We start from the raw sequence: 111,064 nt of genomic DNA, 5'->3' as shown, positions 1-111,064 counted from the left end.
AAAATTACTACGCGATCTACTTGCAGCGGACTTAAACCTACCACTTTTTGAATATGTAAACCGTCCAAATACATCCGAGGTTGTTTTCGATAAAAATGGCCGAGGAGTACCGAATGTTCGAAGGCTTCTCCTCAGTCCTTCTTTACAGCATAAGGTCGTCTTATCAACAAGCATATGCCATATGTGTGTATACGACGTGATAAATTATGTCATATAAGTTACGTCGAAAGACAACATTTTGCTTCAAATGAAGACAAATATAACTTCTGTTGGATAAATTCACTTCTCGATGCTTGCGTAAAGATACTTCGGTCTCGTGCGATATAGACTTTATGCAAGCAACTTATACAACCCTACAGATCATCCGATAAACATTATGTTCCCTTATTGTTAGGAAGCATTTGTTCCGTGGGGTCACCACGGATCCAGGATTGGACGTGAGATGGGGCATAAATAAGGGGCAAAAGCATTTGATTTGCGCTCTTCCCTCAGAATCAAAATTTATTTGTTTGAAAATGTATGTTGGGGATGGGGTAACTCCCCCAGTAAAATGTTAACAGTTTCTAGTCCGAAATGATACATTTTGGGTGATTTTATTACTATGATCTCCTATATTGACATAAAAAGTTAACTTGGAAGATTTTAGGGGAGGTGGCGCCGGGTTCGCCCCCCTGCCCTGGATACGCTTGTGGCCAAGGACAAACGTCATTAAAATGTATAAGGCACTAACAATTGAGATATGTTCTACTGTGAGAGATCTAAATATGTGACTGCTTTGGAGAAGTTAATGCAAAACTTAGCTGATTCTACTACAATAACTAAAATATTGTCAACAATTTCAAGCTTTGAGAGCGTGCAGCTTTAATCCCACAATTAGATAGTGTATTAAAATATCATCCACATTTACAAATAAAATAACAATAACATATTATAAAACATCTAAACAATGTCGTCATTCTGTCAGGAATTATTAGAGATTATTACTAATACAAAGTTGACATTAAGTACCATTTTAATCTTTTCGCAACGATCGAACCTGCAACTCATTTAACAGTGTTTGGCCATTATCATTCCACATAAAGGGCCATAACAAATTGAGTAGTTGTTCGTCAGATTTACCAAACCTCTGTTTACACGATTTTAAAACAGTACTTTAATAAAAAAATGCGCCCCACCTAGACTTTTGCCGAGACGAACTATTTTTTTCGCTGTATTTCTTGAAAAGTTTACAGTTTAAAAGTGTTCACATCGACCATGACTTTTGACCAACTGAGTCAAAAAAGTTAAGGTGCTGGTCAAGTTTGATGGAAGTTCGAATACTCAAGGTCAAAGCGTTTTTCAATTGTTGATAGGAAACTGCGAATTTTCAGCTTAACTCATTGACCACACAAGCAATAGAGTTCTTCTGCTGGTCATGACTTATCATACTACCAAGTTTAAGATCCCTGAGACAAAGCGTGCTTCATAACATATTTCAATTGAAAGCTACATTGTTTAAATTTGAAGAAAGGGAGGTAGTAATACAATGATTCGGCCTTGCTTATTGCATAATTGGGTAAGGTACAGTTCCGATATTATAACATTTATACGGTTATATGTAAAGAATTGTCTTTGAATTCCAAGTTTACCCATTTATTCAAAATCAAAGGTTTTTAATAACGGTGTAAGACGTACGTTTTTTTATCTTGATGTTTTTTTTCCTTTAATCGGTTTATACAACTTTTTGATAGTTAAGGATGTTTTTTAATCAAACATATTTTATAGTCTATTTTGTTTACCATAATAATGTTAGCTGGTCCATTTCGCTCACGTGTTCTCGAGGCATGGTACAACTTTGAAACCTTATCCATACTAACGTCGCGCTTCCACTCGACGTCAATAAACTCAAACTGATTTCCTTCCTATTTTTTTTTTAATTTAACCCTTTTCAGTACTATATTTCCACATAGAACACCCGAGGTTTTATAACCGTTGGTATACAATACTCCTTTGCCACTTCACGTAAGCTGTTAAAGCATGTATTTGTTATTATTGTATCATATATTTTCAGATAGATTTCAAATTCAATGACCATGAACATACAGATCAAGATTGTGCAATTATGTATGAGCCTTACAACTCTGTATGGGCATCAATTTTCTATCTGCGCCAGTGTGTAAGATGCCGTGAGTATTTTACACTAGACTGTTCTTTCTTTTAAGACACACTTTAAAAGAGCCTTGCGTATTCTGATATTTTAGTCGAACAAGGGGCAACACTCTATGAATATTTCAACCAGAGTTATGGATCTTGCTGTACATATGCGCATTGTTTCTGGCAAAGGGTGTACCAAGTTCATTTGAGCATTTTGAACGATTTTGGAGTAATGACAAAGGTTAAAGAATTTTGCACACCAACGATGACAATGCCTCGATTTCGTTCCTCGATAAACAGACCAGCAAAATAATACACAAACTACAGGACTTCAGGGACAGGTTTAATCCCTTGGAACACTGTGATCTAGTTTAATTGCGCAATAATCAAACGCCGAATTTCGCACAATTAGACAAGACATCACTAATGTATGTTGGATCACCAGATGTTTTGATCAAATATGCTATTAAATCGATAAGTAAAATTCATTTTATTGCATTACTATTATTCAACTCAATTCGTGGTCCCAGTCGATGCTCCTCTCTTTGATACAGACTTTGGACGTTCATTCTGTAAAACGTTCACAAATTACAATGTCACAAGAACAATATTAAGCCAGCCAATAAACTACTGGTAAGCATATTTATTCAGAGGTCCAGTTTACGTGACCAATGCATGAGGTCCAATTGAAGAAGCATTAAAATGTGTAGGCTCAGAAACAAATTCATGTGTGTTTTTGTGTCAACCAGGTCTACCTATGATAGTTTGACATTCCAGGATAATCATTGGATAAGCCAACCAACAAAAGGATAACATTTATAATATTATTTAAATTGGCCAATGATTAGCATTTAATGAAACAAAGCGTAAATCAAATCACTTCGGTTACTTCAAAGACAGCTTTGATAAAGTCTTAATCAAATGCAAAAATGGTTACTACATACACAACCTGATCCTGACCACATTGGTTAAATTGCTGATATTATCATTTGCTTGAAAGTGGTTTGCACGGAATTGAGTTTACCAACATTAGATGGGAAACTGGTTTAATGGTAATATCATCCGTCTCTCATCTAAGAGTTCATGGGTTCGATCACAACTAGGGAAACGTTGTAACAGCCCCTCAAAGTAGATACCATTACTTGTTTCTACATAGGAAACAGACACGAACGTGGCTCCATAGTTATCAGCTTTGGTCATAAGCTAAAATGATATAATTAGTATGAACTAAAACCTTTGTAAGAAAAAGTTTATTTGTTTCAGTGGATGGACTGACCACGAAGTTGCCGTTGCTGGATAAGTTGATGAATGACAGCAATTCTTAAAAAGAAATGAATATTGCAAAATGATGATATTATATCGTATTTCTTGACAATAAAGTATACTACTACGATGAATTGTTGTGTCAAGACTCGTTGGAAAAAATAAGGAACTTGCACAGCAAATCATTTTAATAAACAAAACATGTAATCGTTCTTAGTGTTTACCTGCATCGATTCATATATTGATTAATTGATTGTTTAACTGATTGATTGAGTGAATGATTGGTTGATTGATGGATTTGTGAATAAATGAACGAATGAATGAGTGAATGAATGAATGAATGAATGAATGAACGAACGAACGAACGAACGAACGAACGAACGAACGAACGAACGAACAAAGAACGAACGGACGGATGGATTGATGGCCCGATTTCAATATATTAATATAACAGAAATGTTCCTAAAGTGAGCCTCTATGACACTCCTTTACAACATGCTGATGATAAAGACATCGTTGCCAGGGCGGGGCTACTATTCACTTTGTGTCTATATTAAAAGCTTTGAAAATATTCTCCCCAAGAACCATTGTCCGGATTTCAAATATATTCACAGGAATAGTCCTATTCCAAGGGATAGTGAATCTTTTATCAATTTTTTTTTTATACCTTTGTTATTTTCTAGTTTTATAATTATCTTATTGTTAAACAATCATTGAAGATATCAACTTCCAACTTCATGAACGTATTCACTGTAAGAATGTGCCCATCTTAACCTTTTAAACAAATACATGTTTTTCATGCAGAATGATGTCTGATTAATAACTAGAACTTTTTACCAAATCTGGAGAGCGATATAGGGCCATCTTGGATATGAAATCCTTATTCTATTATGCTCCTACGGAAGGAGCACAGATACTTAAATGCCGGATATGCAATCCGTTTAAGTTCACCTGAGCACAAAGTGATCAGCATAAACCAGTTCGACGTCCGTCATTATCATTTTCCTTCAATCAATTTCTACTCCTAAACCACTAAGGCAAGTTCAACCAAACTGGAATGTTTCTTGGGTTGTCCTTTTCCAGATGCCTGTAATAAAAGTGCTACCATGCAGAGCTAATTGGTTTAACAAATTGTCATGATATTTTGAACAAATTCATAAAAAGTATGTTTCAATAGGGTGATTATGTTTTTTTTCTGCATTTTTAAGCTGCACTCTCACAAATTGACCATTTCAACAACTTTTTTTTATTTGAATGAGCCAAATTTTGCGTATAAAAATGTCGAAAAGCTTTCATATAAGACTGCTGATAAAAGATCAGATCGCAGTTTTGGATATTTGCTTTCAAAAATTGATGTTTTATGGCTAAAAGCGAAAATGATCTGTTATATTCTGTGTTATCTTATTACTCTGTGCTAGCTGAATCGAAAGCATTGTGGCTTAAATCAGGCGATTACGAGACACAAAAAAGTCAAAACTGTCACTCCGGGAGAGAGTACAACTTCAATTATGCATTTTGGGTTAATATATATTGAGCTCAGTGAACCCAAAGTGTGATATAATATCAGCATAAACTACAGAACAGTATGGAGAAATTGGAAGCAAGGATCAAAACATAGAAACAATTTAACATTTTATTCACTGAATACTGTTAATTCATTAATTCAATAGCAAATACACAAAATATACTTTGCAAAAAATACAAATTACATTTTCTTGATACACAAAATACGTACATGTTGTTATAATAAATACATTTATAATATGCATATAATTGTTTTTCCTACATCAAACAGTGAAAATATTTAGGCCTTATTTGGTATCAAGCTAGTTCCATGTGTTGAGTGCTGCCCTTTAGGGCCATGCATTGAGTGCTGCCCTTTACACAGAAATGTGTTAAGGCTTTAAGATTTTTAATAAATGAATCAAAAATTTATTTTTTTTCAAGGAAATTTTACTGCAATTCCTTAGGAAATCATTTATGAGGAATTTAACTTTATATTCAAGAAAATTTCCTAAAATCACTTATTGAAAATGATTGATGACTACATTTCAAGAATGGAAATTCAGAGAAATGTTGTGTACAAGCTTAGTGCAGTTTGGCAGGTTCAAATCACAAAAATTGGGTTTAACATTGAATAAATCAAAGGAGGCATATAAATAAAAGGAATATTATGATACACTTTTCTCAGACAACTATGATAATTTAAATTACATCTTGTTTGGTGTTACATTATAATATAATAAACAAGCATCTGTCTCAATTGCTGCACTGTCTCATCAATTACATGTTCACCCACTGAACTCAACACAAAACAGGATGTCAGACAACTGTGTCTGTCCAATCATAATATCCCCATATATCACCCATATTCCATATATGGATAAATAATTACAAATCAATTAATATTTTGGCTAACTTTAACCAAACCAAAGAATTAACCAGTTTTTATTAACCATTGCCTTCATATTACTTAAAACACAAGCAATAATGTAAGAGTAGCTTATAGACATAAACATGACAGATAATAATTACATTATTATATCAACTGACCTCTGACCAGCAGATTCCATATATATTATATAGTTACACACATAATCTTACAGAGTTGAATATAATTAATGTGTGGGTCATTAAGACAAGTGATAGGGCATATCTGTCATGTTTAACCGAGTTTATCAAGGTCTGGCCACACCTATTGGCTGCATTATAGTCAGACCCCGCCATGACACTGTCATGACGCCATCATGACTAAAATTGTGTTAAAATGTCATAAGTGACATGAGATAGCATGTAACTGCAATTCCAGGTCAAATCCAGATATTAAAAATCTTGAAAAAGAAGAAACAGAGTGAGATACAAGAGATCCATGTACAAACCCAAGCACTTTTTGAAGAGATGTCTTGGTTGTTTAACGTGCTGAGTGTATAGCACCGATACACGGGATACAACTTTTCTCCGGTTCAACCAGAACTGAGGACACCATTTCCAAGTACTAGTACCCTTTTAATGTTGAGCAATAAGCAAGAGCTACTGGTGCCATATTTTAACACCTTTCAGTTTGCAATTGTAACTCCTTAACCATTTTCCATCAAAAACAACCTAAGATGTATGCCAGTACATCAACTGGTAGTAAACTGGTAGTAGTTTGTTAAATTACTTATGAATAATATTAAATTACTATAGAGTTTTTTACGTGTAATTTGTAATGAAATGTCAAAAATTCTTACATTGTAAACAGTCCATATTATGGCCGAGGTGTTGACAATGCTATTATTATACATCAATGATAACTAACAAGTCTGTTTTTTTCCTTCATAAATAAGACAACTGCCATCAATGTTACATTATGTACATGTCAAATATTGTCAAATGATCATTTTTGAAGTACAAAGAAATCTTTGCCATTGAAAATGATATTCGCATATTTTCGTCATTAACAAAACATATTCAACAAAGTCTGTGAAAGATTCCCAAAACTATGAAAACAATATTATCATGGAGTTAAATTTAAGCCGAACTCTCATAGTTTGACTGTTTTGACAACTTTTTTATTTTTTGTTTTGGAATGAGCCAATTTTGGCATAAATGTCTCAGGAAACCAATGATATTAGACTGCTGACAAAAGATCAGATAACAATTTTTCATATTTATGTTCGAAAAAAGATGATTTATGGCTAATAGTGTTACTACGTTTTAAAAAAAATCAAAAATCTGCATCTTCCCAAACAATTAAGATCTGTTTTATTGTGAGTTAGAAAATATAACTGAATTGAAGGTATTGATACTAAAATAGGCTGATTCTGAAACCAAGAACTAAATGAAGTGTCAAAATGGTCAATCTGTGAGAGTGCAGCTTTAAAGCCAAAAGGTACCAAAACCATCTAGTATATCTAAGTGTCACTTGGTTACCAAGGTAAACTTCTAGCTGCTAATCCCATGGTTTGTCATTAAATTATTCAATATCAGTTAAGTATACAAAAATCTTAATCTTGTAAGACTTATTGGAAAAGAATTAATCATATTCAAATACTGGCACTATAAATGTATACATTGATTGATTGGTATACAAGGTAACAAAACATTTAAAATGGAAAGGCATTGTAGATATACAAAAATTCATACATCATCATATATACATATTTGGCAAGCAACATATACAGCAAAAAGCCATATTAACTTTTGAAACGTAAGAAGTTCGAATGAAATTAAAGCTAAATACAACAATTGGAGATTGAAGTCAGATTTCAATGACTTGGCCTTAATGTTTATGTTTTAAATAAAGCTTGATCGTTGAATCACAATGCATAATGTATATGTGATTCAAAGATCAAGCTTTTTCTTAAAACATCTACAATTAGCCAAATTACAAGGTCAATTATTTTTTTAAGTCACTGGCTTTAAGTTATAGATCTGGGGGTTTTAAGCATTAAAGTCACAAATATATACTTTTATCAATCACAGGAAGACATTTGCAAAGGCAAGAATTTTGAAAAAGCCATCTTATTATTCTCGTCAATCTACTTATTTAGGTTAGGCCAATAAGTTCTTTGTTTGCACTAACATCTTCAAAACACAATGGGTACGGTAGATAAGCATAACTTTTTTTTCTATTTTTTTTTTCGAGAACCTGTATTCTGTACCCAACAGACAGACCTACATGGAGGTATATCACTATTGTAGAATATTTTAGTTATAAAATAAGCAGGTCAAATTTTAACATGTTCACTCAAAATGCACATTTTTAGGAAACTATGAAAAAAAACCACACTACAGCAAAGAAAGTGTACAGTCAGGAGGAAAAATTAAGGTCAATAGAGTAAGTGTAAACAAACTATTTTTTTTACACCTTAGTAAGGTTACAACTTTTTCCATAAAAAATTGTGCAGTTGTACAATTTTAAGTGGTATAACAATCTAGTGCTAACATAAAATAACACATTTAAAGGGACATTATCATCTTTGGCAAGTTGTTCTTTCATATCTAAGAGAAGCAACTGCTTCTAAGGAGTTATTACATTAAAACTACCAACTGACCATTTGACAGCTAAGATCTACTCAAGAACAATTAGGAACAAAATGAAAATATCCAAGAATGTGTACATTGTTAGCATAACATGTAGAGCACCAAAAAAGATGTAGCATGGAGTTATTTCCCTTGAAGTAGCATGGAGTTATTTCCCTTGAAGGATCACACTATACATGTAGGTTGATGCATTTCTTTTTTTCCAAATTTTAATGCATTATCATGTTTGGCTTTAATGATCAAAACAATAAAATGCGTATCATTTAGGTATAGATAAAAAATATTAGCAATGTTTAAGCTTTTTTTTTACTGGGGAATTTGACGCTACGACTAGCTATTTATATATATAAATAAATTAATTAAAAAAAGTCAAAGAGTTTAACACAATAATGTATTAAAATAAAATAAATCTTTTTGCATCAACCTTTATTGTGTGGCTTTAAGCATACGTATGGAGTAGTTTTGATTAATTTAGTATTAATGATTATAACCAAGTTTTTGTAGCAATTTAAGAGTTATCAAACTTAGTGTATTAGATGAACAAGCCCGATTTCATATACTACTGCGTAGCTTTACATTTTTTGAGCAAGCCCTGATGTATATCCCCCAGAATTTTAGCAAGCCATGAAAGCATTTTACCAGTGCAGGGCTTGTGGGCTTGTGCTAATTTTGACCACTGCAATTGAACAATAATTGAATGACAACTTGAGGTTACAAATGAAAGGTTCATGATTCGTAAATACATAATAATAACATGTCTTTGCTGACCCGATCCATTCACTTTAAACCCTTAGACAAACAACCATAGACAAACAACAAGGAATGGTTACAGACAATTTGGTGCAGTATAGGGTCACTGAATGGCACTTGAAAACACTTTGATGCTCTGGTTAGTTAAGTTTAAACTTAAATATTTTATAATGATTGTGAAACAAGTTATTACAACATTTTATCAATCACTCTCATTGGCACAATTTTATGTGATGTATGGTCTTGTGTTGTGGGGGAAACCGGAGAACCAGGAGAAAACCCACTTGTTGGGCTTTGTGACCACAAACCAAACTCGCTCTGCTTAAAAAGACTTTACGTTGAAATGACTAGAAGTTTTATATCAGTTACAAACAAGCTAATAAAGAATGCTCATGCATTCATGCAGTATGAGGGCTTGGGCCCAATCTTGCAAATCCATTCGCTCTGTTTATTTTAATTGTTTAAAATTCAATCTAACAAGTAATTAATCGTAAACTGAAGGTAAGTTGTTTGCTTTTGGTGTTTTATATTTGTAAACATAAATAGCTGACATTTGATGCGTTCTTCACCGTTGGGCAAAAGATGTTGCACTAAAATATCCATACAGGCTTAATGAAATAAATAATAATATCATAATCATGATAATGTTTTGCTGTTGACATGCAATATGGAAATATTGACTATGTATTCAAACACAGTAAGTCACAGGAAGACAAACAACAACAACTTCTACTAGCTTACAATGATTAACAAAATAATACACAATGAGTCGATTGTTCAAAACTTTCTTGAAGTTAACAACATGATTAACAACATCGTTGTTAACTTCCTCAGGTGAAATATTTTATGATACATGTATACTCATATATTTGAATAAAACAATTACATCTGAACAGTTGTCTCAAATCTTGATGAGAATACTGCAGATCAAAATTGTTTCCATGGAACTTTCGGAGCAATTCAGATTTAAAAGTAAACAACAATGACGTTAACAATGTTTTTGACTGACAAATTAACAAATTTCTGAACAATCAGCACAAAGAGAACTTGATATAAAAATATCAATATCAGAAAATTTGGCAGGGGATCTGGGACATTCATACACACTGGCAAAATATCTGATTATTAGTGTATATAACAAGAGCCGTCGTAAGACAGCGCGCTCCACTACGGTGTAATACTTTAAAAAATGTTTTTAATAAACAAAACATTATTTAGCCCAGTCAATTCCTTGTGGGTTGTCAATTCAATGTAAACTATTTGATCTATATATTGACTTTACAATGTGCAACAAATTTCAAGGCATGAATAATCTTTCATTTATTAATCATATTTTTCGAAGTAGTCTTTCAGTGTAAATGTATAGAACACTCATTATAATGTCTGTGTAATGGCTATGGGACTGAACAATTCAAAATGAAACCACAGCATCATAATTACGAGAGGCCCTTGTACTTGATTTAACTAGATATAATTTTGTTGGTCAATGGACACAGCTTATTGCCATTGACTTCAAACAAGTTAAATCTACAAATATATATTATTAGGGCCTAAAAAAGTGTATGCCCCAATTAGGATCATGTAAATTAGGTCTAAACAAAAAAACGTTTGCTTCGGGTTACCTGACCCTAATTAAGGCACCAACCCTAACGTTTTTATAGTCAGTTGTTAAAAAAAAATATAAAAATATATATTTTTGTGTTTTAATATGTAAAACCTTTAAAGCTTTAGACAGAAAATAACTTTCACACCATTCTCCAATGATGACAATAACATTCTTATATGAAGCCTAATAAAAAAAATAAAAATAAAAAGCCTACTTATTCTACCTGTTATTGAAAAGGAAGTATCCTTACCAAACCATTTTTTTGGCCTAGCACATCAAACAAAATTGAATGAAAACTGTATACTTTTTAAAATACTTATATACATAGTATGTGCTATCTGAGAACTGGGACAATTCACAATGGCTAGAGGCCATTACTTAGAACCTTGATTATACACTAACCTTTTTAACAAACAAGTAATTACAACTTGTATAATGAAACAACATAACTTCTATATATTAATCAGAACACATAAAAACATAGAACTTATTAAATAATGCAGCAAGGTGCCTGAAAATGCAGCACAGTGCCCAACCCTGCTATTTAGGCCTAGCTGGAGACTGAATCGTACACACATGATAGTATAATTTTTTTTTCTGAAAACGATTACCAATAACTCATTAATCAGTCTGTGTATATATATGTTTATGTTTTGCTTTCCTGTATTACTTTTTCCAGGTCCACAGACTTGAGATATCACTAGAATACAGGGTGCCGGTAAATGCACATTTTTTGTATGCATGTGTGTACCTATACACAAATATGAAACATGAACGTCGTGGGCATCACTCAGTGTACATAGAACGATGTGTTGACTTTCAGTATCAGAGTGTCTGGGTCCCAAGACCAGGTATCGTCTGAGTGTGGGACGTCGGAAAATGCTGGGTGAATGTAGTAACGCTCTGGTGTTTCTGGAATCAGGAGGTCAAGCAGGAAAGACTGAAAATAAGAAAACTCTGCATCATAACAGTGGCTATTTAAGGGTTTTAGCCAGGATTTAAAAAGGACAGGGTCCTGCAGAAAGGGGACAGGGTGCTGCAGAAAGGGGACAGGGTGCTGCAGAAAGGGGACAGGGTGCTAAGGGTGAAGGGCACATTGAATGGAGCTATAAGAACTTGAACATTATAAATTTGGCAGAAAATGTTAGAAATCATGTTTAATTGAGGTAATATATTAGGTTTCAACTGCCAGATGTATATTAAGTGTGTATGTATTTATAATCTAAATAAATGTTTTAAAAACAAAACAAAAGAAATATTTGACTGTCTTGAGCATTAAATTCTATGAAGGCAGGTCGGTTCACATGCTGGTCTCCATGAGGACAAAATGGTTCTACTAAAAAAGACAGGGTGCAGCACCATTCCATAACCCTTCAGCTAAAACCCTACTATTACAGTGTTAGGTTTCACATTCATTCTAACATTTTACATGTACGCAGACAAAGTAATTGGTGAGGGAGAAATGCTTCTTTGAACATCAACTCCCTCTATTGTGAAGGGTGTATGTGGTCTAGCTAGTGGAATAGGTGTCGACCTCTCACCTGTGTATGTGGTCTAGCTAGTGGAATAGGTGTCGACCTCTCACCTGTGTATGTGGTCTAGCTAGTGGAATAGGTGTCGACCTCTCACCTAAGAGGTTGAGTATAACTCAAACACATTTCATTTAGAGTGAGGGCACTTTTAGCACATGGTTTATATATGCGTCGTACAAAGTTACAAACCCTATTTTTTTTCTTCTTTTCACAAAGACACCTGTACTATATATACAAATCCTATTTATTTTTCTTCCATTTTACAATGACAGCGGCACTATATATACAAACACAAAATCACCACTGCTATATAGATAAAAAACCTATGTACATTTACATTAAAATATTTTAAACCGGAGTGTTGCTGCGTGTTACTGTCTCACATGTTGGGTGTAATTAGATCAATACCCTAAGTACTGGTCACATGACCGGAAACACTTGGATATAAGTAAGAATAAAGTGTCTCATAGTTATCTACATAATTAAGTACAGTCATCGAAATAAGACTTTTTGATGAACATTAGCCCGACTACTTATATTATTGCTTGGCATCAATTTTTTTAACAAGCCCTGCTACATAAAATTCGGAATTCGAGCAAGCTCAGACAATTTACCAGTGCAGGCCTTAATGCGGACTTGTGTTAATTTCGACCACTGTAAGTATAATATAAATACCACATGGGAATGTTCTTACCTGTCTAGCTCTCCAGAGGATGTCCACCTGGATTAGGAAAAGACCAAACATCATGGCCATGCAAAGGAATGAAAGGAAGCGTAGGATGCACTCATTCCGAGAAAACCTGAAATGAAGTCAACTTAGTAGAATGAAGCTTTGCGTATTATAAAAGGAACCAGACATTTGGATAGCCCAGTTTTTATAGCTACATGCTTAAATTACAATGGTTGTAAGTTTTAGCATCATGACCATGCACACCACTTTCCTGGGATTTGGGTATACCACAGACTGGAGTAAATGGCAGGAGATCGAGCCTGGATTGGCTTTCAATGTTAATAAAGGGAGGAGAGATTTGTGGACAGGCAGGAACTAGCATACTGTTTAGCTCTGTTGGTAGAATTCAGAGCTGGAGTTAAGAATGGTAAGACGTCAGAGCCTCAAATGAGTTGCATGGGTTTACATTCGCCAATATAAGAATTTGGATACAGAACTTATTTGGTTTTGAAAAATATATTACACATGATAAAGTTGATCTAGAGAAGCCCTACAACCATTTTGTATGTACATGTATGAACACAGCAGTCACCTCTTGTGACACCACTTTTAAAACATAGTTTTAACTGGGGCTCACTCTAGCTACTATAATGAGCGATGAGGGATACTTTTTTATCAAAAGACTCAATGACGGCCATTTAGGTGGACTAGGGCTCACTGACTACAGTAAACTTTGGAGGAAAAGTGTGTCCAGTGTGGGGCTCGAACCCACAACCGCTAGAACACTAGCACGGAGCTCTGATTAACCAGGTGGCTGGTTCTAGCCCTAGTCCACCTAAATGGCCATCAGCGAGTCTTTTGACGATTTTGTTTTACTATGGCAGACTCGTGACATCCACCATCCCAGCAAAAAGTAGCGATTAGCCCTTGCGCAGAGAATCCTCGCGGCCACAATTTTGAAATAATCTACGTTATAAATTAAAATTTCTACGAAAATATTATTGCCTACTATTAAAAACATATTTATATATGTCATTATGCCAAACAAAGATGTTCAGATATCATAAAACATAAACATGTTTCAATTGTTTTTCAAATATTCAGATACCTGTAAATCTGGTACACATCTGACAGGTTGTGTACATGTTCAACAGTATTCGTGACCAAAAATATATTTATGTGTGAAAATAACAACTCTAATGACAAATTAAATCCAGTTTAGATTACTGTCGGGTATATATGAAACAGCGTTGTCATTATTATTCAACATGGATGCATGATATTACTATATATTCTTTTGCCCAGTGTAAAATGTTAGACAGTTGTAGCGTTACAGGGATACATAAGAAATGTCAAAATAATAAAAAAGTATCCCTGATCGCTCTGTTGCTAGTTCTAGCCCACACACACTACAATGATGTGAAATCACGGACATCATAATAAACCATTTCCATGATGAAATATATTGCGTTTCTGCATCGAAACAAACAATTAACTCTTCTAATTTTAGTTCAGTTTTCATGTACAGAATTGATTGAAATCTGTTCGAGTTATAAAACTGATGAACTCCCGTATCCTTCGAATGAATGATTAATACTATACCTCCTGGCTAGTGCGGCTTGGTCTGCCTCATCTTCACTTGTTTTTTCCAAGACCATCGCTGTTAAACTGTTGTCAAACCATTCTTCCTGGACAGAAAGTTGACATTTTTTTTGTGGTTTATTAGTGGTCTCCCTTTGACGTGATCATGCTGTATCACTCAGGCGCTTGTCAAACACTCTATAACTGCCTTGAGATTGACCTTCAATCGTCTAGAGGACACGTGTATTGATCAGAGCTGTCAACTCGGATCAAAATGACCGACGAAGTTTCGTTTGAGAGAATTCAGTGCAAAACGCAGAATGGGGTCATCCAGCCCATTCTTACTGGTAATTATTATTTAATTGTACACTTTGTAACTATGTTGTGATATTGTCAATGTTTTATTTAGTTATTTTAAAGATGCAGTTTGAATCAATTTTCTGTTTGTCAATTTCTGTAAATTCTTGGAAGTGGAAATTATATTGATTTTCCATAGGTTAAAAATAAACTGTAATCAATTAATTAAAAGACTCTTTCTCTGTCTAAATCAATTCCTGAATATAGTCTCTTTCAAATTGAACAACTGCTCTGCATTGATCTCTTTAATTTAACTAGATGTTTCACTGTTAGCAAAGCAAATATTTATTGAATTCACTTTCATTATCACAGGAATATACATGTTCACGTTTTCAGAAATTTTATGTGGTCTCATTGAAATAACATTGTGTTAAGTTTACTGATGCTAAGACATTTTAATACCTTCACAGGCACATGATGCCAACACCTCAATTGCTTTTATTAACAAATTTAATCATCATCAATCATCATCATCATCAATCATTGTTGCCATCACCACCACCACCACCACCACATAAATAAGTTTGTGAACCCATTAATCATGTACTAGCATTACAACATTTTCAGATTATTTTCGATTAAGAGAGATTTAGATCATATGTTATACAGTTTCTTATTATTAAAGGATTTTAAATCTGCCAATATGCTAAAAATAAGTTGACCGACCTTACCTAGTTACCGTTTCAAGTCGGACAGACATTCTGCACTTAAGATTTATTTTAAATTGCGGGATAGGAAATAATTTTCTGAACAAAAACATTGTTATCATGATGTTTTATATAAAAGCTCACAAGGTATGCAGGGTTCTCTCTGGCTTGCTGCAAAAATTGATGGTTTAAATTAAAAATGTTTTAAGCCCGCAAGAATTTACATTTTTTTTTTAAAGAAATATTATCAAAACATAAGGAAACTCATGTTTCTTTTTCGGATGGTTCAGCCCAAAGTTATTGAAAACCCTGGGTATCAAAGCAATACCTTTTCCTTCCAAAAATTAACAATTATATCAAAACAAGAAGTGACTCATCAATGTGATCAATGTAATCTGTGATTAACCAATGTTTTATATTACAAATAAGTCATAGGAATATTTTGTAAAGTAAGGCCCTACAAAAGAATACTTGCAAAGCAGGATTTAAAGTTATTAATATATATCCAAATCTGTTGAAATGCCTTTAAGTAAAGATATTTACATTTATGTTTCTGTTCATTTTGTAATATGTAACATTAGGTAACAATGTTATCCTTTTAACATTCCATTGGTAACTGTGTAAATATTTTTTTATGATTTTGTGACCCAGTCAACAAATAGAGAGGTGTGTCTTTCTAACAAAAAAAAGAATTTTAAAGTTATACTATATAAGAACAATTTAGTGCACTTACAAAAGCAGGGGCTAGCTAGCCCTCTATTCATGTTGATTCATAATTGTGCTAGGGGGTCTGGGGGCATGCCCCCCCCCCCCCTGAAATTTATGAAAACAATTATGGTGCATACTGGTACGTTCTGCGCATAAATCTGAGGTGCTTTTTAGTACTGGAAAATGGACAGTTTTACTTGGCAGATTTCTTTCTATGATACAAGCAGACAAATAAGCCCCAATTATGTTAATAACACTCAGATTGTCTATTACAGTGGTAAAATTTTTTGTCCTTTTTGCCATTGAATTTAATAATTGACATTTTCAATGTTCAAGTGTAACAGAATGTATGGTCGATTATGAATACTGTAACTTTGGCAGAATTATTTTATTTTTCATCAGAATCATGCTGGTTTTAGGCAGATACACGCCTTACTAGTTAATTTATGTACTAGTACGGACTATATTTGAAGCTCGCCAAACTGAATAATAATTCTATCAGCAACTGCATTAATTTATTCTATTGGAAAATCAGCACAAATCTTGGTTTAATCATATTATTACTATTAATACATGCAGATATTTATCTGTTGTAAGTGATAGTGTTTCAAGTGGTTGATTTGGTCGTAGCATGTGATCTAATTCAAGTTAGCTGCATCTCTGCTTTGCTTTTGAAACACATTCACAAATCACATATCACGTTCACATTTAATCACATATCACATATAAAAGTTACAATTCATACACACTAACTATGGCTCGTTTTATCTTGATGCATTATGTTCAACTGGCATGCAATTAGGGGTGATGTCAACAAATAGAGAGGTGTGTCTTTCTAACAAAAAAAAGAATTTTAAAGTTATACTATATAAGAACAATTTAGTGCACTTACAAAAGCAGGGGCTAGCTAGCCCTCTATTCATGTTGATTCATAATTGTGCTAGGGGGTCTGGGGGCATGCCCCCCCCCCCCCCTGAAATTTATGAAAACAATTATGGTGCATACTGGTACGTTCTGCGCATAAATCTGAGGTGCTTTTTAGTACTGGAAAATGGACAGTTTTACTTGGCAGATTTCTTTCTATGATACAAGCAGACAAATAAGCCCCAATTATGTTAATAACACTCAGATTGTCTATTACAGTGGTAAATTTTTTTGTCCTTTTTGCCATTGAATTTAATAATTGACATTTTCAATGTTCAAGTGTAACAGAATGTATGGTCGATTATGAATACTGTAACTTTGGCAGAATTATTTTATTTTTCATCAGAATCATGCTGGTTTTAGGCAGATACACGCCTTACTAGTTAATTTATGTACTAGTACGGACTATATTTGAAGCTCGCCAAACTGAATAATAATTCTATCAGCAACTGCATTAATTTATTCTATTGGAAAATCAGCACAAATCTTGGTTTAATCATATTATTACTATTAATACATGCAGATATTTATCTGTTGTAAGTGATAGTGTTTCAAGTGGTTGATTTGGTCGTAGCATGTGATCTAATTCAAGTTAGCTGCATCTCTGCTTTGCTTTTGAAACACATTCACAAATCACATATCACGTTCACATTTAATCACATATCACATATAAAAGTTACAATTCATACACACTAACTATGGCTCGTTTTATCTTGATGCATTATGTTCAACTGGCATGCAATTAGGGGTGATGTCCTTAATCTGATTTAATATTACCCTTATTGAAGCAATATCTACTGAAACGTTTCTTAAACAGTCCAGGGCCTTTTTAATATTCTTTGCCAAAGCCGATACCCGGTTTCTTACCCAAGGGCCAGGCCCTTTTTTCTCCAAATGGACCGCACTGAAATTCCCCATTTTAAATTTATTTTATTTTTTATATTAACAAGAATCTCACTATTATAATGATGTTCATGATACTTTAATTTGTTATTGATATTTCACTCCACTTGTAAAACTAAAGTCTTGGTTAAAGTATTCTGAGAATTTTTCCTCAAAACTGGAAAACACGCTTTTTTCCCCTCAAAAAGGGCTAAGAGACTGTCTTCCCCACACCTAGTAAAAAGGCACTGGACCAGGATGTCAAACAATGAAGCCACAATTATTAGAATTTATTGATATATGAAATCTAGATTCAGATAATAAGATAAATCACTGTCATTTTATGATTCAACATTATATAAACTTCCTTAGAATTGAACATTGTTCGTACATTACCTCTTAAGATAATGCGTATATCTTGGTAAACTTAAGAACGCTTTCATCTATTGTACCAAAAGAGAGGTAACTTTTTAAATGCTGGCACCAATTTCTCGAAACTTCTTAAGTCCCTTATAACAGGATTAAGCTAAACTCTCTATTTTTGTTTTTCTATAATATGCGTTTATATTTTAGAAATTATATAAGAAAAATCTGTATGCTAATTAGAAGAAACCATTTTTCATTTACCAAAATCCATTTTGAGTATGTATTTGGGCTAATTGAAATAAGCGACTTAAGCCTGTTAAGCTTAAGAAGTTTCGAGAAATTGGAGCCTGATTATTAATTAAACAAATAACAAGCTACAAAGAATACCTTAATGGAAATTCTAACTCATAAACTAGCTGATGGGTGGCTTATTATTTAGTCACGCTGCATTATTATTTAGCAGATTTCAAATGCAACAAGAAAGAGTAAAAGTGAGATCTGCATAGGTTAAGTTAATATAGCTTTTTTAAACCTGAGGCACCCAATAACTAGGTTTTCAAGTCTTTGATGATAATTATATAGGGTTTAAGATTAGATTTTGCTTTGTTTTTCACAAGAAACCCCATATATTTTAAATGGGGCTAATGAAATTCAGGGGACTGTGCTGACCAAAATAGTCTTTAATCTAGCTGTTTGATTTTCATGACAAGATAAGGGTGCCTTTATTCTTTGGAAATCCACATTTTTTTCCGTGAATTTTATTGACACATTTATTATTTACATTATACTGTTAAATTTATTCAACACTTCATATCTCTATCAATTGTGGTACATCCTACATAAAAAAACAATTACAGTGGGTTAGGGGGGGGGGGGGCGGTTGCTCCAGTAACCCCTAGCAAAAATCAGGGCCTGCTCATAGACTGTTAGCATTTAGACTGTTACAACAACAGGTGCCCTTGTTTGGAAAGGGGAAGTAATTTGGAGGTCATTCATATCTTGTGATGATTGAAGATTTTGACATTTAAATCTGGCTGCTATGAAAGCTGCTATGTTACAACTTGTAAAATAACATCTGTGTGTAGCAGTCCATCAGAATGGTTGGATTTGGTTAGGCTTTTAACATTATATATAAGTTGATAATTTTTCATGATGGATATTATTCATTCGAATTGTGTGATATGTTTTCCAGTGTATGTTGCAAAACTAACTTTTGGGGTAAATTTATTTATTTTTAAATGAAGTTGCAAATAATCAACGATACAGGGTGTCTTCAGTTATCTAATATATATATATATGGAGAAAGTATCATTCTTCCTCATGACAATAAATGGAATGCAAGTAGGAAATTGAAATTGCTACTTATAATAACAAAATAGTTGCAGAATAACTAAAGTGACACTCATATTTAAAATCAATACATTACAAACATAAAGTTTAGATAAGCTTTTAACTGCTTACTATAAAATGCATTTATGGAAAATATTATAGGGATGGCAACGAGTACTCGAGTACCAAATCGCTACTCGAGTACTCGGGGAAAAAATCTAAAAAAATCTATAAAAATCACCAAATACACGATTTTCAGACGAAGTATCAGATCTGGCTAGTTGCCAAGAGGACAATTTTCGGTCATTTTAATCCCCGCTGTGTACACAATTGAGCCTAATAAATTAATTGACAGGTGTTGTGAGAGTTGCAAACTATCAACATAGGGCCCCTATTTCCAATTCGCAGTGATGTCAATTAGCAAAGTTTTGATAGCGGTACTTTTACCTACACAATTCTATTGTTTACCAATTAGAGACCTTTCACCAAACAATGGACGCTAACGAGTGAAAGAGTAGCGAGCGTTACGAGCATTGATGTTGTTGTTGTTGAGTTTATAAAAGTCTGCCTGCGCCCTATAATGGCTGCATAATGGCTTGACCCTGTCACATCCCAAAGTGTGACTTGAACAGAATTTTGAAGCCAAAGGGGGAGTTTTAATCCCATCGGTTGATGGGATATTCGCCAAAGGAGTCATATGGTACCCAAAGTGCCGCGAAACAGTATGAGCATTGATTTCTTAATGGGCGTATTTTAACTATTTTGCAATGATTATCACAATTGATTGGTTGATATCTTAAATCAAGAATTATGAATATTAATGAGGTAAACAACAATAATACAGAACAAAGTATTTCGTTCATTATTTTTATTTATGCTTTTAATTTTCATCATTGTTGTACTGATTGTTGTTCATTATAAACTCGATTGTCTAGACGCTCGAATAAAATCCGGGTTTAACTTTCCAGCTATATTGTTGCTAATTTACAGTGCATACTTATATATAAAATCATTAAAATGAAATGAAAAAGACAAAATTAAAAGCCTGAAAACAACATTTGTTTTCCTTTTATTAATTTTCTGTTTAAGTACATAAGGTAAGTCTAATTTAAAGATGAAAATGACCAATAATACGACCAATGCACAATATACGTCATGAACCATACATGGATACACGATCTTGTCTTTCCCGAAAAACAAATTCAGTATTTTTGACTAATCGAGTACGCGAGTACTCGATCGAAGGATTGTCCGAGTACTCGAGTACCAATTTTACTACTCGTTGCCATCCCTAGAAAATATTAATAACTCATAACAAGACTGTAACAATTTATTCAATAGCTGAAAATGCACAAATATTAAATGACTGGTGGGTCCTAAAAGATTTACAGTGATCAACTATTGTCTCTTAAGGTATACATATTGTGTTTCTTTGCACTTTTCTATCAAATTAAACACAGTATCCTCCATTAAACCATTGTTTTCGATATTTATTCATTCTTTTCGGTAAATTGAAACAATTGTATTGATTGTGGTACATCTTATTTCATTTTGGGAGTAAGAGTGCATTTTTAAAGGCCCAGAATGGTATGCAAGAATCTTTTTTCAATCATGTGTTTGTGTTCATGTTGGAAAATCCAACCCTCGGGCGTTTTGTGAAATCAGTAGCTCGGCAAGCCATGTAACCAATAGATATTAATCCAATTTGTTGGAAAGTTTGTTACTTACTCACTAACTCACCTACATGAGCTGGGACCTCAGTGTTCACGATGCCCGTCTGCCCGACCATGAAGCTAAAGGCTGTCAAAATTTGAGTGGGTCTGGTAAATTTTTGGCAAATTTGCTATTTAGACAAAGAACAAAAGAAGTGGGAAATTAATTTTCAGGCTGTTGACAGCTGGAAGTCATTCATGATGTCTGGGAACTACATTTATGAATGCTAAGCCTTGTCAGTGCTAGATTACTTTCTATTGGTATGCATGATACCTGGCACATAACATGAAACTCTCTCTCATATCGCTGCCAGTATAAGACAGTGTTCTCATTAAAAACTGGCTGTTGGCAAAATGGTTGATTGAAATTGCAAATGGGCCAGTTCAAATTCGGAAAAATAATGGAATTTCAAGTAGAATGATTAGTACCTGTTTAGGTTTCACACTATGTGAGGCGGTTCGGCCCAGACTATTGAGAACTCTTTTTTATCATTTTTATACGCCCGAAGGGTCGTATTATGTTATGGCCTCCATCGTCCGTCCGTCCGTCTGTCTGTCCGTCCGTTAGCAATTCCGTGTCCGGGCCATAACTTGGTAACTAATAAAGCGATTTTCAAATAACTTTATACAAATCATCACTACATTAAAAGGATTTGTCGCGCGCAATTTGAAGTTCCATACCTTAAAGACTAGAATCACCATGGGGGGTGCGTTAGCAAATCAGTGTCCGGGCCACAACTTGGTCACTTATAAAGTCATTTTCAAATAACTTTATACAAAGCATCATTACATTAAAAGGTTGTGTCATGCGCAATTTCCAGGTCCATACCTCAAACACTAGAATCACCATTGGGGGGGGGGATGTTAGCAATTCCATGTCCAGGCCATAACTGGGTTACTACTAAAGCAATTTTCAAATAACTTTATACAAATCATCTCTACATTAAAAGAATTTGTCAAGCATGCTTTCCAGGTCCGTACCTCAAAGGCTAATTTCACTGGGGGGCGTTAGCAATTCCGTTTCAATATTGGAAGTTTAAGCCTTTGTTGTAAACACTTCACACCTAGTAAGCAGTATAATAGCATAACCTAAATGTTTATCAAAGACCTCAAGCCGAATCTTCTTCGGGCGTATAATGCTCCGTTTCGCGGTGCTCTTGTTAGCTATTTTTAAAGCACTATAATATGCATTTAAAGCTGCACTCTCACAGATTTACTGTTTTGACAACTTTTTGAATTTTTTTGTCTTGGAATTAGATGTTTTTTGGCGTAAATATCTGCTAACCAGTGATGAAAGACTGCTGACCAAAGATCAGATCTCAGATTTTCATATTTCCATTCCAAATTTAATGTTTTATGACTTAAACCATTACTTAAACTGTTTAAGAAAAATGCATAAAACATCATTTTTGGGACAGAAATATGAAAAGATGCGATCTGATCTTTTGTCTTGTGTCACTGGTTTGCAGATATTTACGCAAAAATTTGCTCGTTCGAAGACAAAGTATAAAAAAGTTGTCAAAGGTTCAATCTGTGAGAGTGCAGCTTCAAGGTGAAATTGGAATTCCCAATTTGCGTCAAAAGAACGTAAGTTTACCAATTAGATAAACACCATGAATGGGCCAGTTTAAAAAAAATGGTAATTAAAACCCGCTTCTTTTTTTCAGATCTGTACCAGATTACGATGTCATACGCGTACTGGAAGAGCGGGAAGATGAACGACTATGCTGTGTTTGACCTCTACTTTAGGCGGAACCCATTCAAAGGAGAGTTCACCATGTTTGCCGGACTTGAAGAAGTGATCAAGTTTCTGAAGAACTTTCACTTCTCTGATAGTGGTCAGTATAATAAAAAGTGACTATACAGGTATGCTCGTGAGCAAAAGCCATGAAGAACATTTCAGCTCCTCCAATTATACAGTATAAACACATGAAACAAATGTGATCAATGCTTATAATAAATTATTAAATAACAATTACAATAATATGAATGTCACAGTTTCTCTATACAATAGACAAGGAGAATGCAAACATTTGCCTCAAATGTTTTTTTTTCTGTTCAGTAGAATTTGCCAGACAAAGATTTCGTTAAGTGCCAACTCAAGATTTAACTACTAAATTTATTAAAAAAAAAATGATTAAGATAATACCAAGTTGAATGTTTGATTAAAGCAATATCAATTTTGATACACATTCATGAGGATGACCCCCCCCCCCTTTTTGGTACACTGTATGTAGTAATTTATGAAGCACTCTCAGAACTCAGTTGGGTTTACAGTATGCAGAAACTCAAAACCTGGCTTTTTTTTTAACATAAATATGATTTAAAACAAAAACTGTACATAACATTATGATAAATTTGGCATGCAATAATAAATCATCTTTGATAGAAAATTTACCATGGCCAAAAAAAAAGCAAACATTTATGGGGAGATTATTGAGGGGGCCACACCTTGAGTTAAATGAACTCCAGCACTTTAAATTCTATAGCTAAGATTTCAAAATTTATCTAAATAAATGGTTGTCTCTAAATGTGAGTGGAATTTGTTATCACTTACAACTCATATTGCCTTTGGCATTTAAATGCTGTTTAATTTGTGACATGACACATAGTGGCATCAAGCCGTTTAACCTCAGCCTATGGGCGCTGGCAAACCTTTATAAACTCTAAAACAACAATGACTGTACATTTTACATGAATATCGTCACCTAAATGCAATAATTCTATAATTTTTAATGCTTCTACTTTTACATGAGTTGCGCTTCAATAGTATTTAAAAAGTATAAACAGTATTTATTTCAAATTTACATATATACAAGGTATTTTAATAACAATACAAATAATAAGGATTGGAAAACAAGTTACTAAAAACTTATGTAAATTCCTTTCCTTGTAGTTATTTAGTTGAATAAGCATATAATATTCAAATCAGTTCAATAGTATTGATGTTAAGTATTTGGACGCGATTCTATGTATGAAGTCCACAATTTTACATGAAAATATTAGCTGTGTATTGAATTTTAACCAGTTCCTTGTTTATTTAGACATTGCGTACCTGAAGACCGTTCTCCCAGCCTACACTGAGGAAGAATTCTTTGTGTATCTCCGTAACCTCTCCGCCAAAGACGTTACCCTTCACGCAATAGAGGAGGGGACAGTCGTGTTCCCTAAGGAGCCCCTGATTGTGATTGAGGGGCCACTGCCCATTGTGCAGCTTATGGAGACACCGCTGTTGAACCTGGTCAACTATGCAAGGTGAGATGCAATGTTCATTCCATCTGTAGTCTTTCAATCTTCTACACAGTGATCTCCCCTGATAAGCACAATAGAACTCTGCCACAGTATGAGCGAGAAGTATACTTTGTTTTCAATGTTTTTTCTTCTCTCATTTTAGGATAGATTTTTAACTCCAATTATTCAAGGTGCATTGTGGTTAAAATACAAAGGATATTTAAATTAAAGATAATATACATAGTATCTATGGTCATGTGATTTGCTTAGTGGCGGTGATTACTCTACTGTAAAGGGAAGTAACACTGAGTGGAGTTGGATAGTTTTTATAAATAAGAATTAATCATACAGGAATGTGATTTGTCGGTTGCAAATATCCTATGGATCCAGGAACTGCCCCCCTCCCTTTTTAAACTTTTTTGGCTTCTAAAGAGCCATTTTTGCTAGAGTGACCTCAAAGCCCTTGGCAAGATGATTTCAGCCCTGTTACTGCCAGGTCAATTAAATCCCTGATTAGAATACCATCAATAAAAGATGAAAAGCATACAACATATGGAAATAAAGGTTGTTATTTATCAATCCATTCAAGGATGATTTCATTTCTTTTCTTCTATTAAATATTTTGTTTACCCATACATTGATGCAGATTTTAGCAAAGTTACTATTAATTCTATACTATTTGCAGTTTGGTTGCGACAAACGGCATGCGATTCCGGCTGGCTGCAGGCCCTGACAAGACACTACTAGAGTTTGGGCTGAGACGGGCCCAGGGGCCAGACGGGGCCCTATCTGCATCGAGATACTGCTATCTCGGGGGTGTGGCGAATTTTTTATTTTAAATGTATTAATTTGTAAAAGTTTGACGGGCTGGCTCAGGGCCGCAGCGACTTTACCAGCAGTGCCTTAGGGCTGGGTGTAAATCAAACCAGTGTTGGTTAAAGAAGCTGTCACAGAGTTTGGCATCAAGTTGGCTTAGATCCAGAGCGTGCCTTATAAGCATTTAGGTAGTTCTTCCATAAGGGTAGATTTATATCAAAACCTGAGTGTTGGTTAACAAAGCCGCTACAGAGTTTGGTTATAGGCAGGCTTAAGGATGCGATGAAGTCTTGTTTGCATCTATATACTGCTATCTTTGAGGTATTTTTACAAATGCAAACTAATGTTCAAACATTTGCATCTAATAAGTGTATGTATTTACATTCGCACTTGATTTTCTAACAACAAAATTTGTGTTCATGTTGCATGAAAGGTCCTGTAGGCAGTCTTTGTAAGAAAGACATATCTTTGTGGTATTTTTACAAATGCAAACTAATGTTCAAACATTTGCATCTAATAAGTGTATGTATTTACATTCGCACTTGATTTTCTAACAACAAAACTTGTGTTCATGTTGCATGAAAGGTCCTGTAGGCAGTCTATGTAAGAAAGACCAGGGTCAAGTTCACAATGTTGTTAACAGCATCTTTGTTAAATAACCTTTTAAGGCAGACTGTGTGTGAAGCTTTTGGTTTCTAACAATGACTGCATCGTATCTTTGAAAAGAATTTGCATTAGGTGCTCTGAATTGGTTCCCTCCGTCTGCAGATAGAGTTGGGATCTCTAATCATTGAAGTACTTGGGGTTTACCTTTTCGTTTTTTATTATTATTTGTTTTATTGATAAGTTTCCTCAAGTTAATGCATACTTTGATAAGATTTATCTTTTGCGTTTTATCTTTATTTAGAATTGTTGGGATAAGAGTGAGGTTTGTGCACATAAACTGGTTTAAACCCCCAGTAAATTTACATTTTACTGACCGTTCCAAGGCGGTACCTAACAATTCTTGATAAACATACCAATTATTTATATATATATATAGTATTTATGCACTGTGCTGTTTGTAGAGTTGTGTGCTGTTCTATGTTTCTTGTTTGTGAATTTGTGTTCTATGTCTTTGGCGTTGCCCATTGCCACTAAACCGGGTTTATGTTTAAACTTTTTTCTACTGAGCATGTTTCTGTAGCTTTTTGCATATATATTGAAATGGTGATATATTTCATGATGTGCTATAATACTCGAATGAAACATGTACAGCTGAAACATTTGCCTGAAATCTTATAAGAATACTGTAGATCACAAAATTTAAATATGTCCTTGAAAGTTCTAATGAAATAAAGATTTGAAAGTTAACACATAAAAGGTTAACAATATTGTTAACTTAAACAATATTCAGAAGAATTGGCCAATTTTTACCATTTAAGATTTGAATTGTTTTCTGGATTAACAGGAGTATTAGTACTGTAAATACTCTGTTCTCCACATGTTTACATGTTTTCCAGGTTTTGATGGAACCAGCAATGTCCTAGCAGGAAAGCTCTACGGCATCCCAGTGAAGGGTACCCACGCCCACGCTTTTGTCACCTCCTATACCACCCTAGAAGATCTGCAGTTCAAGGTCAGGTGAAGGTCATTTGTAGCTTAGGCTTTATCCTTGTACTTACTTATAGTAAGTCTGGTTTTAGTTTCTAACATCTGTGTGCATGTATAAATTTGTTTTTTGGCTTGACATATTTTTTATGCCATCATTTTTTCCAGAATAAATTCATGATGTCTTATTCGTTGTATTGAATAATCAGAAGACAAAATACTCAGGTAGTTGTTCAAAATTCTTAAGAGTTCTAACGAAAAAAAGATAAAACTTATAGGATATTTTTTATTTATTTTATTGTATTTAGATTAAAGATGCATTTGCTCAGATTGTTACAATTAAATGTTAAAAAGAGTTTGTCATGCAGGTTTAAAAAAAATGTGCGACCAAAGAGCAAAAGAACACAATTTGAAAAAATTACCTAATCTGAAGCATTTTCTCTAATTGTATTTTTTGTCCAAATAAAAGCTGAGATAGTCCTTTTAGTCTTTATTTAGAGTATAATGATAAAATTGATTGGTTGCTTCTTGTTGTTTTGCGATAACCTCTCGGAGATGTCTGTAATTGATCTCGGCCCATTATCGAAAAAAATACCTAGCACACACGGGACGAAATAAAAAGTAAATAAAGACATGGCCAAAAATTGCATTATGGCTTCAAAAAATTGACCATTTTTAATCTATAATACATATAATAATATAAGTGATATCAGTATTCAAAATTAACACAAGCCTGCAAGCCCTGCACTGGTAAAATGTCTTTCAGTCTTGCTCTAATTCTGAATTTTATATAGCATGGTTTGTTAAAAAAGTTGATGCCAAGCAATAGTATAAGAATTAGGACATTTTCATCCTGAATGCTAATTTCAATGACTGTAAAATATTGTTTATGCTTTGAAAGATCAACACATTATTATATATTATACACTTTTATGTATATTGTTGCATGTTTGATTGTCAGGAGATCCGAACAGACATAAAGTGTAAGGTTGGAACATCGTTTGTCCCTTTCATTTACGGCTATTACTAAAACCAAGGCCTCCATACCACTTACCACCTTACTGGACACTTATCCATTTGACGTTGTTAACAGTTTAAAGTATTTCATTTAAAGCTGCACTCTCACAGATTGACATTTTAGTCTTAGTTTTTTGTTTGGAACCAACTATTTTTTGCATGCAAGCCTTCAATTCAGTCATAAAATATAGAACAGATCCTAACTGTTCGAAAAAAAGCCAAAAGCTTTTAACCTTAAAACATCATTTTTGGACCATAAATACGAAAAACTGATCATATCTTTAGTCATTCTTCATATAATACTGGCTATCATACATTCTCGCAAAAAATGGCTTATTCCAAGACAAAAATCTGTGTGAGTGCAGCTTTAATGCTAAATGTTCTTTTAAATAGGGGTTCATATTAGTGCAGGATAAATTAATCCTGAAAAATGGATTGGGAGCTTTTTACTTCAGACTATTATACAGTTGTAAAGATTGGTTTTCCCTCAGACCTTTGTATGAAAAACAGTAGGAAGTACCTAAAAATTGATATAAACAACCTTGGAAACAGTTTCATAAGGGGTTTTAGCCCCTTTTCCTGCTTTGATCATGAATCCCTCATACTCAAATAGAGGGCTATTTTTCAGGATTGACAATTATCAGCTGATAGGAGCCATGTCTGTATTATTTTGTTAAGTACCATATTTATTTCAATAATATGTTATGGTAGTTTTCAAAACAGCTTTTATTATAGCTGATTATTATCTGCTCTAAATCTTCCATTCACTGCCATTCTCATGGTGTACACCATCGTCAGCAACCATGTTACTTTCTTCTGTTAGACACTCCATGATAAAGAATACAGTCGGAAAATTGACTGACAAAATCTTACAATGGCGGTACACAAACTGCGTAAAACATATTAACTTCAATAAAATACATCAGATTGGCATTTCTTATATTCACATATGAATGTTGATACTGTGTACAAAACTGTTAATGTTTGTAATGAAAACATACATTTCATTTCAGTATAATAGTACTTTAAGGCAGGATTTAAGTGAATGGTAACTGGTACGGCAGCCTAGGTATTAGTAATAGCCTTCATTTATTCGAGTTGCTAGCTTGCTTCAAATGTCTTCATTTCCTTTACATTTTCTTGCTTATAAGCTTTTCCATGTTAAATGTTACACACATTAAAGGGACTTGCTCATGTTTTGTAAAATGCACTTTTTAATAACAAAAATACGTTGTATTCTGTTACTATATATAACGCTACTCAAAATCGTGGACTTCAAAGACAACATTTGAGCATAATTTTAAATGAACATAAAAATTGTTAAAAAGGTTCCAGCTGTCAGTATCTTAGTTTTAACACTCATTATAATTTGCCACACTGTATTAGGTCATAAAAAAGGGTGCATTTTACAAACATGAGTAAGTCCCTTTAACTGAGTTCTGTTTTACTGTTGAAAATCTCTTCTAGATATGAAATGGATTCTCAGATTATTGATGAAATTGCCTCATTATTTGTAATGATGATGCATTAAGCACAGACTTAAAAAGCAGACAAATAAATAGCTTAAGTAAATAAATATCTTAAGTTAATATTCCATGCCATTAGTGTAATGCTAACATTTCTCTGGCCATTTTACAAACTATAAAGTTACATGCAAAATACCATACACACATGCTTATCTTGAAAATGTACAGATTAATAATTTTGGATTATTAATATCATATGGAATGGTTAAAGACATATTTGGGTAGATTATTGCAGTTGTGATGAATATTTAGGATATTCTTATGTATGATATCATCAGCAAAAATGAGTCATTCGGAATTAAAAACTTTGGAAATCTTCTTCTCCTCAACCACAAGGCCAACACTTTTGATAATTTGTATAGCCTTATGCACTGTGTCTGTTAACCAACATCCTTAAAATAACCACTGATATAGTTGTTCATTTCCATCAGGTGAGTGATATAGGGTCATTTTGGCTCCCTTGTTTTTGTATTCCGATCTCTTGGTTAAGATTAAATGGTTTGATTGTTGAATTTAAATCATACCGCAACAGGACTCATTTTCGCAACAGGAGGACTCATATTGCACACACCATCATATGCAACCTTAATTGTATGTGTACATTCCCATCCGTTAGCCACAACCCTCCAGTGTTTAAATTGCTCACTTTTTAGTTCATCTCTTCCATGAATGTGAGCGCTATACTACTCACCCTGGCATTCGCATCACACCTTTGTGAAGGGTTTTAAATGTGAATACATTTAAGTCAATATCTCAGCAAAAACAACATTTATTGTATTGCATTGCAACTTGAGACATTAAGCGTTCCATCATCTATCTAACATATTTATTAATCAAGTTAGATAACTCTTTTCTCGCATATAATGCAAATAATGGCCCTTTCTTAATTCGACTTAGAAATCCTGGTGAAGGTTTTGCATGATAAAGCAGGCATAAGTTAATATCCCAGCAACTACTTGATGTATTGCCTTAAGCCTTTTTATACAATGGTTCTCAATTATCAATAATACAATGAAAATTACAGGGACAAGCCCAGTAGTCGAAAATTCAAAATTAACTCTGTCTAGTTAAAACTTCTTAAATAATCAAGTCAGATAACCCTATCTTGAATGTAATGCAAATTATGGCCTTAAAAATAGTCAAGCATGCTTTTGCTTACCTTCTTGCAAAGTACTACATGGTGGATGGCTTATTAAGTGGTCTATCTTCATGGGTTTCTGCAGTTGCCATTGTTCATTAAGATTTTGCCATCAGGTGCTAACTTGCAATAGTTAGACTTACTGTCATTGCATGATTTCAAGGAATTTTTTTATGGCTTTTTAAAGATAAATTTTGACAGAATTAGGTGTCTAACCTAAAAAAAATAATAAAGGAACTATTAAAAATATAATCAATTATTTTGATATTTTATCTTCTACATATTATGGTTTTGAATATATATAATTTAAGTTCAGTTAAGACATTATATATAATTTCAGTTCACTTAGAGCATTAAAATTTTTTAATGTTTGGTAAACTTGGCAAAGTTAATAAATTCAAGGCAGTTGAAGGCAGTTTCATAAACATTTAAAGCTGCATTTTCTCTGATTTACAATTTGACAACTTTTTAATTTTTTGTCTTGGAATGAGCCAATTTTTAAGTAAATCATATTATTAAGCTAAACATGAAAATGCCGAAAGAGGAAAAAAAATAATTTTGCATTAACCTCAATTATGTGCTTTTAAAACCAAATATAGCAATGCAGACTCATAACCCTGCATGCTTTATATTAACTTTATAAATTGCAGATGTTGGTTCCCAAGGACTCGACGGAGCCTGTTGACTTTGTGGAAGTTTGTATCAAGTGGCAGAAAAAACTGGTCGGCGTCATTGGTAGGATTTTTTCCAAGTTTTCAAATAAATATAGTTATTTTGTTTTCTTTATCACCCAAACATTATGTTACTTTTTCATTATGCTAATTCTTTAGGTTCTTTGTAGTCTTAATAACATGTCCTTGTGATAGTTTTGACCACAATGTAAATATAAGTAGTTTGATCATATTTTTTCTTGCGTTTATGCTGTATGAATGCAGTAGGGCATGCGAGCAAATTCTTTAAAGTGTGCTAAGCGCTTCTTGAAATGTTCATACAGCATAAACGTAAGAAAAAATGTGATCAATACTGATATGTAAATTGGAATAATTACTCATTACAATTAAAAATTAGCAGTACCTTTTTTTTGAGCATGTAGGTTATTGTCAGTAGATGACCTAATAGTATATTGATTTTGGGGTCAGTAGGTCAGGTCATGGAGACGTTTATTTGAAAATGTTTCCGATCAATAACTTTAAACAACATGTATAATCCTAAAACTGGTCATGGTATTTAAATTTGTATCGTATTATTTCAATAACATTGGGTGATTGCCAATAGGCAACTCATCCAATTTGCAGAATTCTAGATTTAAGCCAGTTTATTAAACCTCTCTTCACCATTATATGTATATTTATGAGCACCTTCTTGACCTAAACAGTTTGCGTGCCTGATATGATGTTTTTGGGTGAATAAAATCTTAAAGTAAAACCGATAAGAATGCACTCTTTCCATCCTCAGACTTCATTCCGGACCAGGTGAGTACCGGAGAGCTGGCTGCCTTCATCTCCTATGCCCAGGCTTTTCCCAATGGCTTCCTGGCACTAATTGACACATATGATGTCATCAGGTAAATCCTAGTTTCTTTTTATACTTCGATGCTCAAAAGTGATCGACAGTGTGAATCAGGATTAACAAAATAATTCCTAAACCTTGCTAGAACTTTCCCCATCAACTGCACTAACCAGATAAACATCTCTCATTCATGGCACTAAGTATATAAACTTTTCCTATCCACAGCACAAACCAGATAAACTTCCCAGTTCATGGCACTAACCAGTTATTCTTCCCCCATCCACAGCACCAACCAGATAAACTTCCCAGTTCATTGCACCAAGCAGATAAACTTTCCCCATCCACAGCACTGACCAGAAAAACATTCCCATCTCATGGCACTAACCAGATAATCTTCCCCCATCCACATCACAAACCAGATAAACTTCCCAATTCATGGCACTAAGTAGATAAACTTCCCATCCACAGCACTAACCAGATAAACTTTCCCCAACCACAGCTCTAACTTGATAAACTTCCCCATTCACAGCACTTAAACCAGATAAACTTCCCCCACTCATGGCACTAACCTGAAAAAATGCCCAAGTTCAAAGCACCAACCAGATAAACTTCCTCCATCCTTGGCACTAGCCCGATGAATTTTCCCCATCTGCAACACTATCCTGATTTTTGCTATAGTAATTTTATAAAAGCAGAAGCAAATGTTTCTTTAAGATTATTAAAACATGTAAAAAATTTAACAAAGATGTATTTTATTTCCAAAGCCTCTTTGCATTCTCTGTTCATTTTAAGACCAATTTCAACATATGAGTGACATTTTATTTCAGGTCAGGACATGGTAACTTATAATGGCCCTATCAGAGACTGGATATTGACCGTATGGTTGCATAATATTAGACATGTATATTTTAACATGTTATTTTATCCTCATATTGCAGGTCAGGCCTACCCAACTTCTGTACTGTAACTATGGCCCTGTCGGAGCTGGGATATCAGGCCCTCGGTATACGTCTTGACAGTGGGGATCTGTCGTACCTATCTCAGATTGTCCGAGACACATTCCGCAAAGTTGCAATAGCGTAGGTTTATATTACACTTCACAGACTTTAGAATTGAAATGAAAATTAACAATGAAATAAAATGAAGTTTATAATAGTAAAGTACAATGCATTTATCTAAAGAGTATTGTGACACAATTTAAGTAAATGATTTCTGGTGTCTAAAACTGTAGTATAATGTGAATCTAGCTTTAATAATTTCATCTTCAAAGTAATTTTTTGCATTCATATAGGTTAATTAATATTTAATAATTATTGTTTGGCTGTTTTGATTAATAAGTGAAATTAGGATGTGTGGATTAAATTAGGAAGTTTAAACTTTGCTTCTTATCAGTATTGTCATTATTTTCTATATTTTGTTTACTTATTAAATAATTATAAACAGCAAGTGAACACCATCTGAAATTTCTTCATTATAAACAAAAATAATTTGTTTTTTTATGCATATGTGTTTGATTTTTTTAGAAATGTGGCATCAACACTACCACAAAGAAAAGCCAGTCATGTATTTCACATAAATAAACAACAGAATATAAATATGCAAAAGACATGTCAACAAATGAATAATTGAACATTTGATTCTCCCTCAGATTTGAGCTTCAATGGATTGAGAATCTGTCCATTGTGGCCAGCAATGACATCAATGAAGACACCATACATTCACTAAACCAACAGGTATAAACTATTTATTTACAATAATTGTGAAGGAAGTTATAATAACTTGTACTATTAGTCACTCTCATTGGCACAATGTTGCGCAAGAAGGTGGTCTTGTTTTATGGAGGGAAACCAGAGAACTCGTAGAAAACCTAGTTGTTCGGCTTATAGATCATCAACCAAACCCACTTGCGCCCAGGCCGGGAATCGAACCTGGATCGATTTGGCGAGAAATGAGTGCGCTACCACTGCTTATACTCTTTAACATAGTATTTAATGTCTGTAGTAAGGGCCAGGTGGTTAGCGCATCAGATTATTGATCAGAGGTTTTGAAGTTAGGTCCATGCATGAAGTAATGTATTAGGATGTATCCTGACTGATATCAGAGTTGCATTACACTGTAAAATAGTTAACGTGACTAGTGTAACTTAACATCTCGCCCAGGAGGTTGTGGAAATCAATCCCAACCAGGGGTACCTTCTCATGGGTTTCTGCTCAGAAAACAGACTTGTGCTTGAATCTTCAGTCTGTCAGCTATAGTAACAATTGAGCTAAAATAAGGAATTAGTATAATTAGTATAAACTAAACCAATAGATTGAAGATCTTTATATTGTTATTTTGAAACAAATTTCTTTTCATGCAGTTACTTTTTACTACATATTTTTCATGTTTCTGGGCAAACTATATGCTATGATTGCTTATGGTAAAAAAGACACAAGTGTTCATGGTGGTGTGTCTATTTTGTGTTGACAGGGTCACCAGATTAACAGTTTTGGTATCGGCACCCATCTAGTCACATGTCAGAAACAGCCTGCTCTTGGATGTGTATACAAGGTACATGTACATTTAAGCTTAAATTTCGCCTTATGAGGAATTCCATTAACTATGAACAGGGGTTATATAGTTCCATTGTCGGCACCCACAGAACTTAATTTGGTTATACTTCATAAATACCGTGGGACAATAGATGTCTATTGTCTGACGAAATCTTGTTTTAATAAATATGCATGAGGTAGGGAAACAACTCTTCTTCCAATGTATTTACATGTTACAATAAATTCTTTTTCAATAGCATTGTAGTGTCAGTAGCCTCCATTAGGTCAAGTGGTCTTGACTGCTGGCAAAACATATCAATGAAAAGGCGGACCCGGTTCAATTCCGATTTTTGCTATAATTGTTTTCTACGGGAAAGCATCTGGTACCAATCAGAACCAATGAAACTGCCTTATTAGTTATTCATGTTTATACAAGATCTTCTTCCCACGGTATACAGCAAAGCATAGAGTTGTAGTGTATTGGGGGTTTCAGACAAAGTTCAAGATTAATCCTGAAATCACCAGAGTAAAACATTTTATTTTTTTTAAAACTAACATCTATTTCCTTATTCATTGTCATTTGTTTGAGAGTGATGCATATTAAGTGTGAAGTATATCTAGATAATTATGATGCTTATTCATTCCTGTATCTTCAGCTGGTGGAAGTGAACAGTAAGGCCCGTATTAAGCTGAGCGAAGATGTAGAGAAAGTCACCATTCCCGGCAAGAAGTTTGCCTACAGATTATATGGACAGGATGGTGAGTTATTAGTTCTGAAAATGACTTTTATTTGAAAAGATCATCGCTCCTTACATCTAAATATGTGCTTATTTTGTGTTGACTTATGTTATGTTGTGTTTGGCTGATGTCCTCTTGTTGGAAAAATTGTCAGAGTTATATGACTACATAATGGTCAGAGAGTTATATGTACACTGCTGAATGGTCAAAGAGTTATATGTTTATTGCATAATGGTCAAGGAGATATATGTTTACTACATAATGGTCAAAGAGTTATATGTTTACTACATAATGGTCAAAGAGTTATATGTTTACTACATAATGGTCAAAGAGTTATATGTTTACTACATAATGGTCAAAGAGTTATATGTTTACTACATAATGGTCAAAGAGTTATATGTTTACTACATAATGGTCAGAGTCATATGTTTTCTACATAATGGTCAACAAGTTATATGTTTTTTTGCATAATTGTCAAAGAGTTATATGTTTACTACATAATGGTCAAAGAGTTATATGTTAACTACATAATGGTCAGAGTCATATGTTTTCTACATAATGGTCAACAAGTTATATGTTTTTTTTACATAATGGTCAAAGAGTCATATGTTTTCTACATAATGGTCAAAGAGTTATATGTTAACTACATAATGGTCAGAGTCATATGTTTTCTACATAATGGTCAACGAGTTATATGTTTTTTTACATAATGGTCAAAGAGTTATATGTTTACTGCTGAATGGTCAAAGAGATATATGTTTACTACTAAGTGGTAAAATAGTTGTTTATGTTAACCACTTGTGGATATAGTCTATTGGAAATAGTTGAAGTACGTTATAGTGTAAATGTCTGATTTAAATGCTGTTTCATACACTACACTATTGTTGAGACGACTGGGGCCAAATATTAAAAGTATCTTCCATGGCCGAGAGTGTAAGATAATGTCATCCCGACCCCCGGTTTACCAAGTTTCTTATCTGACAAGAGCGGCTATAGTAGATGCTTTTTCTCCCATCTCAGTTAAATAAAAAAAAAAGTAAAAATGTATTTTTTGCTGGAACTCTTTTGTGCGTAGTGAAAAAAAATGCGTATGGGTATGTGATCATTCATGGTTGTCATGGATATGTGCGCAGTGATTCAGATAATGTTAATAGTTAAATCAGTCTTTAAGTAGTTCTGAGGAGAGTGAAGCATTATTTCTTAAAAGGTGCGTGAAAAAAATTATGGTGACATTCAAAGCGAGAAATAATTAATTAGCATATTGCCACAAGACAAGGTTTCTATGATGCTACAGACGGCATTCTTCAACAAGGGAGGTAATTACAATGTGATGACCATTAAAAAGGAGTTCCATACTTGTTTTATCTTTGCCCGTGGGCAAGATAACAATTTCTAGCATGGTTAAATATTTGGATCTACTTATTTGAGGTGGGAGAAAAAGAATTCTTGGTATCTTGTTATATTTTAGATTTTATTTAATTTCAAAAGCCTAGAATATAATATGCTCCATAAGCTTGAAGACCCAATTTAACCCTGTGCCAATACCACAATTTTTAACTCAGGTTAAACTCAGATTAAACTGCTTTTTGCTCAGTCATTTTGGAAGGGTTTAACTGTCTTTTCTGTAGGTAATGCTCTGGTTGATCTAATGGTTAAACCTGATGAACCCCCACCGCAGGCGAACTCTAGGGTGCTGTGTAGACACCCTTTCCAGGTAAGGTGGTTCATTTATGATTTTTTTGTTGTTTTTTTTTTTTTAAATAAAAAAATATTGGAACATGGAATTCGCAGCTTCTTCCTGTGTCTTTTATTTCCATAGGCACTTCTGCCACTAAACAATCTCAATTTTATTGGATAACCTTATTGAAACAATGTTTGATTTGAACTTCTGATGCATTTTCTAAGCAAATGGCCAGAAATTGTATAAGATTTTGATACGTTGTCTAGAGGTTATCTTTATGCTAGCATGCGCATTTAAATGATCAACAAACATTTTGGCTACCTAAGACCAAATAAAAAAATTAACCAGTTTTATACAATTGGGCTCACAATGCGAAGGGTTCACATAATTTTTTTTTTCTTGTTTATGTTTTGTAATGTGGTTATGCTCATGTTTATCAATTGTATTTTTTAGGAATCCAAACGAGCATATGTGATACCAGCAAAAGTGGAATGCCTACATAAAACCTGCTGGAAAAATGGGAAGGTAAAGTGTAGAAGAATAATTAATGGTCCTCTTTGTGTAGTTGTATGTTGTTTTGAATTGACCTTAATGATGTAATTCAGTGTGTTTTCTCAGACCTTTTTGGGGACAAAATTCGACCCCATTCCCCTCCTGAAAAGGTATATATTTTTCCCCAGCCCAGGTAAAAAAATCCCTATTTTTTGTGAAGCATTGACCTCTTAACATTTAGCAGTGTAGCAGTATAAAGCCTTAGTTTCGTGAATATGTCCGTAGGTTTGTTGAATAAAAGGTATGAAAACAAGTTTATATTGTATATAAATCTTGTTAGTATTATTCACCCCCTCCTTTTTGCAACAAACATTGCTATTTTTCCCCTATAAAAAAGGCCCTGCTACCATTCCCTAAGGGGAAAAAAGCACTGTAATTTGTAGATCCAAAGCTTGAGATTATACAACCTAGGTTTCCCATTGACATTTGACTTGCGATTAATATTGAATGTCAAAACAAATTGTGCATAATTGAAAATCTTAAAATGTTGAACAATTATTTTGCATAGGTTCTAGTGCCACTACCCCCTCTGAGGGATTTACGCACAAAGGCAATGGCATCCATCCGTTCCCTGAGACAGGACCACAAGAGAGCCCTGAATCCAACTCCATACAAGGTAGTTAGATATCCATTGGAGCTTGGTTTCTTTATAAAATCAGCGAGATCTTCCCATGCATTACTGGATTATGGCCCTGGATTAAGAAAGTAAACTCTTAGGGAGACAACTTGTACAAAGAGTTGTGAATATTTGTAACATTTACATCCCTTTGCCCTTTGTGAAAAATATGGTTCACTGATTGCTTCCCTTTGAATGTGGGTTTAATATAATGCCTATCACTGGTATGTATGTTCTTTCAATAAAAAAATACCAAAAATGTCATGCTTATACAGCATAGGCCCTTGTGGGCCTCTTGTTTTGTATTTTGCACCGAAGTTTGATTTTTTGAAAAAGATGTAGAGCTGCTGTATGTCTTGTTTGCTTTGGGCAGTGTCACGAACATATGTTACCTTAAGTGGGGTGCATTCAAATTCAACTGAGGCCTATAATTTCTGAGGGTTGTTTAGGTTTTAATACATTTAAACCAATTTATATGCCCCTTTCAAACAAAGTGTCAATGGAGTATTATGTAGGTCTTTGGTAACTTGATTCCATTCGTCATTAAAACTGGATATTGAATTTAGATGGTAAAATTTCACAACACAATCTTGCAGTTCCTCCTTATAACCAATTTCCTTACAATAAGATCATACAGTGTTTCCTTATAACCAAATTGTTTATAATTATAGACAACAAGATCATACAGTTCCACCTAAAAACATTGATCTACATTTGCAGGTATCACTGAGCGCTGAGCTGTACACGTTCATGCACAATCTATGGTTGGACAACGCTCCTATAGGAGAACTCTCCTAGATACAGTGATTTTAGGTAAACAACTTTTTTATTGATAATTTTGGTTAATATATACTCTTATTTCAATAGAAAATGTCAAACAGATTTCTTGATAGGAAATAACGGTAAGGATTTCAAAATATTGGTAAGAATTTCTAGGCAGAAAAGGTGGGGGAAATTTTATCTATAAAGGTTTGTAAAGGTTTCTAGATATCACATTATTTCATTCATATTTAGTTATGGATCAGTTACATTACATGCAGAATAGTAAGATACTGATCTTGATCCTAATCGATTTGGCTAAAATTTGAATCTAAAAAAAATGTAAGGATTTTCATATGCTGTTTTTTAAGGAATTTCTACACACTGTCGAAACCTGTAGCTCGATATTGTTTGGTTTGTATTCCTCGTTTGCTTGAACTTAATGGACAGGACCAATTATTTTTATGCCCCCGAAGGTGTGCATATTAAAATCGCACCATCCGTCCGTCCGTCCGTCCGTCCGGCTCTATAACTTTCCCTTGTATGGACAGATTTTAAAATAACTTGCCACATGTGTTCCACATACCAAGACGATGTGTGGCGTGCAAGACCCGTGTCCCTACCTCAAAGGTCAAGGTCACACTTAGTGTTTATTCACAATGGAGTGCTGCATATAAGGACATAGAGTATATGTTGTCGTGTCCGGGCTGTAACTTTCTCTTGTATGGACAGATTTAAAAATAACTTGCCACATGTGTTCCACATTCCAAGACGACGTGTTGCCTGCAAGACCCGTGTCCCTACTTCAAAGGTCAAGGTCACACTTAGTGTTTATTCACAATGGAGTGCTGCATATAAGGACATAGAGTATAGGTTGTCGTGTCCGGGCTGTAACTTTCCCTTGTATGGACAGATTTTAAAATAACTTGCCAAATGTGTTCCACATACCAAGACGACGTGTCGCGTGCAAGACCTGTGTCCCTACCTCAAAGGTCAAGGTCACACTTAGTGTTTATTCACAATGGAATGCTGCATATAAGGATATAGAGTATAGGTTGTCGTGTCAGGGCTGTAACTTTCTCTTGTACGGACAGATTTTAAAATAACTTGCCACATGTGTTCCACATACCAAGACGACGTGTCGCGTGCAATACCCGTGTCCCTACCTCAAAGGTCAAGGTCACACTTAGTGTTTATTTACAATGGAGTGCTGCATATAAGGACATAGAGTATAGGTTGTCGTGTCCGGACTGTAACTTTCCCTTGTATGGACAGATTTTAAAATAACTTGCCACATGTGTTCCACATACCAAGATGACGTGTCGCGTGCAAGACCCGTGTCCCTGCCTCAAAGGTCAAGGTCACACATAGTGTTTATTCACAATGGAGTGCTGCATATAAGGACATAGAGTATAGGTTGTCGTGTCAGGGCTGTGACTTTCCCTTGTATAGACAGATTTTAAAATAACTTTCCATATGTGTTCCACATACCAAGACGACGTGTCGCGTGCAAGACCCGTGTCCCTACCTCAAAGGTCAAGGTCACACTTAGTGTTTATTCACAATGGAGTGCTGCATATAAGGACATAAAGTTTAGGTTGTCGTGTCAGGGCTGTTACTTTCCCTTGTATGGACAGATTTTAAAATAACTTGCCACATGTGTTCCACATACCAAGACGACTTGTCGCGTGCAAGACCCGTGTCCCTACCTCAAAGGTCAAGGTCACACTTAGTGTTTATTCACAATGGAGTGCTGCATATAAGGACATAGAGTTTAGGTTGTCGTGTCCGGGCTGTTACTTTCCCTTGTATGGACAGATTTTAAAATCACTTGCTACATGTGTTGCACATAATTATGAAGACGACATGTCGTGTGCAAGACCCATGTCCCTACCTCTAAGGTGAAAGATACACGTGTTTATTCACAAGGGAATTCTGAATATAAGGACATAACAGTGTAGGTTGTCCAGTATGGGTGGTATTTCTTATGTTCAGAGGCAATTTAAAATAACTTGTCATATGTATTTGACACGTAAAGACAAGATCAACTTTTCATGTACTGACCTTGTTCGTAGGTCAATGTCACATTCGGGGGCATTCGTCACATACTGTGACAGATCTTGTTACTCTATGTAAGCAGTTTCGCTTGTCTCAATATCTCAAAGTGTTTTGGACAGTCCCTTGTGATATGGAGCCAGCGGTTTTCGACTGTAAACAAAATAAACACTTTTTAAATATTTTCATTCTTAACTTTTCAGATGCATCTGCTATAGAACATCTGATAATATTCCAACATTCCAGAATAAAAGATATATTATACCCAATCTTCAAAAAGGATCCTTTTAACAAACACCACCAAACCCTTTGTTAGCAAGAGTTCCGATATGAGTTAATGTTCTTGGAGGTGAACATGTGTTCATATATGGAAAAAAAGCAATTGAAATATCATACATATGATGCATGATGCCATAAATGTTTATATCTCTGTGATAGATTATACGGTGTTATTGTTGTTAAGTCTTGTGGTCGATATTGACTTTTAAACAACTGACATTTTGAGTTATGGTCCCGGTGTCATGAAAGGTTAAGACGGGAAAATATTTTCCCGGCTGCAACTGACATTTTGAGTTATGGTCCCTGTGTCATGAAAATTTAAGACGGGAAAATATTTTCCCAACTCCAACTGACATTTTGAGTTATGGTCCCGGTGTCCTGAAAATTTAAGACGGGAAAATATTTTCCCAACTGCAACTGACATTTTGAGTTATGGTCCCGGTGTCATGAAAATTTAAGACGGGATAATATTTTCCTGCCTGAAATTCTATTATCAAATTCAACAGTTATGATGACAATGCAATAATGTAGCAGAAAACCATTTCTGAGTTTGAAATGTGACTTAAGGTGTCTTATGTACAAATAAACTTTTAATTTCTTTGATAATACAATGAAAACTACAGGGAAATGCCCAGTAGTTAAAAATTAAGTTGTGGTATCATTTTGAAGGGTATTGCTTACTAATTACCGATTACTAATATGTGAAATGAATGACCGAAAAAAACAACATAAAGTTATTGCAGTTTGTATATTTGTTCTTGCAGTTTGTATTTTTGTTCTTTACTTCAATTGAAATTGGAAGTTAATTTACAGCTTTTTCTATTTTTGAAGCTCCAAATAGCATGATTGCAATAATAGTATTGGTAGAATATCAACACATCATTTCACTATCCATTAAACCCTTTGACAAGATACCAATTTAGTATTGTGTCACAAGCCATCAAAATTTCACATGATTGTACTATGGATACCTTAAGTGTTTGTTTTTGAGCTGGTGCCTTATGTCAGAAATAATAGAATATACATCAAAGTATCAAAGCTACAGCCTGGATTAACACTCTGCAGGTTTTCAATTTGCACAGGGATTTTCATCAGGGGTGTACGTGTAACATTTTGAATTGTATGCACATACACATGATATGTGAAGGTCCTTTATAAGTTTACAGTCTCAATATGTAATAAGGATGAAATTTTAAAGAATAATATGTACATACATGAAGGAATCTTCTTAAGATTTTTATTGCCATTGATGTTTAGTTACGACAAACTTAAACAAGTAAAAAGTTACATGTATATACACCCTAAAACCTTCATTTTTTAATCCTGATTTTGAGATTTAAAGACTTGATATTTCTTAAAAGCCAAAATTGATTTGTTTGCAGGACATGAGTATGGCCCTTATAATGCTAATTTTGTTAATGACCTTTCGTGATGTCAAGACATCTAATAGTTGTCGTAGGTCAATTATGATCGTTATAGTATTTGTAAATTATTTCTGAAATTATGCCATTTTTGTTTTAACATGATACAAAGTTGATTAAGTATGAAATTTTCATAGATAATGTGATGTTACCTTAACATAATTATGGATATTTTGGTGAAACTTGAAATAGAATGGTAAATTGTATGGTAAAAGTAAATTAAATGATAATTTATGTTGATTTTCAAATTATAAATAATGTTTTACATATGTACATTTGGATTTGAAATCCAAAAAAAGTTGCAATGACCTTTCGTGATGTCAAGACATCTAATAGTTGTCGTAGGTCAATTATGATCGTTAAAGTATTTGTAAATTATTTCTGAAATTATGCCATTTTTGTTTTAACATGATACAAAGTTGATTAAGTATGAAATTTTCATAGATAATGTGATGTTACCTTAACATAATTATGGATATTTTGGTGAAACTTGAAATAGAATGGTAAATTGTATGGTAAAAGTAAATTAAATGATAATTTATGTTGATTTTCAAATTATAAATAATGTTTTACAAATGTACATTTGGATTTGAAATCCAAAAAAGTTGCAATGTTATGAACTGCCTGTATAAATGATTGTATGAATTGTAAATGTATTTTTTTTGTATTTAAAGGAAATAAAACAAAACCTGTGTTTTTATCACTGTTGTTATATCTTGGCAATGCTTACAGTTCATGCATTTTGATATTTGTTCTTGATATTGTTTTATGTATTGTTATGTTTTTCTATTAGTAAGTTGATATTCATACATAGATTTACAAAATTATTCTATTATTCACACTCTGGCTGAATGTTAAATAGTCTTTTAAATGGTATGATAATCATTGACTGCACGATTATGTTGAGTGTTTTTATTGTACATTAACAACCATAATATTTAACCATTAAACTGTTACAAGTAGGCGGACCTTAGCCGTGCAATAATAAACATGCTGGTATATTACACCATTACTCACTTCTATGCAAACTAGGTTTTGAACGTTATCCATGACAACATGGTACTTACCAGTTATTAACACCTGCTTTTAAAACTGAAGCTCTTGTGAATAATTTTGAATAACTTAGGCTGTAGGTGCAGTTAATACTATTAAAGGCCTAGTTTAAACCCCCCAAAACTGTATTTGTACACAACCTCTGTTAATTGATCTTAATCTAATTGCCTAATTTTTTTATCAGATCTTTGATCTGAGTATCATGCTGTGCAGTTTTGGATGTTTTATTATATAGATGGACCTTAAATGGCCCTGAGCCAATAAACGAATACACAGGAAATTGGCCCCTACTGTGACACCAGTGCAATTAGCAGAAGATGCACAGCAGGGGATTATCATGCCAAACATTCCTTAAACTAGGCCTTTAATATTCAGATTGTTGATATTTGAAAGTAGTTGTGAAATAGATGAACATAATTAACTCCAATACTATGCTGTAGGAATATTTTTAAGAAAGAATCACATTAATATATAGATCTTAGTTTACTAAAACTGAAAACTGACAAAGGATTACCTTGTTGAAGTTATGCAGGGTTGAACTAAGGCTTGGACCTGGTTGCTTTACATATAGGTTTGTTTGAATTTAGACTTGGTTGAAATTAGACCAAGTTCAACTTAAATTGGATGTCGAACTTAGACTGGATGTTGAACTTAGTAAAATTTAGACCTGGTTGAACTTAGGCTTGGTTAATCTAAGACAGGATGTTGAACTTATACTTGATGTTGAACTTAGTAGAATTCAAACATAGTTAAACTTAGACTTGGTTGAACTTCGACTTAGATAAACTTAGACCTGGTTGAACTTAGGCTTGGTTGAACTAAAGCTTGGTTGAACTTAGGCTTGGTTGAACTTAGACCTGGTTGAACTTAAGCTTGGTTGAACTAAGGCTTGGTTGAACTTAGGCTTGGTTGAACTTAGACCTGGTTGAACTTAGGCTTGGTTGAACTAAGGCTTGGTTGAACTTAGGCTTGGTTGAACATAGGCTTGGTTGAACTTAGACCCGGTTGAACTTAGGCTTGGTTGAACTTATATAGACCAGGCTGGAGTTGGTATTGGTTGACATAGACTTTGGTGGACTAAGACTAATAATGAGTGTATGTATTTTCTATTTACCTTGAAAAATTACATTGTGATTTGTTTTGTAAGACTTTTATACATAATATATATTTTTATTGTGACATTCTAAACGAGATTCCCGTTGTAGCTAATTCATGTTTTTTTAACCCCAAAATAATCAAAATACGATAAGATAAAAATATATATGAATGCTTTTTTTCTGAAGCTACTTTTTGGTTTTGCAGTTTCAAGAAAAAATATTATATCAAAATTTGAAGATAGTATTTAATAATCGTGATTAATTTGGTAAAACGATGCAAATAACTGTTACTGCTGAAGTTGTATTATAGATTATTATATGTAGACATGTTTTTTGATTGAAGTGTTTTAATCATATCAAGAGCTGCTTTCAATCTATAGATTAGGCAGATACAAAAATCTTGCACGCACCCGAAGATGTTTGGGTAGGGTAGAACTGGGGCCATGCATATAAACAGTCTTGAATCAGTTCAGACTCAAATGACAAAACTTCAAATTTTCTTTTTATATTAACTTTCATTGTTGTTATGAATTCCTGATGAAATTTACTGAATTCAAATACTAATTGAAATTGTAAATTATAAAAAAAAAATCTGTAAAACCAAAGGAAAAAATATGATTTTTTTTTAAAATTGAATATATTAAGTGCTTTTCTGAGTTCATCTATACTTGAACTTGAGTCTGTTCATAACCTGCCTCCTTGTGTTTCTATTAGATGATTGATGGTTTTTAAACATTTTTAGAATTGTTTTCAAAGTTATATTTATATATAGTTGAATAGACTGGGTATAAAAATATGTAATTGATATTTCAATTTTGATGGATTAACCATTCAAGGAATGTTACATTTATCATTGAATTTGTTCATATATAATTGTTATTTTCATATGTTTCTTGCTTAAACATGTTATTCAAACAATCACAATCTTGAATTGATAATTTAAAGTCATACCCTACAGTATTTTAATACAATTCAGGATAACATTATTTTTTGGGTAATTTTTAAACCTTTTTAAATCTATTAACTTTTGTAACATACTCATACTGCAAAATAAGCCACAACAAATATATTCAGTGTATTTTTTCTGTAGGCTTTAGTAAGAATTTGTGAAAAATTATATTTTGAAAATAAAGACGCCTGTTTATTTACAATATTGTTTATTTAAACAAGATTTTCCTGCTTGTTTGTTTCTGCAAGAAAAACGTTGAGTAGTTTTCATAGCTTTGGTGTAGGCGTGTTAATGCAAAAATCTTAAAATTTGGCCATAAGTCAAAAATGGTTCAAGACATTCAAATGAAACTTGGTCTCAATCACAAGAGACATGTCACACTTGTGAAGCAAGACCCATAACTCTTAAAAAGATGATCTTGAGTTTTAAGCTTCTGCTCAAATAATTAAATATTTAGAATGAAATATAAGTTGTCATTTGTATATTTTCATGAAATATATGTGAATGTTAAACCAAGGCCCATAACTCTCTCTAAAACTTGTTGAGTAATGCCCCTACAAAGTCATAACTCTCTCTAAATTTTATTGAGTTATGTCCCTGCCAATTGGCCCATAACTCTCTCTAAAACAAATTGAGTTATGCCCCTTGTTCGATAGAAAAAAACAACAGGCAAGCTGTTGTTGTTGTATTTTCTTGGTGCAAACAAAGGACACAACAATTATATACCAAGATAGTCAATTGGTCAGATTTTTTAAAAAGTTAACAACGTTGATAACGTCATCGTCAATGTATACTGCTCGGGAAATTTAATGGACATTCTTGTGATCCTTTGTATTTCTGACAACAGTTGAAACAACTGTTTGGGTGTGTTTGTTTATATTTAAATACATAAGCACAACATCAAAAACGTCACGTTTGAAAGTTTACAACGATGTTGTTAATAATGTTGTTAACGAAATTCTGAACAATTGGCCCAATGTTATTTATTCTTATATGACTTGATATAATATTTTGCAAGCCAAGATTTATTTTAAATATTGTTATTTATACAACAGTTGATCATTTCTCTCATGATTTTTTGCATTGTTTATATGGCAGCATAGGTGTTTTATGTTACATTTCCTTCATTGATACATTCAAATTAAATATAATGTTGTATAATTTTAGTATCCATAGTGTGCGATAAGTGTTTGATGAATAGAACATGTTATTTACAGTAGTTACATTTCAATAACAACACAATTGAAACCTGTTGGCTTGATATTCCTGGGACTGGCCAAAATAATTCGAGCCTCGCAGATATTGAGCCAAGCGAAAATGCTTACATGAAGTGAACTAAAATTAGTCCTTTACATAAAGTTCGAGCCAACGAGGAAAAATCGAGCCAAACAATATGGGGCTAACAGGTTTCGACTGTCGTGGTACGATCGAGCTACCGCATATTATGATTGATTTACCACAGTATTTTGCAACATATCAAGTATCCATTTTGAGATTGACAAAAATATATGAATTGAAAAAGTTATGAAAGATATGTAAAGAATTGTTTTTAGAAATATAGAATAAATTTTGTGATAAAATTATTTTGACTATGAAGTGAATTATATTTTACGATTTATGATAACATGTATAGCCATTAGCACGATATAACTAATGCTGAACTATTAATATGTTGGCTGTAACTGCATGGAATTATAAAGCCATTGGTAAGCCATTTCGCCATATAATATTGCAAAGTCCAGCCAGAGGGCATGTGCACAAGCTACTAACTAGGTTGCCGAGTTATCATCTCCGCATCTTGCCATGCGTAGGATGAGAGCCATTCGGAGCTCCTCGGCCATTTTTATCGAAATCAAACTCGGATGTATTTGGACGGTTTACTCACTCAAAAAGTGGTATGTTTAAGTCCGCTGCAAGTAGATCGCGTAATAATTTTATTTAGCAGTTAAACTTTGTGACTTAACTCTTGGGAATCTTACCATAATTATGTAATAATACACTTCTCTAGCAATCAATTTAAACGTAGATCAATAAATACAACTCTAAAACACTACATTTAATAAATGATATCATTCAAAAACATACCAACTACTTCGACTGATGTATTGGCATACATGGCCGAGGAGTTTCCGAATGACCCATGGCAAGATGCGGAGATGATAACTAGGATCTTCCATCCATGCTGGATAACACATGGTTGATACTGTCTTGCATTTATAACACAGTTTTTGTACTTTCCATCATCAAAAGCAGTGTGTGTATACCACGTGATAAATTGCGTCATATATGCTACGTCGGAAGGCAATATTTTGCTTCGAATAAAGACTTTAAACTAAGATAACCACTATTTCTTCACCATTTTAAATAAAACATAGCGCAGTCGACGCCGCATACAGGGCCCCACCTTCTTTTTACCAGAGTTTGATTGAGAGTTTAGTTTCTTAAAACACTTCGACAAACCTTTTCACAGTACGGCCGTCTGACGGGGCACTGTCAACACATAATTTTGGATGCGGGTTTGTGGAAGTGTTTAATGAAACTAATTATCTTACCAAACTTAGTTAATAAAAGGCAGGCGGGACACTTTAAGCGACATAGACTGCCCTTTGTTTTATTTAAAATGGTATAGTAAAAGAAAAGTTATCTTTGATAGAAGTCATCATTTTAAGCAAAATGTTGCCTTCCGATGTAGCATATAGGTCGTAATTTATCACGTGGTATACACACACTGAAAAGCATGCATTGATGTTTACAGGGTGACATTTTTGCAGAGATTGACTACTTCTGCGCCAGTTGTATACAAGTTTGGTTAAGTTGCCCAGAGGCTATTCTTTGATATGTTTGAACATTTAAATAATTTGATTGGTTATAATTGGATAAACATTGACCAATCCATTAACTTTTTGGCTAACTTAACAAAACCAAAGAATTAACCACTTTTATACAATTGACTGCCATAATTTTATTGTGTTCAAATTGTTTATTTGAATTTTGCACTTATAAAACGTCATAATTTAAATTGCATATAAACAAGTACATACAAAATACTTAAACTAAATGCGAGGTGTTAAACGTGACTCATCTAATATAATGGCCGAATGTAAGATTGAATTCTCCAGCACTGGTCACATGGCCGGAAACATCTGTCCGGTACGCATGAAAGACACTTTTTAAAAAAAAGGCGATATTCAATAATGAGACAACAAATAATGTTATCTTGGATTAGATTATAACTTACATTTTCAGCCAAACAACATTTGATATGTTATAATTTGGTTCACAGCCTGTTAAAACATGTGTCATGCAGTTTGAACATAATTGTTTATGATGTAACAGCGTTATGGCTGAGAAAGGTCTCACCTGCCCCACTGGCTCCGTCTTTTTAAAAAATATTATGATTTGACATAAAAAAATAAACTATAACATATAAATAATAAAACAATGTGGTTTATTCACAGAGAGTTAGTAGTGTTGTATTCTCTTGTAGTGCAATAGTATGCCTGTCAGTAAAATGATACACTTAAAATATAGGCTAGTGTTTGTTAAAGCTGCACTCTCACAGATTTACCGTTTTGACAACTTTGTTATTGTTTGTCTTGGAATGAGCCAATTTTTGGGTACATATCTGCAAACTAGTGATGAAAGACTGCTGACAAAAGATCAGATAACAGATTTTCACATTTCCGTCCGAAAATTAATGTTTTATGGCTAAAAGCGTTATTAACGCTTTAAGAAAAAAATGAATAAAACATTTTTTTAACTTTAATTTTAAAATCTGCGATCTTATTTTTGTCAGCAGTCTTATGTGACTGAATTCAATGCATGTTTGCATAAATTGGCTGGTTCCAAGACTAAAAATAGAAAAAAAGTTGTCAAAACATTCAATCTGTGCGAGTGCAGCTTTAAGGTAAATTTACATCCACCATTGGGATGCAAAGGTGTGTTAGTGCATTTTAGATATTAACATTGCATTTTAGAGATTATTTCTATCTTGTATTGATATTGAGTAACCATTTGTTATATTATAATTTTAGCATGGATCACATTTTTGAATAACACCATAATGAAGCTACCATTTTGATATAACATATTAAAGGGAGGAAAATAAACAAAACTTTACTATGATTATTTAACAAATATAATTATTTGTTTCTTAAAAACACATAGTCTATTTAATTTTGTAACTTTAAAATGATACTAAAGATTTTTTTTAGTTTTTTATGATCGATGGATTACCTTATGCACCAGTCAAATGTTACCAGTTACAATTGACTGGTGCATTAGGCAGTTATCAAATAAAAAGTGATTGGCGAAAAATTGATCTTAACTAATGCATATTAACAAACATTAACCTGCTTAGTGTTCAAAATTATGTTTTATCTACTGACCAACCTCTGTTTAAATCTACCGATTCATCTGATTTAAATCACCAACTGACAACTGATTTTCCAAAATAAATTTACAGCAGACTTGAAAATTACTATCATTCCATTCGACAAAATATAATATCGAACACTTTGTTATGGTTAAAGGTTATGTGTATGTGTTGACCAAAATAAATGGTTTAATGGGAAACAGATACATTGATAAAATATAATCTCAAACACTAAGCGGATTAAACTATAATGAAGGGTTATAAGTATGGGTTTATCAAACTACAATTGTTATGCTTCTTGTTCGCATTAAACCATTTGTTTTAGTAAACACGTACTTAATCAAACCTTTAAAGCTGCACTCTCACAGATTTGCCGTTTTGACTTTTGATTTTTTTGTCTTGGAATGAGCCAATTTTTGCGTTAATATCAGCAGCGAAAAATCTCAGATCACAGATTTTCATATTTCCATTCGAAAAGAATAATGGCTAAAAAGCGTTACTAGCGGGCTAAGAAAAAAATCATAAAACATCATTTTTTAACTTAAAAATTAAAGTATGCGCTCTGATTTTTTTCAGCAGTCTTATCCCACTGGTTTTGTGCGTTTTTGCATAAATTGGCTCGTTTCGAGACAAAAAATAAAATACAACTGTAAATTTCAAAACGGCAAATCTGTGAGAGTGCAGCTTGAACCACTGCATAAGACTTTTTTTATGAAGTTGTAATTTTGACATACAAGTTTGCATTTTTGATTTCTTCTTTATATTTTCATTCTTTTTACAATACAAATTTTCAACTTACATGATTGATAAACATTCATTAAGACCCCTGTCAATACCTATTTTGTTGAAAACTCAAATTGAACTGTTTGTAGACAATATTTTAATAAATTAATGAACTAATTATTTGGTGTTCGCCTTCTTACAACCCCATTCATTTGACTGAATATTATTTGGTGTCCACCTAACTCCCCAGGGGCGTAGCTAGACCAAAATTGATGTGCATACCTGGTTTGCTGGTGGGAGGGGGGGGGGGGGTGGCAAAGGGGCAGGATCCCCAACTTTTTAATACAGGATTTGTGCGTTTAAAAAATATACGCTTAAAAGAAAATGGCTAATATCTTAATCCGAAGCATATACCCCACCCCTTCAGTTTCAAATGCATGTTTTAACCTTTTTTCAAATACCATTTTCTTAAAAATCATGAGCACGCCCGCACCTATAGTGCTTAAGTGCAGTTGTGCCAGTGGGGACGTTCAGGCTTATCAACTATAATTATTAGAGTGGCTGAAAAGTTTGCATTATCGGATCCTATTGTATTCCATTTTGACATCACTAAAACTCCTTTTTATATCGCGCTTAGCTGCATATATTAAAACATGCTATTCCGGATACTAGAATTCTACCCCACTTGCCAGTTCTGTAGAGTTTTGAATATTAATGAAGCTTTGGACCGTTGCAAGAACTGTTCATTGGCACAGAAATCAAGACTATTGTAAGCTGGGGAATGAAATTTGAATATTAACAGTTCAAAATTTCATTTCCAAATTATCAGAATTTTCGTCTCAGTCTGTTATATTGCATCTAATAGCGCATTCCTATTTTAATTTTCACCATATCGTATTTGCGCACAATTGCTAACCCAGTTTCTTCTGAAGTATTCTGGCCATGCGCATACGCCATTTCCAAAAGCATTAGTTCCTTGCACGGGGTGTGTTATCGCAGTATTCACTGTAGAATAATACTACAGAAGGGGGTTTTCTCCGTAGCACATTCTACAACAGCAGAATTAATAAGTGTACTAACATAAAACATTGTAAACGCTTTTTAGCACCGTCTTCTTGTCGCCATGTCAAAAGCTTCCAAGACGATACTCTCCAAGGACCTGAGAGTAAACTAATATGGTGTGGACCAAGTACAGACGCCTTTACTTGAAGGACACCAAACAATACATTCTGTACAAACGTGTTTCCAGTACACCAGAACAACTATCCTCGGCACCCCAGCGTATCATAACCTATATGATACCCTGGGCAAATTGGCTAGGGGAACTTCGTTAATCTTGAATATTCATAAGCATTTTCCGACCAATGAAATAGCCGATAACAAAAAGGAAATAATCATCTTTGTGAAGAGCTATCGGCATATTTACAATCCTGTCTAAAACTATTTGTAAGCCGTGATATCATTGGATTATTTCGAACCGAGATTACATCCGTAACTTCTCGACCATTTCCGCACCGCATGAGGTGTGTCTCATGCGACCAATCAAGCGGCTTCATTTCACCTAAGTTATTAGTTATTCATGAGAACGAGATTTTTACAGCTGATTTGCCCAGGGTATCATATAGGTTATGATACGCTGGGGTGCCGAGGATAGGTTATGATACGCTGGGGTGCCGAGGATAGGTTATGTTACGCTGGGGTGCCGAGGATAGGTTATGATACGCTGGGGTACCGAGGATTCAGAACAACAGGCATACCTACAGTCACCATAGCAAACCCAAACAGTGCATCCAGTATGACATAAAGTTGAAGATTCACAATGAGTTGTTATAAAACTGATCCAAGATAGAAAAAAGTATCCGGCCAGCCAGGATATTTTTGAAAACATTAAAAATATTATATCTTAACATTTTTTAACTTAAATGTGACTCTTTAAGAAGCAATGTATTGTATTAATGATCGTCGGAATGAATACCTTAAGCAGCATTAGACAAGTTGACATTTAAAACGATGGATTAGCATTGCTCTGAGAATACGTAACAGGTGAACTTAAAGGAATGGCTAATACTTAGACCTTATCGCCTTTTTCATGGTATTTATAGGTAAAATTGATTTTGAAATATGTTTACGCGCTACAGAGGACGTGTTTATTCAATGCTAAAGGAAACTAATCCTAAAAGATTATCCCTGACCGAAAACTAGTGTAATGCTTAAATCCGGTTGCCTTGATTAAAGTAGGTATTAAGTCGAAAACAGATTATCACATTGCTGTTGATTCCGATCAAATGTTTTCAGATTTTTTCATTAATTGAATAGTTTAGTGTGTACATCTGACGTATGTAAATATTTCGGATTATCAAAACCAATGTAAGTGTGTGTGTCGTATTTTAAAACAAAGATTTTTCCTATACAGACTGTTGACTATTATATAAAAAATACCACGTGTTAATGTTAATTTTCAAAGAGAGAATCTTACTGGTGGCTAAAAATATGTTAAATTGACTCCGTTACTTGGTTCCCAATACTGTTTTTTGTTCACATTGAAAGGGACTAAACATCAGATGATCTCAAAATCGGCAAATACCGTATTACCGCAAGCCAAGCCAAGAATTATCAGTACGAACTCGTATGAGGCCGATGCTACATCATTTAAAGTGATTTAAAATATTTCGTCGCTGCTCCTTCACCTTTGAATAAGTTAATCCATCGCTATGTACAGGTTGGATGGGATTGAGGTTGCAATGTCTTCAATGCCTGATTTAAGCCTTAAGTGCCTCCACCCCAATCCCCCCCCCCAAAAAAAAAATAAAATAAAAATAAATAAATAAATAAATAAATATTTAGTGGTCCTAATTTGTACCTGTTATCATCAATCTCGGCCAGTACTCAATATTAATCTTATCCTTATCCTTAGACATGCCTTAATGATTCAGCATTCAGCCTATTAAATTATTTAGTCAATCTAAGTTGTTTATTAAATACGGCCCGGATCTCACATCAATGAATAAAGATCAATGCATATTGATCGGTAATCTGTGGAGTTGTTTTTCTTTGGACTCAGTCATGGTTGGCAATTCAACTATTCCTTTAAATAAGAACAATGACGAATATGCGGTAATAGGCTCTGTAACAACACCATTAATGAAATTATCCATGTACTAGCATTTATACCGATAACACTTAAAGTTACACCAGTAACAACTTTTCTCCCTTTTTTCTTAATAAAGTGCTATTTTTAGTACTATATTTTCCCCTTATTGTTAATGACCATTAATTCACGAAAATATTTAGTAAGTTTAAAAGTGAAAAAATTAAAAAGACATTTGTTTAAATACCATTTTTTATGATTTGTACGAAGGAAAATTATTTAATATACCAATATAACAGATAGTATATGCTTGGTTAAAGTGCTGAAATATATTTGCTCTTGTTTTTTTTTTAGAAATATGGATCGATCAGTGTCTTTTGACATGTATGACGTCAGACCAGATGTGACGAAAGAAATTTTCAAAACAAAGCGCTCTGGCATAGGAACTCGGCGGGAGTATAAACGAATGCTTGAGGAAAGACAACTCGGCAATGTAGCTGAACATTCCACACATATTGTGAATGACGATTCAAAAGATTCGGTAAAATCCATGTTTGCTATTGAGGATACAATAAAAGTCCAATCGGCAAAACCGGATGTGACGTCATTTCCTTTTTCTGAAACTTCAGTGGATAATAAAACAAAATCTGCGGAGAAAGCACTACCTTCGGAGGAACACCCAGGCCGGCATGGTGCCAGATTATGTATGATATCTGCAATGGTACACATGAAAGTTTTGGCATCAAAACGAGCGAAGACTATTCGGGAATTGAGAAAGAAACCGTTAACGTCAATGGACGAACAACGGCGAAATTCTCAGGATGATGACGATAGTGATGACGTAGGACCACGTGAAGTGATTGACGACGATGAGTTTGCAGAACTGAAGAAATGCCGCTACTTAAGAGGTCGGAGAGAAAAAGAGCTAACCATAGAGGAAATATTTCGTTGATATTTTGTTATGTTTAACTTTAGAAAGTTATTATATAACATTTACAATCAGTTACAAGACAATTACTACGTTTTTTAACCCAGACTCCATGTTTGGTGCTCAATTGCCGACAAGAAAATGATCATTTCACCGTTGTACGGTCATTAAAACAAACGTTTAAAAATTGTTGATATTATCGTCTTTCTGAATACACAGTGGACCAAGTTTCAATTGATACCCGGTTTAAACAGGTCGTAATTTTTAGTTTTTATACAGGTAAGTATATGTTCAGTGTTTTGTCTACTTAAAACTCTGTGTTAATTTAACTGTTTCTTTGAAATTATATGGTCTCTCATTATATGACTGTTAATGTACTGTATGCATTCATTTCAATATACATGTAATACAAAAACAACAAATACAAAGACAACAACGAACTTAACTAGACTGTTAAACACTGTATGAAGTATTTGTGTTGATATTCGATTTAAAAGTTTTTATGCTCTCAGGTATCGTGTATCACTCATCTTAGACTCATTTGTAAATGGTTTGCGTTAATCTCTAAACATGTATCTTAAATTCCGTCTTTCCATTAACGGAATTGGGTGTGCTTATATCGAGGAATTTTGCTTCTTTGTAATCTCCGCTGACACGTCTTTATGAAAATGCTATTGAATGCAAAGGCCGATTATTATAGGTAAAAATCGGGAACTATTATAACACTAAAAGCAATATATTAGTACATGTCATATTAATAAGGACATACAAATTATTCTAAAGTTAACATAAGGTTCCAATTTCAAAACCAATCTACTGGGCAACTAGTAGAAAAGTTCAGGGAAAAACAGACAATTGTCCTGAACTTAACTTCGAATTACGTCGTATTACACATACAACATACCCTCTGAAAACCCTCTGGCATTTTAGACATTTTTTAAATAAACTATGTACTTAAAGGTTCCCTTTTAAGGCACATTATTTGTATGGTTTGTCAAACACTTCTAAACTTGATTTATGATTATATAAGCTCTATAAATACAGTTTTCTTTAGATTTTTTTTTTATTTAGATTATGAAAACTGTTACTTCGTGGAAGTATGGAAAGCCAAAAACCTACCAGCTTAAATACGCTAAACATAGGATCCCTTTAGAATGGCTTAAATTGTTAATGCAGTAAAGCTTGGTCTTAATTGGATATAAGATTGATGTAGCTAATCGGATTGCGTGATATAAATCACCAATATATTCATTGAAAAAAGTAGATTGAGTAAAACCATTGGATGAACTAAGATAAATATATTCAGTATCACCTTGATTAGTTTTTAAACGAGGGTCAACTTTTAACGGAAAAATGATATTTTAATTTGAGGTCAGTTTAAAAGGTTAAATATTGACCACATATCTGTAAGACATAACTATGGCCGATAAACAAATCAATGCTCACAGACCACTATCACATTAAAAACTAGTCGAGGGTTGCCCTTTTCTACAAAAAACGGTGTACCTACATTGTTTTTATGTTTCTGATTATGTTTCTGATTGCTTTTCACCATAATATGTATTTGTGAATTTCTGAAACATAATATTATGCATTCTATATAACAATAAATTCATCAAACATTGTGTGGTTTTGTATGGCATTATCTCAAAGTTTATTAGAACAGATCAAAACAGAACATAATTTTATTCGACGTTTTCCAACAAGGCACATGGTCATAGAATATAAATACATTTATATAACGTGAATTCAACATGTCACATAATACAGATAAGATACAGGAAATAATTGTCCATACGTGAAAAAATAATATGCAAATGATAAAGAATGAGGATGAGCTGATATAAACTAATCACTATATGTAATGGAAGTTCTATGTTTCAGGGCTTCTTTTATATATTTGGATATTTTAAAAACAGTACTTTTGTTGTCTAACTTAAGCAGTTCTATATACTTGTACATGCTTGGTCTGACATAAAAATGTTTTTTAATGTATTTCCTTCGGTGTCATTTTAAAAAAAGGACACATTAATATGATATGAAATTCATCTTCTAGATCATTTATATTACAAAAAGTACAATGACTTTAATTTCTAGTAATGTTGTTATTTACACATCTACCGGTGTGTATCATTAATGAATGAGCAGGCACTTTTAATCTAGTAATATAAAATCGTAAGTCATGCGGTAAAATGTTCAAGTATTGTTCAAAGTCTAATGTACTTTTAATATTATTATACAAGTTTAAAACACTACTTCCAGCTTTGTCATTACCCTATGTTTGCTAAAATGTATCAATTAATGTTTCTCTGAAAAGACTGACAATTGTAATAACATCATATAACTGTGAAATATGGAAAGCCATGTTTGCTTAGAATATCTTTAACAACAGTAACCCAATTACGTTTACCATTTTGATAGTATTTAACGGACATATTATATATTTCCTTGATTATAATATTATCTGTTTCAATATCTATGAACCAATACTTTTAATATGTCGTAATACAAACAGGGGTTGACGGCCTGGTTCCCCGTATATAGCACAATTGGAAGTATCGATGCGTACATTTAAGATTATTTTACAAAACTTTAAATGAATGCACTTGATTTTTTTTAAATTTTACACATCCCTAAACCTCAGACCCATAACCTAGTATTGAGCCAACGAAAGCATCAAATAATTGACAACTAACTTTTGGCTTGATATTATACTTATTTGTAATAGCCAATAATACTTGTAGCGCCTTAAGAGCCTTTCCAATTATGTGTTCATGGTTTCTGGCAAGTGTGCCCGTGTAATTGAAAACAGTTCCCAAATAATTGAAGTCGCTAACAACTTCAATCCAATTATTTTTGTATAGAAACGTTTCATTTCTTAACAGACCACCTCCTTAACGAAATACCATGGCTTTTGCTTTACTTGTATTAACCTATAGATTCCATTTCTTACAGTAAACTTCCAATAATGACAGTGACCTATTGATATCTTCAGGTGTGTTGCCTAGTATAATCATATCGTCCGCAAACAATAGTGGTATAAATATAAGGTCATTTATAGTGAGGCCTGAATTCATATCAGCTTGTAAAAAAAGTTCTAAATCATCAAAAATCAAGGAAAACAAAACCGGTGACATGACTTGACCCTGCCTCAAGCCTATGGCATATTCGATAAAGTCTTTTTCATACATATCTTTAACAATTCGTAAAACTTTACCTTTAATACCGGTTTTATACATTTTAGCCATTTCTGTAAATGCAATCAAAAGCCTTTTTAAAATCTACAAAAGCACAATACATACGTTTTTCTTCGTTAAGAAAAAAATGTGTAATACTTAATAAAACAAACTGAGCATCAGTTGTTGATCTACCTTTTCTAAAACCATATTGGGCATCAGATACAAAATTCGCTTCACCACAGAAGTGTATTATTCTTTTGTCCAATGTCGTCGTAAACAATTTGGACATACAACTAACTCGGCTAATGCCTCTATAATTATTTACATCGTTTTTAGCTCCCTTATTATTAAAGGGTATAACGAGTCCTTTAGTCCAGCTTTCGGGGAAATAACCACTGTTTAAAATAGCATTAAACACTTGCACAAATGTAGACCCAAAATATCTATAGATTCTATGATATATTGATTTAACAAGGCATCTGACCCACAGGACTTGTTACGTTTTAATGTTTTAACAGCAGCATTTATTTCATTTATTTATATCTCCGTCTAGTAACGGTTCGAAACTCTCACTTGTATTTGTAAAATCATTATTAGAACTAACACAATCTTCGGCTTCACTTTTTTTCAGTTTGTAATATAATTATATCATACAGATAGATAGATAGTTTATTTACTATAAGCTTACTGCCCATGAGTAATACATATTTCAAACGAAAATATAGAGAATAAAACATTTCCGGTATACACAATGATAATACTTTTCTTACAATTTTTCATCAATTTCTATATAAGACACATATATTTTCAAAACGATTAACAATTGAATGTGAGAAGATGCAATCCAACACAATTTTCAACGAAATATCTATATACTATTTTCAACAATAAAATTACAAGTGAAAATGTTACTTCGGTTGAATAATGATTTATAGAAGCATTGCCTTATTCGAGGAATTTTTAAAATATCCATATCATATCAGATATATCTTTACATTTTACATTTGGAGAAAAGTGTTATTTATAGTATGTATTTTGTCGTATTATAAAACTTTTAAATATATAGCACGATAATTTGCGTATATTATTTATGTTATTTGTTGAAAGAAGTTCAGTAAATTTCATAATATTTCGGCGAAGCCAATAATACCGACGTATGTATGATTTCCGTAATTCATGATATAAAGGATAATTATATTATAAGAAGTTTGAATGCCCTTTTCACCAAAGATAATTAGGGGTGCAAGCACTGAACTAGTAGCAGAAGAAAACGATTTATTATCGGTGGTCAACCTTTTTTTGTCCAATGAGAACACACCGTTATTCGAATTTGCCAAAACATTCAATTCAGAAAACAGAAGTCAGCCGTTTTAGATTAAAAAAGGTGAACCGATAGACTGAGCTACTAAGTAATAAATACAATTTATGGAAACGATAAAACAAGATGCTCTAGCCAGCAGTCATGAATATCATATAATTATATTTATATTATACCTTACATAAATGTGTCCTTTATATGTACATATAAAGTCGATCGGTCCATATATCAGTGTATTTTAATCAAAAACACTGTTTTATGACGTCAGCTGTCCATATCATATATTTAGCCGGTCCGGACCTCGCCAAGAAATAATATGGACCGCTGACGTCATAAAAATGGTGAGAACGACTTGCGATTTTCACAACGGCGAACAATTGACGCAATTGAACATTAATTGCTTTGTTCAATGACTACAATAATAGCGCTTTCAAAATATTGATTATTAATATGAAATGTTTGGTATAATATAAGGAATATAACACACGACTTCGGGCCATATGGCATTAAAACGCCTGGACATTCAGCCCCCGAATGTGAATGGACCGAGGTAAGCCTCGGTCCAAATACTCCTTTGTTGGCTGACTGGCCGGTCCTTATTATGTCATATGGCCCTGAGTGATATGTAATGTTTCTTAAATTATGAATGCTAATTGCGACTGGTTGCATGTATACCTAATTAAACAAATATGCACTTCACACATGAAAACCAGTCATGCATGAAAGGTTTGTTTTGAAGGTATGGAAAGAGTGATTGAATAGAAATGATCATAGTACAGTCAAGGTGGAGCTAGAGTTGCGTTATAATAATAATAAGGTTATATTAAGTTTAAGTTGAAGCTGCTTTTCATTAAAGCAATAGTAAACAAGAGCTAGTCATGTAGATGAAAATTCTCGTCTGTTAGTCTTGTACCATAAGTCAACATTCATTTTGGCCTGATAACACTAAGTCAAAACAGGAAAAATGGATAAAACATCACTATTTGAAATAAATCTTAAAAACTGAAATCTAAGTTTTTGTAAGTAGTTTAATATAAGCTGGTAAAAAGTCTAAATTTGAAACAAATACACAAAAATGAAATTGATATTCTGTTGGATTTTGAAATCCACATATAAAACACAAAATATGTTCAATTCAATCCAGGATTTCAATGTCAACCTCTCAATCCGATCCGATCCGGATAAGTGCGCCAATGTGTAGGCTGCAAAAAATGTGCTCTGTAAACTTTTTATTATTTTAACAAGAAATACTTCAAGGATTACTGTGAAATTTGTCACCAGTGTCTATGAATGTGTCATGATTGGATATATATACTTTTTGTGTAGAATAACTTTGTGGTTTTGTGGAAATCTGGAATTTATGAACATAACTTATATATCACTTGAAGTTTCAAAAATGTGTATCTTGCCTAAGGCGGATTTTTTAGCTGATCAGTGTTTACCAAGGATTATCCAATATAATAGCTGTAGCCTACACAGTATAAGGCAATTATCACCAGCAAGACTTAATCCATGTGTACTAGAAACACTGAAACAGTTAGATATACTACATCAACATAGGGGTACTAGAGGAGGTCGGGTCAATGAAAGACGAATATGGGACACAAATGATGGAGTTCACCTTACTAATATTCGTATCTTACCTCAGAATATATCAACACATATAACAACATCAATAACAAATACTGAACATAGACAAAATACCAATATAAACAGTGTTAATCCCCACAACTTGAGAAAGATCACACTTGAACCACTGTCTGTTCGTAAAGGGCAATCTAAAATCAAAATATGTTGTCACAATTCGAGATCAGTGAAAAACAAGACTTTAGCCTTTTCTGATTATATCACTTCCAACGACTTTGACATTGTGGCTGTGACAGAAACATGGCTTGGTGGTCCAGGAGACAAAGCATGTATTGCCGAGTTAGTGCCTAGTGGATACAAAATCGACCATGTTCCTCGCCAAGGTCGTGGTGGTGGGGTAGCGGTCATCCACAAGGCACCCCTAAAACTTTCCATGCTTGCATCCAGTCACAATACCAATGTTACTTCTTTTGAATATATGGACTGCAACATCACTATAAAAAACTTTTCTCTGCGATTAGCTGTGGTATATAGGCCGCCTCCAAATAAACAAAATGGCATTAAGACTACGACATTTCTTGATGACGAATGGCCAACATTTCTTGCAAACTTTACGACTGCTGAGAACGATATTATTGTGGTTGGCGATGTTAATTTTCACCTGGACAATCGGTCAAACCCTAACACGTCAAAATTCAACAGCGTTTTGGAAGCGTGTGGTATGAGACAGCACGTCACTGAGCCTACTCATGTAGCAGGCCACATACTAGATGTGCTTATTACCAGAGATACAGGCACAACGGTATCAAATGTAGAAATATCTGATCCCGGACTCCCGGACAACAACGGCAATACATCTCGTGATCATTTTGCTGTGGTTTTCAATGCTAGTGCGTCCAAACCACCACCAGTACGCAAAACTGTGACTTACAGAAAGCTAAAGTCTATAGATGTTGATGAGTTTAAAACCGATATTTTGGAATCAGATATTTTAAATAGTGTAAACGATAGTCTCAATGTTGATGAACTAGTTGATGCTTACAACGATGGTCTCTATTCCCTTCTTGACAAACATGCGCCTCTTAAGTCCAAGACCGTTGTACTAAGACCAATGAATCCGTGGTATTCCCAAGAACTTCATGATGCTAAACATTTAAGACGTCAGTTAGAGCGAAAGTGGCGGTTGACTGGATTGACAATAGATCACGCAATCTACAGAAACCAATGTGCTGTAACTAACAAGCTTCTAAATGTGTCCAAAGTCAATTACTACAGTGAGAAAGTAGAGTCTTGCGGTCGTGACATGAAAGGCCTTACCAAAGTAACCCAACATTTGATGGGTAATACCAAAGATGCAGTGCTGCCATCTGGTAAATATGCAAAAGTTCTAGCACAAGACTTTAGTGACTTCTTTGTAGATAAGGTTGAATGCATACGTAGTGATATAGCCTGGACCAAGTCTCACCAACAAATAGACACTGTTGTTCCTGAAGCACCTTTTAATGAAGAGCAATTTTCAAACTTTTCAGTAGTCTCTGATATGGACATCTCAAAGATTATTCGCAATTCTCCTAACAAATCCTGTGAACTAGACCCCATTCCAACATGGCTGTTGAAAGATTGTTTAGGTGAACTATTACCATTGATCACCAAAATCATTAACACTTCACTTGAAAGGGCATATGTACCACCAGCTTTTAAAAGCTCAAGAGTAAGACCTTTAATCAAGAAGACAGGATTAGATCAAGAGGTACTGAAAAACTACCGGCCTGTATCGAATTTACCGTTTTTGTCAAAGGTTCTCGAGAAAGCTGTCGATTCCCAACTTGAAAGACACCTATCTGCACATAACCTTCATGAAGAACGCCAGTCTGCTTATAAGCAATTTCATTCAACAGAATCTGCTTTATTATGTGTACAAAATGACATCCTCCGCTCACTTGATCAGAATGAGGCTACGTGCTAGTCATGTTGGACTTATCTGCTGCTTTTGATACGATTGACCACAGCACCCTGCTTTGCCGACTTGAACAACACTTTGGCATAGTAGGCAAACCTCTACAATGGATGAAATCGTATCTATCCGAGCGTCATCAAACAGTCTGTATCGATGGAGAACTGTCAAAACCTGTATGTTTGACATTTTCTGTGCCACAAGGGTCTGTTCTTGGCCCCAAGAATTACATCATGTACACCAAACCTGTGGGTGCGATTTGTCGGAAGCATGAACTTCAATATCATTTCTACGCTGACGATTCGCAATTGTACATGGCGTTTAAACCAAAGGAAGCTGTTTCACGCAATGAGACTCTGCAACGGATTGAATCGTGCCTAAATGACATCGTACTGTGGATGAACAATAACTTTCTAAAACTCAATGCTGACAAAACTGAAATGATTGTCTTTGTACCAAAACGTAGTAAAGTTGAAGACCTTACTATACGAGTAGGTGATTCTGTTATAAAACCATCGACAACAGTTCGAAACCTTGGTGCCGTACTAGACTCTCACTTAGACATGGAACAACATGTAAACTCTGTCTCTCGTTCATGCTTCATGCAAATTCGACAAATAGGTCAAATCCGGAAATACCTGACCGTTGACTCAACCAGAACCCTGATAAACACGTTAGTGACATCAAGGCTGGATTATTGTAATTCGCTGCTTTGTGGATCTCCAAAGTACGTTCTCAATAAACTCCAAAATGTTCAAAATACGGCTGCTCGGGTTATCACCAGGACACCACGTAACAGCCACATAACCCCTGTGTTAAAGGAACTACATTGGCTTCCGGTGCACATCCGAGTTGAGTACAAAATCCACACTACTGTGTTTAAAGCGCTTCACGGACAGGCCCCTACTTACATACGCAACATGCTAGACATTTATATCCCATCCAGACAACTTAGGTCCCAAAATGATTGTTTAACACTGGTTGTACCGCGTAGTAGGACTTTGACTTATGGTGATCGTGCATTCATGACGGCAGCCCCTAAACTCTGGAATGCCCTACCTAGAACACTTAGAAGCTGTGAAACTCTGCCAGTGTTTAAAAGAGCACTTAAAACTCACTTTTTTAAGAAGTTTTATCTGGACTAATTACTTTGATTTACTTTAATTACTTGTCGCTTTAGAGTCTTGAGTCTTATCTGTATCTTATTTTTATGTGTGTCTTTTTAACTCTTATTTTACATTTGAATCAAATCTGTGACTTGAGTAATATTGATGTTTTAATTTTTTAAATATTTTTATTTTTATCTTTTTAAATATTGTAACATTCTAGTAATTCTGTACAGTACTTTTGAACGTGTTAATGTACATGAAAAAAGTGCTTGAGAAGTCTGGTAAATAATAATAATAATAATTGGTGAAGCATATAATTCAATGAGTATCTATATCAAGGCTTTTACAAAGAGTGTTCATTGGATACACAATCGGTATTAAACACTTTATTTCCTGTGTCTAGCCTCAGTATCAGGAGAGGACTGCCAAGATATCACTGACTGTCGTCACGTGACGTGCCCGGAAATAAACTTTAAGCTTAAGTGTCATACTCACCAGTGCACGTGTACTCATTGTTAGGCACTTAAAATCTAATTTGAGTAAATAAAAAAGAAACATATGTCAATGACTATAAGCAACACTCATTCATCTATTGTCTAGATTAATGACATGAACGTTAAACATAAATAAAACTGTTCGAAATAGTATTAAAACAATGGATGCACTAGGATGAAGTCTAATAACCTTAACTTGATCAACGATCATGTTTAGAAGAGACAAAGGTCAAGGCCAAACAAACACAAAACAGGAGACAGACGTTACAAGAAACTTTTCAAAGACAATATATCAATATCGAGATTTTCTTATTAAAATTATTAGTTTTTATTCAGAAAACGGAACATATATTTACAAAACTGTTGAAATTACAACACATATAATGGAATCATTAGGTTGATTTATTCCTTTACACATTAGTGATTAAATAGGTACATTTTTGTATTGGTTGGAAATAACACAATGAACCATGTGCCGAAACTAAACTGCCGTATTTGTTTTACACAATATCTTTACGTTGTATTATTTAGCCATATTTCCTTAACATTTCAGTGACCAAACAGTGCGTGATGCCATCCGATTGTGGCGTAGCAGACTGCTCCCGGGACTGGCATTGTATAGACGGCCAGTGTCGTTGTAGATACGGCTTCGTAGCTGAGTTTATCAGCGAGAACACTCATTTAAACATCAACGCGGTGACTCCGGCATATGGTTGCATTCTGGTAGTTTTAGTACTCAACAATTCCTCGACTTATTGTCATCAAACTTGACATGAAGGTTGGGCATGACAAAAAAATATACCCCTCTTGATTTAATGGGTCATCGGGTTAACGGTCAAAGTCACAGTGATCTTTAACGGGAAAAGGTTTTCAAAAATTTGGTCAACAAACTTGACATTGTGGCTAGGCCTGATCAGTAGATGCACCCTATTGATTTAAGGGGTCATGGGGTCAAAGGTCAAGGTCAAAGTGATCTTGAATGCTAAAATGTTGTCCGAGTGACAACTCGACAATTCCTGCACCCATGGTCCTTAACTTGACTTGACAGGTTGGGCCTGACTATTAGATGACCCAAATGGTTTATGGAGTCAAAGGGTCACAGTGACCTTAAATGCAAACTCAACATGTCCTGAACCATTGGTCATCAGTCTTGACATGAAGGTTTAGCCTGACCAGTAGATGACCTCTATTGATTTTTAGTGGTCATCGGATCAAAGGTCAGGGTTACAGTGACCTCCGAGTGATAACTCAGCAATGCCTGAATCTGTGGTTATCAGGCAATACATGGAGGCTGGGTCTGACCAGAAGATGACCCCTGTTGAATTTAGGGGTTATCGCGTCAAGGGTCAAGGTCACAGTGACCTTGAACGCAAGAGGCTTGTCTGTGTGATAACTCGACAAAGCCTAAAGCCATGACCCTCAAATTTGAATTTATGTTGGGGTGACCAGGAAATGACCCCTATGTATTTTATGGTCATATAGTCAAAAGTCAAGGTCACATATCATATTGGTCATTACAGTTACGTCATATTTATTTATTCCCTGCTGCTAAGAAAATACATGTCTATCTGCAGATATCAGTCATCATCCGAACATGATTAAAAACTGTACCTTCTATCCTAAGTGTTTGAATTGTCATAATCTTAACACTGCCTAAAATATATCCAATGTCAATGACAAATTCCATTGTCAAAATATTCTTGACAACATGGCGCTCGGGGGGGGGGGGGGTCATACTGATTAACAAAAACTATACACAAAGGGCAGGTTGTGATATTTTGTAATTCAAACAACAATAGTTGTTGGTTTGCTTTACAATTGTATCTTCAATGTAACTAAAACATAACACAGGAAGGGAACGTTTATTGGAAGAACTGAAATACAAATGGAATAGCTCCAATGATGTGAAGTTGATCAAGCATATCAGTGAATATACCCTTATTATGTAAATACAAAAGAAATTGACAAGCTTATAAAAAAATTCGTAAATTATTTTGAAAATAGATCCTAGTTGTCCCAAATCGCCGAATGGGCAAATCAACATACTAAGCCATAACACAATAAAAAGTATGGCAATATTCTGCATTGTCAAGTTAACTTTAGCAACAAGTAGACATTTGATTCCGGAAAAGTCAATGAATTGGTTCCCGTTTAAATTCACGAACAGATAAGGTGGTGAAGAAAAAAAAGGAACCAAACCAGATTTTTTTTTCAAAATAATTGATTTAGGTTTAAGTTGGGAACCAAAAATAAATATGAAAAGAAAACTAAGAACCAAACCTGACAAAACAGTGAATTTATTTATTTATTTATTACACTTGTCAATCTGCTCATAAAACTAAACACATTTCCAGTTTCCAAAGAAAACACTTACGAAAATTAAAAATAAATGATCTTTTACTTATTATCGCTTACAACACCTACAATCATACTTTAAGCTCGATTTATTACAGAAATTATTAAAAAATAAATCGATATGACATTGTTATTCATATTTCAAATATAATGTGTATTCAAAGCTAAATGTATAAGGGCAACGCAAACAAAATGGAATATAACTATATCTATAGTAACATAATAATAAAAGTTCTGTACAATTCAATCATTTAATATATCAAAAAAAGTTCTTATATACAACTGATAAAAAAAACAAAGAAACAACAACAGTAAACACTATAAAAATTTTTATAAAAGCATAACAACATGCAACTAATTACAAGGAGATTTACAATACAATGTTTATGTTTATATTGGCAGGTGAAATACTAGTGTTCCGTTGATTATGGCATAAAGGTGGTTCAGAATTGCAATAAAAGGACGTTGAAATACTTGTCATCATGTATCTACCTTATGAAAAACATGACGTAATATTTCCTCATATGCCTATTAAATGTATTCATGTCTTCGTGTCAAGGGTAACCCTATGTGTGCCATTGTTCCAAGATTGTCGAATTGTTTATTCCTTCTGGATATTCCCACTTATGTTATCTTCTGTGTTCACGGAATGGAGAACACACTCGTAGCAGAAGTAAAACTGTTTCTAAAGGATAAAACTCGTATAATAATGCAATAAGAATTATCATAATCAACAACTGATGAAATGATTTCAACAATGAGGCAAACTCTCACTATCAAAACGAGATTCGACTTTATTTAGTCTTCATCAGATAAAAGCATAAACTACAAATGTCAGAAGAATTTGACTCAAGAACAATTTGAATCAAGATGCCAAATTTGAAAACTATAATTACAAATATCAAGATTTGTAACACACAAATATAGGACTTAAGAATAAAAATAATAAAACTTTTTAATCGTGTTCATCTTGAAGTATATACGACTCATGGACAATCGCTTGATACAAATATAATTTAATTGTGCCTCTTATTCAGTGTATGTTAAACCTTGAACCTTGTGCCTCTTAAGAGACTCCTTGTTAATTATCTTCCTTCTTCGTTTGTCACTGTGGTTTCAATTGTATAATTGGGATACAAACCCATTATAAAGCAGATTATTCTTCCATGCAATATAGACCATCTGTTTGAAGGAGTGCTTTTTTACTTACCTTATTTGGAATAGCGAGTGGTCTTCTAGCCCTGATTTTCTGCACCGCATTGACCACACTGACTTCATTAACATCACTCAATTGTTCAAGTAATGTCGAGACAACACAAAAAAGGCCGCTCTTTCCAGCACCGTTTCTATCACAAAAGTTATATATCGTGTAAGGAAAAGTGTCTTAAAAAATAGAAACATCAATGCTTTTATTTTATTCTAACTTTTCGAATATTTGCTTTGCAATATGTGTTCGATGTTTAATTTACAATGTTCTTTTATTGCATGGTTGAGATTAGAATGTACATCACCACACACACACGAAATTCGATTTACGCAATATCTTTATTATCCAATGAGAAAACAAATTACGAATGTATTGTTAATAATTTCACTAAGAAAAAAACAACTAAATTCGAATGGGGGCTCAAGCAAAGTTTGAACGTACAGACAGTGCAACAGTATCGGTCCCTTCAGGTGAGATGCTTTGAATACGTCTTCAACCTCATTGATGAAGGCAACAAAGAGTTCTGGCGACTTCGGAACATTGTGTTTTGTATCCCAGTCCAAATATTCATAGTGTGGAATCGTCACATCTTTCTTGGTCTATGTTCCAATGAAAACATACCTTTTCATACACAATTATTATGTTGCAATTGCGCCAATTAATAAATGATTGTTGCTGTTGTTTGCGGGTGTTGGTGTTGTTTACATTTATTTCATAAAATAAATAACGTATTTGTTTTCGAAGTATATTTACAATCAATGCAAATTTGTGCACAATTAAAATGTCTAAAATCTTACCTTTCCTTCTAGTTCGATACGCAGTTTTCTTTTCACAAAGTGTCTTGCACTTTGATCTGTGATGGATCGAACGGAAACCTTACCCTTTTTCATTGTTTGATTGTCACCAGGAAAGTATAAGCCAATCCCCTGTATAAAACAATAAAAAAAAAACATACGTTCAGATCAAAATGAGATACGTACAGGGTATTACAAGTTGTGGTATGATACGGAAAATACTATTTAAATTTGTAAAATTCATACAAACATGTCGCAATGATTACTATGCATACTACAATACATAATATGTTATCCCATAATGCTACGTCATGTTTTGTATAAAATAGTAACAATATAAAATACAAACTCAATGTGAATTCCACTTTAAGTTTAGTGTAAAATACAAACCTTATTTATATTTAAATATCTGGCCAGTGTACTTTTTACCTTATGCTTTTCCAAGTGTGCCTCCATACTAACGATACATGAACAGTTTTCTTGAACAGCAAGTGCAATGAAATCAGCAACTGTGTCCGGCAGAGGTGTTTGTGCAACCAAGAAGCGTTGTTTTGTTTTTAAACTCTAAAAAGGAGATTTGTCTCAACATCATTGTAGGTTTGTTTTCCTTATTTAGTTTGATAGGCCTTTGTCTTAAGCCTCTATACAGGTATTATTTAGTTGTTGTTATTTCTGGGCTTGTCTCTATAGTTTACCTTGTATTATTATTTTATATCTAATGCACTGGACAACTGTCATCGAGTTATACATTTAAAGTAAACTATTATGTCATGCAAAGTATACACTTACGTTGATGTATATTGCATTGATGTAATCAGATTCGCCTGTTTTCAAAAACGGATTAAGATGCGGTCTGTTGGAATCACCTAACAATATACAGAACCAAACATATACATCATACAAATCATTAAGAAGACTGCAACGGGCTAAGCTTGGTAAATATTGAACCAATCAAAACATGTTATCACGAATAATTAGAGTTTTAAAATATTCATCTGAATTTATAAAAAGACTTACAAGTTAGCAATTCATAAATGAGTTTTTTTAATATTTGATTGTGATGGATACAGTGTAGATCTAAGTGAGATAGTAATGTTGTCGAAATACTCGTTGTACCTGGTATATCCGAGTGTTTCCTGTTTTTTGTCAGCAGCCGATTCATTGCAATGGCCTGTAATTTCCTATCCGACTTTTTCTCATGACTCAATTGCATTTTCTAAAGTATATTCCAAATGCAATATTACGTTTAAATAATGATAACGCATTGTATATGTATACAACGTCGATACATAGTATTCACATTCGATATTTTAAGAAGTAATCCTACCTGAAACTGCATCTGTATCTCCTGTTTACTTGATTTCTCCATATATTCACTGAAGTGTTCTCTTCTTATCAACGAACAATCAAGAGTCAATGTATGGACCAGGGCTTGGTGAAGATACTGGTATTGACTCTAAAATAGCAATATTAAAATGAGTATCTTGCTTGTTGTGTGGCACTTTGAAGGACAACAAATGAATGCAAGTACTGTACTAACTACAAGTGATACATCAACTAATGGTGTAATCTTGACATGAAGTTACGAGTGGTCTGGTGGTATAGATACCAACATCTAAACAAAAATATGTTTGGCTCGAGGGCTATATATACTTTTTTTTCTACAACTTGAACGGACCCGATTATGATCATTTTCAGCTTACACGAAGCTGTGCTAAATAAACGTCACAATGTAAAACTAATTTTATACAATGCTAATAAAAGTAATAATCCCACCAAGGTCTGGATCATGTTGGGTCTGTTCTGTCTCATGTTGAGAACACATCCCGGGATATCTATAGCTCCTTCTGTCTCACCCTCTTTTGTGAGAATGTCTAGAGCTATATAGGTTCCCGTTCTTCCTACGCCAGCACTGAAGTTAAACAAAACTTATGCTGCATTCATGAAACAGGCCAAATCAGATTGAGATTCTTATGCTATATATTGGGTGTATGTTTTGCTTGTTATTTATCGCTTCCAACGTTCATAATTCTAACCAACTTTCGGCTATGACTAATTGTTTTTTTTTTCATTTTGCGAGTAAATAAATTAATAACATGTTGTATTAAGCTTCTGGAACACGTCTTATAAACTTCATAATTGGTAACTTAACATGTTAATAACTTTGTTCAAAGGTATTATTAGCAAACCAAACCGAACATGGATATTTGAATGTTGTCAGCTTCCACTGCAATGTTGATAAATTCTCCCTCAATTTTAAAATTTCCTTTATAATATTTCATAAAATCGTATGAAACTGATTTGTCGTCAGTGGTGCAGTTGTTTTGGTTCCCGACTAAGAAAAACTCGGCTCGATTGATGCTGCCGGCACAGCAATATTGATTCATTTGTTTTCCTTACTTATTTCTTGAACTTATTTCGTAAACGTTTACACGGCGTTGAAACTAGATTGTATCTAATCAGATCGACACTGAAGCTCAAGTGCCTATAATGTTTTGATTAAATACTATTTTCGATTGTTCATTTATATTCTCCATCGCTACAAGCTAGGAAATGAACGCTTATAGTCAGTAGTTTGAACTAATGTTTAATATCAAACCTGCAATGCACAACTACTGGTCCGTTAAAGGTACTCGGCAAGGCATTTACTCTCTGTCTAAACTCTATAACTGATGTGACGTCGTCAGGGATGTCCTTGTCTGGCCAGCTAGTGAACTGAAGATGATGCAACTTTCTTTCTTCGGAATTCTGGTACCATTTTTGAGGGAGAAAAATAAGTGTTTGAAATGAATAACATGTTGTTTTTTTGTTATGAATATATACATATATACATATACATTCACGACGCAAACCATTGCTTTGCTAAGTAACACTTTATTATTGATACCTGATTATATGTCTGTTGATAAGCTGAGATTGCAATCGAAGAATTTTAATGACTCAAATTGATTGAAATAAACTTAAGTTGCAAAAAATAGGCTACAAATTTTCAAATTTCTGTTAATTTTGAAAATAACGACATGAACAGCAATTCCATGGTTATCAATCAGATATTGTTTTCTGGTGGGTAAATTCTTTTGGGGCTTAAGAGCATCTACAGAATTTGACGTTACCCAACAAAGTTAAAACCCTCGGATGAATCCTAACTGACAACATCATTTAAAAGGCATTCTACTCATGAAAAAAGGGAAATAAGCTATGTTTCTGAGTTTAATTCTGATCAGCAAGAGTTATATACTCAACTTATCATAGTTAACGAAATATATTTTACCTAGTAAATGTGTTACAAAGTATTCTTTTAAAAATGTTCGTTTCCTCTTATCAGAGATTAATACTGCTCAACTGTTTCACAAATGCTACTCAGCAAACAAATGTGCAAAAGCTTATTATTCACACAATAGTTTTTTGATGTGCCTTTTAATGGTATCTACGCACAATATGCACAATATGTAGCAATAAGGAAGTTTTTGTGATAAAGCGTTTGGTTGTTCTCGTTTAACCTTGATTCATGTACACACATACTTAACTCCTCATCTGGTAAACGGGGAATATTTAAAGTCATACTTAAGAATGATATATTTTATCTAACATCCTAAAAGGAAATTTATTCAGAGCATTGTATTTTGTTTACAAGGATAAAATTCCGCGATCGTTTAGAGGCTAAATGGATTGTTAGGCAACTATTTAAAATATATCCTTATTTTGTTTCAGCTATTACAGTTGGATTGTAATAGTTTGTTAAATAATATAATGTTGAGCCATTTGCGTTTTGTACAAAATCTCAAGATATAATGTACAACTACCTTATTTTGAAGCGTTTTATATTTAATATATTCAATATTTACAATCCGACTGCATTTCCATTGTTGAAAGCATATACATATTTGGATGAACTTAACATCGTTTAAATACCTTTGATAGTTCAAAATATACGCTTGTGCTTGGCCAAATAACGTAATAATACAGAACATGTTCAGTCGAAACCCTGTTGGCGCGATATCACTGGGACCGGCCCAAATACTTAGAGCCTCGCAAATATCGAGCCAAGCGGGAATGTGTACATAAAATAATACAAATCGATCCCTAACCGCAAGTTCGGACCAACAAGGAACTCGAGCAAGCGATATCGAGCAAACGGGTTTTGACTGTATGTGTAGTCGATGGAATATCTGAACTCATTGTGTTCGGCCGAAAGTATACAACGTTCAACTGTCTTGTATGTGTCATTTTTTATTGTTGTTGTTTGCTTTTTCCAGAGATAATTTGCAAATAAGACGTTTAGATGACTTTTTTTTAATTTCCTTTAATCTGTTTTGGAATACGTTTGGTTAATCTTGAAGTCAAAATATTTTCATACGCCGATTATCCACAATAGTTAAAAAATGAACATTTATTATATTATCTGTTTATTGACCGAGGAGTAATATGAAATTTCAATGTACCTTAGAAAGCGTGAATTGTCTCCAGATGAAATCTGCGTAATTTTTTTCAATCTTGCACACTACTTCTATATCACCGTATAGTTTACTTTGATATTGGTCGGGCCAATATTGCTCGCATTTGGTTTTCTGCAAAGAAATGAATATAAACTTATGTTAAATACAATTTAGGACCAAAAAGTTATGAACTAAAAGGCGACGTTACTCTAACGGAGTTTCACTCCCACAACAATGCCAAACTCAGGTTCATCTGTGTAATAACAAATTCCATTCCTATAACCTATTTAGTAGCATATAATACCGTATGTATTAAAGTAAACATAAAGGAATACTAAAGCTTAAGATTTGTTGCTGATGTTTATTTTATTTCATCATTGTTTATATAAAATTCATTTGCTGTCCATTTATTATAAAATCATGACATACTTTGAAAGCCATTTAAATTAAAATGTTATCTGACCCCGACCTATTTCACATCACACCTACATTGCACTTGGTCATAAAGGCTAAATCACCTTACCTTACCCTCTACCAAGTTTGTCACCATGACAATCTTCTCCACTTTCTGTTGCCAGACCATTCGCCAGAATTGGCCAAAATCGCCAAGCTGCTTAGCCATTGGACCTTATAAGTTTAATTTTGATTTTTATTATGCATTTATATACTTAATAAACGTAAGCAATTAGGTTAATATGAACTTAGTTCATTCACCATGCAATTGGTCGTACACATTTAGATTTAATTATTTCTAATATCGTATTGTCAGACATCACTTAATGGTTTTACTTATAGTACGTAATATTACCCAAAGTAGCAATATATGCATTCCGCTCTCTGAATCCCTGAAATGAAATATAAATTATGCTATATATTATTACAGTAATTGATTGTGTAAGGTTACATTTACTCAATATAAAATATGCAGTAAAATGTATATTAAAGTAATGTCTTAAACAATTGGGCTATTGCGAATCAGCCATCCCTCAGCATTTACACTATTATAATAGGTTTGTTGTGATGATTAAGGCAAAATTTCCTTCTTCCTTATGTTAACAATAGTATTACAGTTTACTTGCCACAAAGACTCTTTTAAAATGTTTATTTCCTCATCGTCTAATTCAAAACAGTAATGTTTATACTTAAAACTAATACAATTGATACAGTGGCAAACCTTGTAGCCAAGTATTGTAAGATTAGCCTGCTGAGAGGCATACGGTTAAAGCCTATCAGACAATCAACGAAACACAGCACGAATAAACAAAATACTGATATAATTCATATGTATACAGTAAACGTATTTAAAAGTTATTATGGCGGTTACCGCATTGGAACGGACAGCGAAACGTGAGTTTTCTGAGGATTTCAATCACCCAAATATAGTTTTCAACTTACTGAAATTTTCCTTTTATGGTGCTCTATTACTACACACAAAATTATATAATGTTCAGATACAATTTACAATACTACTGCCTTTTTAAGAAACAACATACGTCTATATAGCTTGCATTAATGTAGTCTGTTACTCCACCACGAACTAAGACTCGCGTATCATCATCTGAAATTAAACAGACTGAGCTTCAATTACTGGAACGAATATGAAAGTTGCACAACAATTCTTGTGAACTCTGAGCATTAAGGATTGATCGCATATCAAGCGTGCCCTACTGTCTTTGCATTTGTATACATTAGAAGCCGATGATTCTTACTGCAAGTACCACTGGCTAAAAAGGTCACGTAAATCAAAAAAGACCACTGTACTGAGATAAAGAAATACGTCATAACAGCTCGGCTTTTATTCAGTATGCACGTCAAGTAACTAGGCAAATGTAAATATTGTGCAATGCGAACACAAGTAATTTGATAACGAAATTTGTGTTCTTACACGGGTAAATTCCTCTGTACCTATTTTTGTGCATGTTGAGTTTGGTTTGTGAAACTTCATATGCTTTCACAAGACCATATGGAATTTTCTGCAAGTTTAAAATAAAACATTGTCATGAAAGATTAACGAATGAAGAAAGGACAATTCGTTTGCAATCGAGTAATAATATATATATAAATATCTAAATACGACATACTTGCACATAATCCCTCTCTAAAAGAAACGAGTAATTCAGAATAATGAATATCTAAGGGGTGCACTGTACCTGAAATTCTTCTTCTGTGTGCTTCGAAGATAGATTTTGCACATATTCTTGTAGATCTGCAACATGTATTTTGAATTTGCCGACTTCGTTAGCGTTGTTATAATAAACACCACCATTTTCCTCAAATTTGACTGCAATTTCCCTTGCAGAGGCATCATCTTCGTCTGCAATATCGTTTGATATAACACAAGCGTTGTGAAAACGCATATTTGTTTGGCATATCATATGTTTCTGATTAAGATAAGCTTAATTAACAGACCTGTCCGGCATATTGTTTATTTGCTTTAACATAAGTTTTACATGAAGAAAATATCATCTTACATAAATTTGGTTTAATTAAGCACGATATATGTAAAATAAATAAATCGCCTCTCATATTGTTAATTTGATATAACACAAGCATGGTAGAAACATAAAATAACCTTATTTTAACTAATTGAATAACACTCTTACCAATTTCAAGATTGTCTTCTGAAAAGATAGGAGTCCTTTCTTTGACAGACCTCTTCGGTGGTAGACTCTGGTAACTGGGGTTTTCGACGAAGGTAACAGAGTGCGAATTGTCGGAATCGTCATTGGCGTTCTCTCCGTTGGATGCTCCTGAGAGAGCGAATAAGGTGTCAATAATGATTTTTTTGTTTCCATTGTTTGCTATGAAAATGTTTTTGTCTCTACAGTTGATCAACATTCAACCGATAATCGTAAATGACAAATAGCTATATTGTGATTGTAATACTGGTAAATGCATGTATTCAAAATGTCGTCTGTAAGATAACTTAGTGTTTATTCAACATTTTAATTACAATAGAATTATGCCTTATTAGAAACTTATTTTAAACTTACTTTACCAAATCCTAAAATATTCTTTACATTTTAACATAATTTGTTTTAAGTACACAAGAAGACCATTTCTGACAGTTCAGAGAGCTCATACGTACTTCGTTTGTTCACCGTTGCGTATAACGCGGAAAGGTTCTCAGGTTCTTTTTCAGGTGGTTTGCTTCTGTTGCTCATATTGACTCTTCTAATAAAAATATATTGGGATTAAATTTAAGTTTTAAGAATACTATTACTTAAAATAAACTAAAAAGTATGATAGGTCGAAGTGCCTGCTACTTATTACACTAAAGTGAGACGTTAAATCTAATTTTCTTACCTTCTTCTCAGCAAAATGAGTCCAACAACCACAATGACAGCAACAACTACGACACCTACACCAATTCCTCCACCAAGTGCTGCAGTTGACGATGTTTTGTTTTCCGCTACTGTTTTAATTTTTTAAATGACAATATGAGTAACATAAAATATCAACAACACATGAAATAAATTTTAAATACTTTTGCATTAAAATGTTCTGTTTTATTTACGAAAATCAAATTTCAATGTAGACACAGTAATAAAAGTAAAGCCTGTTTTACCGTTCGGACAGAATATTCCCCTGAAGCCAGTGTCGCAGCCGTATAAACACATTCCTGTCTTTTCAGAACAAAGTGTTTTATTGTCCTTAGGTGTACAATATCCTTCACATGAGTTTTCACATTGATTTCCATACATATTTGAAATGCATCCGTTTGTACAATTCCCAGAAATGCCACACATGGAATTTGTACAGTTAGTGCTACAATCCAGTCTACAATCAGGTCCATATTTTGTATTGTTCTTGCATTGTAAACACGATCCATTTGCTTGATTGCAAGCTAAGCATTCTGTATGACACTCTTTATCACAATTATCATTCCAGTATCCGTATGAGCAACCTTTAAGACATCTTCCCGAAGACGAATCACATTCATTTGCGACGCATTGTGAATTGCATTTTTCACACTGTCCATTATTGTCAGGAAAATATTCACTTTTGCATGTTTTGCAATTAATGGTATCAAGAGTCTTTTCACAAGAAACACAATTATCAAGGTTGCACATGCAGCAATAATTACCATTTGCAAAATATGACGTATTTGTACATGAATTGCAATCTGTCAAATCGACGCAAATATCTGTTCTGCATGTGCATTGTCTTTGTGTGTTTGAATATCCAGGTTTGCATTCGGAACATTTACCGGATTGATCACATGATCGACAGGATTCGGAACAAGTGTTGTTGCAATGTTCTCCGAAATACCCATGTTTGCATGATGAACATGATCCGGTTTTCTGATTGCAACTGTTTCCCTCACACCCACCAGGACATGGTATTTGACAGGATATCCCAAAATAGCCGCTATAGCACGAAGAACAAAAAGACTCGTGTTCGCATGAGAAACACGTCTGTGGACAATAATGCTCACACGTTTGACCATATTGTCCGGGTACACAATCATGACAATATCTTGCTGCTGATGTCGTAAGAAAATTATCATTCATGCAAAGGCAATATCCTGATTCAACTGCACAACTGCCATTTATGCAGCCTTTCCCACACCTGTGGTGACAGTAATCACCGTAACGTCCAGGTATACAAAGCGTACAGTTATATTTCGCAGTGCAAGCTACACAGTTACTATTGCATTGTTCACTGCACAGGTTTCCAAAGTATTTATCGGCACATACCTCACAATTATTCCCCGCCCACCCATATTTACATATGCACGATCCGCTAAGTTGATGGCACAGGCCTGAGCAGCCTATGGAACACCTCTGAGCGCAGTCATTACCATAGTATCCAACGATACACTGGTCACATTTATAGCCAGTATAATTTGTAATGCACTGGCAAAAAGATTGCGTTGAAACACAACTGTCGTATATGCAAGTTCCTATACATTGATACTGACATGTATTTCCAAATCGACCGTCCGTACAGGAAGTGCACTGTGTAGAGTTAGTGCATGATGTACAGTAATAGGGACATGGTGAACACAAGTATGACTTCATGAAATAACCATCAATGCACCCAATGCAGTTAAATAAATTAGTACAAGTGCACCCAGATTTTATATGAGCACATTGGTGACACACTCCGTTATTTGAAAAGTATCCAGGTTTGCATCTTGTACATCCAGCTCGATTATCACATTGAAGACAATTTGCAAAACAATTGCAAGTGTGTCCATTATAACCCATGTAACATGCAGTACATCCGCGCTGTTCATCACAGCTGTTACAATAGTCTTCGCAGTAATTTTCGCATTTCGATCCATAAAACCCCTTATTACATTCTGAACATCCACTCCAACGGTTACACGTTTTACACTGACTACCACATACCTTATAGCATAATCGGCCCCAGTATCCTTTCACACAAGATCTGCATTGACCATCTGCTTTCAAACAACCATCGCAATTTTTTCTGCATTTGTTTTTGCATGTACTACCCCAGTAATCACCTTTGCAAGAAAGGCATCCTTTGCTATTGTCACATGAATAACAATTAGTTCCACACGAAGACTCACAATTGTATCCGTAGTACCCTGTCATACACTCACAATTATTGCCATTATTGCGTGCACATGTGACACAGTTAGTATTCCTGCATTTTTGATCACATTTATCTCCCCAATATCCATTTTGGCACCCATAATAACAGTAACCATTGATATTACATATATTGTTGCTAACGTGAGCGCAGCAACCGCAACTCTGACACTCATTTGGAATTTGTGCAAATGTTACTAGGAAAAGAGAAAAAAACTGGTATGAATCAGAAAGTGTATAACTTAATTGTGTTGAAAAGAGTAAGTAGACTTGCTTTTACACATGTTCATTGATATATTCAATGGAAAACTATTTTCACAATGTTAAAGACGAAACAATTTGATAAACAATATCCTTTAAATTATATTGATGCCTTCACTGAATTGAGCATTAATTTTTTGAAATGTATAAACAGACAGTATTTCACCAATCTCTTTTAAACAAAATAAATGTACCAGAAGACAATCGCATTTTAAACTAATTTAACCTGCGTATAAATATTAATAAACTGTAGAAATACTAACCTTGAGTTTGAACATATATCAGACAAAGAATTACCATGCTGACGTAATTCTCCATGATGAAGTTATAAATGAAAGTTAAAACACGTACAAATCGATATGTCACAACTTTAATTCCGGCGTTTTCACTATTTTCCCTTAAAAAAACACTCTAATTCTGCTATTTTCTTAAATGCATTACTTTTCAATTTTAAACTCAGTATTAATGTTTAAGATACATCACTAGCTCAACAATATTTAATAAATTATATCGACAAAAACACGGACGTTAATGTTTGTACGAATGCCGGCTACACACAAAGGAAAGGAAATTAGATAAACCAGTTTTACTTAATATTTTTTTCGTCAATGTTTGCGAAACACGAGATAAGTCGTCCAATTGGATCCATCATTCTATATGTGGTTATCTTTTCCTTACATGGAGATTCGTATTCAGGCAATTAATTGTGTGATTGTCTTCTATCTCCGAAAAGTTCAATTAAGTGGTACATTTATGTTCTATGTCCGTCAAATAACAAGCAATTTTCTTTGTATCGTTTGTATCATTTGATCAATATTTTTCAGAAATGTAATGTGCACTCGAGTGATGTAAACGACATTTTTTCCGGATTTGTGTTGATAACATGAATAGTATACATATAATACCTGATTAAATTATTGTCTCCTCGTTTTAAACATTACATGTTTTCGCCTTTTTTGTACATAATAATTATGTATATAATTAAAGGCTTTATATCTTAGAAAACCTTACAGACGAAAATCAAATATTGTATATTATAACACTATGCCACTCAAACGACTGTGTCGTGTGTTCAGCTTATTCTAATCTTATCTAGGATCATATTTAAATATACCTCTTGCATACTAAGCATTAAGCACATGTGCACACTACTAACCATTCCGGGTTAATTGATAGTTTTGTAAGTATATGTTGAAAACAACACTTTAAGCGGTCGCGAACGCTCCGAAAATTATACTATGGACCACGTACAGGATATGTTCAAGGCTCTGACGTGGAAGCGTTTGGTTTGTGCGTCTCATGTATGACTATATGCACTATATATTGAATTTAATTGGGATCGAATTGTCTTAAATCAAAAGTATCTCTACATGTCAAATGACCCAAAAGATACAATGTTCCAATAGCTGGAATAAGAGCCTACAGAACCTGCGAAATTTGAGAAATTTCCTTTTGCAACCATCATCTTACACAAAATATAATTCGTGGTAGTACGATGTACTTATCCAAAATTATAAAAGTTATTTTATGAGGACATAAAAATAGCCATATTGGGTGTCAATTGAAAATGACCACTTATTAAGCGGGTAATTAAAACAGGAATAGTGGACTTTAATCAGGCATGAAGGTTACGCTTTCATTATATTCATTTTATGACGAAATTATTCAAGTAAACACAATTGTTTTTTTTATTGCATTAAGAAAAGTATCTCAAATATCTTCGAACACAACTGTTAAACTTCAAGTCACTCAATGTTAATAAAGTGTGCATATCCTCCGTTCCCGACCCCAAATTCACGAAAGTTCTTAAGCGTAAAAAGCAAACAATGTTAATTTCAGTAAAGAATAAAAATGAATCATCGTTATAATTATAAATAAGATTTCTTCTTAAATAGGACTAAAATAAAATAAGTGAGCTCAGCTTAATCCTGTTGTAAGAGACTTGTAAGGTGCGTCCAGAAATCAGGGCCTCACTTTGGCATTTCATTCATTGAATAAGGCGCTCGATCTAATTCTTAAAAGGGGCCCGATATTAGATACATTTCAACGGTATTTGATTAAATGCGAAACTCTATTTTGTGAACTCTATCATTGATAACGCAGTATAACGCTCCTGTATATTCTAAATTACTCACGTTATGGGTGCCCTACCTTTTGTGTTGTATTATAATGTGGACACAAATATCTTGTATACCGGACGTGGGTTTCCGGTCATGTGACCAGTGCTGGAAAAACCCGTCTTACATCCCGAATGTAAGATGAGTCACTCGCAACAACGCGCCACTTCCGATTTCTTTTATTGTATGGTTTATGAAAATTAAATTATACTTTTTCAATAAAGCGCAATCAAATATATAAGTATGCAAGACTCTGGATTAAAATTGAAAATAAATCATTGTTAAAACGGATCGAAAAATCCGACCCTCGGGCACGCTGCGTGGCCGGTAACTCGGCAAGCTTTGTTACCGGTTAACGCGCGTGCCCTGGGGTCGGATTTTTCTCTGTACCGGAAACACATGATGGATACTCATAATCTTTGATTGCTCAGTTATTCTCGTTTTCAAATGGTATCTCAAAATATTCGTTCCAATCAAAACAGGGTGAAGGTTAATAGGGTATTAAAAGTTTTTGGATTATAATTGTTATAAATATATCTACCTCTTTGCAGAATTAACGATTGTGGTAAATTTTGCTAATCCATGAAGCATGTATAATGATTTGTATAAGAAAAAATAAACATGTACTGCATAAACAATAAACCTAAACTACAATATATATATATATATATATATATATATATATATATATATATATATATATATATATATATATATATATATATATATATATATATATATATATATATATATATATATATATTTACATATTCCCTGTCATGCATAAACATATAACCGTTACGAGACCAATGATTTCCCTGCTATAGTTTAAAAAATAAATAAGGTGCTTTTAGTTGGGGTATTACGAATCGAAGGGTCAGTATGATAATCCCGATCTTTTGAGCAAGTGTATGATTTGCAGAAAACATAAATGTAATGGTGCTGCTCTATTGATACATTACGACAAATAATACGACTTCCGACCCAAATGATATGGCACAAATATGAACAAATGTCTGACTCTACGCAGGCCCGTACAATGTTTGCATACTAGTTATAATTTCAATCCTTGGTAGTAGGCAAAAGCCCTCCCTCACCCACGTCGTCAATCATTTTAGTATCAAACTCTTTATAAGCCGTGCCTTGGTTGACAAATTTTCTCGCCCATCGTTTAAGCAATCATTCCCGCAATTATTGTTCTTGCCCAAACTCAGCCCGTCCATCTTTCCATCCAAAGTCTCAAAATCAATTATTATGTTACAAAAACAAAACTTACACTTTATTTGTTCTGTATTTTAAGCTTCAGTCCAACTAGTGTTTACAAAATAATCACCCTTGTAACGTGACCAGCTCTGTTGTGTGTTGGCAATGGTTAAAATCAAATTTGAGATCAAGAATAAACGCATTATTGGCACGTACTGTCCAACATTGATCATTTGACTTAAAACTTCTATTAATAAAACATATATTAAAATAACATTGAGTTCGGTGTGTAATCACGTATCCGTTGCGACCGTAAGATGCGTGTTTCCTCACCGAATGAGACGTGATTTATGTCACCAGAGAAGCCTCCAATTATAAAATTCCATTTACTATATAGCTTTTTTTAATTTTTATATTTTGGTTTTTTTTATTTGATTCAAACATACCACTATCTGTCCATTTTCTAAAAATGGAATAACTGGCACGAATGAATATGTAATTTACTTTTAAATATTGAAGTCAAAGGAAGCAAATCTAGCGAAACTAGTCAACAGTTACAGAATTCACTTGAGTGAGCAAAATAACGACAAAGGAATTTATATCTCAGCAACAAAATAATGCTTATACAAAAGCAAACGTCACATCACAAAAAGTACATTAACGGCCATTTTAACAACTCGGTCGAAAGGAAATGTTCGGATCTATTGACGCGTATTATACGCAGAACTGAGAGAAGTTCATAAATCAAACACTATTAATACCGATGACGCGAATTCGCCCACTTTTTTGTTTTGGAGAGCTACTCATCTCGACGAGGAACTGCAAGGCATATAATAAACAACATACACTATACATGAGCACGTTACTTAATAGTTTCTATAAGTCACAGCAGTACATTTTAATGATAACATAGCAATAAAATGTATTGCCACTAAGGAACATTACAGTTAATTATTATAATATCATTTAAATAAATTTAAATCAGATAACACTATATATCTGCGGAATGAATTGTGTGTTTGGTGTCATCGATATGAACGAAGTTTAACAGGTAAAAGTGTGCATACTATGAAGGATTCCACGCGTACTTAATAAGTCGAACGTTCATATCCTCGATAATCGCACCAAAAACGCAAGTCAGTACTTACATTTACACCCACAGTTAATTATCTCTTTGCAAAAATTCTTCATTTCATCTAAGAAAACCTTACAATTATTCTTTCTTATCTATCCTGTAAATAGAACGACCCGACCGTTAACGGAAACAGTTGATCAATTGACATCATAATAAGGCGGGAAAAACCTTTTAGTTGAAACGTTAAATCACATAAACGTGAAACGCTCATGGAACTTATATATTTAACAATTAATAACTTAACATTTTAGCATGTTGATTAGTTTTTGAGGTCTGAAAAATAACAAGAAATCAAGTGAAAACCCGAATAACGCAAATACGGCAAATTATATTGACTGGTTATATTACAGCAATATAAAGTTTGAACTGACCAATGAGCATTTAAAATTAAGTAACAAAAGTTAGAGATTAATGCCCATATCAATAATGACACACATGGTAGGTAGATGTGGCATTATAATGGATGGAAGGTTAAGCATCGCAGTTTTTAAAAAAATGTATTTAACTTTTTTATTGCATATGTGTTATTCATATACAATACACTCAGTTGTTGTACTTATTTATTGCTTACAATAATGTTCAAACTCCAGCCTTGTCAAGGGAGGTCACTACGTAAGATTAATGCGTAAGTGTAAAAAACATACATGGCCTTGGGAATTAAATTGTTGATTAGAGCGGATTTATTAGAGTGGTATTAATTCAAATAATATGTGTTATCACCTTGTAAATTCTAATTAGATGAAAAATGTTCATATTTCGACCACTTTTAAAAATAATGATACTATTACCGAAAAGAAGTCAAGCATGTTATGGCCTACATATTGTTACTGGTATTAGAATAAATATTTATTCTAGCACACCTGATAGGCATTTCCGGTGATTTCAGCCGTGCTTGAAAATTCCTTCTGGACCCCACCCCCATGCCAGGTGAGTCAAATGCTGTGACGTAATACTTTTTATTTCTTTTATTACACATTTCATGTAAACATAATTATGATATTTCAATATATGAGTTCTAAAAACATTAACTTTACAAAAATACCTTTAAAATAAAGCAAAATAACCCTTAAAGGATGTGATACTGAACGAATGTCTTGACGTATGCAGTAAATAAAAATTACTGCGCGTCATGACGTCATTAGATATCATCGCACGCGCATATTGGTGAAATGTAGAATTGTTAAACGCAATGTTATGTTTACCAAATACTTAAACAGTGCAAAAGAGACTTTACAGCTTGTTAACAAATAAAGCTGCATCTTTCACTACTCGACTGTACAATACTTACAAAGCATTGGACTAATGAAACAAAGGAGAATAACAGATCGTTTGATTGACAAGGAACACTTACGCACCAATATATAGGCTTTTGGAGAGATTGGTCGCAATTGCACATAGTATTCCAAAAATATATATTACATTGTGTATTTAAATTTGAACACCTGTACATGTATGAATTATAGAACGAAAGTAAAAACTTAAAAGACATTTCAAATGGTAGTCATTTCTTAAATTTTGCAAAATTCTGACTGAATCGATAGCACGGCAGTAATAAAACGTTAAATTTGAATAATCTGTTGGCACTTTAAGAAACTATCGAAAATGAAAATCATATTAGGTTTTATCGAACCTAAGTATTCTCATAATGTAGGATTTTGTTTTTAAATATGCAGAATGTATCTTTGTTCTACAACGCATGCGAGAACTAATATACTTTTAATCGAAATTATGGTATTAGTACAGGCCTGAGTAGATTGTTTTTTTTGTTCTTGTTCTATCACTGTTAGTTAACATGTATACTACATTTATTTCCGGTTGTTGCAACTTAAACTCTTGTACTAAATAGTTTTTTAGGGAGTTTTGTATATTTTCATTCCTTTTTAAATATTGAAGGCGTTCAAACACTCTTAATTAAACTTTACAATAATGTATTTCATATGAATACTTTATACACTGAAATTGTCTTATTGTATGTACATCAAGTAAAACAATCAGCAGGCGTTTCCTTGTTTCTTTTTCAAATAGTTTCGAGTTTTGATTGTTTAACATTGATGATTGAATTATGATTTATCTGAAAATCATTATGCATTTAGAATACAAGGGATTTGAATGTGGAGAAAGTTTTGAAAAAATAGAATACTTGCCGTAATTTATGTGGTAACATATTTAAACGGTGATTTATCTTAAAATCACAATGCATTTGGACACAAACGAAGTAACAATTTAAAGTTGGCATATGTTTTGAAATATAGGCTACATGCTATAATTTTGTTGCTATAATTCAAGTTATGACATATATAATTGAATGCATTTAAGTTGTATTTTTTCATAAGATCGTCATGGATATTTTGTACCATGTAGTGATTCTGTGGCTGATATGTGTGCAAAGTCAAGGTAAGTATTTATACCTTTTTCCCTTTATTTCTCATTCCACTTTTTCATCTTTACCTTAGCAACTAAGATGTATTTTTCAAAACTATATTACTTTTATATAACACACTAACAATATGGAAGCGTCGTAACTATGACGCCCGGATTTAGCAACCTATAACCGATATTCTTTCAATTGCCGGGCCCATTTGGTGATGCTATTTGTTATATTGTAAGCCAGCGTACTTTTGTGAAGAAGAAGTGTATTGCAATCATCAAACTACAATACCAACTTTATTAGTGTTCGCGCGATATGCATCTTGACACGACAGTTGCTATGTGTTCTATCTTTTTTTCTCAAAAAATGATTAGAATTTAAACTTTTGTTATTAGGACAATGTAACGTATTCCACAGCGGGGAATGATGACAAATAAGAACAGAAAAAAACTATTAAGACTTGTACCAGGTGAATCGTTTCTGTAGCCACAAATATAAACACAAAATATCGTTATGTTAGGCAAAGTATGAAAAGCTTCTTTAAAGATAATTTTAAGGTTTCCTTCAGGATTTGTTTTGTTTTATACCTCTTCATCCTTCTACTCACCTAATGAGTAAAATAATATCGTTTAAAAAACAATCGTCGAAAATCAAAATATGGACAAATACATACGAAATGAATTTTTAATTCGATATCTATTACATTACGATATAAACAGTACCTTCCTTGAATACGACTACAGTTAAATGTTCCGTTTGAATTCCTAAAGAATTAAATAAAACTCTAAATTTACAAAAAATAGTCGCGAATAACTAAAATGTTTTCATTTAAAAAAATCATTTCCAAGAGAGTATTTACATTCAAAGTTTAATTTAAAAGTGTTGTCTGTGCCAAATACACCGAAAAACGACACTTTTTGAGCTGTTTACAACTCACTTATATGTTATTATCTTTAAACCGAAAACAAGCAAGCAGTTTTGTGGTAGAGAAACTGCAACTCGTCTGTTTTTAAACTGATATTTAAAGAAAGAAAGTCTAATATTCCTAACTTAAGTCACATTTAAAGACGATCGCAATGCTAATTAAAAACTCTAAGAATAATATCTATTTGATTTACCGTCAAAATATTTTCCAGAGTTTTGTGAAACTCTTTACTTATATACATCGATAATTATATGCTGAACTTCAATATGTTTGTCAAGAATGTAAGAATGCTAATACCACTAAAAGTTCATATAGTGGAGTTGGAAAGTCTGCAATGATCAGATGTGTTTATCACATATTGGTTATAACTTTAAAGTATCTTTAAACTAATCATGTAAAAGGAAAATGAAACGGGACATTTTTTATAATGTGACTTTATGCTATGACAAGCACGACAAAACGAATCAAAGCAATATTTACATATATATGTGTGTTTAGTTACCTTCATTAGTCATATTAGTTTCAACTTACATCCTTTAAATACTTAAAGTGAATCTTATTGATGCTGAGACCCAAGTCAAAGTCTGCCCACTATTCTCTGTCTTGATGTCTGAAAATAAATTCAAATTCTAAACTAAACGAAAACACAAATAAGATAAGCCGCGACGCGAGATATTTGGTCTTTGGACAATTGTGTTTGTCTTAAGATGCGTAAAATAGAATCGTGCACAAGTTTGATAGCACTCGTTGAATATTATATCACCTGGAACGTGTTTCTTTCCAGTTTTATGGTGAATTTATGGATAAGAGTGAGGTTTGTGCACATAAACTGGTTTAAACCCCCAGTAAAATTTAATTATACTGACCGTTCCAAGGCGTTACCTAACCATTCTTGTTAAATATACCTGTTTCTTTTAGTGATTTGTTTATGAGATTGTACTGGAGACGGAAATGATTGATTTTAGCTTTTCGATTGTAAGTGAATGCACAGGAAAGTGTTGTTAAAATTTAGAATTAGAGAATAATACTTTTTTGACTACTGTTAGAGTGATTTCGATATATATTTTATAAAAAATGTTTTTCTTCTACCTAATTGGCAAAACGTGTAAATAAATAATGTAATTTGTCGAGTTCGGGGCGTATAAACAAAGACCGGAGATCAATAACTCCTTTCAATTTATCAGCATGCGCAAAGAATGGTTGGGAATAAAAGAATGGCCATACCGGACCAATTCCGGACCAACGAAAATCTGTTACGGAAATCGTTCGTAATTTTCCTAATTTTGTGTTGGTATAAAATGACTGGCCGGACCGGACCAAACTAAAATACGCATTGCTATGTTTTACAGATATTGAATCTATAATAAAATAAACAGTCAAACCTGTATTAAGTGGCCACCCTTGGGAAATGATCAAAGTGGCTGCTTAAGACAGACGGCCACTCAATCCAGGTTTGACATCTCAGCCACTTTAGCTTTATTCAGAGGTGGAGTATGTATCTTAACCACCACCTTATATCACGATCAATATCATCTGTATCAATATTATTGAAGAAGGTAGAATACAAATACATTTTTACAGATAAATTGACTTTATTTCAATTTTTTAAATGAAATACATTAGATAAGTGTTGATACAAGACACACCACATATCAGTCTACACATTTACACAACTATATGTACGAACACATTTTTAGTTCACTTTTTAAAGTAGTCGGTATATTAAATAAATGTTGATGCATAACATAAACACAACACACCACAGATCAGTCTACACAACTAGATATGCATACACATTTCCTGTAATTTTCCTCTGTCTTTTTGCGTTTGGATTTCCATTGCTTTCAAATTCCTCCACAATTTCACGCTTACGCTTTAGTAAGAAATTGATTTGAGTCCGTTTAAATTCCTTGGCAACACTTCTTGCAGTTTTCTAATAAGTTTATACACTCAACACGTTCTTTTAGAGCCAAACACTTTCGATTAGTCTTTTTTCAGCCATAATCAAAGTTAAAAAAGTATCAAGAACAATGCATTGTAAATATCCGTTCGTAGAAATATAAATCCGTGCACTTTGAAAAATAATATTGAAGTGAATAAAAATCGTAACTCGTTTCACGCAAACTTTGAATTCATAATAACCGGTGTTTTTGTCGGTATTTAATAACTAACTTCATAATTATTTAATTATCGTATTTCTTGTGTCATTAATTGTGTAAATTCTGATCAAAATATTCGCCGACGTGTAATGAACATGATTTCTCGGTGAGAAAACACGCATGACAATCGTGTGATGCAATATTCATTTTCATTGGATGACGGAGATACCCGAGGCTGTCGTTCTTTTCCGTAAACTTCTATACGCAATTATAGCTGTGTATTGGAATAATTCATAAGCGGAAGTGTCAGTGACAAGAGATTAGTGGCCGCTAATTAGTGACTATATGGCTTCATGTGGACAAAAATTAGTGGCTGTGGCCGCTTAATACATGTACATTATATAGTAAAAACGTACGGGGGAATTTGGAGTGGCCCTTTAAGGCAGGTGGCCATTTAAAGCAGGTCAACCAGGTTTAACTGTATTTTAATATGTCTGTATGTGCGTCAGTATGTATGTCCGTATGTCTGTTTGTGCGTCTGTCTCTCTCTCTTTATTATTGTTATTTTTATTATTGTTCTTATTATTCTTATTATTCTTATTATTATGAATATTATTATGAATATTATTATTATTATTATTATTATTATTATTATTATTATTATTATTATTATTCATACCGAAAACAAGCGCAATCGTCTGAATGATATAAATAGACACTATGTTAACATCCATTTTTCCCATTTCAAACTATTCATTTAAGACTTTAAGTTTGCTATTTCTCATTTTTTTTATTAATACCTGTATATGTTATGAAACTTTGTATTACATGTTGCACATTTCATACTTAAAGGACACATCTGTGATTCAATACCATATATTGTTGATATCCGAATATCATTTCACACTAATTTCTAGTCACTTCTTTTTTTTAACTTACATTTATATTGTTTCATTTTCAAACTTTGAATAAAAGTGCCAATTTTTATTTCTCAGTTCATTTCGTCCAATTTTATATTGTGTCTTGACTTACATGACTAGAACAAATTAGTCTTATAGTCCTTTATTCGTTCTTATTTCAGCACTTCAAATTACACAAAATGCAGCTTTTGTTTCAAACAAAGTTCTCATAACAAAACTTTTCAATGTATATTACTCAAAATCTGTCTTAAAGTAAAATAAAGCTTGAAAGATGTCCTGCCTTATTTGAATACGATTTGTGAACTCATCCATGCTTGCACTATATAGATGTAATAAAAAAAAAACCTAGGCTGATTAAAATTTCTGTGTCAGTACTGAAACTGCCCATTTCGCCACCTCCCAAAACACTAGCTGTACATTGCTATAGATCGATTAAGAGCGAGTCTTTTTTGCTGTTTCCTAGAGCAACTTTGTACTTGTATATATAATATGTATGCACTGTGCTGTTTGTGGAGTTTTGTTCTGTTCTTCTATGTTTCTTGTTTGTGATTTTGTGTTCTATGTCTTTGGCTTTTGCCCATTGCCATTAAACCGGGTTCATGTTTAAACTTTTTGCTGCTGAGCTTGTTTCTGTAGTTTTTTGCATAAATAGTAGTACTATGCCTCACTACTTAAATGTTGTTCAAGATATTCACGTGTTTGACATCAGCAACCAGTGTAAAACACATAAATAACATTAGTAACTTTGGAGATTCAACCTTGCATTCCTATTGTCATATATATTAAAAAGAAGTGATGACGTACGCCTTTCAGTGTTGTATCGTAAAGGCTTAATGCACGTACATTTATGATACCATCGGTATCAGAATATATTTTCCAAAGTCCCGTGATACGGCATCAGTCCAAACAATTTAATTTACTTGTAGGAGTGTTACTAATATGGTTTGTAGGTCGCATAGGTATTCCAATTGAGTGTCAGAACTGTGGTTGCTGCAAAACCGGACGATCCTACAAATGTAGGGTCGGAGATTACTGCAATTATGGCTGCCTAGATGGATACTGGGGCGATAAGTGTGATAGCAAATGCAGGATAACTAATTGTGCCATATGTGAAAGCAATAGAGGACAACGCTGCCAAAAGTGTAAAACTGGCCATTATGGCTTCACATGTGAATTATTATGTGATAGTCAGTGTAAAACGTGTCACCGATTTACAGGTTGTACAGAATGTAATACCGGATATTATGGTGCCAATTGTCAGCATTCTTGTGGATATAACTGTTGGGAATGCAATAAGCAGTCCGGTTGTATTGGATGCAGACCCGGATATCACATTCAAAATGGTGCATGCATGAATTGTCAAAACACCGGATGTACGTGTACTGTTAAATCGCAGTGTCATGGGTGTATTGACGGTTATTTTCTACAACAAGAACTATGTGAAAAATGTCCGAATTACTGTATAACGTGTGTCAATTCTACTAAGTGCACGTCATGTACGGATGGACGGTTTGGAAATACGTGTCAGTATCTGTGTACTAGAAACTGCGTTCACGGTAATTGTGTGTCAACGAATGCTGCATGTGATTGTAATGCCTATTATATCGGAGAGACGTGTGACCAGTGTGTCGCGGGTTATTTCGGTAACGACTGTAAACAGAAATGTTCTACAGGATGCTCTGATACATGTTCAGAAACAGACGGATCTTGCACATGCAGATCTGGTTGGACAGGAGATAAATGTGACACATGTGACAATAAACACTATGGAGACATGTGTGAGCAAACATGCCCTCAATGGTGCAAGACATGCGAAAATGAGTCCAGTTGTTTATTGTGCAATGGCGGATACTTTGGGGTATCCTGCAAACTACCTTGTCCTTATGGGTGCGAAGGAAACATTTGCAAAAGAGAGCATGGGTCGTGTTTATCATGCAGACGTGGGTATTTCGGAGAACACTGTAACATGTCTTGCCCGGAGTCCTGTCTTTCTTGTAAACAATACGACGTATGTTCCGAATGCAAACCTGGGTTGTCGAACACACAACAACTGTGTACATGTAGAAGAGATATTTGCGACAATTCAGCATACTGCAACTCATGCACGAATACTTCCTTTTATCCAAATGATGGTGAATGCTGCTTGTGCCATCTTGAAAATTGTGTTTCATGTGCCAAGCTTTTTAATACAATTAATTGCATCATTTGCAAGAGAGGATATTATCCAAATATAAATGGACGATGTGAAGCTTGCAATTCACAATGCGTAAATAATGAATGCGATTCGTCTTCGGGAAAATGTATTCAAGGCTGCACAAATGGATACTGGAATCAAACCTGTGACAACAAATGTGATCCAGAATGTTTATCTTGCAGTCAAGCAGATGGATCGTGCACACAATGCAAGAATAATACCAAATATGGACCTAACTGTACACTAGAATGCACTACCTGTAAATATTCCATGTGTGGCATTGATGGAAATTGTAAATATGGATGCATAACAAATACGTTTGGAAAGAAATGTGAAAACAAGTGTGATGACCATTGTTCACCAAGGAACAATAGCACACTTTGTTTTGAAGAGTCAGGAATGTGTTTATACGGCTGCCAAACAGGATACCGGGGAAGATTTTGTCCTCAAGTTAATACAGGACTCAGTATACAATTTCAACATTAGTATTCATTTTAGAATGAATTCAATGCAATAACATTTTCTGTTACTAAAGCAGAGTTATTTTTAGTGCAATTCGTGTTTGAAATTACTCCTGAACAAAGTGGTCCTGGTTTGCTAGTTGTTCTTTGCAGTATTGTCATTTTGATTTTTAATTTTGCTCTTGATATGTACGCAGTTGAAACAGAAGTGGAACAACAGCCATCGTCAATTGAAGCCCTCGGTGGAGGAATTTGCGGAGGAGTTGTAGCTCTTGCTGTCATTGTGGTTGTTGGACTTTGTTTGCTTCGGAGAAGGTAATAAACTAAATATATACGTCTCACTTAAGCTACTGCATTTTTAATTCATAGGTTATATTGCTAACAGTAAACCTGAAATTGTAAAGGGTACCTTATTTATTTTCAGAAGAAGCAAACTATCCAAAAAGGAAACCGAGAACCTTTCCGCCCTGTACGCAACATTGAAAAAAGGAAGTACGTATGAGCTCTCTGTACAATCAGTTATGTTCTTTTTGTGTTTTATAACGTATAATGTTTGCACTAAAGATGTTAGGATTTGGTACAGTACGTTTGAATAAAGTAGATTATTAGCGATTATACGCATTGGGTAGACTTGCACACCACACGCTGAATTACTTCATCTATACGAAAATTGACCAATCTTTTATAAACGATCATCAATCAAATAATAAGTCACTGTACAAACAAACACGTAATAATAATACAATAGAGACGACACACAATAGGGGAAACAATCTTGTTTTCGTATTTTAGGAGCTTCGCGAGCAGGGAACGCTAATGCGGATACCGACAATTTTCACTCTGTCATCATCATAGAAAACCCAGATTACGAGAGTCTACTTACGGGTAGTTCTGATAGGAAAAGGACGCCTTATTTAACAGAAGATAATCTTCAAATTGGTACAATTGTTAAAAGTTTTACTTTGTGTATACCGTGTTTGTGCTTAATCAAACCAACGAAATGCCAGACGAATATGTGTTTTATAAAGCACGTGTTAATTTAAACTAATGAAATGCCAGACGAATATGTGTTTTATAAAGCTCGTGTTAATTAAAACTAACGAAATGCCAGAGAAATATGTGATTTTATAAAACCAGTGGTAATTCCAACTAACTATATGACTGAGTATATATAAAGATAGGATACGTGTTTTAAGTGCACATTTACATTCAAACTTAATCTATTACAGAGAAATATCTGTTCGTATGAACTCAATGTAACGCTTTGTTAGTTTTGTTTCCCTAAAATGAACCTGATATTGCAGACGAAGATGATATTATCGCAAATGAAACTGCAAAACTATATGTGGAAGGAGGTGGTGTTCATTATAACAACGCTAGGGAAGTTAGCAAACTGAATGTTTCCGATCTTCCAGAACATGTACAAAATATTTCTTTAAAGGAACTAGAAGAAGAATTTCAGGTACCTTTCGCCGCCTTATTATACATCATCATAATTGCTCATGGCATTAACTCGAGGGTAACGTGCACATACTTTGCGTTGACATGTTAACATAATGAACTAGTCTTTTAATATGTTTAATTCGGTTAATCTATTGCAGAAAATTCCATACGGTCTTGTGAAAGCCTTTGAAGTTTCACAAACAAGGTTAAACATGCACAAAAATAGGTACAGAGGAATCTACCCGTGTAAGACCATTTACAATTTCTTTTCAATTTAGTTGTCATTCATTGCGAAATGGCGGTTTAGAATATACGCTGGTGCATGTGGATTCAAATGCATTGTTGTACCCTGTTTAAACTATTTGTATTCGATGCAGGCATTGATGTTTTGTTTGTTTCATTTCAGATGATGATACGAGAGTTTTAGTACGTGGTGGAGAAACAGACTACATTAATGCAAGCTATATAGACGTATGTTGTTTCTTTAACATGTTTGATGATTGTATCTATCATTTCTACAGTAGTTTACAGTAGCACAGGAGCCCGTTTTTGAAAGGATATCATAAGTAAGTTGAGATAAACGTTATATCATTCCTTTCATCTTTTATCAATGAAATACGAAAAGTGAAAAAATCAACTTGAATAATTTCTTTTTAAACTCATTTAAGTCACATGTGCTTCCCCTTGATCAAAGTTAGATACTTCATATTTGAATAAAATGAATGTTGCCAAATATTATTTGAAATTTAAAACGGGTAAAATAGTTTAATAAAGATATATTTACAAGGTACCGTTTATTAGGAAATGTTGTTTTCAAACGATTACATGGACTGTGAAGCTGATTGTTCGAAAAAAGAACACATTTGCTTTCATATAAAACAAATTACTGACAAAACAACTCCTCGAACATAATCACGTTGAAATATCTTTTTGAACTTTTTGTCTTCGCAACTCGTGAAAATAAGAGTTTCCATGACACTTATGAAATGATATACCATTTTACACTGAAATCAACAAATATCTTCCATATTGTATGTTTGCTATACAAATAAAAACAATACCCATGTACACAAATAAACTCCTAATAATAGACCGTTCAACGGCGTTGCCCAAAAAAATAGGTGTAAAATTATGTAAAAACATACTTAGAATTATAAGGTTTAACTCTAAGTCTTGTTGAGCCTATATTTGAAACCTTAGTGAAATTATAATAAAATTCCTTCTTAAAATGGGCCACTTGTTCCTGGGCAACATTGTTAAAAATACATGTCTTATATCTTCGCATTGCGATGGTATCTGCAAACATGTATTGTATTATCGGTAGGACGTAAATTAACACTTTTAAATCATTTAAGGTACTCATAACTAACACTATTTACGTTTTCTTTCAGGGATTTAGAAGACGAAATGCATATATTTCTACTTTGGGTAATTCCACGTATTTATTTATCCTAATTTAATATCTTATAATGCAAAATTATAATTACTTATAACTTAACTTTTACAAAAAAACATCGTAAATAATTTACTAAATTAAAATAAAACCTAATTACTAACGAGTATTGCTATTTGCTCTGTAAAAACATGTCTTTTAGAAACAATACATACAATTTCAAGGTCCAATGGCTAAGCAACTCGGCGATTTTAGCCAGTTCTGGGGGATGGTCTGGCAACAGGAAGTGGAGAAGATTGTCATGTTGACCAATTTGGTAGAGGGTGAGGTAAGATGATCTGTTAACGAAATGTGTGTGACCTTACATGATAAAGCTTTATGCTGCTGGAACTTGGTTGCTTTTTCATTTTTTTTGAGAAATGTTTATGGTTTATACAATCTAATATAGGTGAATGTTTGAAGATTCCATATTAATTTCAATCGACTTCTCATTAAGTACGGTATGGTTTTATCATGAATTTTGAAATATAAATAAAGAATGTTGAACTGGATTACAAAGCAACTGTAAGTATAAACCTTTTTTATTCCTTTATGATTACATTTATACGGTATTACATGTTATATAGATATGAAATATGTATGGATTTGGTAATTCCACTGATGATCTTATGTCATTTGAATGAAAATAGACTGCCTTTGCCTTTTAGTTAATAAACTATTTGGTCCTAAATCTAAGTCACATATTTGTTTCTTTGCAGGAAGCCAAATGCGAGCTATATTGGCCTTATCATTATCAACGTAAAATATATGGCGATATAGAAGTTATGTGCAACGTTGACAAACTGTACGCAGATTTCATTTGGAAAAAATTTACGCTTTCAAAGGTACATTCAAATTCGATATTTCTGATCAGACTATAAACGAGCCCATTTAAGGATTGAATGTTTAAGCACTTCGGTGCATCGGTGTATGACAAGTCCAAGCACTGAACAGTTGTTTTCACAAACGTATGGAGTTCTTTTTAAAGTATTCACGATTTATATTTGTACTTTTTATTTGAAATTTGTCATTGGGATTACCCAACTGCAAAAATGAAAAATCCATTACATTTTCCTCTAATAAGATATCAATTGACCAATCACAAGTGTCAGTTTCATATTATCGGGGATTTACCGAATATGTTGTGTTCATTGTTATATGGATATGCGAGCACCAATGGAAGAGCAATGGGAGTGTACACAATGATGGTTTAATATAAAACTAAAGTGCTCTTAAATATATGGTGATTAGTACGACAAGCAAATATCACATAAATATTTTTAATACAGTATAGATAGGATATATCTTTTTTAAACTGGAATAAGATAAGATATTAATAGTCTCTAAACCATTTGTTCAACGTCGTAAGAATTAAAGACCATAATCATAACAAATATAAATTGATTATCTACATGAGCTACTTCTTGGCACTTTTCTTTCTTATTTAAACATGGAAACAGAATTACGAAGTAAGGAGTCTCCATCATCTTCAGTTCACAAGCTGGCCAGCCAAAGACGTCCCTGATAATGTTACATCATTGATAGAGTTAAGACAGAGGGTGAACGCCTTGCCGAGTACCTTTAACGGACCAGTGATTGTGCATTGCAGGTTAGATGACAAACTGTGTTTCAGATACATTTATTTAAGCGTACTATCCCTAACTTGTAGGAAATTATAAAAATCTAACTTACGATTCCTAAACCAAAAATGCATAATAATAAAATAATTCAAAACAAAACACTAAATTTAAACGTCCATTTGTTTTGACTGGTTGACTAATTTAAAAATTAGCCTCATAAAATAATATCATACGCAATAAATCTATTTAGATACGTGTTGTGGAATCACACGCATGCTATTTATTTGAAACAGTTTTTCAATATGACTAAAAATATTCGAGTCTTCTCAACTTATTTTCTTTAAACAAATCATTTAATACAATCACTAAACTATATTCATAGTTTGGCATACATGCTTATATGTTTAAGCTGCATATTTTAAAACTATTATCATTTCTATGAGTTAAACGGCTTTCCATTCAGGTAAAATGCTTATCAAATAGTTTTAGCTTCAATGTATTTTATGTCAGATATAAACATAAAAATACATTCAACGATTTGAGACTCTCTTTAGGGAAAATTTAATAAACAGATATTGAGCTTTGTTTGTCCTTAGTGCTGGTGTAGGCGGAACGGGAACCTACATAGCTCTGGACATTCTGACTAACGAGGGTGAGGCAGAAGGAGCAATAGATATCCTGGGATGTGTTCTCAACATGCGACAGAATAGACCCAACATGATTCAAACTTTGGTTGGATGTTAACGGTTATATAATGTTGTATAAGACTATTTTTTTCAGTGTGAATATTGCTATATGCGTTATCAGTATAACAGTTATAACCTGATATGAATCACGATCGTGTCTGTTCCATGGACAACTATAATACGCCCCTCGAACCAACGATCTCTTGGTTAAGAACAATATGACATCTCCGGTTAATCGATTGACGCAATAAGGCGCCGTTCGTGCAATATTGCGCCGTACTTTATTTCTTAAGCGCTATTTTACAATTGAAATTATTCGTAAGCCGCACTTTGGTAATTAAGTAAATCGCAATTTACTTGATGGCGACGTATGTTATCCAATGGATTAATATGTGAAATTTAGAAGTACCGTCTTTAATTGAACAATGATGAAAATCTGAATTTAATAAAGAAGTTGAACTCAAAGCAATATATTCAATGGGAAAAAAGGAGACTGAATCCTTGCTTTTTATTATTTTCTCTATAAGTTCATTAATATATATCTTGCTCATTACCAATTTCATATCATTTAATATAATATTAACGTCCATCTTATAGAATCCATGACAGAATCAGTTGAATACTATGTAGCAAAATGACATTTTTTAATTTTATTAGAAATGTGTTGTAAAAAGGATCATCCATATATTGGAATTACCCTATCCTTAGGAATCACTGTTTATTTTGCATATAATTTATATGATTTTAATCTAAAGGGTCAATACAAGTTTCTTTACCAAGCTTTGGTCCATTCATTGACCAGTGAGTGGTCGTTGATAAAGAGCGACCACTTCCGTGAATATATGGCGATGTCCAGCAAACAGGAGGTACACAAGCAGTTTGAGGTACGATTGCTACTGAAAGTATAAACTGTTCAAATGAATCAATTTTTGAATTACTATGTGAACACTTTACTCAAGTTTATATGAGAAAATAATACAGAGTATAGTAATAGTATTCAAATGTAATAATGCATTATCATTACACTTCAGAAACTGCAATTGAATCAAGAGCAAAAGTCGGATAAGGAGTTACAGGCTATGGGAAGGAATCGGCTTCTGACAATCAAAAACAGGAAACAAGAGGATATACCAGGTACCTCGATTATTTTGATTGCAAAAGTTCATTTTATTTCTTTTACGAATACAAATTCATACATATATTGCATATGTTTCAAATGCAACGATTTACACATATGCATATCTCATCAATTACATGCCATATTAATTATGAACGATTAAAATTTCAAAACCAATTTTCATTTGAAAATTGTTATTCTTGTAATGTTGAACATTTGTGTTAATGTGTATATATCATCTGTTTTCTTGGTGTTTTACATCTTCAGGTGATTCCAATAGACCACGTCTGTATCTGTTTTTGAAACCAGGCGAATCTGATTACATCAATGCAATATACATCAACGTAAGTATATGTTATACATGTAAGTGCTAGTTTGCTTTAAATGAATTGCTGGAACAAAATCATTTGTGACATTTTTAATCTGTACTTCCAGAGTTTTAAAACAAAAAATCGCTTCTTAGTTGCGCAAACACCTCTGCCTGACACAGTTTCTGATTTCATCACACTTGCTGTTCAAGAAAACTGTTCATGTATCGTTAGTATGGAAGCATACTTGGAAAAGCATGAGGTAAAATATGACTGGCAAGATATTTTACAAAGTTTTTGCTCTTTAACGCTAACCGTTAAAGCTGCACTCTCACAGGTTGACCATCTTAACACATTTTTTTTACTTTTTTTGTCTTTGAAACAGCAAATTTTTGCGTAAATATCTGCAAACGATCGTAGATTTTCATATTTCCATCCAAAAATTAATGTTTTACGGCTTAATCCGTTACAAACGGTTTAAGAAAAAAGCATATAACATAATGTTTTGTACGTAAATATAAAAAAAAAATCTGCAAATCTGATTTTTTGACAGCAGTCTTATATAACTGGTTTTTATAGATTTTCGCAAAAAATTGGCTCGTTCAAAGAAAAAAAGAAAAAAAGTTGTCAAAACGTTCAATCTGTGAGATTGCAGCTTAAAATTTAGTTAACACTATGTTTTAATCTGATTTTATTTTTAATCATTTATAACGAAGCAATTATTGATTGTCAATATTCGTTTATATTTTACATATTACTATTGAACTAAGTTCTAACATAGCGTCATTAATAAATAAGTTGCACTTTATAGAATGTAATATAGACGTTTATGTATTTAGTCCTTAAACAACATAAAATACTCGTTTTTTATAAATTTTGATAGCTAATAAACTCCACACTAAGTTACAACTTTTGATATCCTCTATATTCAGTGCAAATGTGAACAATTGGTTTCCTGCCACTTATATTGTTTCATACAGGGGATTGGCTTGTACTATCCTTGTGACACTCAAACAATGAAAGAGGGTATGGTTTCCGTACGATCATCCACAGCTCAAAGAGAAATACACTTTGTTAAAAGAATGCTACATTATGAACACGAAAGAAAGGTCAGATTTAAGACAGATTTTACCAAAATTACAAAATGTCATTTTCTCTATTGTATTTAAAATTATATAAAAAATAAATAGTTTCCTAGCGTCAAAAATAAATAAAAATAAATGTAAGTAACATCAACAAAACAACAAGAACAGCAATGGCACCTCAACCAACGACCTAAACAATAGCACCACCACCAAAAACAACAGTCTTATATGCATTTATGATATAACAGCGCAAACATTTCCTGTTAAAATATGATATTGTTGTATTAAAGACCAAAACAGATGTGATAATTCCACACTATGAATACTTGGACTGGGATAAAAAATTCAATCTTCCGAAGTCGGCAGAACACTTTGTTGCCTTTATCAAGGAAGTAGAAGACGCTTCCATATTATCTCGCCTCAAGGGACCGATCCTGTTGCATTGTCTGTACGTACAAAGTTTGTTTGAACTCCCATTCGCCTTTTATTATTGTCTAAAATTTTAAGGATAACCTATGTCCTTTCACAATCACATTGGACAATCGAATCTTGATAGGCATATATTGATACTGTAGATTAAACATTAAACATATTGCAAAATTAAGAAGGGATTAAACACTATATTTTATTTAATGATTAGAGATCCAATTATTTTCACGGCCTTTGTGACAGGAACGGTGCTGGAAAGAGCGGCCTTTTATGTGTTGTCTCGATCTTACTCGAGAAACTGATTGAAGACAATGAAGTCAGTGTGGTCAATGCGGTGAAGACTGTCAAAGCTAGAAGACCGCTCGCTATTCCAAATAAGGTGATTTACAGAATTTAAAACTACTGTTTCATTGCAATAAGTCTATTTTGTATGATTGTGTATAATGATTTGCCTGATAATAGGTTTGTAACACAATGATACAATGGAAACCAATAACGTACAGGGACAATTGAAGTAGGAAGATAATTAACAATGAGCTTGTCAAAGTGGACACGGTTCAAGCCTGGCAGCCATACACTGTTCTAGAGACACAATTAAACACTGGTTGTTTAAAACGACTGTCAATGAATTAACTATACAACTATTGAACAATAATAAAAGAGCTTTAATCGCAATACATTTCGAGTCTCTAAGCAAATCTCTGTGTTTTAACCACATAATAGTTGTACTTATATTGTTTTTTTAATTTTACATCTGCTAATATTTATGTCATGCTGACTATTTAATTGAACAGGAAATAGTGACTACGATGGTATTACATCGTGACGTTTTTTTTATTATTTTATATTACGTCGCTCACTTAAATGCACTCATTTGCTCTCGTCGTAAAGACTAACTACAGTTCAATCATGTTCTGAAAGTTCGAATATGCCTTCCTTTTACATATTTACAAAGCAGTTATGCATATAATTCATTTTTAAATGCATTTTTTTATATGAAATTGATCATTTAGGAGCAGTTTTACTTCTGCCACGAGTGTGTTCTTCATTCCATGAACGCAACAGAAAATGCTGCGAAATGCAACATAAGAGGTAATGCTGCGAGATTCAATATAGGAGAGAATGCTGCGTAATACAATAAAAGAGGGAATGCTGCGTTATACACTGTAAAAGGGAATGAAGCCGGCTCTCCAATTAAGAGCAATATCAGGTGTGTGTCCTTGACACGAACAAATGAATAACCATTAGACAGATATATGATGACATGTTGAGCTGTACTGTATAACATTTGCAGACATGGTTATACTTGCAAACATTATTTGTTCTGTATAACCGTCATTACATAAGAAACAGAACGCTAGTATTTAATATGACAAAATGAGCATTGTGTTGTAAATAACATTGTAAATATTTCCATATAGTTATGCGTTTGAGTCCTTTTACCGCATGTTTTATTATATCAGAACATTATCCGATTGGCGAGACTCAATAAGCAAACATAACGGGCGATAGGTAGCATTTGATGAGATACATCCATAGTTAATGTTTGCACGCCAATATGTACAGGGTTAGCTTGACAATTTGTTACAGAAAACTAACGACACCGAACCAATTGACACCTTTAATAGCTTGGGCTTTGCGCTCGTTGTTTATAGTGAATGAAGTGGCTGTAGTAACTTCTTTGATATTTTATGATCGCATTGTACATTATCATGATCACATTGTTTTCTGTACTTATTCCATTAATTTGGAGGACTTTGTAGAATACACAATAAATTTGATACATGGAAAAATGGCTGAAAGTATTTTTTGGGTTTAATTACCTGCCGTATTTAATACAGCGTTTCAGTGTGTTTAAGTGCTATAGGCGTTTATAAATATGTCGTACACGAGATGTGATGTACATAGAGAAGATTTGCATGAAGTAGACCATTGTTATGAATGTTTGCACCTTTGTTTATCTGGTTTGCATTACTTTTGCTGCAATTCATCTATCAGTATCTGTATATAACTTTTTGGGGTTTCCAATTGTTTTTCTGATGTTCGATGTTGTTGTTTTATAAACAATCAATGTTCCTAAACAGGTGCTTAAAATAATCTGTTATACGAATATACAAAAAATAAATGATATATATATATATAAAGTTAATGCATCCACTCCATTCATTACTAGATTGTAACTTTTTGCATTACAAGCGCACAGCTTTGGACACTTTCACTCACGAGTGTTTAATGTTATATGTTTTCTGATACATATAGACAAGCTTACCGTGCAATTAGTAGCGTGCATATATTGAAATAGAGTAGTTACTTATCAATTGATACTTTCACACTAAACGCTTGCATATAAAGTCTCGCATTATTGAAAACGTTCTGATAAGAGAATAAAATATCAAAACATGAAAACACTGAGCAATATGGTAAAAAATAAAAGCATAACTATATGCAAATAAGTACAACAGTATTTACAATACAAAGATTTATGGTTTCTTGGCTAAGGGAATACTACTGTTCTGTTTATCTGGCCATTAAAGTGAAGTAGAATAGCAATACAGTTACGTTGAAATACTTGTCATCACGGCTGCACTTAATTAAAGCATATCTTATTTTTTTTAATTACTATCAAATGTAAATGTTAATATGTTTGTGTCATTATTCCGAATTCGTCAGCCAGTTTATTCCCTCTTGATATCCCCACTAATGTTGTAATACACAGCGTTATCCATTGCGTTCACGGAATGTAGAACACACTCGTAGCAGAAGTAAAACTGTTCCTAAAAGATAACATACACAATACAATTATATTTAACATTATGAACAACTGATTATAAATATAAAAAAATGGCAAACTTTCACTTTTTAAATATTGATCGACTTTATCTAGTCTTCACCAGATAAAAGCGATTGAATACATTTTAATTATATAATATAACGTCTTAAAAAACATAACGTCATGACTTTGCACCGACGAAGTTACATTTTATTAAACAATTTAATGGTTACTTTGGCATAAATACTACCGAATATGCCGTTGAAAACTATAAGTGCAGATATTAAGTTATATATCACATACATGTAGAACGAAAAAGGTAAAGTGAAACAAACTCTTTATTATTGTTCATTTAATATTTATATGATTCATGATCATTCATATAGAACAAGTATAGCTTAATTGTGATTCTTATTCAGTGTATGCTAAACCCTGAACCCCTCTTAATAGACTCATCAATAATTATCTTCCTGCTTCGTTTGTCGCTGTGGTTTTAATTGTATCATTGTAATACAAACCAACTACCAAGCAGATTAATTCATCATGCACTATGAACCATTTGTTTGAAGAAGTTTTTTATATTTACCTTATTTGGAATAGCGAGTGGTCTTCTAGCTCTGACTTTCTGCACGGCATTGACCAAACTGACCTCATTATCTTCATTCAATTGTTCAAGTAATGTCGAGACCACACAAAAAAGGCCGCTTTTTCCAGCCCCATTTCTATCACAAAAAGTTTATATCATGTCAGGAAAATAATCTTAGAAAGTAACACCAAATGCTTTTCTTTATCTCTTTAAATGTATGCATTTCAATATCTGTACAATGTTCCTTTATTGCATAGATGGGATTAGCAATTATCTAACCACACAAACAAGAGATTTGATTTATGCAATATCCATAGGTTTTTGTTATTAAAGCTTTTATTTCAGAGATAACGAAGCTACGAAGGCATTGATAATAATTCCACTAAGGCGAAATTTAAGACGTATGGAAGCTAAAGCAAAATTTCAACGTACAGACAGTGCAACAGTATCGGTCCCTTCAAGAGAGATGCTTTGGATACGTCTTCAACCTCTTTGATGAAGTCAACGAAGTGTTGTGCCGACATAGGAACATTGTGTTTCGTATCCCAGTCCAAATAGTCATAGTGTGGAATTGTCACATCTCTCTTGATCTATATTCCAATGAAAACAATCTATATATAGACAACGTTTGCTAAGCCACTCCGCCAGTGAATAATTGGTTGTTACTGTTGTGTGCGGTGATGGTTGCTGTTGTTTTTATTGTTGTTCATTTGTTCATACAACAAACTACGTGTTTTTCGAAGAAAATTTCAATAAAAAAAAGAATTATTTTTTGCGCTACAAATGATTCCTAGGCCTAATACAATATCTAAAGATGCTCTCCCATAATGCTACCGCTAGCGGATTCTGGGGGAAGCACAACCTTAAATCGTCCAAGTTTTTTTTTTTATTTCAATATAGGAGACGAAAAGTAATAGCATACGCCCAAAATAAAATGCACCATTTCAGAATAGAAATTGTTAAAATTTGCTTGGGGGAGGACCCATACACCACCCTTTCAAAACGTTCAACCAAATTTATTTCAGTACTAAGGGAGGGGCGCAAGTCAATTAATGGATCCGCCTCTGGCTACGTCATGTTTTGTATAAAGGTAGTAATAATATAAAATAAAAACTCATTGTAAACTCCACCTAAGGGTTATTGCAAAAGTGCCAACCGAAGTTCATTGTACTCTAGTAAAATATCTGCCCAGTCCATTTTTACCTGATGCTTTTCCAACTGTGCCTCCATATTAATGATACATGAACAGTTTTCTTGAACAGCAAATGCAATGAAATCAGCAACTGCGTCCGGCAGAGGTGTTTGCGCAACCAAGAAGCGGTGTTCTGTTTTTAAACTCTGAAAAAGAGATGTGTCAAAATTTCATTATAGGGTTTTGCTTTTTTCTCGTTTAGTTTTATAGACCTTTTCTTGAGCCTTTATACCTGTATGATTCAGCTGTTATTTATGGGATTGTCTCTATAGTTTACATTGTAGTATAATTCTAAAGCCAATGATAACTAACATATAGTAATAAAGCAAACTTGTACATTGCATCTTTTGTTAATGCAAATCATTCGCTTACGTTGATGTGTATCGCATTGATGCAATCAGACTCGCTTGTTCTCAGAACCAGATTAAATTGCGGTTCGTTGGAATCACCTTTCAATACACAGAAACAAAAAATATAAATCATTTAAATATTATGAAAACTACAAAAAACAAAGCTTGATAAATAAATAATAAATCAAAACATGTTAATCGCGAATTATTAGAGTTTCAAAATTTTTATCTGAATTTATAGAAAAGACTATCACATTAACTATCTATGACTGGGTTTTATTCTTTGCATAATTGAATGGGATGTAAAAAGTATACTTCAAAGATAGATAAAAGTGCTGTCGAAACACTAGTTGTACCTGGTACATCCGAATGTTTCATGTTCTTCTTTGTCATCAGCCGATTCATTGCAATAGCTTGTAGTTCTTTATCCGACTTGTTCTCATGACTCAATTGCATTTTCTAAAGTGTATTCCGAATGCAACATTATGTTTGAATTATGATAATGCATTGTATATAATTTGATGCATTGTATTCACATTCAATATTTTGAAAATAATCTTACCTCAAATTGCTTCTGTATCTCCTGTTTGCTTGATTTCTCCATATATTCACTGAAATGTTCTCTTCTTATTGTCAAACAATCAAGAGTCAATGTATGGACCAAAGCGTGGTGAAGATACTTGTATTGACTCTAAAATAGCAATCATAAATGAATAAACAAGGCTTGTTGCGCGGCACTTTGACGGACAATGAATGAATGCAAGTAATGTTCTACCTATAAGTGTAGCATCAATATAAATATTGATGTAATCCTGACACAAAGCTTAGACTTGTCTCGTGGTATAGATGTCAACCTTTGAACTAAACATGTTTTGGCTCGAATGCTGCTAAAGTATTTTTACCACTGGAACGGACCCGATTATGATTTATTTCAACTTATAGGGAGGTGTGCTAAATAGACGTCATAAGGTAAAACTAATCTTATACAATATACACGTAAGTAATCATCCCACCAAGGTCTGAATCATGTTGGGTCTGTTCTGTCTCATGTTGTGAACACATCCCGGGATATCAATAACACCTTCCACCTCACCCTCTTTGGTCAAAATGTCTAGAGCTATGTAGGTTCCGGTTCTTCCTACGCCAGCACTGAAGTTCACAAATTCAACCTATGACAAAAACATGTTTGTAAAATAATCAGCATGGAATCTGCATGAAGAAGTTATGCTGCTTTTACGAAACAGGCACAATGAGACATGGATTTATATTATAAACATTGAGTATATGTTTTTCTTTTTTATATGTTGCCTCCAAAATTTGGTTATGATCAGTGAATGTGTTTCTATATTCAAACCAATAATGAGTTACTTGTTGCAGGACGATTCTGGGACACGTATTTTTAACTTTATGATTAGAAGGGAAGCATGTTAATAAATTTGTTCAAAAATATTTTTTGTAAATAAAAGAGAGCATTATATATTTGAATGTTGACAGCCGCCGCTACATTGATGTCATATTCTGCCAAAATGATTTTGTGAATTGTGTTGTTGTTTTTTTTTCATTTTAGATTAAAACGTTTGAAAAAAAATGTTTACAGTGGTGCATCTTGTTTTGGTCCTCGACCTATGGCTAAGTATTGTACGGCTCGATTTCTGCTATAGTGTTTCTTTTGATTTTGTTACTGATTTATTGGCCTTATTTTTGTAAACGTTTACATATTATTATAAATGTTTTGTATCTAATTACCTCGACACTGAAGCTCATGAGCCTATTATGTTTTGATTCCATATTATTTTCGATTATTCATTGTCAATCTCATTCGCTTTAAACTGGGAAATGTACGCTTATAATCAGTATTTCTGACCCAAAGTTTTTAATCAAACCTGCAATGTACAAGAACTGGTCCGTCAAAGGTACTCGGCAAGGCGTTTACCCTCTGTCTAAACTCTGTAACTGATGTGACGTCGTCAGGGATGCCATTGTCTGGCCAGCTTGTGAACTGTAGATGATGCAATTTTCTTTCTTCGGAATTCTGTTTCCATTTTTGGGGAACAAAAAGTATTAAGTTAAAAAAATGTTGATATGAATAACATGTTTAAAATGATATGAATATGTTTATATCGACGATGCATGCCTTTGCTTTGATTAGTGATACCTAATTAATATTGAAATAAAACATGCTGACAAGTCTGTTCATAAGCTGACAATGTGTACAAAGAATAAAAACGACACTAATTTAAATTAACTAAAAATCATCATTATTAATTCCGTGGTTATCGATCAGACATTGTTTTCTGGCGGGTAGCTCTCTGGGCGCTTTAGAGCATCTACAGATGTTAACGTTACCCCTCAAAATACCTAGGTAAAATTTAGGGGACATTCTACTCATTACAAAAGTAAAACAATATATTTTTCTGAGCTTAATTCAACAGGAGTTATGTATTACCTATAATTAACGCACAATATTTAGCATTATGGAAAATATTCTCATAAAGCGCTTAGTTGATATCATTAAACATTGATACACTTACACACACAATTAACATCTTATCCGGTAAACGGGGAATATCGATAGTCAAACTTAAGTATGATATATTTTATCTATTTTATTAAAAGGAAATTTATTCAAAGCATAACTAGTATATAATGTATAAAACGATAAATTTCCGCACCCGTTAAGAGGCTAAGTGCATGGTTAGGCAACTATTAAAACACTGTCCTTAGTTTATTTCAGCTATTACAATTGCATTTATCTAATTTAGAGTACTATTTTGTTAAATTATATTTGATTTTGTGTAAAATATAATGATAATGTACAATACCAATTAACAATCCTATTGCATTTTCATTGTTGAAAACATATCCATAAAACGATGAACTCAACATGGTTCAAGTACCTTAGATAGTACAAAAAACGACGTTTTTACCAGTCAAATTTCGCTTTATTACATAACATGTACAGTCGAAACCAGTTGAATCGATATCCCAGGGATCGGTCAATATACTCCGAGCTCATGCAAAGAGGTCATGCTTGCATGGAGTAATAAATCGGTCTTTTACATCAAGTTCGAGCTAACGAGGAATTCGAGCAAGCGATATCAAACCAACGGGTTTCGACTGTATGCGTTGTCGATGACACATCTGAACTCATTACGTTCAGCCGAATGTATACTTCGTATAAATGTCATGTATATGTCATTTATGCTGTTGTTTGCGTTTTCCAGAGAAAATTTGAAAATAACAATATTAGACTACTTTTTTGAATTGCACTTCATATGTGATGGAAAACGTTTGGTCATTTGAGGAGTCCAGGTGTGAATACACCGATTAACCGCCTTTATTTTTTATTTAATTATCTGTTTATTGACCGATGCGTAGTATCCAATTTGAATGTACCCTCGAAAGCGTGAAATGTCTCCATATGAAATCTGCGTACAGTTTTTCAACCTTACACACGACTTCTACATCGCCGTACAATTTACTTTGATGTTGATCAGGCCAATATTGCTCGCATAGAGTTTTCTGCAAAGAAATATATGCATATAATAACTACTGTTGAATACATGGACCAAATAGTTTATGAACTCAAAGGAGACGCAACTCCAAAGTATTTTTACACAAGAAATAGGCTCTTCAGTAAAATAACAATTTCATACGTATTTTATATTTATTAAACGCGCAGAAAATTATACTTAAATATATATATGAGGAATCATATTCGGAAAATTAAAGCTTAAAACGTTGCTGTTTATTTCAGTTCATTATTGTTCATGCAGAGTTCAAATTTATTCGTTTTCAGATCATTACAAAATCATAACATACTAAATAGGCCATTTAAATTAAACTGTTATCGTGCCCAAACCTATATCAACTAAAACCACATTGCAATTTTTTACAGAAAGTCACATTATGCATGTTGATATCCCCTTACCTTTTCGTCTTTCAATTTAGTCATCATGACAATTTTCTCCACTTTATGTTGCCAGACCATTTGCCAGAATTGGCCATAATCGCCAAGCTGCTTAGCCATTGGACCTAATGAGTTCATTATTGATTTAGTATTTATATACACATTAAAGATTATAAATCGTAAACAGTTCGGTTGAATATGAACTTAATTATTTTTCCACAAAATTGGTCGTAAACATTTACAAATAAATATTTCTAATATCATATTGTCAGACATGACTTAATGGTTTTGCTTATTGAAGTACGTCATATTACCCAAAGTAGCAATATATGCGTTCCGCTTTCTGTATCCCTGAAATGAAATGTAAATTAAGGTAAATATAATTACAGTAAAATACTTTGGCAAATATGTACTCCATATCAAATATGCAGTAAATTGTTACCGAAGTAATGGCTGAAACAATTCGACAGCGATAGAGGCATACGTTTCTGACTTATCAGACAATTAGCAAGAGACACACAGCGTAGCAGATACAATTTACAATACTCAGAAACAACATACGTCTATATAGCTTGCATTGATGTAGTCTGTTTCTCCACCGCGAACTAAAACTCGCGTATCATCATCTAAAAATTAACAAGTTAGGCTTCTGATCAATTACTGCAACGCACAAAAAGGTACAGAACTCTTAGAATTTGCTCGCATATCCAGTGATATTTGCAAGCGTGCTCCAATGTCTTCGACAAAATGCGTTTGTATAAAGGAAATGCCGATAAGTCTTACTGCATGCACTATTGGCTAAATGATGTCATGTTAAACATAAAATCATAAGAGCACAATATTGAGATAAACAATGGAGTCATAACTGCTTGACATTTCCAGTATGAATATAAAATGACTAGGATAATGTCAATATTATGCAATGCAAACACATGCAATTTAATGTAAGAAAGAGGTTTTCTTACATGGGTAGATATTTCTGTACCTATTTTTGTGCATGTTGAGTTTCATTTGTGAAACTTCATATGCTTTCGCTAGACCATATGGAATTGTCTGCAAGTTAAAAAAAAAAACATTTGAAGATTTTAATTTAATGACAACTCGTTAATAGTTGAGTATATTAAGTAAACATCCCAATATGACATACTTTCACGTAACTCGTCACTTAAAAAAATATTCAGAAAAATGAGCGTCTACGGGGTGCACTATACCTGAAATTCCTCTTCTAGGTCCTTTAACAATAGAGTCTGAACATATTCCGCTAGATCAGCTACATGCACTTTGTTAGCGTTGTTATAATGAACACGACAATTGTCCTCAAATACTACTGCAGTTTTCC

At 33.6% G+C, this 111,064-nt stretch overlaps 4 protein-coding genes across 7 annotated transcripts in view; 2 read left to right on the top strand and 2 right to left on the bottom strand.

Moving 5' to 3' along the window:
• The first annotated feature begins 14,724 nt into the window (after window positions 1–14,724).
• On the top strand, window positions 14,725–51,321 carry LOC128206581 (nicotinate phosphoribosyltransferase-like). 2 transcript variants are annotated; one of them, XM_052909155.1, is made up of 17 exons: window positions 14,725–14,907; window positions 23,153–23,323; window positions 24,530–24,740; window positions 25,402–25,532; window positions 27,035–27,150; window positions 28,084–28,110; window positions 31,454–31,538; window positions 32,259–32,367; window positions 33,251–33,391; window positions 33,961–34,045; window positions 34,782–34,862; window positions 35,500–35,602; window positions 37,210–37,295; window positions 37,716–37,787; window positions 38,323–38,430; window positions 39,151–39,243; window positions 41,448–51,321. In XM_052909155.1, exons 1-16 carry the CDS (start codon window positions 14,835–14,837, stop codon window positions 39,226–39,228), a joined length of 1,677 nt encoding a protein of 558 aa, XP_052765115.1. In that variant the 5' UTR covers window positions 14,725–14,834; the 3' UTR covers window positions 39,229–39,243; window positions 41,448–51,321. The 2 variants fall into 2 exon arrangements, with proteins under 2 accessions (XP_052765115.1, XP_052765116.1); XM_052909156.1 differs by lacking the exon at window positions 28,084–28,110 and having other exon boundaries at window positions 14,762–14,907.
• An 8,833-nt stretch (window positions 51,322–60,154) lies between these two features.
• LOC128204630 (uncharacterized) lies at window positions 60,155–63,207 on the top strand. The gene is made up of 2 exons (XM_052906032.1): window positions 60,155–60,204; window positions 61,464–63,207. The coding sequence occupies exons 1-2, from the start codon at window positions 60,155–60,157 to the stop codon at window positions 63,205–63,207; spliced, it is 1,794 nt and encodes a 597-aa protein (XP_052761992.1).
• Window positions 63,208–66,644: 3,437 nt separating this feature from the next.
• LOC128205641 (multiple epidermal growth factor-like domains protein 10) lies at window positions 66,645–79,914 on the bottom strand. 3 transcript variants are annotated; one of them, XM_052907446.1, is made up of 21 exons: window positions 79,679–79,912; window positions 77,159–79,370; window positions 76,897–77,005; window positions 76,679–76,764; window positions 76,194–76,340; window positions 75,741–75,904; window positions 75,476–75,563; window positions 75,084–75,148; window positions 74,399–74,435; window positions 74,114–74,217; window positions 73,597–73,722; window positions 71,754–71,902; window positions 70,931–71,066; window positions 70,482–70,610; window positions 70,271–70,370; window positions 69,944–70,020; window positions 69,584–69,718; window positions 69,158–69,286; window positions 68,802–68,959; window positions 68,364–68,499; window positions 66,645–67,838 (listed from the first exon to the last, which is right to left on the bottom strand). In XM_052907446.1, the coding sequence occupies exons 1-21, from the start codon at window positions 79,691–79,693 to the stop codon at window positions 67,755–67,757; spliced, it is 4,386 nt and encodes a 1,461-aa protein (XP_052763406.1). In that variant the 5' UTR covers window positions 79,694–79,912; the 3' UTR covers window positions 66,645–67,754. The 3 variants fall into 3 exon arrangements, with proteins under 3 accessions (XP_052763406.1, XP_052763405.1, XP_052763407.1); XM_052907445.1 differs by having other exon boundaries at window positions 77,159–79,351; XM_052907447.1 differs by lacking the exons at window positions 66,645–67,838; window positions 68,364–68,499; window positions 68,802–68,959; window positions 69,158–69,286; window positions 70,271–70,370 and having other exon boundaries at window positions 77,159–79,351; window positions 79,679–79,914.
• Window positions 79,915–103,396: 23,482 nt separating this feature from the next.
• The window catches only part of LOC128205642 (tyrosine-protein phosphatase Lar-like), an 11,118-nt gene continuing 3,450 nt past the window's right edge, over window positions 103,397–111,064 (bottom strand). The window contains exons 6-20 of the mRNA XM_052907448.1: window positions 110,937–111,064; window positions 110,691–110,778; window positions 110,287–110,351; window positions 110,040–110,076; window positions 109,747–109,850; window positions 109,212–109,337; window positions 107,699–107,847; window positions 106,829–106,964; window positions 106,378–106,506; window positions 106,172–106,274; window positions 105,838–105,914; window positions 105,477–105,611; window positions 104,706–104,863; window positions 104,274–104,409; window positions 103,397–103,691 (exon numbers count right to left, since the gene is read on the bottom strand). The exon at window positions 110,937–111,064 is cut by the window's right edge and continues 69 nt beyond it. Coding sequence (XP_052763408.1) covers window positions 103,593–103,691; window positions 104,274–104,409; window positions 104,706–104,863; window positions 105,477–105,611; window positions 105,838–105,914; window positions 106,172–106,274; window positions 106,378–106,506; window positions 106,829–106,964; window positions 107,699–107,847; window positions 109,212–109,337; window positions 109,747–109,850; window positions 110,040–110,076; window positions 110,287–110,351; window positions 110,691–110,778; window positions 110,937–111,064 — 1,670 coding nt within the window. The 3' untranslated portion in view covers window positions 103,397–103,592. The remainder of the gene's footprint in view (window positions 103,692–104,273; window positions 104,410–104,705; window positions 104,864–105,476; window positions 105,612–105,837; window positions 105,915–106,171; window positions 106,275–106,377; window positions 106,507–106,828; window positions 106,965–107,698; window positions 107,848–109,211; window positions 109,338–109,746; window positions 109,851–110,039; window positions 110,077–110,286; window positions 110,352–110,690; window positions 110,779–110,936) is intronic.

This window comes from Mya arenaria, chromosome 10 (genome assembly GCF_026914265.1).
Source record: "Mya arenaria isolate MELC-2E11 chromosome 10, ASM2691426v1".
NCBI lineage: Eukaryota > Metazoa > Mollusca > Bivalvia > Myida > Myidae > Mya > Mya arenaria.
This window is presented reverse-complemented; position numbering and strand designations above follow the sequence as displayed.

Bases quoted from the DNA above. Each gene is read 5' to 3' on its own strand.
- LOC128205641 (XM_052907445.1), bottom strand. From the start codon at position 79,733: ATGGAGAATTACGTCAGCATGGTAATTCTTTGTCTGATATATGTTCAA. The intron at 77,006-77,158 runs GTAAAACAGGCT...AAATTAAAACAG, and splicing joins GGGAATATTCTGTCCGAACG to TAGCGGAAAACAAAACATCG. The intron at 71,903-73,596 runs GTACATTGAAAT...AAATGGTACCAG, and splicing joins GACAATTCACGCTTTCTAAG to AATTCCGAAGAAAGAAAGTT.
- LOC128206581 (XM_052909155.1), top strand. From the start codon at position 14,835: ATGACCGACGAAGTTTCGTTTGAGAGAATTCAGTGCAAAACGCAGAAT. The intron at 33,392-33,960 runs GTAGGTTTATAT...ATTCTCCCTCAG, and splicing joins TTCCGCAAAGTTGCAATAGC to ATTTGAGCTTCAATGGATTG. The intron at 37,788-38,322 runs GTAAAGTGTAGA...TATTTTGCATAG, and splicing joins CCTGCTGGAAAAATGGGAAG to GTTCTAGTGCCACTACCCCC.
- LOC128204630 (XM_052906032.1), top strand. From the start codon at position 60,155: ATGGCATTAAAACGCCTGGACATTCAGCCCCCGAATGTGAATGGACCG. The intron at 60,205-61,463 runs GTAAGCCTCGGT...TCACAATTCGAG, and splicing joins CCGAATGTGAATGGACCGAG to ATCAGTGAAAAACAAGACTT.